Here is a 104,906-nt window from a genome sequence, read left to right as displayed (position 1 = left end):
TACTATATATATATTATTCATTTCATTTCAGAGAATGAGAATGAGACAGCCATGAAATATATAGTGGATCATAATCTACTCAACAATATCTGCAATAGCAGGTTACCATTTTATGTGAATCTTTTAGTTAGTGTTATCATTTTATGAAAAGTAATTTTAATAGAAAAGGACTTCATCCACTGCAGCAAGGAATTCGCATCCTCTGAGATATCTCAACTTTTGGATTTTTTTTTTTTTTTTGAAAATCTCAACCATTCGAATACATTCTGCACGAATCTCAAAGCACAATATGGCCACCCTGCACTATCTTTCGAATATGCACCGGACACGTTGGTCACGCAAAAATTGAGATAACTCAGAATATACATACTCAGCCTTACAGCTGGTTGCTTCCGTACCAGCTCTGAAAAATAAATTAATCAATGTCTTATTTAACATAAAAAAACATTGTAATGTAAACGATTGACCGATCAATAAATTAAGATTAATTGTGCAATTATTTTACAAGATTGAATTCTTCTAGAGTGCCAAAGCTAAATATAAATATTTTTTTTGTAATTAGATGATTTAAAGCTCATATGAAAGAATACCAGCAAATATTGCATTTTCTTTTTTGAGTGGGGACCCCAAATCTCTCTTTTTTCAGCATCAAGCATCAGTGGAGAATAATTGGCCTTTGCGTTATCCAACAGCACACTTTGAATCGTTACCTTTCTTCTCTCCCCGTTTACATCCTGTCGCTAAGTTTCCTGCTCCAAAACTTTGAATAAATTCCTCTCTTATATATATATATAGTAATGCATGCGTATATTATACCAAAGAAAAAATAATGTTTATACCTTAAGAAACCACCTAAAGAGGAAAGGAAGGTCTCTCTCTCTCTCTCTCTCTCTCTCTCTCTCTCTCTCTCAACCAATCTATCATGGGTCATTGTTTCTCAAGAACATCAACATACGATATACCAATCACTGAAGGCCCCTCCAAGCCTGGCCACGCAGCACCGTCGCCGCTTCCTTCTTCCTCTCAAAAGCCAAACCCTTCTTCGTCATCATTTACAAATGGCCCCTTGACAAGCCGAATAGGATCTATATTCCAAAAGCCAATGGTTGATATTTCATCTCTCTTCATCTTAGACAAGGAGCTTGGACGAGGACAGTTCGGAATCACATACCTGTGCACTGATCGGGCCCGGGGGCAGAAGTACGCATGCAAATCAGTTGCAAAAAGAAAACTTACAAGCAAACGAGACGTTGATGACATGAGAAGGGAAGTGATGATATTGCAACATTTGAGCGGACAGCCAAATGTGGTGGAGTTCAAGGTGCTACAACTACATCTAACAAAATTTTACTTATTTAATAAGGCAATTAAATTTTCTACAAATACCAAATAATAATATTTTTGGTATTATTTTGTGGCAGCAATTGACCATCCCAAATTGTGTTAGCTTTACTACCTTATTTGTCTTTATAGTTGATATTTCGTTTTTTTACCATTTTTTTTATATACTAAAGAAACCTGTCAGACCTTTCATTAAAAAAAAGGACCAGTTCGATATCCAGTGCAATTGTGATGTTTAACTTTCCATTTTTATATGCAGCATACCATACCCTACTTTCTTATTATAACAATTTCGGATAAATATAGTCACAGAACTAGTTTGACTTCATGCAGCGCACCAATCATATACTTATTCATTTTCTCTATTGGTCGTGCACTGCATGAATTGAAAAAAGATCTGTCAACATCTTTACCCGCAATTTCAACTAAAGATAAAATGTTTCTTAGACTTAAAGATGTAAATTAGAGACTTTGCAAAACACTTGTAATTTTCCAAAGTTAAAACCATGCATGTTAGATGTAAATACTGTTAAAGATTTTCCATTGACATAATTTTAATTAACTAAAGGGGGCATATGAGGATATAGAGAACGTATATCTGGTGATGGAATTGTGCTCAGGAGGGGAGCTTTTTGACAGAATAGCAGCCAAGAAAGGTGGATACACCGAGCAAAAGGCGGCTGCAGTTTGTCGGGATATTGTCACAGTGGTGCACGTTTGCCACTTCATGGGGGTAAACAACTTTCCTTTTTTTTAATTTCTATAAACCTCATCTGATTTTCAATCATTTATAAATAAAGATATATGATTCCCGAAAAAATATGTCATGAGAAAAATTATTACCAATAATTTTTGGTGATTTCCAGAAAAAAAAAAAGTAATTTTTTTCTTTGGTTTTATTTATGATTAATTATTGTATTGTGGGGTTATTGAGACTCGAAGCATTGAGTTGGCATAAATGTTTCGCAACAGGTAATGCACCGTGATCTGAAGCCTGAGAACTTCCTGCATGTGAGCAAAGATGAAGATTCTGAGCTCAAGGCTACTGATTTTGGGCTCTCTGTTTTTATTGAGGAAGGTAAATATATATGTCAACTTAAAAGATAAATTTTCTTTTATAATATCCTTTTCTTCAAAATAATATTATTGGTTTGTAAAATGATATAAACAAACAAAAAACACTTTGGAAAGCTACTGAGCCAGTTGCTTTGTACCACCCAGGCAGCAAAAGGCAAATAGTTACTACTGGGAATGCAACACGTATAACGTAAATTTTAACTGGCGAAGATTATATTGAATATATTTAAGATTATTTTCAGGCAAAACATACAGAGATGTTGTAGGTAGTGCCTATTATGTTGCACCAGAGGTATTACAAAGAAACTACGGGAAAGAGATCGATGTATGGAGCGCTGGCATCATCTTATACATCCTTTTATCGGGTGTGCCTCCTTTTTGGGCAGGTACTTAAAGTCATTTACCTAAATTCAATTCTCAAAACTAATCAATTCAGACAATAAGTAGTGAGTTTTTAATTTGTTTAACCAAAACAGACACAGAGAAAGGGATCTTTGATGCCATCCTACATTCAGATGTAGATTTACTTAGCGCACCATGGCCTTCTATTTCAAATGATGCGAAGGATCTCATCAGAAAAATGCTAACAAAAGATCCGAAGAGACGACTTACTGCTGCGGAAGCTCTTGGTTAGTATAGGAATTAATATACAACAAATTCACCATAGTTTGTCCAAAAATTATTGTTTAAAAATTACATAGAAATAAAAAAAAAATAAGATGCACACTTCAAATGTTGTATTTTCTTATTGCCATTATTATTTATAAATTATGATAATATTAATTTAGCTTAAATGAGTATGTAGAGCACCCGTGGCTGAGAGAAGGTGGAGTTGCTTCTAGCAAGCCTATTCATAGCGCGGTTCTTGCGAGAATGAAACAATTCCGGGCAACGAACAAATTAAAGAAACTAGCACTTAAGGTTGGCTACGAACACTTAAATTTAAACCGTATATTATTATTATAATTATTATTTTGTGAGATTTTTCCAAGAGTTCATTCTTGCGGTATTCTGTTATTTTTGTAGGTGATAGCTGAGAGCCTCTCAGAGGAGGATTCAAAAGGATTGAAACAAATGTTTAAAAACATGGACACAGATGGTAGTGGCACAATTACATTTGAGGAATTGAAAATTGGTTTGTCGAGATTGGGTTCACAGCTAGCCGAAGGGGAAGTGAGACAGCTCTTGGATGCAGTACGAATTCGAGTTTTCAGCATTTATTGTTATTAATTTGAGTATAAAACTAGCATTGCTGAATACTTATAGTGTTGTTTTCTCAGGCTGACGTGGACAGGAGTGGGGCCATAGATTACATTGAGTTCACAACTGCCATGATGCATCGACATAAGCTTGATGACGAGGGGAATCTGAGAAAGGCATTTGATTATTTTGACAAAGATCGAAATGGGTAAGCACAATGAAATTTAACTTGTACTTTCATGCATTTCTAATTATTTTATTACCGTTGCCAATGGAAGATTAATTAAAAGACTTTTCATTGTGTTTACCAGGTACATTACAAGAGATGAACTGAGTCAAGCCATGACAAAATATGGAATGGGTGATGAAACAACTATAAGTGAAGTACTGGACGATGTCGATACGGATAAGGTATGATTAATTGACTAATTATTAGAAACAACAATTTGATAATGCATTAATTATGCTAGTTTACAACTTTTAATCCTTCTTTCTGTTACTGAATTGGCAGGATGGCATCATCAGTTACGAAGAATTTGTTAATATGATGAGGAGATGAGGCTATATATACATATATATATGCATTTGTAATATCCGATCAATAGTTTGATGAAAACAATTAGTTGCATGAAAAATCATTGTGGGAAGTTTCAGTTTCAGTCAGAGAAAGAGATACAATATTCAACTGGTAGTTGCTACCTGGATATCAAAAAAAAGAAAGAGATACAATATTCAACTGGTAGTTGCTACCTGGATATCAAAAAAAGAAAGAGAGACAATATTCACTGTGTAAACCCCCCTTAAAAGGAGAAATATTTGCGTATCAATCCTAGCAGGGATGTCATCATAAAATTATTGTAATGTGTAATTGTTTTCCGGAGTCTCATCATGTAATAGAAACAATAAGATGATGAATCAATTGATTCTTCCATGAGCTGAAAATTATATATACATTTCAGGGAAAATTTCCAATGTGTCCGTATAAACTTTTGAAATACTCAATTTTCTTATGAAAACACCATAATATCTAAAATCTCCACAAAAACTTAACAACATACTTTCTTATATCCTTTTTAATTATTTAACTTCTAATTTAATTTTTCTAAAATTTGAACTGACTAATATGTCTATTAATTTTAAATGGAGGTGTAACCCAAAAATTTAATTATTGTAATTGTCCATTTTTGCACATGACGCCCTTTGGAATAATTAAAGGATACCTCAGTATAAACAAAGAATTTGTTACCTCCTTTCTCCAAAATTTCACAAAAAAAATAAATTTCATGTTCATGTTCGAGTTTGAGAATCTATCTAAGCCTATATCAGAGGATACATATATACTCATGATGCATGGGATGGTTCATGGTTTGACTCAGAGAATCTATCTATCTATCTATCTATCTATCTATCTATCTACTTGTTTGAGTACTTTTAAAGAGGCTATAAAGTCCAAAGCCACATAAAGGCCTAATTGGGCTAACAATCTAAAACCGGGCTCTATCTATGTATCTATCAGCCCACTTAACTTGGTATTGTCCCTCTGCTCAATTGGCAATTGCTCATTCATCTCCTCCCATATCACCGGGCAGATTCAGAGAAAAAGAGAGAGAGATGGTGGAAATGGAGTTATTGTGGATGAATATCGGGTCCATTCTAGCGGCGCTCTCTGACAAGCGGATTCCTGACAAGGATCGTCTTCTCCCGCTTATCTTGAAGCTTCTAGGCTACTGCATCGTCGCTACCTCCACCAACATCAAACTCCCTCAGGTCTTCGACTTCTCCCATCATCTCTATTTTTGGTCGACAATGGAAACCTTTGTGGCTACTAGCACGGGATATCAAAGAAGAGACTGAAATGTGGTTGAAGTATTGCAAATTAAGGTTCACTTCTTATTCGTTGAGAGCAGTGATTATGTATTTTATTTTCATTTTTAGTTTTTTAAAGTTGTAAACACATTTATTATTGTACACCTGGTAGTTGTTATCTGGATTAAATATTCCTATCTTATATACAGGGCAATTTGTTCATACATGCATTTTTTTGTAATTTTTTTTGCTTTTATATTGTTTTTCTTCTATTTAATTTTTATTACTGATTATTTACTTATTTATTTACTTTTGCGCTTTCCTCCTTGATACTGAAAGGGCTTCCACTGGCATCCAGAGTCCCAGGTATCACAATTTAATGAATGAGAAGTGAAAGGCTCCAACACATGTTATATATGTTATATATGTTACTATTATTCATTTTATTTCATTTCAGAGAATGAAGTTTGTTTGTACGTTGACCTACAACTACAAGGACTGAGAATGAGACAGCCATGAAATATATAGTGGATCATAATCTACTCAACAATATCTGCAATATAATAGCAGGTTATCATTTTATGTGAAACTTTTATTTAGTGTTATCATTTTATGAAAAGTAATTTTAATAGAAAAGGACTTCATCCACTGCAGCAAGGAATTCGCATCCTCTGAGATATCTCAACTTTTGCATTTTTTTTTTTTGGAAAATCTCAATCATTCGAATACATTCTGCACGAATCTCAAAGCACAATAGAGCCACCCTGCGCTATCTTCGAATAGGCACCGGACACGTTGATCACACAAAAATTGAGATAACTCAGAGGATATACTCAGCCTTACTGGTTGCTTCCGTATCAGCTCTAAAAAATAAATCAATGTCTTTTATTTAACATAAAAAAAATTTGTAATGTAAACGATTGACCGATCAATAAAGATTAATTGTGCAATTATTTTGCAAGATTGAATTCTTCTAGAGTGCCAAAGCTAAATGTAAATATTATTTTTTTTAATTAGTAAAACATGTTGGGAATCATAAAGGTCAAACAATTACGTCTTATCTAGAGATTAATCAATTACATCTCGTCTAAGGATCAAACACTTACACTCCGGGAAGAAGAAACAGTTCCCCACTTTAACCTAAAGACCATCCAATGCCAAAGAAACCCAAAATATAAATTATAAGTGCGGAACATAATATCTGATTTCATATTGTTTGTTTGTCATGTAATAACCAAAGCCATACTAGAACAAGCCGTCTCCGTGAGCATGAGATAAGTCTTCAATGGCAAGAAGTCATTCTCTTCTTTTGTCGTCGGGTCGAGGAATAAGTCTTTCAAGACAGCAAGGTGTGGCCCTTGAGAAATTATCTCCAAATTTCCTAATATATTTGATATCTCGTAATCCTATCTACTTTCCAACCCATATTTTGTACCAAAACCTGTGTTTAGAACCATTAAATCGGTCGTAATTCATTGAATATCTATATAATATGGTACTGCTGCAAGTTTGTTCTTATTTTGCAGGATTCAGGCAAAATCGAGGAGAAATCTAGATTTGGGAAATTTCTACACGACCCGTACAAGATGTTGTCCGGTCCATACCAACCTCGATATGATCACCAGTCCGACCGCTGACTCGACCTCCGAAGAAACACAGTTGTACGGGTCGGACAGGATCCTGTCCGGGCCGTACCAGACAAATCCAAAAATAGATCCAGAATCTGGAAACAAGGTCTAATGAAGGAAGGTCGGCCAGAGATGGATATATACGGGATTTCTTGTACCTGAGAGCTCATTATGGAGCAGAGAAGCATTACTAGGGTTTTGAATTGGCGGCTATTGCTTGGAGGCGAAGTTGAGAAGCAAAAGACGCGAGTTTTGTTGTGGATCTTCTTCATCTTTGGGTTTTATCATGATTTCTCTTCACTTTATCTGTGTTATTTGTTCTAGAACCATATTTGAGTAGATTTCTTAGTTTCTAGGGTTAGGATGTAATCGAATGTTTTGTTTTGCATGTTGGATATTGGATATTGGAATTTTTGTGTTGAAATTTGTGTTTGCTTGATTGTGTTTGATTGTAATTGCTTAGCAGAAATTGTTTGATTATTATTGGTTTGCCAATAGATGAATAGCCACGTCTATAGCGCATTACAACCCTTATAATATCTCGACCAAACTAAGTACATGAGGTAGGATTAGTGACCCAAAAGGTCAAACCAAGTAGTAGCCGAAAGGTGAACATTTCCTCTTATCGACGGATAAGAGGTTACCCTTAGTATACCAAACAAGTAACTAGGAAACGAAACCAACATACGAAAGTTGAGGTTAAGAATCCTAACGCTCTGTTTGGATGGAGAGTAGAGGAAAGAATGGGAGGTAAATAATAGAAGGGAATGGAATGGAATAGAAAGGAAGATTAACATATTTAATATCTTCGTGTTTGGATGATTAATGAGATAAAATAAATTTAACTTTCCTTTCCGTCTTATTTCTTGTTTGGTTGATTAAAAGTTAGGAGGTTAATAAGAAATTTGGTGACTGTTGTAGGTTTAAGGAAAAAATCTTCTATGAGAATTATATATGTAAGATATAAGGCTGGGCATTTGTATTATTTTTTCTAAAAATATTTGTAACAAAATTTCTTTCCATCCGTTACACCCCAATTTGGGAGGGAAACCGATCCTATTAATTATAATGATACAGGATTAAACCTTTCACCTCCTGTACCCTTCACCTCCGACATAATTTTATGAACCAAACACGATTCAACGGAAAGTTTTTGTTCCTTTCCATTCCCTCCCTTCCTCTACTCTCCATCCAAACAAGGTGTAAGAGGGTAGATATTGCAACTCTATACCAAGTTAATAAACCAAAATACAACGGTTGAGGTTTAGAAACATTAGGTCTGGTCAGTAAAACCCTACACAAAGGAACAACACAAAAAAAATGTATTTGGTGCATTAACTCGAAGTCAGTACGGACCGGACCGGACAGGAAGCTGTACGGCTCGTGTAACCTGATACGACCTGTACAGGAAGCTGTATGGCCAGTGTCAGGGACTGAGAGGCAAAACTTAAATGAGTCTGAAACCCTGGAAACGCCTTTTTATCATTGATTTAAACCAAGTTAATTTACTTTCTGTCATTTTAATTATTGTTATTGAATTTAAGAATTTAAACAAACCAAACCAACTTTTCCAACTTCTAGTTTTTAATTAATTTAGGTAGAATCTGGTTGATACTTGAACCGTCCCTTAGATCGATACCTGATTATACTATATGATAGGACTATGCACTTGTAGTCCGAATCAGAAGTACAAGTCAAGGTTGAAAAGGTACAGCTTGCTGTACTGAAACTTTGTACCCTACACTTTTGTGTGAACAATATTTATCTTCTCTATTTTTTATGGTAGAAGAAAAAAAGAAGACATACATAACTATATTTTTCTTAAGATAAAAACTTACTAGTATCATACCCGTGCGTTGCAACGGGGACATACTATAAGAAAAAAATATCAATGAAAATAATAATTATTATTCAAAAATTAAGACACATGTTAATAAAAAAAATTATATGATTCTATATTTTTAATTAACTTTAATCGTGATCTCTGATAACAATTTGATGATATGATGATTCTTTATTTTTAAATACCAATGATATCAAATAATATCTCGATTCAAATCTAATATCAAATATCATACAACAATTCAATATCGACATATAATATGATATCAAAAAACATAAATAAAAAGTGTTATCGTATGTATGTATAGGATATATATACACATACACATATTATAAAAGAAATATATATTCACACACACGTTTCAATTTATATTCTTCTTTGTTTCCAATTTATATTCTTCTTTGTTTCCAACTTATAATACACACACACGCATTTATATATTATATATTGGAAATATATTATAAATTGCCCACAACAATATGTATAGAAATAAAAAAAAGAGAAATAAGGAAATAAAATAATTGATTTTCATTGTGATTCGTATAAAAACGAAGGAGAAGGAAACAAAGAAATAAGAAAATAGAAGGTGGAGTCTTCTCAATTGATGAGGAGAAATATGGAAACAAAAAAAAAAAAAAAACGGATAAATATATCGCTAAATTTCAGAGTTTGTTCAATTTTAATTGTAACGTATCGTGTGGCAACACATGTGGTGAGTATGTTTTTAACTAAATTTAGAATTCTATACATAAAACAGATGCATTTAATCAAAAGAAGACAAATTATGTAATTGGAGGGCTGAGATCAAATCCAAAGTTTCATTTTTTAATCATAGCTGTTGACGGATCGGACACCCAACGTGCTTAATAATATAATAGAGATATTCAATTTTTGTGCTTTTCTTGGTTACCTTATGCCTTGGGTACCAATCCTTATATAATAACATTTATGGTTATATGCCAATTTGAAAAAGGTATAATGTGTTGTCACATCAAAAACTGTGCGACTGCATCGATATCCGTGTGGACTACACAACCCTTTATAAAGGCAGTTTTTTGACCTCTGAAAATATATTTTTCTGAATTGTAAATTTTTAAATCAGTCAATCAATGATTTGATATTTATCTAAATTGTTTTATACATTTATGAACCACATCATAATGAATATATTAATTGTCTATTATCTTATTTAATTATTATAATTGACAACCATATATGATAGTAAACAATTCATAATTAAATTATATATATGCTCAATGTTGGCATTAAATCTAACGAGATTGACAATAAATCCAACATAACAAAATTACCCAAATGTAAATTCACAAGTAACAAGGTATATATTGCTCTGTGCAAAATTATGTACTGATATATAACAAATACGTGCCAATCCAAAAGGCTGACATATAATTAATTATATAAATTGATTCTAATAGAGTGTCAAACCTAAATTTAAATATATTTTTTAAGATTTGTTAACCGTAGCTTAAGAACCAAACAATGATTTAAAGCTCATATGAAAGAACACCAGCAAATATTGCATTTTCTTTTTTGAGTGAGGACCCCAAATTTCTCTTTTTTCAGCATCAGTGGAGAATAATTGGCCTTTGCGTTATCCAACAGCACACTTTGAATCGTTACCTTTCTTTTCTTCCTATTTACATGCTGTCACTACGTTTCCTGCTCCAAAACTTTGAATAAATTCCTCTCTTATAGTAATGCATGCGTATATTACATTATACCACAAAGAGAAATAATGTTCATACCTTAAGAAACCACCTAAAAAGGAAAGGAAGGTCTCTCTCTCTCTCTCTCAACCAATCTATCATGGGTCATTGTTTCTCAAGACCATCAACATATGATATACCAATCACTGAAGGCCCCTCCAAGCCCGGCCACGCAGCACCGCTGCCGCTTCCTTCTTCCTTTCAAAAGCCAAACCCTTCTTCGTCATCATTTACAAATGTCCCCTTGACAAGCCGAATAGGATCCATATTCCAAAAGCCAATGGTTGATATTTCATCTCTCTTCATCTTAGATAGGGAGCTTGGCCGAGAACAGTTCGGCATCACATACCTGTGCACTGATCGGGCAAGAGGGCAGAAGTACGCGTGCAAATCGGTTGCGAAAAGAAAACTTATTAGCAAACGAGACGTTGATGACATGAGAAGGGAAGTGATGATATTGCAACATTTGAGCGGACAGCAAAATGTGGTGGAGTTCAAGGTGCTACAACTACATCTAACAAAATTTTACTTATTTAATTAGTAAGGCAATTAAATTTTCTACAAATACCAAATAATAATATTTTTGGTATTATTTTGGGACTACATTGACCATCCCAAATTGTGTTAGCTTTACTACCTTGTTTGACTTGATAGTTGATATCTCATTTTTTTACTTTTTTTTTTATATATACTAAAGAAACCTGTTAAACCTTTCATTAAAAAAATGACCAGTTCGATACCCAGTGCAATTGTGGTGTTTAACTTTCCATTTTTATTTGCAGCATACCATACTCTACTTTCTTATCATAACAATTTCGGGTAAATATATTGACAGAAATAGTTTGGCTTCATGCAGCGCACCAATCATATAGTTAATCATTTTCTCTATTGGTCGTGCACTGCATGAATTCAAAAAAGATCTGTCAATATCTTTACCCGCAATTTCAATTAAAAAGATAAAATGTTTCTTAGACTTAAAGATGTAAATTAGAAACTTTGCAAAACACTTGTAATTTTTCAAAAGTTCAAACCATGCATGAGAGATGTAAATACTGTTAAAGATTTTCCATTGACATAATTTTAATTAACTAAAGGGGGCATATGAGGATACAGAGAACGTATATCTGGTGATGGAATTGTGCTCAGGAGGGGAGCTTTTTGACAGAATAGCAGCCAAGAAAGGTGGATACACCGAGCAAAAGGCGGCTGCAGTTTTTCGGGATATTGTCACAGTGGTGCACGTTTGCCACTTCATGGGGGTAAACAACTTTCCTTTTTTTTTAATTTCTATAAACCTCATCTGATTTTCAATCATTTATAAATAAAGATGATTCCCGAAAAAAATGTCATGACAAAAATTATGACCAATAATATTTGGTAATTTCCAGAAAAAAAAAAGTTTTTATTTTATTTTTTTCTTTGGTTTTATTTATGATTAATTATTGTATTATGGGGTTAATTGAGTTGGCATGAATGTTTCGCAACAGGTAATGCACCGTGATCTGAAGCCTGAGAACTTCCTGCATGTGAGCAAAGATGAAGATTCTGAGCTCAAGGCTACTGGTTTTGGGCTCTCTGTTTTTATTGAGGAAGGTAAATATATATGTTAACTTAAAAGATAAATTTTCTTTTATAATTTCTTTTTCTATAAAATAATATTATTGGTTTGTAAAATGATATAAAAAAAACACTTTGGAAAGCTACTGAGCCAGTTGCTCTGTACCACCCAGGCAGCAAAAGGCATATGTACCTGTAACTGGTATTGCAAATAGTTACTACTGGGAATGCAACACGTATAACGTAAATTTTAACTGGCGAAGATTATATTGAATATATTTAAGATTATTTTCAGGCAAAACATACAGAGATGTTGTAGGTAGTGCCTATTATGTTGCACCAGAGGTATTACAAAGAAACTACGGGAAAGAGATCGATGTATGGAGCGCTGGCATCATCTTATACATCCTTTTATCGGGTGTGCCTCCATTTTGGGCAGGTACCTAAAGTCATTTACCTAAATTCAATTCTCAAAACTAATCAATTCAAACAATAATTAGTGAGTTTTTAATTTGTTTAACCAAAACAGACACAGAGAAAGGGATCTTTGATGCCATCCTACATTCAGAAGTAGATTTGCGTAGCGCACCATGGCCTTCTATTTCAAATGATGCGAAGGATCTCATCAGAAAAATGCTAACAAAAGATCCGAAGAGACGACTTACTGCTGCGGAAGCTCTTGGTTAGTATAGGAATTAATATACAACAAATTCACCATAGTTTGTCCAAAAATTATTGTTTAAAAATTACATAGAAATAAAAAAAAAATAAGATGCACACTTCAAATGTTGTATTTTCTTATTGCCATTATTATTTATAAATTATGATAATATTAATTTAGCTTAAATGAGTATGTAGAGCACCCGTGGCTGAGAGAAGGTGGAGTTGCTTCTAGCAAGCCTATTCATAGCGCGGTTCTTGCGAGAATGAAACAATTCCGGGCAACGAACAAATTAAAGAAACTAGCACTTAAGGTTGGCTACGAACACTTAAATTTAAACCGTATATTATTATTATAATTATTATTTTGTGAGATTTTTCCAAGAGTTCATTCTTGCGGTATTCTGTTATTTTTGTAGGTGATAGCTGAGAGCCTCTCAGAGGAGGATTCAAAAGGATTGAAACAAATGTTTAAAAACATGGACACAGATGGTAGTGGCACAATTACATTTGAGGAATTGAAAATTGGTTTGTCGAGATTGGGTTCACAGCTAGCCGAAGGGGAAGTGAGACAGCTCTTGGATGCAGTACGAATTCGAGTTTTCAGCATTTATTGTTATTAATTTGAGTATAAAACTAGCATTGCTGAATACTTATAGTGTTGTTTTCTCAGGCTGACGTGGACAGGAGTGGGGCCATAGATTACATTGAGTTCACAACTGCCATGATGCATCGACATAAGCTTGATGACGAGGGGAATCTGAGAAAGGCATTTGATTATTTTGACAAAGATCGAAATGGGTAAGCACAATGAAATTTAACTTGTACTTTCATGCATTTCTAATTATTTTATTACCGTTGCCAATGGAAGATTAATTAAAAGACTTTTCATTGTGTTTACCAGGTACATTACAAGAGATGAACTGAGTCAAGCCATGACAAAATATGGAATGGGTGATGAAACAACTATAAGTGAAGTACTGGACGATGTCGATACGGATAAGGTATGATTAATTGACTAATTATTAGAAACAACAATTTGATAATGCATTAATTATGCTAGTTTACAACTTTTAATCCTTCTTTCTGTTACTGAATTGGCAGGATGGCATCATCAGTTACGAAGAATTTGTCAATATGATGAGGAGATGAGGCTATATAAATATATGAGTTAGGCTGGGGTGCTATGGATAGCATAGTGGCCTCTATGCTACGGCTCAATATTCGAGTTTTCAAAATCCAAACGGTCGATCCGAACCGTTCATCTTATTCTCCATATTAATATCTGCTTGGAGACCAAATTTTACATTTTTCTGAATTTTTTTACTATTTATTAAGTATTTTACAAAATTGTTGATCCAACGGTGGCTGCACAAAACAGTAAAACCGTTGGATTAGCGATTTTCAAAGTGGATTAATAAATAGTAAAAAAATTCAGAAAATTATAAAATTTGGTCTCCAATCAGATATTAATATGGAGAATAAGATGAACGGTTCGGATCGACCGTTTGGATTTTGGAAACTCGAATATTGAGCCGTAGCATAGAGGCCACTATGCTATCCATAGCACCCCAGCCTAACTCTATATATATATATGCATTTGCAATATCCGATCAATAGTATGATGAAAACAAGTTGTATGAAAAATCATAGTCCTCCAAAATTTCATGTTCAGTTTCAGCCAGAGAAAGAGATACAATATCCTAGCAGGGATGTCATCATAATATTATTGTAATGTGTAATTGTTTTCCGGAGTCTCATCATCATGTAAAGGAATAGAAACAATATATAAGATGATGAATCAATTGATTCTTCCATGAGCTGAAAATTATATATACATTTGAGGGAAAATTTCCAGTGTGTCGATCGGTATAAACTTTTGAAATACTCAATTTTCTTATAAAAACACCATAATATCTAAAATCTCCACAACATACTTTCTTAATTATACCCCTTTTAATAATTTAACTTGTGATTTAATTTTATTTTTTTTTTAATTTGAACTGACTAATATGTCTGTTAATTTAAAATGGAGGTGTAACCGAAAAGATTTAATTATTGTAATTGTCCCTTTTTGCACATGAAGCCCTTTACGTCAGTATAAAGAAAGAATTTGAGGTCTTGGAGGCAGACGGGGAGTTAGTGATGAGTGATGACAGAAGCTCTGATGAGAGCAATGGAGGCGTTAATGCTCAGAATCTCCTCTAATGAAAGCATCACCATTCACCAGCCCAAGAGCCGGCCTGACCGCCCAACTCGGTCTCTTCTGTTTGAGTGCTGGCTGGCTTTTAAAAGAAGGCCTAATTGGGCTAACAATCTAAAAGAGCCCACTTAACTTAACTTAACTCATTCATCTCCTTTCCTCCACCGTCAAAAATTCAGAGAGAGAAAATTGGAAATGGAGATATTGGGGATGAATTTCGGGTGCGTTCTAGCGGCGCTCTCTGACAAGCGGATCCCTGACAAGGATTGCCTTCTCCCGCTTATCTCCAAGCTTCTAGGCTACTGCATCGTCGCTGCCTCCACCACCGTCAAACTCCCTCAGGTCCCTCTTCCACTTCTCCCATCATCTCTATTTTTTCAACTTTTTTCTATTTTATCCGCTTAACTACCAACTAGATCACCTGTTGCTGTCCTTTTCCTTCTAGATTCTTAGAATTGTCAACCACAAAAGTGCTCAAGGCCTCAGTGTCACAGCATTTGAGCTTGAAGTTGTCGGCTACACTATTTCCCTCGCATATTGCATTCACAAGGGATTATCTTTCTCAGCTTATGGTGAATTGGCCTTTCTCTTGATCCAAGGTTAACTACTCTTAATGCATATATAATATGTTTTATTTTCTCACCCAATCACATTCATTTCTCAAATTTAATCATTTTTGTTTGCTTTCTGCTTTCTGCTTTCAGCCATAATTTTGGTAGCTGTCATTCACTATTTTTCTGGGCCGATTAAAGTGAAGACATGGCTCGTGGTTTTGCTGTATCCTTTCCGTTTATCATCTCTTTCTTTTTGCAAACTATATCCAACATTTCTCATCTTTGCAGATAATTAATGTTTATTGTCCCAATTTGTGTGTTCCATTATATGTTAATAACTTTGCCCTACTTATAAACTAACTTTTTGCTTAAATTGGAACTGTGCTATATATCTTGGTTTTGGTTCTACTGTACTGGTACGGGAACCATTTTAAATTGTGCTAACATGAGAAACTCCAGGATTGAAGAATTTTAAAATAAAAAATCTAGGTGTTATTTGAAGAATGCTAAACTTTCTTATTTGCAACAAAGATGAGATATGCACCAATTTTATTAGATTGGTTGTAATGGAATTTTGAGTTTTTTTAGTTTATGCATGCAAGTTTCTTAATAATCTGTGAATAGATATGGTGCTATAGCTCCAACTATATTGGGAGGTCGAATTGATCCTGTTCTCTTTGAAGCCCTTTATGTAAGCTTCTGTAACTTTTTAATAATTAGTATCACGCGGTTATTTACTAATTTATCAATCAGTATACCCATTGAATAAATATTGGTACATTGTGGTTTTCTCATGTTGCAGGCTAGTCAACATGCCATCTTTATTTTTGCGAGAGTTCCACAAATTTGGAAGAACTATTCTGTAAGTTTGTTTGTGTTTCTATACCATATCATTACCCATTTGAGGCACATTTTCTTTTTGTATCCATAGTAAATGTTAAAAGAACACAAGTACTGTGTACATATTTTTTGTTGTTGTAAAACAATGAAATATTAATTAATTAATAATTCTGAAGACATCTGATCTGAGGTATCATTTGCACCACTTAAGGTCCATCTTTCGTCCAAAAGATGTCCAAAATGTTATGTTCCCAATTCCCCAGTCCCTCTATAGTTGGATCAAATGAGCAGTCGATTTACAATTAAAAGAATTATAGATTATATGACCCTACCAGGATGGCAGAGTTGTTATTTTGGCTTTTGATCGTTAAAGTTATCCAATGAGACTGTTGAAGTACTTGTCATTTGAGCCTATGCTATTTTTTCATTTTTGGTGCGTCTTGTGTTCCTACGTTCTTATATTTTGGAAGGTAAATGAGTTACTAAATTGGCTGAATGTTAAATGTAATCTTTCTGCATTAAGAATTTATCTTTTATTCCGTTAATGCAGAATAAGAGCACAGGGGAGCTTAGCTTTTTAACCTGTTTCATGAACTTTGGTGGTTCCCTCGGTAATACTCTTTACATCATTCAATTTCAAAGTCCTTATATATTTTCTTTGGATGTGATCATTTTATTTACATCTTATTTTTGCTACTTTATTTTGTCTTCTATAATTTGCAGTTAGAGTTTTCACTAGTATTCAAGAGAAAGCTCCTACAAGTGGTATCCTTTTTTTAAAGTCATTGGTGCATGCATTAGATACATTTATACAACTTTATCTAAAATAATATCTGATGAACTTGCAAGGCCTCCGTGCTTCAGAAAAGCAATTTCTGAATTCCATAGTTAGATGGAATTAAGGTTACATATCAAATCCTTCAACTAAATCAATGTTTGAACTGTTTATTATACTAATATTTCTGCCTCTTTTTATTTATAAGTTTTGTTTCACACAAGGAAACTAAGGGCCACAGATGGGCAGTATTTTAAATGAAAATTGTAATTTGTTTTGTAGCCATCTCACTTACTTTGGATACCTGATACATTGTTTTAAATTTTTTGTTACCTTAACTACTTGAAAGTTCTTATGGGATATGTCACGGGTATAATCATGAATGGCACTCTGCTGAGCCAGATACTCGCCTACCGAAAGCCAGTCTCGAAAAAAGATAAGAAGTCGGATTAAAACTAGATGTGCTTTTGTTTTATGTAATTTAGTCGAAAGATCAATTCATAATTAAATCCCACTTCAGGTCATCTTTGTGTAGGACCTTATTGGTTTCTTGTGTAATTTACCGGTATGGCGAGAGTACAAAGTTGGTGTATGCTCTTTAATTTACTTGTGAAGACCCACCCCATTAACAGTAATCTATTTTGTTTAATATTCACATTTGTTTGATTTAGAGAATCTCTATTCTGCTTTGCAACTCTATTTGTACATGGAATACAAACTATGATTTAAGATTGCATCTCCTCGTGCTAAAGGAAAAATTCTGAAATAGGGAGTTGGGTGAGTAGTTCATTTGCTCTTCTATTCAGGCTGCGTAATGCTTCGATATGAGCCTCATCTTCCTCGACTGATATTATTTTTGAAAATTCTCCCTCACCAAGGTAGTCGATCACTCTATTTGCAGCTTCAAGCCCCGTCACATATGCTTTCTCCTGCCATGGAAAAATCAATCATCATTGTCTCAGGATAGAAAATATAGCCAGTGACCCATTTTTTTTTTCACCGGCTACCGTGACATCGATGTGCCATCAACTTCAAAACTTATAGGATAGTGATCAAACAATTAATTTAAACTGTTCAATCATATCTTCTTTATTATGAAGTATATCGGTTTGGATTCATCGTTTAAAGGCGATTCTGTAGGTATTGGAGGTAGTGGTATTTATACTGAAATATCACCAATGTTACGATAACTGGACTCTTTTTCACATCGGTTCAAAACTGATCAGAAAAAACTACTTGTAGCATTGCAAGAAATAGCTAATAATGACTAATAAAGCATTGTCTTTAGCCACCTTTGACCACGAGCCATGACGATTAACTATCCAATCCCCAGCCATGAACAAATTTGGAAAGCTTGTGGCACCTCGCATCATGTACTTATAGGTACCTGTGAATCATGGACTAGTTAGAACTTAGAAGTAATCAAGAACCATAATATGATGCTTATAGGTACCCCTAAGTATTTCAAAACAACTTGGCCAAGTAGTGTGATGCTTGAAAATGATTCTGAGTTTAAAAATACTTTACCTGGAGAAAACTGTGTTGCGGACTTTGGGCATCTAACAACTTTATGTTGCACCACCTTTGCATCTTCAAATTCTTGCATGCATTTGGTGAGTTTGGCAATAGCACTTTCAACAATCTGCTCATCTTTCAGAGGTAGCAAGTCACTGGCACAGGACTACAATGCAGAAATTAAAAAATATATAGATATATCAGAAGCCCAGTTGATAGTATCTACAGATATCATTACGCTGCATTTTGTAATTATATTGGCTGGTTCAGCACAGCAGCTAGTGTCATTAAATATCTTTCAGGGTAAATTAGTATTGTTTCTCACAAACCTTTTATATGCTCAAATACACCACTTTGAACAATAGCACATTGGCTACCACATCTCTTTTGATGGAATACACCAATTATAACACTTTTCATTTTATATGACCTCTTTTTTTCTTTTTTTCTTTTTTCGTAGGCGATTTTATATGACCTATTGATTCTTGGTTGAAGAACGTTTCAGTAGTGAATTTTTTTTTTCCTTCTTATAGTACACTTTTCGGGTGAGGCTTAATTGCATAAATAAGCCAGAATCCTCATTGAGGCCATTATTATACTACCATCTAAAAGTCTCGACCCTGGGTTTTGATAAAATGCAAAATCAAGAACTTACGAATTCAGCCTCCAAGATAGTATTAGGTTCATCTTTGTATTCATCATAAACAGAACTCAGATCATAAAAAGTCCATGCAATTGATTCATCGATGCCGCAGCACACATTTGCAGCAGTTGGAATATTAACCTGATTTTTTAATTTTAAAAAAAATGAGAAGTTAAACAGAGAACTATTTTACGAAATGAGAAAAATTGTCAAAATCAACAATTTCTGACCTTTTTATCAAACCAGAGTTTAACATAGACCAGATCAGAGGTAGACAACTTAAGAACATTCAAGAACTCCTGACGTGACTGCAACACACGACTATGTGGAAGTTAATAATAAAAATTATAAACTAAAATTTAAAATAAAGCGAACAGAAAGTAACTGATATTTCACAAAATATTTATGCTTGTATAGTTTTACTGGGTAGCCCTATCAAACTACAAAATATCATTTATACCCCAGCAAAACAAGAAATATCTCATATACTCACTTGAAACATATAAATGGCACCTAGAGGGTTGCAGTATCATATTGTTGAGGTATACATGCACAATTTCTTTAGCTACAAGGGGAATGCATGATTTTGTTTATGATTTCTAAACAAAAATATTGACACCTGCTCAGAACGATGGATTGCAGGGAAGAGATCCCAAGAGCTAAAACAAATGCATCTGCCTCATACACATCTCCTTCGCACACTACTTGCGAAATACATCCTGTATCTTTGCTTAGGATTAAGTCAGTTGCTACACTGTTTTTGCAAATTTTTAAGCCATTTGAGGTCAAGGATTCGATCCATGGAGTGAATATTTTTGCACCAACCTCGCCCCGGCACAAAACAAAATCAAAGTTTTGCTGAAGAAAGGCAAAAGGTAATAACATAATTTCTTGTAGGTAATATTATGATAGGCACACATATGACCACATTAAACAAAACAATTCACACAAAAAATTAAAAAGGTAGATCACTTAAGGTATTAGTCAAAGAAGGAAAAAAAAAAGTTTCAAGAGAAAGCATATGGAAGTTACACTAGCAATGTAGGGTAGACTGAGTCTAAACAGGGAAGGATGGTTTTATGTTGGACATGCAGTGAAAAATTTTGGGGCCCAAAGCAAATCTTAGTCATGCACAAAACTTATTGGTCAAGTAATAATGCTAACCTGATGGGAAAGTATATAATAATATAACATGCCTAAAGTCGCAGCGGCACTACACTGCTCTCCTGGTGCAAATAAACCTGCCTGAACTGCCGGTTCAAAAACATCTCGATAAAGCCTCTGAGAGCAGCCGTACTGCTTAAAAAGCTCCCTTGAGGTAACTGTCAGTAAAAGCTCGTACATCAGAAATTGAGAATAACTCCAACTTCTGGGACCTTACTGAAAAATAGTGATTGAATCAATTCCCTCACTTGTGTCATACTTCCTCCACGCAGTGTCAGTGTTGTCGAAGTCAATTACTACATCAGAATAAACAAATCAAGACTGTTATTTTTTGAAATTTTGAAATAGTTTAACATATCTCTTTATAAGTACACAAGCATACCAGCAGCAATAAGAGGAAAGGATGTCAATCGATCCACCAATGGAAGTTGAGGAAACTGCAAAAGTTCATGTTTGACCAATTATAATCATAGAAATGTCTCACAATTTGAATTTTTTTTGAAAGAAATTAGCAAATAATAAAAAGGGCATACTTGGGGATATGCAAGAGCTCCAAGAGGAGCAGGCAATTTAGGCTGATCCCGAAAAACAGGAAAATTGACCTATAAAATGACAATGTAAATATAGTTCCCAATTAAGAGGAGGAGATGCAAATTGCAAATTCCCAGGAGATAATATGTACCTGAAGCCCCTGTGGTGAGAAATATGATGCTTTGATCCACTTTGTAAAAGGCTTGATACCCAAACCGTCTACTAGAGAGAATATGTTACGATATGGATACCAAAATCCTATATATAAATTAAATTATTAATAATAGCTTGAATATCCAATATCCATGCTGATTTAGTATTGAAATTACTTTGAAAAGGTATTTATTGCTTTGCTACATTGATTCCCATTCCCTCATGGCTTGTACAATTTGAACAGAAGCTATTTATTGCTACTAGTAAACATAGAAAATTGCATACCTCTCAAGCTGACCTCTTCGGTGGGCCCACTTCCAGCTTGAAGCAGTGTTACATCAAATCCCTGGTTGATGAGGTGATGAGCAGAGGCGAGGCCAGCCCAGCCAGCGCCGACGACAACCACCTTCTTTGGCTGCGTGGGTTTATGGGAAGAGGAGAGGTCGGCCCGGAAAAGGGAACGGCGACGGGGGCGAATGGCGAAGGGAGTAGCCGGGAAGCAAGTGGCACGACCACAGCCGGAAGCTGAACTTGAGGCCCACATGGTTCCGTTCCAACGGGCGGGAAGGGAAGGGGAAGCCTCACCACTTCTTTCTAATTCTCTCTATTGACTATTAGTATGTTTTTTTTTTAATTATTTTCCTCCTCAATCCACATCGTTCCGGGCCTATTGGACACCATTAGCCAAGCCAAGCCAAGCCCAGCCCAGCCCAGCCCAGCCCAGACCAGTGGGTCGTCACCATTACTCTTCCTCTCCTCCTTTCTCTTCTCTTGGAAACACAAACATATGATTGATAATGAATAATTAAAATCCATAAAATGACAAGTCAAACTCAGCATCGACCATCGAGTGTTAAAGCAAAGCAAAGCAAAGCAAAGACAAACAACAGCTGCTGCCTGCTGCCTGCTGCCTCTGATCTAGCTAGATGCGCCCCCGCCCCAAACTCCGTTGTTGTTTCCATCTCTCTCTCCTCCTCACCATCTCCACACTCCATTGTTCTTCCCTGTTAGTACCACCTCCTCTCCCAATTCTACCCATCCCCACCGCCTCCCAGCTCACATGGCAACAATCCGAGATGGCAATGTTTCTCCACTTCGGACCCAACACCTTCACCGACTCCGAGTGGGGCACCGGCCACGCCGACCCATCTGTCTTTTGCCCTGCTTCCCTTGATACCAGGCAGTGGGCCCGCATAGCAAAACAAACCGGCTTTGCAAGAATGGTACTAACAACTAAGCACCATGATGGATTCTGTCTTTGGCCGTCGGCTTATACAAACTATTCGGTGCAGTCGAGCCCGTGGCTGGATGGACAAGGGGATGTAGTGGGAGATTTAGCAGCTGCTGCGGAGGAATTTGGTCTCCAGCTCGGGTTGTATCTGTCACCGTGGGACCGTCATGAGCCATGCTACGGCAACACCCGGGACTACAACGAGCATTACCTGGGCCAGATGACTGAATTACTCACAAGGTGGCTTTTTAACTATCAATTTTAAATTTTAGTTTAGGTCACAACCTTAATTCCTTTATGAATCAGGTTTCTTTACAACTAATCTCAAGTTCACATCATCTAATTATATAGTCAAAGCTTAATTTCTTTATGAATCAGGTTTCTCGTGCTGCCATTGAGGTTTGTAATTTATAAGAATTCATTTTTCTGGAAAATCATTGATTAATGCAATTTTCACCTTCAATTTGATGCTACCTATGCATACTAAGCTCTAACTTTCATTTTTATTTAATTAAGATCATGAATTAGGCAAACCCTACTTTCCTAAATAAAGATTCTTTTGGTTTATTTTTTATTACATTTTATGCTGTTTTTATATTACAATAGAAAAATTAAATATTTTCTTCAAAATTCTAATATTTTGGGTTGCTTTGTATTAGGTATGGGGAAGTAAAGGAGGTTTGGTTGGATGGAGCAAAAGGGGAGGGGGCGAAAGACATGGATTATTACTTTGACCAATGGTTTAAGCTAATCCATCAGCTTCAACCAAATGTGATTATTTTCTCTGACGATGGGCCTGACAGCAGATGGGTCGGGGATGAGGCAGGAGTTGCCGGTTCCACTTGTTGGTCTCTGTTCAACATCAGCGATGTCGAAATAGGACATACTGTCGAAGAGTAAGTTTTTATTATATTTTTTCCTCTCTTTGTTGGGTCTTTCGTTCCAGTTTGAGATTTCAATTTTAAGTATTCTAAAATTCTTAACGGCTACTGTTGACCACAGAAAATAATCACCGAAAAATGTCCAGAACTCTAAACACGTATACGGGCTGAAAAGAGGTATTACCGTGTTGAATTAGAGGTATAAAAAGTAGTTTTAACAAAAGGAGGGCCTAGCATTGTAAAGGCTGAAAAGAGGTATTGATGTGTTGAATTAGAGATTTAAAAAATGGTAGCTTTAACCAAAATAGGAGATAGCATTGTAAGGCTTGTACTGATTCCTTATTTCTAATTTATATTGTAATATTCAAAACAAGCTTTGTGGCCCCATTGTTTGCAGAGTCTTATGTCATATTAATATTTATCTCATTTCAGCCATCAGTGATCTGTGAATTGAATTTCAGAAATGAGTTACTTTTTGTTAACTTTTGAAACTAATTCTTTGATGCCCGCTCCTTCTAAAATCTAGATATTCTAAACAAGGCGACCCCAAAGGGAAAAACTGGGTCCCAGCTGAGTGTGACGTCTCCATAAGGCCCGGCTGGTTCTGGCATAGCTCAGAAAAACCTAAAAGTGCAACAACATTACTTGACATATACTACAAATCGGTCGGCAGGAACTGTCTCTTAATATTAAATGTACCCCCAAATACCTCCGGTCTTATATCCGACGAAGACCTTCAAGTACTCAAGGAATTTACAAATATTCGCACTGCCATTTTCTCAAAAAATCAAGCAGAAAATGCAATTGTGTGTGCAAGTAGTGTACGTGGTGACGGCGATACCAGATTTGATGCATCAAATGTGCTCGAGGAAAGTATATATTCTTACTGGGCTCCTGAAGAGGGGCAGTCGGAATGGGTATTATCTCTTGAATTGGGCAAATTTATTTCATTTAATGTGCTTCAAATGCAGGAACCCATTCAAATGGGTCAGCGGGTCATTAGGTTTCATTTGGATGCACTTGTAGATGGTGAGTATAAAATGATTGTTAATGGCACAACCATTGGTTACAAGAGGTTGGTTCGGTTTCCTAGTGTGGAGACCAGGTTTTTGAGGTTGATTATAGATGAAGCCCGGGGGGATCCGTTGATATCTTTTGTTGGTTTGTTTGTTGATTCATTTTCGAACACAAATGATTTGAATGAAGATGACGAAAAATCTTTGAAAATTAGTACTGTGGTAAGAAGAAGAAGGCGGTGGCCTCGACGGCATGGACAATTTTTGTCTGGAAGTACAGCTGCAATGTAATAATATTTTCTGATTTTGTTTGTTTTTGAGGTATGTTGGGAAGATACTGGTTAGATGCATGATGTAGTTCATAGAGAAAGTATGATATCATTATGCTGCATATTATCATTGCCATCATGGTTGTTTTTGTTTGTTTTAATGCAAATTTGCAAAGTTCCAATCGGCATTTACTAAAAATAACACTGTGTGACAGTGTTATTTTTGCACAGTACCATATGATATTGAATTTATTCCCAGGCTTGTGAAACATCATATTACTTTACTGCTGAGCTCAATAATGGAATTCCATTTGTTTGTAAATAACAAAAAGAAAGAGAAATACCGCCTATGGGTAAAGGTTTGAAGTCTTTAATTGGATTGGGTACAATAGTTATTGTACTTGCTTTTCATTTGTAAGGTTCTTATTGCCCTTGGTTTAATTTTAGTTTGTTGGAGAATGTTGACTAAACCACATGCCACATGGCTCCAAAAAAAGAAAAATAAAAAGAACAAAATATGAGCAAAAGAGAAGAAAAAAAAAAAAAAAAAAAACGCTAAGAGACTTTTGTAATGATGAACTTCCATAGCAATTGAACTTGATTAAGACACTTTCTGAACCTGTTTCAGCAACGCTGTTTACATGGTATGTGTTCAAGCAAAATGATAAATTTAGACAATGAAATGACAATAAAGAAAATTGATCAACTAAACAAAACTAGATTAGTACCCAAACAATACATATAAAAACAAGGGATATTGATAATAATAATTACTCCAGACTCCAGTCCACTCCTCTCACAAGTCACAACTAGTCACCCAGCAAACGAAATTGAAGAACACAGAAACAACAAGTCGCAGTAACTGAGAAAGAGGGAAATGTCAGAGCAGACGCCGACCCCTCCGCCTCCCTTCTCCTTTCCCGACCTTCCTTTCTCCCCCATCAATTCCAACCCTAACCCTAACCCTAACCCTAGTTCTAGCCTCTACCCGCTACCTCCATTCCTAGCCAAACGAAAGCGCACTGGTTTCCATCGCAAAGCCTCTAACCCTTCTTTTTCCCCTCAGTGTGGCGAAAGTTGTAACCCTAACCCTAACCCTAGACCAAATCCTTCTACTTGGGTATCTGCTGATTTAGCAGATGAGATAATTGTAATTAACAAAGAAGCAACAACTGAGGCTGTCACCGCACTATCTGCTGGATTCCCTGCTGATTCCCTCACTGACGAAGAGATAGAGGCTGGTGTTGTGTCCGATGTCGGAGGCATCGAGCAGGTATATGCTCTCTCTCTCTCTCTCTCTCTCTCTCTCTCTGTTTTACAACATATCAACTAATAATTACTACTTGGGAAACTAAAGTTTGCTGCTAATGCAGGTAAATTACATACTCATTCGCAACCACATCTTTTCTCGATGGAGAGAGAACGTCACCAATTGGGTTCACAAAGAAGCATTCACATCTCTAATTCCACCACACTGCGAGCACCTCTTAAACTCGGCATACAACTACCTTGTTTCACATGGGTACGTGAACTTTGGTGTGGCGCCGGCCATAAAGGAGAAAATCCCAGCGGAACCCACCAAAGCAAATGTTATTATAGTGGGTGCTGGGCTTGCCGGTTTGGCTGCTGCTAGACAATTGATGGCATTTGGGTTCAAAGTTACAGTCTTGGAGGGAAGAAAAAGGTGTGGAGGTAGAGTTTACACCAAACGAATGGAAGGCTCCCTTAAATCTGCATCAGCTGATTTAGGTGGGAGCGTTCTAACCGGTACGCTCGGCAATCCTCTTGGTATAATTGCCAAGCAAGTAGGGTTATCTCTACACAAAATCAGAGATAAGTGCCCCTTGTACCAGTCAGATGGCCAGCCGGTCGACCCTGATTTAGATAGAAAGGTTGAAGGTACATTTAATAAATTGTTGGACAAGGTGAGTCTTTTGAGGAAGAACATGGGAGAGGTTGCCATGGATGTCTCTCTGGGTGCAGCTTTGGAGACGTATAGGGAGGAATACGGAGATGCAGTCACAGATGAAGAGATGAATCTTTTCAATTGGCATCTGGCGAACTTGGAGTATGCAAATGCAGGGCTTCTCTCGAAACTGTCACTTGCATTCTGGGACCAGGATGATCCCTATGACATGGGCGGGGACCACTGTTTCTTGCCAGGTGGTAATGGGCGGTTGGTCCAGGCTCTGGCAGAGAATTTGCCCATTGCTTATGAGAAGACTGTGCATACAATCAGGTAAACAGTCTTGCACATAAAACAAGCATTGCTATAAACTTAAAATGGATGGTTTCTGATTAAGATTTCACACAGGTATGGAGTGGATGGAGTGCAGGTTATTGCGGGAAGCCAGGTCTACGAAGGTGACATGGCACTATGCACAGTCCCACTTGGTGTACTAAAAAACGGAAGTATAAAGTTTGTGCCTGAGTTGCCTCAAAGGAAGCTTGACGGGATTAAACGGCTTGGTTTTGGCTTGTTAAATAAAGTTGCCATGCTATTCCCATATGTATTTTGGAGCAATGATCTCGATACATTCGGACATTTGTCAGAAGACCGGACCCGCAGAGGGGAGTTCTTTTTGTTCTATAGCTATGCGAGTGTAGCGGGTGGACCCCTGCTGATTGCATTAGTTGCTGGAGAGGCAGCACATAACTTTGAGAGCATGCCTCCAACTGATGCTGTTGCTCTTGTTCTTCAAATATTAAGGGGTATGATTCTTTTGTTTATGGATTTGTTCATATCCATAGTGTTCATAATTTATATATTTTTTTTCTTTTTTGAAAGGTGATCGGGGCATCAAGGTATTACATTATTTTTCTGCTAATTTGCTCTTTTCAATGAGTACTGTTTGAATACCAAAGGAAACGTAGGCCTTTTTCTGTATGAAAGTTTCCCTAATTAGTCCTTATATTGTCTGTATTTTATATAATTTTTGAATAATCACCTCGACCTGTGGTAACACTTATCTAATACGTAGTCTTTCATAAATACTTATTATTATTTTTTTTCCCTAAGGAGCATTTGCAGTTACAAAGCAAAGAAATTATAAATTTAACCTCTATAAACAGGAATTTACAACCCACAAGGCATTGAAGTCCCAGACCCGCTTCAAAGTGTGTGCACTCGGTGGGGCACCGACTCATTCAGCCTCGGTTCTTACTCCCATGTGGCAGTTGGTGCCTCTGGTGATGACTATGACATCCTTGCTGAGAGTGTTGGTGATGGGCGTCTCTTCTTTGCAGGTGAGGCTACCACACGCCGCTACCCTGCTACCATGCATGGTGCTTTCATCACCGGCCTTCGTGAAGCTGCAAACATAGACTACCATGCCACCTCTCGCTCTATGCAATCCAAAATTGATAGAAACCCCTCTATGAGCACAGAGTCGTGTGCTGCACTTCTCACTGATTTGTTCCGTGAACCTGATTTGGAATTTGGGGCTTTTTCGGTAATTTTTGGTGGGAAAGTGTCAGATCCGAAGTCACCGGCTGTTCTGAAAGTTTTGTTAGGTGGGGCCAGGAAAAAAGGAATCGGCGAAGGGGAGCATTCAAATAAGTTGTTGTTTCAGCAGTTGCAGTCGCATTACAATCAGCAACAGCAGTTGCATGTTTACACACTGCTGACGAGGCAGCAGGCAATAGAGTTGCGGGAGGTGAGAGGAGGAGATGAGATGAGGCTCAATTATTTGTGTAACAAGCTTGGTGTTAAGCTAATTGGCCGGAAAGGGTTGGGGCCCACCGCCGATTCAGTCATTGCTTCGATCAAGGCCGAGAGGAGTAATAGGCGGACTAACCCTAGTATGTTGAGTTGAAGAGCAAAAAACTTAAGTGTTTGCTGTTCTGGTCTGATGGCTGGAAAGAAACATGACCACAAAGAGAAAGAAATCGGATTTACAATTTGCATACTGGAATGGACCCACAAATGCTCAAGATAATGATAGTTAATGTAACGGTTGCATTATTTCAATTCATTGAACTAGATTCCAATTTTATTAGGAGAGATTTACATTGGTCGATGGCCAATATATATATATATATATATATATATTTTTCTACTGTACAGAGCACTAATTTTGCAAATGGAAGCAATGTATTGATTTGTTGCTATTTCTAGAATCTGATCTGCATGTGATTTAGTCCTGTTGAATGGAGAGTTATTTTGAACAGGCACTGCATCAAATATTTGACTGTATGGATAATAAAGTTTCTTCAGATGTTATAAAGTGACAAATATGTCACAAGTCATTTTGCACAATTAAACCAGAAATGTCATCTGTCATTTCAGAATTAAAAATCTTTGAACATCCAGAATTTCTTTTATCCAAATAGGCCTACAGGCAGCAAGTATTCACAAGCATTCATTAGAAACATCAAAGTGCAAAGCACAGCAGAAGAGAAGAGAAGAGAATAAATCAAGAGTGCAGCCACAAGCGGTCACGAAGCCTCTGTTCTCCGGCACCATACATCTCATCAACCTTCTCTCCATCCCGATAGAATTGAAAGGTTGGGGTATACCGTATGTTCTGTGTTGTTTCTGGGCATTCATCTATGTCAGCGTACACAAACGAAAGTTTTTTGAAATCATTGCTCAATCGGCAAAATTCAGGGAGAATAAGGCTGCACACTTGACACCTAAAAGAAGCAAATTCAAATCTTAGTAAATAACTAAATACAGAAAGAAGGAATTGATATGTACACTATTTAAATGAAGATACTAAATACAATTGAAAAGAATCTAGAACTAGAACTCACCATGAAGAGCCATAATTGATAACCGCCTGTATGAAAATAAAATGAATTAAGCAAAACAACTATATACTATTCCCATAAAACAAAACAAACAAAAAATCACGAGGAAAAAGATAACAGGACAGGGTTAAGTTAGCATCAACATGCTCACTCTAGAAATTCATTGAGTAATTGGTTTTGCAATAACAAATTGAAAGCATAATAAGTTTCAGATCTGACCATTTCACAAGCATACCAGTAAATAAGCACAAGTTTCAGAATCATTTAACTAATTTTTATTTATGTTGTAAGATGTAGAAATGTTTAATGGCAGCGAAACTGGTAGCTCAAGCCTACTTTTTTCTTAAAAAGTTTCTCTAGTTTTTTTTTTTTTTTGAATGTGTGAACCGGGTTCTTAGCATAGGAATTGGGTTCTTATGTTTTTTCTAGTCTTTTTTTCTTGTTTTCCTCCTAACGCTTCAATTTTAGGAACCTATAAACCAAGTTTTTTCCTAGTTTTCTTCCTGATTTATTGAAAAGCAACGGTATGTATGGGATTGAACAATTTGTGTTGCAAGCAATTGAATTGCAACTATATACAGAATATCTGGAATTTACACTGGTCATTGTAAAAATGAACCAATGAAAATACAAAAATATATATCAGTAACCAAAGACGTTGAGAGAGGTTACAGGAGATTTAGAAGCTTTGATAGCAGATAAGATCTCCATAAACTGCTCATCGCCGGAAGCACTGCGTAGATTGCCGTGTAAATTCTTGGGTAGAGATAATCCCGTTCCTTCCAGACCTTTCTTTTTCCCGTTTTCCTCCATTTCTCTCTCTCTTTTTTGCTCCATCTTCCTCAATCCCCAGTGGGCAGTGGGCAGTGGGCAGTGGGCAGTGGAAAGAAAAATGCGTAAAATACCAGAAAAGAAGAGGCCCAAAATACCACAAAAGAAGACTCGGCCCAATATAAGTATATGTGAGGATTGTGCCACGCTGGGCCACAAATTGGTCAAAAAGATTTTAACAGAGTAGTATTGGTATGATGCAGCGCACGAACCATGTGTAGTACTGTTATGACTCTATAGTTCGTGCGCTGTATGAAGCCAAAATTTCTCTGTTAAAATCTGTACCCGATTTTGGTACACAGGCAGTAACTCTGAAGCTTCTTCTTTGTCGACATCACCGATCGGCTCGGCGTAGGTTGAGACTTAGAGGTAAAAAGGGAAGAACGGTATGGCGAACCAAGGTGCGAAGAAGCGAAAGGAGGAGAATAGGAAGCACATGTCCACTCTACTCCGCGTAATCCTAGCTTCCAATGTGCGGTTTTCCTCTCTCTCTCTCTCTCTCTCTCTCTCTCTCTCTCTGTTTTATTATTTTCTCAATTCCGTAGATCTAGTAAAGATTTCATCTTGGTAGGATTCCAGTGGTAAACTTGAAAAGCTAATTTGTTTGTGGGAGTGATTTTCTCGGATTGAATGAGATATATTGGTGGATTGAACCATAGTAAAATAGAATTATTGATTCAAAAGGTAGTTGTAATGTTGCCAGATAATAGATAATTTATGTTTGTGTAACATCTGGTTTTTCTTCAATTGCGCAATTCAGAAATTGGAACCAAAGATTAGTAGGTATCCAAAGAAACTTAGAAGCAACAAAGATTAGATGCTGCATTAGGTTTTTTCTTGCCCCTTTCTTGGCACAGAAAGGCAAAACTGTTCAATGAACATTAAACAAACAATCAATACTTGTTTGGACTTTGGAATGGTTCATGCAGGGGCCGGGGCGGAACCAGAAAATTGAGAGGGGGGGGTGGGCTGGATAAATAAGTGTTATGTAATTTCCTTTTTATGACTAATAGTATAATTTTTTTTTAAATTAAAATTTTAAAGGACAAAATTGAAAAATTCCAATAAGAAAATTCGGGTGGAGCAAAAAAGCTCGAGCAAACTATGGAATAGTGTGTTTATATTATTATAACCTCTTTTCGAGTTACCTTCATGATGAATAAGAAACTCAACCATAATTGATGTAACGGTGATGTCGTTAAATTTGTTACGATAGTTTGTTTGTTCTGTGTACAGGTTATTTACATAGTAGTGAGGATGATAATAATGTATTCTAGTTTTACATGGAAGCATTGGATCGGTCTCCTTGTTACGTCTGCTGCGTATTTCTTTCCTTACAAGCAACTCGAAAGTATGTCAAAACCGGCATTATCTGACGACGGTGAATTACTAGATGGTGGCTTTGACATGAGTACTGGTGGTATATGTGGGTATGCCTCTTCCCCCCCCCCCCCCCCCCCCCCCCCCACAACTGTTATTAATGTGAAAGTATCTTGCTTGTCTTTATTAGTTTTCTTCTAAATGAAATGCAACTTAAGCTTTGCAACCTTTTCTTGCAGTTATTTGCATGATGTTATTTATATAACAGCATTTGTGCAAATTGCATCCATCATTTCTGGCAAGTTTTGGTGGACCTATTTGGTGGTAAGTCGTCTTATTTCACATGTTTATTAGTTTTAAATAATTATCAGTTGTTGTGTAGTTTGATTATTTAAATTTGTGTCCTTTTATTAATTTTCAGATACCAGGTTTTGGTGGATACAAAGCTTATGGTCTTTTGAAGGGAACATTTTTCGGTGGTTCTGAGGTACATTACATCCCAGTCCCAGTCCCAGTCCCAGATGCGTACCAGTAGATTTTTATACCATTTGTTGATAATAATTGAAAATGTTACGGGTGTATTTTCAGGATGGTGCGGAGGATGAGAAGGCACGCAAAAAGAGGGAGAAAATGGAGAAGAAGGCTTCTAGAGGCAAATTTGTCAAAGCAAAAGCACGATGATTAATTAGGTATGAGTTGGTGATAAATGTAGTTGGGTTTACTAATTCAATATCAAGCCATGAGGGCATGATTAAAATGTTCTCTTCTTTGGTGTGTGCTGGAGCACAGCTCATATTGTGTTTTCTTAAGTTGAATTTTGGTAGGTGTAATTATTGAAGCATTTTATAGATGTGGGGTTGATATATTTTTTTTTTATGTTTGTTTTAATGGAACATGGCATGGATTGATTAGCAATTTGGTACGATTTAATCTGCTAAGTAATATCAGGTCTTACTGTTCTTTCCCAAAAAAATTAGTAGGTCATCAAAAGAGTAAAAATGACTAATGTAAGATTGTTGATTAATTAAAAAATGATTTCCGTCTTATAACGACGTGATTCTTAAAATAGCTCAAGAAGAAAACCAGTTTCTAATTACACGTGGTTCTTAAAATATTATTTGTTTATCATTTTAGTCCTTATTAAAAGTGTCATTTTCATTTTCATTTTCATTTTCATCCTTAAGTTGTTAGTTGTACTATATTAATGGGAAGTTTAACAAGCATTAAGATAATAAAATAATATTTTCGTCTCCCAACATCCATTTTAAACATTCAAGCCAGTATGGATCTTGTCTTAAAAAATATATAGAAAAGCTAATATATTAATTAATGGCATCAATATCAATTAAATTTATAACGGCAACAATTAATGTCCGTGCTGTCATAAACTAATTCAAATAATATTTACATATCTCATATCATAAACATCATTATAATATTGATGCGACTATACATTTTCATCTAGTTTTCTGACCATGATAATGATAGGAATAACTATTATAAATTAACTTTAAAGATTAAAATAATTAATTAATTAAAAATAAATTAAAGATCGTTAAACGTTAATGTAATATTGTTCCTCATTTAATATTTTGACTGTAATAACGGTACGAATAACTATTAAAAAATAAAAAATTTAAAGGTTAAAATTATAAACAAAGAAATAGTAATTTAAAGATCGTTAATGTAATTTATCCAAAGCTTGTAATAATTCACAAGAAAATGGCGCATACTACCCAAAAGTGGGGGAAAAATGAATGTTTCAGGAAAGATGAAAATTGGTTGTATTCCATTGATTCTGTTGAAATGTACAAATTAAGAGATCAGTAAAGCTAAATACAACATCATCGATCTCTCTTTTGTTCGTTTTCAATGCTTTAAATTTACATCTATTAACTGATGGAGATCCATTTCAATGCTGAAGAAGAATCGCAGTAATAATCCATTTACGGCAAATCATGTAGTAGTAGTAGTAGTAGTAGTATACAGGGGGGCCTTCTTTTCATTCTGTCTGGAGCTAGAAACAACCCAATACACCAAACCAGATATAAAGAAGCTGACGAACCATGCGTTATTGTAAGCTGTCATAAACACTTTCGATGTGTTCGACAAAATGCCTACCTTGTGCAAAAACCCAGGCAAAATAGGCAAAACACCTGCAACAAGTGCCACCAATGCCACAATGTTGAATCCATTATAGTAGTAATAAGGACCATCAACACTATCCGAGTACAACCCCTCCAAATCTAATTTCATACGCTTCACCAGATAGTAATCAGACAGCATTATCCCTCCAATCGGCCCCATTAGAGCAGAGTAACCGAGCAACCAAGTATACACAAAGCTCTCACTGGAACTCAGTAGCCTCCATGGCTGGAAAGCAATGCCCAGAAGAGCAGTAACAACAGCACCTCCAGTAAATGTAAATATTTTCGGGTTAAGACTAACCAAGGCATTTGCCGGAGCAACCACATTTGCAGCTATGTTAGTGGTGACGGTAGCAAGGCTAATTCCAAAAATGGAAATTACTTTCGTAAATGGCCCACCGATCCGCCTCAAAAGCTGGATCGGGTCAGAGATTACCTGACCAAAAATGACCTCTGTAGAAGAGGTCACAGCTAAACCGGCAAAGGTGAACACAGCCATGAAAAATGGAAGCCCGATTTGCCCGAGAATTTGGTCTTTCTGGCTACGGGCATAACGAGTGAAGTCGGGGATGTTGATTGCAACAGTGGCCCAGAAGCTGATGTTAGCAGTGAGCGACGGGAAAAAGACAGCCCAAAATTGCGCACCGGACAAACGGGATGGGAGAGAGAGCATCGGGCCAAAGCCACCAGCCATGAAGTAAGCCCAACCAAGGAGCGCAGAGACAAGAAGTATTAAAATCGGTGCTGCATATTGCTCAAGTGCTCTGATACCATCCATTCCTAGTTTGGTCAAATATGTTTTGTTACTAAATCTAATCTAAGGGTAAATTGAATTCATATTATTAATTTGTTTATTTTTATTGAATTCCAATTATTAAAATTTGAAGAAAATGCTTGCCTTTGAGAACAATTGCTAGCTGAGCCAACCAAAAGAGCATAAAGCACGCGAATTCAAGACGGAAGGAAGAGGGAGAAGGGGAGGAGTTAAAGAGCAATAAAAAGAGGGTCTGGCCACCAATCCACGACTCGATACCGAACCAACCGCAGGCAACAAAAGCACGAAGGAGAGACGGTATGTGGGACCCTCTGGGGCCAAATGATGCACGTGCCAGTACAGGAAACGGGATGCCGAGTGCTGTGGCAGGATAAGCAGTCAGAAGGAGGGGGATAAGGAGGAGTGCATTTGCAAGGAAAACAGTTGAGACGCCTTGTAACCAAGACATGCCGAGATCAACAAGGCTACCAGCCAGGTAATATGAGGGGACCCCTACAACTAAGCCAATCCAAAGACTGGCTAAATTCCATGCAGTGAAGGTTCGACCGGATGGCGGGATCGGTGCCAGGTCACCTTCTGGGTTCGGATTCGGATTCGGATTTGGATTTGGATTTGGATTGGATTTGGGAGGCAGTAACTTAGGACGGATAATGGAGAGGCCGGAATGGAGAGGAGAGAAATGGAGAGTTGAGGGAAATGAGATGGAATGGGGTTTGACCTTGACGGGTAATGGAAGGCGGAGAGAGCGGAGAGAGCGGAGGTGAGAGAGACGGAGACGGAGACGCAAGCATGTTGACTCCATTAGCGAGGGAGGGGAGCGAGGGAGGGAAGCGAGACTCCTGGATTGAAAATAAGCAAAGCAAAAGACTTGGAAAGATTGAAGCTGATTTAACAAGATGCTCCTGGATCATGCACCCAATTTTACCGCTGCTCCACTGGAAATACGACTCCTGGATTAAGTTTTAACTTGGACGTCGTGAGCCTAGACCAACCATTTGTTACCATAAGGATTGAACATGAGTTGTATGAAGAAACCAGCAATGACGACAGAGCCGTTTGTTGACTTGATAGTTGATACTGTACGTCGATCCCAATCAGATTGTCACCAATTCCCAACTCCTCAAAGTGGGAGTGGGTGGTTTACTGGTTTCTATTTTCTTCCTTTATAAATTATAATCATAGATTTCAAAATTGTTACTTAATGTCTTTGCTGGTATGCCTCTAGGGCTGTAAATGAGCTGAGTTTGAGCGAGTTACCTCCAACTCGAACTCAGCTCATTTAATAGGTAACGAGTGCATGTTCATATTATTGAGTTTTGTCATGTATCAGTAACAGAAAGTCATTTAATTAATTTTAAATTTAACTCTGGTACAGTTCATGCAGGCTAGATTGAAGTTAATTTAAACTTCTATTTTGAAATTACAACTATGAACATATGAAAAATGACAATTTGTAAAAAGAAAAATATTACAGGATATTCTTAATTTTTATCATAATAATTTGTAAAAAGAAAAATCTGACATAAATAAATGTGGCAGACTGAGACAGCTAAAGCCAATTCCATTTCCAGCTCGGGCTGATTTGAAGGGAGCTCAATTCCGACTTCCGAGCCCATCCCGAGCGAACCACGACCATTCAACCGTACGTTTTTATCGAGTTTTTATACGTATTGTGATATCGTTACAAGTTTTGAAACCTTAACCGTTTTAATCAACTATTAGTTCAATCATATTATTGGGATGCATACCAAAATATTAATTAATAATTTAATACAGAGGGAGCATTACCAATGCTTTTGTAAATTAATTGAAGAAAGAATTTAGACCAAATTTAGACCGCATCTAGAGTCCACGGAGCCCAAAATTAATTGTAGAAAAAAGAGCGGTCTAGATTTAAACACAGACGGGCCGAAAGAAATTGGGTATCTATTGTAAATACAAGGGGTTTTCCGGAAGTGCTCTGAATTCGCAAAAAGGACGGGAGCCGTGTAGGACGTTGGAGACTAGAGTGGAAAAAAAAGGTGCCGTGTCGTGACTAACACGCTGTGATTTTTGTCTCGTACCGTGTCATGTCGTAATCAAGTGAACAATGACCTGTGTCATGATCAAGATTCACCATCTGATTAAGACCTAAGTCACCTAACAATTCTAATTACACGTGACTCGCATGATTACGTGCCATGTTGTCCTGTGAACGGAGCTTTTGCATGCCGTGTCGTGACCAAAATGTTAAGGAGTGGTCATAACACGCGACACGCAAATCAAGGCACGAAACAGTAATACGTGTCGTAACCCTGCCATTTTTCCCACTCTATTGGAGACTGAGTGAGTTATATTCGTAACTTTTTTTGCAGTACAAATAATGAAATACATATATCGATATTCAATTAATATATATATATATAGAGAGAGAGAGAGAGAGATGGGCTATGGTGCATTGCAATGCATGGAGGGATTTGTGCATTTGACCATAAATTTAAAATTCAAAATCCAAATGGCCGATCCAAACCATTCATCTTGTTCTCCATATTAATATGTGCTTGGAGACCAAATTTTACATTTTTCTTAATTTTTTTACTATTTATTAAGTATTTTACAAAATTGTTGATCCAACGGTGGCTTAACAAAACAGTAAAATCAGCAGCCACCGTTGGATCAACAATTTTGTAAAATACTTAATAAATAGTAAAAAAATTAAGAAAAATGTAAAATTTGGTCTCCAAGCACATATTAATATGGAGAACAAGATGAACGGTTTGGATCAGCCATTTGGATTTTGAATTTTAGATTTATGTTCCAATGCACAAACCCCTCCATGCATTGCAATGCACCATAGCCCATCTATATATATATATATATATATATAGGGATGGGCTACGCTACTCCATGGAGTAAAACACATTTGTACTCCACGCCGTATTTTCATTTTGAAAATCCAAACGACCGATCCGAACGTTAGATGTGATCTCCATATTGAAATGTGCTTGGAGACCAAATTTTATATTTTTTGGAATTTGTTTACTATTTATTAAGCATTTTTCAAAATTTCTGTTTTGCTGTGAACAGTAAAAAACAGTAAAATTTTCTGGACCATCGGATCAGCAATTTTCAAAAATACTTAATAAATAGTAAAAAAATTCCAAAAAATGTAAAATTTGGTCTCCAAGCACATTTCAATATGGAGATGCACATCTAACGGTTCGAATCAGTCGTTTGGATTTTCAAAATAAAAATATGGCGGCGTGAAGCACCAACTCATTTTACTCCATGGAGTAGCGTAGCCCATCCCTATATATATATATATATATATATATATATATATATATATACACACACACACATATATAGAGAGAGAGTTGGGCTATCGTGCTTCGCGAAGTAAAGCAAGTGTTTTACTTCACTCATATTTTGTGATTTTAAAGTTCAAAACGTCGATCCGAACTGTTCAAGTTGATCTCCATATTAAATTGTGTTTGGAGACCAAATTTTTACTATTTCTTTATAATTTTTTAAAATCACTATTTTTGATGGTTCAGAAATAGTAAAAAAAATGATTTTTAAAAATTCTAAAGAAATAGTAAAAAAAGTTCCAAAAAAAATAAAATTTGGTCACCAAGCACAATTTTATATGGAGATCAATTTTTTGAACTTTAAAATTGAAAATATAAACGTGAAGTAAAATACTTGTTTTACTTCGCGAAGCACGGTAGCCCAACTCTCTCTCTATATATAGTTACCAATATCCTATATATTCGGATTAACAGTAAATATCTTGTAACTAACAACTTTTTATGAATATAGTTACAATATTTAATATTTACCATTGTGATTGACTATAGAAAAATATATTTTACCTTGTTTCTAATATTTACACTTTTGTTTATATATGTAATAATGTCTTTTTTTTTTTTTTTGAAAGGCTTGGTAGAAGCTAACAAGTATATATGTAATAATGTCAATTGTTAAAATGTTGGTTGCCGACATATAATTAACCGTAAATTACACATATATAAATAGAAAGCAATGAAAAATGTAGTCTAGAAAATTAGGTCCCCCCGTCCCCGCCTTAATTAAAATTAAACTTGATATGCATAATATACGACACACATCGTTACCTTGTTATGTTCATTCAGGTCAGGTCAAGAAAGTTTAAAGACTAAACCCCCTTTGCCGTCATGTCTTTCTTTTCTTTACCAAACTTAATTTTTAGGCTTAATTAAGACAAATCTATTAGGCCCACAACAACTCTGGGTACTACTTCCCTAATTACACTACTACTTTTAGGTACTTCAAATCAATTATTATTTATTAGGCCCTCAAATCTCAAATCTCAATTATTGTTTATTTTTCTACCAGGTTTTCAGTTTCCTGTTTGTACGAGTGTTATGTGGGATTGTCTAATTAATTTTCCAACTAGCTTTTTAGTCTACTATTTCTATCATTGTCTACTTAATTGTTCTACTGCTTCTTTTATTTGTTTCTTTTTATTTGTTTTTTCCCCCTTATATTTCACTTCTTCTTCTTTTTCCTGTTTTACGTACTAAAATTTAGTGGTATTTTGCCTTCTATGGAAAAAGGGCAAGGCATTTCAACATCAATTAAGCCAGAAAATTGTTACTGTCTTTACCTTGTTTAAATTGCAGAAATCGAACAAAAAGAGCAATTCTGTGCGGGCCACACAAAATAAATTCAAGCTGAAAATAAAATTCAAAATTTATCAAGTATTCTCCTTTCAAAACAGAGAGTTGTGCGGGTCTTTGTGCGGCCTTAAGGAATTTTGTGTGGGCCACACAAAATTCTGCATGATCCCCAGCCGATTCTCCATTCTGTGCAGGCTGCAGGAAATTTGCACTGGCCGCACAAGAGGCCGCACAAATGTCAGTCTGGCATGATTTCACCATATCTCTTCAGATTTCCTTCTAGATTTCGGAGGATTGTTTCCCAAGGCACAAAAATAGTTATATATTGACAGGGAGACAGCAGGGGAAGACATCTTTCAACTTAGCTTTTATTCTATACATCTTTCTATATATTTCTCTCCTCTCCGCGTGATTGAAGGTGATTGGAGCGAAGGATTGAAGGCTTTCTCGAGCGAGCAAAGGTGAAGACAAGGGGCAGCAAGCGAGGAGAAGGGTGTGTTTAATTCTCTTTCTTGTTTTTTCTCAGTTTTTATCATATTTACTCTTGTATTTCTCTTGGATGTTAGCGCACCCATGAGAGGCTAGATTTCCTCTATAGAGGCTAGGCTTTAAACATGAACTTGTGTTAAAATCTACCTTAGTTGGATATTTTTCTCTATGATGATTGTTTGGTTGCATGTTTGTTCTTATTGATTTTATAATTCATGTGCCTGTATGATTTGTGTGCTTATTAATTAGCGTCACGTTTAGGTCTAACAAACTTAAAGTGCTAGGATCAAAGAATTGATGGTACCAAATTGTATATATGAATAACCTTAGGATTAAGATTAGAAATGACCAAATCTATTTCTTAGTCCGGAACCACAAGAAACGAAGGTTGAATTGATGTGAATGACTTAATCGTGAAGCCTCATATTTGATTGGGACCTCTAGAATTGAACCAAATATTGGTATGAAGAACTTAATCGTGAAGTATTGATATTTAGGGATAAACTAGGCTAACCTGTGCTTATGGTCTAGATAGCTAGGGTGAAAGACTTAATCGTGAAATTCGAACTATCTAGGCACGTCATTAATTCACGGATTTTCATTTTTAGATTTCTCCGTTTCTGCATGCGTCCGCACTAGCGCCCCAGTGTGTTCGCACTAGCCTCAGACTTTTCTCTTTCCCTGAAGATTCTGAAACTTGAAAAAATCGGCTAAGTAGTGAGTGCTTCCACACTGGATGGTCAGTGCGTTCGCACTAGGCTTGGACATTTTCTGGTAGTGCTGAGATGCTGGAAATTTGTCTAAGTACCGAGTGCGTCCGCACTGGGGTCTTTTCTTCATTTTTCTTCATTTTCTGCAATCTAAAGCCGAGCAAACGCAGTAACTTGATTCTAGGTGTATTCTATTCTTGTGTACAAAATACAAGATATTTGATGTTATTTCATGATGAAAACTAGATCTAATGTATATATAATTTATGTCTATCAGCTAACCAATAAAAACTCATTTCTACGTATATTCCTGTACAAGTACAACATACACCCACTTGGCAGAATAGAGAAAGGTATAGGTCCGATGCCCATCGGACCTAGTTTGGTTCCGATGGGCAGATATACCGTTTAATTTGCTTCAAGATTTGTGCGCACGAATATTAAAGCAGACGCGAATCCTAAAACCAATCTGACGGTGATTGAACCCGTTTGAACCAAAATAGGTCCGATGTCCATCGGACCTACTCTGTTTCCGGCAGAATATGTCAATGCTCAAATAGTTTTTTTTTTTTTTTAATAGAGCCAATACTCAATAGTTGAGTTACTATTTACTATTAAAAAGGGACAAGACCCGGTTTCATTAGATGGAACATATATTTTTTATATATAAAGGTGAAAATTATGTTATTTTGCATAACACTGTTCAAATAAAACATTTTTATATAAAGTTGACATATGATTCATGAATTGCACTTGTTTTGGCTGTCATCAAGAGCTTGTAAAAAACGTACTAATGTGAATAATTTCTAGACGTTGAATTTTCAACTTATTGATTCACATAAACAAAATTGAAATGTGATAATTTTTTATGAGCACATAGAGAAAATAATATATATCACATCTAATGGTTTTATTTTGACTTTTAAGTTTTAAATTTTAAGTTATTAAAATTTTTAAAATTAAAGACATAACAGAGACACAAAAAATGAAACATTTGAACCCTTCTCTAAATAAAAAGCAATGAAAAATGTAGTCTAGAGAATTAGGTCCCCAGTCCCCGCCTTAATTAAAATTTAACTTGATATGCATAATATACGACACATCGTTTGAGGTCTCCATCCAGCCAGTCATTAGTCAACACTCATTATTATATATATATAGTGAGAGAGATGGGCTATGGTGCATTGCAATGAATAGGCACCCTTGTGCATTGGACCATAAATTACCGATTTAAAGTTCAAATGACCGATTCAAGCCGTTCATCTTGTTCTCCATATTAATATGTGCTTGGAGACCAAATTTTATACTTTTTGAAATTTTTTTACTATTTTTTAGATTTATTAAAAATCTGAAAATCTGGGTGAACAGTAAAAACAGTAAAAATTTCTGGACCACCGGATTAGCGATTTTCAAAGTGGCTTAATAAATAGTAAAAAAATCCCAAAAAATGTAAAATTTGGTCTCCAAGCACATATTAATACGAAGAACAAGATGAACGGTTTGGATCGGTCATTTGGACTTTGAATCCATAATTTATAGTCCAATGCGCCCTATATATATGAGATGGGCTATGGTGCATTGCAATGCAAGGGCACCCTTGTGCATTGGACTATAAATTATGGATTCAAAGTCCAAATGACCGATCCAAACCGTTCATCTTGTTCTTCGTATTAATATGTGCTTGGAGACTAAATTTTACATTTTTTGGAATTTTTTTACTATATAATAAGATTTATTGAAAATCTGCAAATCTGGGTGAACAGTAAAAACAGTAAAAATTTATGGACCACTGGATCGGCAATTTTCAAAATGGCTTAATAAATAGTAAAAAAATTCCAAAAAATGTAAAATTTGGTCTCCAAGTACATATTAATATGGGGAACAAGATGAACGGTTTGGATCGGTCATTTGGATTTTGAATTGGTGATTTATGGTCCAATGCACAAGAGTGCCTATGCATTGCAATGCACCATAGCCCATCTCATATATATATATATATAGAGGAGGGATCGAGTTACAATAAAGTTACCACAATCATTTTCTACATTTTCAAAGTTCAAATTGTCAATCCAAACCGTTGCAAATCAAATTTTACATTTTTTTGGAATTTTTTTACTATTTATTACGTATTTTACAAAAATTAGTCAATTTCAGACCATTGAATTTTCTACCCATCTTAATAAATAGTAAAAAAATTTAAAAAAATGTAAAATTTGATTTGGAAGCACATTTTATTGTGGAGATCATGTTGAACGGTTTGGATCGAGGATTTGGACTTTGAAAATGTAGAAAATGATTGTGGTAACTTTGTTGTAACTCGATCCCTCCTTATATATATATATATATATATATATATATATATATATATATATATATATATGAACAGGAGGGATCCAATTACACCATTTTATGGTAACACATCTTGACACCATATTTTTATAAGTCATTTTTGCGATTTTAAAATCCAAACAGACGATCTGAACTGTTCAACATGATCTCCATATTAAAATGTCCTTGGAGACCGAATTTTACATGTTTTGGAATTTTTTTTATTATTTATTAAGATGTGTACAAAATTATTGTTTTCAGGCAATTTTGGACCATTGAAAAACAACAATTCTAAAAAATTATAAATAAATAGTAATAATTTTTCAAAAATTGTAAAATTTGGTCTCCAAGTACATTTTAATATGAACATCACGTTGAACGGTTTGGATCGACTATTTGAATTTTGAAATTACAAAAATGACTTATAAAAATATGGTGTCCAGATGTGTCACCATAAAATGGTGTAATTGGATCCCTCCTTATATATGAAAATGCTAATATGCTATGCGTAGCATAGAGGGTCTTCATGCAACGGCTCAATATTTGAGTTTTCGAAATCCTAACGGTCAATACGAACAGTTCAACATGATCTCCATATGAATATGTACATGCAAACCAAATTTTACATTTTTTAGAATTTTTTTACTATTTTACAAAATCACTTGTTCTGAAAATTCTGCACCATTCAGATCTAGTGATTTTCTACATATCTAAAAAAATAGTAAAAAATTCAAAAAAATGTAAAATTTGGTTTGCAAGTACATATTCATATGGAGAACATGTTGAACAGTTCGGATCGACCGTTAGAATTTTGAAAACTCAAATATTGTGCCGTTGCACGGATGCCTTATATATATATAGAGGTTGGCTAAAATCAAAGTGGTAGTTCCTGAGCTTTGGTGCTACCAATTCGTTTTTCAATTTTCAAAGTTCAAAACGTTGATCTGAACCGTTAAAGTTGATCCCTATATTAAAATGTGTTTGGAGACCAAATTTTACATTTTTTTTGGAATTTGTTTACTATTTATTAATATGGTTTGAAAATCGTTGTTTTTTAATGGTGCAGAATTTTAATAAAAAAGAGCGATTTTCAAACCATCTTAATAAATAGTAACAAAAATTCAAAAAATATAAAATTTGGTCTCCAAGCACATTTTAATATAGATTAAACATTTAATGGTTTGAATCTGTTATTCGGACTTTGAAACTAGAGATATGAGCGCGAATTAAAACAGCCCGTTTAATTCGCGAAGTAGCATAGCCTTACTCTATAGTCTATATATATATATATATATAGAGGTTGGCTAAGATCAAAGTGGTAGTTCTTGAGCTTTGGTGCTACCAATTCGTTTTTTAATTTTTAAAGTTCAAAACGTCGATCCGAACCGTTCAAGTTGTTCTCCATATTAAATTGTGCTTGGAGACCAAATTTTACATTTTTCTGAATTTTTTTACTATTTATTATGCCACTTTGAAAACAGCTGATCCAACGGTGGCTTAATAAAGCAGTAAAATCAGAAGCCAAAGCTCAGGAACTACCACTTTGATCTTAGCCAACCTCTATATATATATATATATATAGAGTTAGGCTGGGGTGCTATGGATAGCATAGAGGCCTCTATGCTACGGCTCAATATTCGAGTTTTCAAAATCCAAACGGTCGATCCGAACCGTTCATCTTATTCTCCATATTAATATCTGCTTGGAGACCAAATTTTACATTTTTCTGAATTTTTTTACTATTTATTAAGTATTTTACAAAATTATTGATCCAACGGTGGCTGCACAAAACAGTAAAACCGTTGGATTAGCGATTTTCAAAGTGGCTTAATAAATAGTAAAAAAATTCAGAAAATTATAAAATTTGGTCTCCAAGCAGATATTAATATGGAGAATAAGATGAACGGTTTGGATCGACCGTTTGGATTTTGAAAACTCGAATATTGAGCCGTAGCATAGAGGCCTCTATGCTATCCATAGCACCCCAGCCTAACTCTATATATATATATATATATATATATAGATAGAGAGAGAGAGAGAGAGAGAGAGAGGAGAGATCGGATGACATCGTTTTTTGGTGACATCGAATAACATCGTGCATTTTGGTGACATCGAATAACATCGAATAACATCGTTTTCAAAGTCCAAAGAGTCGATCCAAACCGTTCAACTTGATGGATATGTTAAAATGTGCTTGCAGATCAAATTTTACATTTTTGTAATTTTTTTACTATTTATTAAGTATTTAACAAAATCGCTATATTCAGACCGTTGAATTTTTGTACCCATCTTAATAAATAGTAAAAAAATTCAGAAAAATATAAAATTTGATCTACAAGCACATTTTAACATATCCATCAAGTTGAACGGTTTGGATCGACTCTTTGGACTTTGAAAATGCACGGTGTCATCCGATGTCACCAAAAAACGGTGTCTTTTGATCCCTCCATGCAACGCCTTGCATTTCGACTTTTCAAAATTCTAACGGTCGATCCGAACCGTTCATCTTGTTCTCTATATTAATATGTGTTTGGGGACCAAATTTTACATTTTTTGAAATTTTTTTTACTATTTCTTTAGATTTATTGAAAATCATTGTTTTCAGCAAATCTGGACCATAAAAAAACAGCGATTTTCAATAAATCTAAAGAAATAGTAAAATAAATTCCAAAAAATATAAAATTTGGTCCCCAAACACATATTAATATGGAGAACAAGATGAACGATTCGGATCGACGGTTAGGATTTTGAAAAGTCAAAATCCAAGAAAGTCTAAAGACTAAACCCCCTTTGCCGTCATGTCTTCTTTTCTTTACCAAATTTTTAGGCCTAATTAAGACAAATCTATTAGGCCCACAACAACTCTGGGTACTACTTTCCTATAAACACTATAGTACTTCAAATCAATTATTATTTATTAGGCCCTCAATTATTGTTTATTTTTCAACCAGATTTTCAGTTTCCTGTTTCTACGAGTGTTATGTGGGATTGTCTAATTAATTTTCCAACTAGCTTTTTAGTCTACTATTTTCTATCATTTGTTTCTTTTTGTTTGTTTTTTCGCCTTATATTTCACTTCTTCTTCTTTTTCCTGTGTTACGTACTAAAATTTAGTGGTATTTTGCCTTCTATGGAAAAAGGGCAAGGCATTTCAACATCAATTAAGTCAGTAATTTCAATATAAAATTAAGCATCAATTATGCCTGCATGCATTGGTAGGAAGAATTAATCAAGCCAACCAAATTAATTACATAATTACAGATATTAAAAAATCAAATCAAATGCAATCCAAATAAAAACCGTTTGCAAACCCAATATGAACCAATTAAACCAAAACAAACAAAAAAGTAAAAAATCATATTTCAACATCACAGTACACCCGGTCAAATGAAGTTGCTGAATTTGGTGAGAAACCAACATTCACAGGTGTGCAATAGACTCTCAACTTGTAGTGCTTTGACTTAACAACCCCAACCTTGAAACGGATCCGTGCCCGGACCCGAACCTCCAACCCGATATTTCCGGTCGATTTATCGTGTTTGAGATCCTTTGCCGCTTGGTCTTGCAGTTGTGTCGAATTGGCCACGGCTTCTATGTCTAACCTCGTGGTATTTCGATGTGGTTGGAAGAATGGCGAAGTCTCTGTTAGAGCTATCATCTGGTTATCATACCTAATAATCAAACAATTAATAATTAAACATGTACGTATACAATCAGATGAGAAATATATATATAGAGTACTGATAAATAAATTAATTACCAGACGGAAATTGTTAAGTCATCATAGTAAACCGCCACCTTATGATTGGCATTAAGAGCACGTAGTGTGAAATTAAATGCTGCATCTAACTTATTTTCAGAAGAAATATTGAATTTTTGAATGGCAGCATGCTCGATCGTATAATCAATCGGCACTGGTCGAACGACGAGCCAAAAAATAAGAATAATGAGGCCAATGATGACAATCAAGAAAAGCAATGCAATTGCGATGCATTGTAGCCTGCTCGGACGCGGACCTGGCAAGCCGGGAACGCTGGCTCTACCAGCCATGGTACTATATATATAGTTTTGCTAAGAGATAGAATTAGAGGATTCAATATTTAGTATTTAGAGATAGAAATCAAATTATGTTGGGATGGGTTTAAAGAGAGGAAGATTGATACTTTGAGTAATGTGAAGTGCTGTAACAGCCTGTTAATTAGAGACCAACCAATTGATATGTGTTGAGAAATGATTTATATAGTTTTTGGTTTATTATTAATTCCTTTTAATTCTTTCTGTTTTCTCTAGCTTTGGATTTGGAATACTTGCTAAGCAGTGAATACTCTCAACTCAAGGGACGAAATTAAAGAGGTTAAAAGTGGTCTTTTATTTGAAATAGTTGTAAGAAGACCGCAAAAAAGTTATTCCTTGTCCTGTTTTTTCTGTTCCGATTGCATTGCAATATTGCATGATTGCTTTATGCTTTCCCAATTTTTCATCTTAAGAGAAGAACTTCTTCCCTTGCATGCAAGTTATTCTTTCCCCCTACATAAATTTTAATTTCTAATTCCAGCGATTCTTTTGGCAAAAACAATTGGTTCTTCACTTGGTAACAAACTTTAAAATGATCCAGAATATATATAGTTATTTCATATATTCCTGCAAAAATGGAGAGCTCTCTGTACTTGATCTCAACGAACAATTAACTTAGTTCGTCAAAAAACAAAAAAAAACTGTTGAAACAGCAGCAGCTGCTGCCTGCTTGGAGGGAGGGAGTCAACTCTTATCTTCTCAAATTTGGAGAAGAAGAGCTCAGAATTTTCCCAATTTCCAACATTAATTTGCAATGGTTTTCTGTGCCTCCAACAAAACCTCGAGCAGAGTGAAACGAAACGCACTGTTGTTACCACAAGTTTTCAAGGAGTTGTAATTAATATTTTGTTAATTTCTTACAGTAGAAAAGCATTGTCAGAAATGGATACTGACATGTGCTAACCTAACAATGCGCGAAATTAGGTTTTTTGTTTTTTTTTGTTTTGTTTTGTTTTGTTTTGTTTTATACCGGTGAATTATGAAATTGGAAGGATGAATTGAGTATGTTGGTGATGAGAGAATTTTCAGAAAATATGAGCAACTGCATAAGCAATCAAGTCTTGATTTAGCTGATTGCACATCATATATATTAATATCATAGTGATTTGAAAGATTGAGTTAATTATCTGAAAACAAATTAAATATTGCTTCAACTTTGAAACATCGATCAGATTTTGGGCCATGAATTATATTATGAATTTCTTATCAGTTTGATCGATTACGTTAAAACAAACAAACAAACATATAAACAAACAAATTAAACGGCAGGCAGGCAGGCTAATAATTAAATTGAACATTAATTGGATCCGTTGTGTAATTCTTCAACACAAATTACAGGTGCTGGGTATATATATCCTGACAAAAAAAACTTGGGTTGTTCGTTGCTTAATTATGCGGTAGATGGGCGAATTTATTGGGTCATATATTCAAGTCCAACAAGTAGAAACAGTGAGAACCATAAAACTATATATTTAATATAACAACACTTTCTATTGTTTCTTCTCATGTTAATTCATACTGTTTCTTAATTTGTTCATAAATGTACAAGGAGTGTCAATAAATATATATATATATATATCTCATATTTGGTTGCTACTTCAGATTTTAAAAGGATCAAGTACCTTACTTCATTTTACTTCTCATATTTTACATTTTTATTTGTCAGCATAATTTAAATTAGAGTAGGGTTAAAATTAACTTTTGTGTTTCAATTACGCTTCACATTCTTTTTTCATTTTCAAAATTTGAACTGTTCAACATGATCTTCATATTAAAATGTGTTTGGCGATCGAATTTTGTATATTTTTTTTTAATATTTTTATTTATTTTTAGATAGATACAAAATAATTATTTTCAGATGATTTTGTACATATTTAAAGATAGTTAATAAAAAATGGTTTATTTTGTATCATATTAAGCAATTTGGATCAACTGTTCGGACATTGAAAATAGAGGTAAATACGCAGAGCATGATTGGAGCACAAAATGTTGGAATAAAATGAATAATTAAATTAATCCATTTGGAAGAATAAAATGTTGGGAATGTGAATCTCTTTAACTATGACAGTGAGTCTTGTAGGTGAGATCGGTGTGGAGTAAGTTAATTGGGAGAATGTACAAATTGTCTTTCATTTTCAAATCAACAAACAAAATACCCATCTTCATAAATTATTAACAAAATGCCCTTGTGGGCTCCACTTTCTCTTCCTTTTTCTCTTCCTCTCACTTCTCCTCATTTACTCTCCATCATTTTTTATTTAAAATGGAGAGTTATGCAACATACCAACAAATATAAACACATTTCCTTGTTGCATAATTTGTCGTGTTTTATTTAATAAATCAATCTCTTTATGCAGTTTTTTTTATTTCAAATGGAAGATTATACAATAGACCATAAAATATAAAACGCATCAAAATTGGTTTATTATTTAATGTTGGTCATTAAATTGCTTTCAATTTAAAAATTGTAATAAAATTATTTATTATTATGTTATTAATATTTTCTACTAGATTCACGAAGTCTGTAGCGAATATTATTTTCTTAATATTTTGTACTTTATCCATAAAGTTTGTAGGATGTAGTAGATATTTATTAAATTTTTTTGTTGCTGATTAAATTGCATTGAGATTGTTTTATGATGTGTTAAATTAGTTTATTATTTTTGTAGCAAATATGAATTTTTTTATCGCAAATATTTTGTACTTCATCACATCAAGATTAGTTTATTATTTTTGTTACATCATTTTTCAAGCTTGCATACAGAGCAGGAATAGATGCGTTTTATATCATTATTTATAATGTTTTTAATCATCCTTTTAACTACTGTTGTTATGTTAAATTCAACTATTTAAATTTCAATTGTCGTTTCTGGTAAAATATTTTTTTTCCTACTGCACATTTCAAACTGGTACAAAGAATGACTGGGGGTGTCATTCATTTTAATTCATGTCATGAAGCTAATTTAACACATCATGAAACAATCTCAATACAATTTAATCAGCAACAAAAAAAATTAATAAATATCTGTTACATCCTACAAACTTTATGGATAAAATACAAAATATTAAGAAAATAATATTTGCTACAGATTTCATGGATCTAGTAGAAAATATTAATAACATAATAATAAATAATTTTATTACAATTTTTACATTGAAAACAATTTAATCACCAACATTAGATAATAAATCAATCTTGATGCGTTTTATATTTTATGGTCTATTGTATAATCTTCCATTTGAAATAAAAAATTGCATAAGGAGATTGGTTTCTTAAATAAAACACAACATATTATGCAAGAATGAAATGTGTTTTATATTTGTTGGTATATTGCATAACCCTCCATTTTAAATAAAAAATGATGGAGAGTAAATGGGGAGAAGTGAGAGAGAGAGAAAAGGAAAGAGAAAGTGGAGCCCACAATGGCATTTTGTTAATAATTTATGAAGATGGATATTTTATTTGTTGGTTTGAAAATAAAAGGCAATTTGTACATTCTCCCAAGTTAATTCGTATGAAGTGGTGAAATAACTTCGAATTAATTTAGATTTTATACGAGAACTAACATTTGATTTAGCGACAAAGATAATAATTTTCATGTAGAAAGTTATAGCTCAATATTTAGATAGACGTTCCTTATAAATATTAAATGGTTGGATGCCTTTATCTCCAACTTTTACTTTAAAAAAAAAATTAACGTTTTGTTTCATCTTATCTTTCTATAGTACTTCTCATTTAATAGCTTAAATATGAAGTAAAATGTTTACTCCATTTTTTACTACATAAAGAAACATGACATAAGCCATAATTAATATTCCTCTGTTTAAGAGGCGCCGAAATGAACCAGAAATAAGATATGGGTTGGACGAAATTAAATTAGATGTCCTAATAAAAGGACCGTCTGTATATAAAAATAAAGTATTTTATGTATATCGAATAAAAAAAGGAATTTGGTGTGTATTTTAAATGTTTGTTGCAATATCTTTAGCAGAATATTAATATTAGCAAGTTTGTTGCAACAAAATTACTAATATATACAAGAATATTTTAAATGTGTTGCAGTAGATTTGTAGTGGTTATTTTTTACCGAAATATTTATGGGTTTCATTTCATAAGAGAATGACTGTTTTTTACGTTGGCTCGCCACGCCTATCACAGCCCTCCTCCTTTATCCTGGCTTGGGACATGGGACGAAGCGGTAAAAAGGAACTTAAATGAGTGGAATGTAGTGGGTCTCAGACAAGAGCGTGTGGAAACTAGCGATTCACGTACCAGAACCATGACCTAGTAGTAGTTAGGGATTATTTAGGGATAGTATTATAGGTCTTACATTATATGATTAGGAATTTGGAGTCAAGGATGTAAGCTTAGGACTTAGACCACTGCGAGTGATAGTTTAGATAAAATAAAGTTAATATTAGTATTAGTATTATTACTATCACTGTTACTTTCACTTTCGCTATTATTTTATTATTTTTTTTATTACTATGTTATTACTACTTATCTTTATTCTATGATTGTGATTGAGTTTCATTTCTAGCCTACCTCAACTTGTTTGGGACTAAAGGCTTGGTTGTTGTTGTTGTTGTATGGTTATTTTTTTACCGAAGACTCTAGAAGTTTATTCATCGATAGCTCTAAATTAATTTTTATTACCAATTAGATATATATTATTTTATTTTATGGTTATTTTTCATTGAAGACCTAGAAGTTTAATCGTTGATATTCTTAAATTTATTTTTATTACAAAGAAGTCCAATAACATATATATTATTGTATTTTATTTTTTTTATCATTTTTCACCGAAGACCCTAAAAGTTTAATCGCCGATAGCTCTAAATTATTTTTATCAAAGAAGTCCAATTATATATATATTATTTTATTTTATAGTTATTTTTCACCGAATACCCTAAAAATTTAATCGCCGATAGCCCTAAATTAATTTTTATTACAAAGAACTGCAATTACATATATATTATTTTATTTTATAGTTATTTTTCACCGAAGACCCTAAAAGTTTAATAGCCGATAGCCCTAGATTAATTTTTATTACAAAGAAGTTCAATTACATATATATTATTTTAGGAATATCAGTGATTAAACTTCTTTGTAATAAAATACAATAACAAAATGATCAAAAAAAAGTAAAATAGATATTCGATGAAAATAACCATAAAATAAAATAATACATTTAATTGATATTATAATCAACAATTCGCATCTTCTGAATCAATTGTTATCCTCTGAATCTCTGAATCTCTGAATCATTGAATAATTCAAATCTGAAAATTGGGCCGCATTTTAGAAATGCGGTTGTGGTAGATTTGGAATTATAAAGAAATGATGATTTTTTTGATTTATTTTTTTTAGAAAATAGAATTTTTAAAAATTTCGGGGTTATCAAGAGATGAAAGAAAAAAAAAATTATATTGAAGCATGCTCTGAATTTTTAAGTCTCTTGGCTTAGTATTCCTCGGAGGGGAGTTAAATTAGGATTGTCTGCATGTCTTAAAAATGGTTGTTAGTTTGTTAATTACTCTTCAAATTACAATGTGTTATTTTATATCGACTCATCGACAATATGAACAATAAAATTTATGAGGAGGGTTCAAATGCACCATCATTTTGGTGCTCCAATATGCACCATATTCTTTATCTCCATTTTCAAAGTCCGAACAGTCGATCCGAACCGCTCAACATGATCTTCATAATAAAATATGCTTGGAGACCAAATTTTATATTTTTTTAGAATTTTTTTTACTATTTTTTAAGATAAATACAAAATCACCTTTTTAAGGAGATTCTGGACCATCCGATAGAGTCATATTGTACCTATTTAAAAAAATAGTAAATTTTTTTTAAAAAATATAAAATTTGGTCTCCAAGCATATTTTATTATGAAGATCATGTTGAGCGGTTCAGATCAACTGTTCGGACTTTGAAAATGAAAATAAAGGACATGGTGCATATTGGAGCACCAAAATGATGGTGCATTTGAACCCTCCTCAAAATTTATATATACCATCTTTCATACCTTTACCTTACTTAATTTTCCGAAATAAATAAATAAATAAATAGTTGGCAACAATCAAACAAACCCTAAACCCTAAACAATATATATGTATTTGCAAATATAATATTTTCCATGAGCTAAAAAATTGTTAATACAGGACGAAAATATAAAGTTGTGGATGTTCCAAAAGAATATAATATACCTTACTTAAACCTAATTCTGTTCAAGTTTAATTTATTATTAGTTCTTTTGCCCTCCTTAATTAATTTGTGAGGTTTCTGTCCAGTTAGTTGAAAGTTGTTTAACCAAAGTTGGATAGCATTTGGAGATGGAGATCCCAAATGTATTTTTTTTTGCAAGATCTCTCGTTGGTGGGCCGGTGACCCAACTCCAAACTGTGACGCCCACAGGCCACAGGCCACAGGCCACACCACATTTGGGAGTTTCTCAGGGGACCTTCTAATTTCTTTATTTTGCATTCCTCCCTAACTTATATGCAAATGTGAATGAATGAATGAACAGTTGTGATGTGATTCTTTCTTTTTTTGATAACCAGGTAGCTACTCAGTTCAGTTGTGATTCTATATACTCTATGCGAGGAACGTTCCACGGAATTATAGCTATATATGAAATTACTGTTTCATATATATTGTCTACAGCTTAATTGGATCATTTTAATTTATTTGAGTATTTTGTATACTATTAAATTAAATATTTGATACTTAGATCGATTAGATCTTCATATATCACTGTACGTATAGTGCATGTATAGGGTCCACCTCATTCAATATATGAATAACTATTTTGTACAATTCTCTGCGGGGATTTATGTACAAATTTTGGTGATTGGATGGCCTCTATCTATCTTAATTATTTTAAATTAATGTTCAACTGTCTGTTTTAGTATATATATATATATTTTTCTTACGGAAACAATGATAATTAGTAATTAATAAGTAGCGACCACATAATTAAGTTACTTATCTGGACATTTTTTTTTACAAATTTACTTTGAGTAATTAATATTTTCAGTCATGAAAAATCAAAATTTATGGATATATAGACGTCATCATCATTTACCATTTAGTGTTTTTAATTAATTAATGTGACATTTGATGAGGATATACATGTAAAAGCGCGGTAAACATATATATTACAATTACATATGGCAGCTGATTTAATTGTATCTTAAAATTAAAAGAGGCGAGATGAGATGAGATTAGATAGCCAACGCTAAACAAACTCTAGCTTTAACCTTTAGGCCAGCATCCTCACCCAATTTCATCTCCCTAGCTAGCTCCATTAATTAATTAATTATATTATATTATATTATATACCAGAGAGAGAGAGAGAGAGAGAGAGAGCATTAGTCCAGTGCCCCCCCCTCTCTTTAAAACTGTTGGGCTGACCACCCAATCCCATTTATAAAACCACCACCTCCCTCTTCAGTCTTCCCCCGCTCATTTAATGCCTCTTCTCCCCACATTTAATTCAGACCGCGCCTTTAATTTGCTTCCCTGTTAGGTTCTCCATGTCCATACCACCTCTTAATCTCTTATATATTTTTTTACTTTTAACTCACTCCACGTGTAACCAGCTAAGTCGTCAGCTGTGGACCCGTCTTAATTAATTATAAGAGTTATAATTAATTAATCTCTTTTGAGTTTTCATCTCTCAACGGCCCCTGACGGCATTTAATCTCAGCTGAGCTAGCTAGGCCTCTTCTTAAGTCTTAAGTCTTAAGTCTTAAGTCTTGTCTGACCGATCGATCGAGAAGTAGTCTTGCTGTTGCATGTGAAATACAGAAATAGACAGAGAGAGAGAGAAAGGTGGTAGCTAGCTAGCAAGGCGCCATAGAAACTCACCCAGTCTGGCACATTAAATGCTTTCCACCATTCTATAAATCACATAAGATCGATACATCCATATTTCATCTCTTCTTTTCTTCCCTATCTACCTCCCTCCATGTGCTACATGACCCACTATTTATCAGCTTCTACCAGTGCACTCTCACTTCTCATCTATTAACCCCCCCGTTACACATATCTCTCTCTCTTATACCACGCACCATTTCTTACCTAATAATATATATATAATCCATACAAAGGCTGATCGAAGAGAAATTAAGAGAATAAATTTTCAAAATGGATGTTGCTACAGGACTCCTTGTATTTCTTTGCCTAGTAGCCTACTTGGTGTGGTTCTGGCAATTGGCAAGGGGAATGCGGGGCCCGCGCGTGTGGCCTCTGGTTGGAAGCTTGCCCGGTCTGATCCAACATGCTGAGGTTATGCATGATTGGATTGCCGGGAATTTGCGCACTACCGGCGGTACATACCAAACATGCATCTGTGCCATACCGGGCCTGGCTCGCCGAGCTGGGCTTGTAACGGTAACATGTGACCCAAAAAACCTTGAGCACGTGCTCAAGGCCCGATTCGACAACTACCCAAAGGGTCCCACATGGCAAGCTGTGTTTCATGACTTGCTCGGCAATGGCATCTTCAACTCTGATGGCGAAACGTGGCTGATGCAGAGAAAAACTGCTGCACTCGAGTTTACCACCCGCACGTTGCGCCATGCCATGTCACGGTGGGTCTCTCGCTCTATCCACCTCCGTCTTTTGCCCATCCTCTCTGAGGCCGAGGAGACAAAATCGCCAGTCGATTTGCAAGATTTGCTCTTGCGACTGACATTCGACAACATTTGCGGGTTGGCATTTGGTAAAGACCCAATGACACTCTCTATAGGTCTGCCTGAAAATGAATTTGCAAGCGCATTTGATCGTGCAACTGAGGCAAGTTTGAGGAGGTTTATTTTCCCGGAGTTTATTTGGAAGTTCAAGAAATCGTTCAGGCTTGGGATGGAGTCGACATTATCACAAAGTGTTGAGCATGTTGATAAGTACCTCTCGGCCGTGATCAAGGCAAGGAAGCTTGAGCTTGAATCAGCCGGATCTGAGCACGATGATCTATTATCGCGCTTCATGAAAAAGGGTGCCTACTCCGACACATTTCTTCAACACGTGGCACTCAATTTTATCTTGGCTGGCCGTGACACATCCTCAGTTGCTTTGAGCTGGTTTTTCTGGCTTGTATCAACTCACCCGAAAATAGAGAAACGTATCCTTACCGAGCTTTGCTCCGTGCTCTACACGACACGCGGAGATGACAAGTCATTGTGGGTTGCTTCCTCTCTTGCATTTGAAGAACTGGACCAGCTTGTGTACCTAAAAGCAGCCTTGTCGGAAACACTCCGCCTCTACCCGTCCGTTCCAGAAGACTCAAAACACGTGCTTTCTGATGATGTACTGCCAGACGGAACCTTTGTACCGGCAGGATCTTCAGTGACTTACTCGATCTACTCAGCTGGTCGAATGAAGTCAGTGTGGGGTGAAGATTGCCTGGAATTCCGGCCGGAGCGATGGCTCTCAGAAGATGGGAAGAGCTTTGAAACAAAAGATGCATTTCGGTTCGTGGCATTTAATGCGGGACCAAGGATTTGTCTGGGCAAAGACCTGGCATATCTCCAAATGAAATCCATTGCGGCGGGTGTGCTTCTTAGACACCGTCTCTCGGTGGCACCTAATCACCGGGTTGAACAAAAGATGTCTCTTACATTGTTCATGAAGTACGGTCTTTCAATGAATGTGTACCCTCGTGATCTTCATCCGTTTATGACCGCAGTAAAATTGATGAAACCCGCATTGCCGGAAGTTGCGGTTGCGGTTGCGGTTGCCTCAGAGGAGGTCGAAGCTGAAGCTGAAGCTGCATGTGCGTGAGTATGTACGTTGATATATTTAATTTAATTAATTGTGTGTGTTGTTTTGTTTTAATATATATATCTTGTAAGGTTAATTAATTAAGGTTCTTGGAGGGTAATTGTTGCGAGTTGGTTGAGCAATTAAATGTAGATAGATAGTAAATTAGTAACTCGATATCGATCGTTAAAAGGGTTTGGTACGTGTGATATATATATATATATATATATATATATCTGTTAATTTTATTAGGGGAGGGGAGTTAAAATTAAACTAGGTCTAGTTATGATGCAAAAAATAAAATTAAATAGTATATGGGATGTCTACAGCTGCATTAATTTGGGTTGTTACTTGTTATATTTCAGAGACATCTGATATATAGAATTATATATAATATATACATAATTTTGGATTGAATAAGATTGAATGGTACATTAATTAATTAATTAATTGTTTCAGGGATGTTTTTGGTGTGGTCAATTTTTGATGGAGATGTATGATTGTGATATATTTGTGGTGCGTTCATGAGTTAATTTATTGTTGAGCGAATTTGATGATTTGTTCACCAAACACTAACAAACCAATGATAATTTGATGATCACAAACGTAACTGTCTCGATCTCTCAGTCTCGATCGTCTCAGGTTAATTCATAATTGCTCGATCGATCGCCTTTTGAATTGGAGATGAGATATATATATATAATTAATTGATTAAGCCATGCATGCATTTTGACTTTAACTGATCCACTGACCCACATGTAGTGAATAGTGATGCATGGTGCCTTCTAAATTTGTGTATCATTTTTAACGGGTTCGGATCGAATAAGATATATACCATATCCTTTCAGGCCCTGCTAGAGCTAATGAAATCCAGTACGTGTCGCAGCAAATTTGTAAATCGCTTTAATTAATATCTAAAAGAAATTAAAGGTTACAAAATGTTTATACCGATAGAGAAAAATATATATTAATTAATACAATGATACAGGCATGTTCCTAACATTAATCATCTGAGATAAATTTAAACATATTATAATATGTACAAGTATTATAATAGTAATACCAATTCTGGAATTAATGCTCGTTATATTTACAAAGGAAGCTGATAACAGTACTCGTAGGGGGCCATCGAAAATTAAATGTGAAAAAATAACTTTTTGTAGGGATCGCAAAAATTTCACAATTCGAATTTTTTTCTTGAAATATTACTATCTATGTATAAAAGTATTTATACCTATGTACGAAAGTATTTATAGCTATGAGGTGAATAATTATTTATTGTGCGGGTATTGTAGCCCGAAGATAATAATACCCGCACTGTACTCGCACTGTACCCGCGGGGAGACTATCAAAAATTAAATATAGAAAGATAACTTCTTGCAGGGATTACAAAATCTCCACAATTTTAATTTTTTTTCATATTATTAATACATACGCAAAATTTTTTTCAAATAAAATCCATAATGACGTACTTTCAGACTCGTCGTCGCGCAAGTATTTATACATCGCTGTACAAGTATTTATACCTATACTTGCAAGTATTTTTTACATACGACACTGAAAGTATTTATACTTATATATTGAAATATTTATATGTATGAGGTCAACTATTTTTGTTAGAAGAAGGCTGACACGAGGATGATTGGAGAAGTCAAAAAGAGATAATCATAACAAGTTAATCATCAAAGTATTAATATTTTTTTAAGTGTTAATACTTATCTTCTAAGTATTTATGACTATGAAGGTATAAATATCTAAATATTTTTTACATATGACACTGAAAGTATTAATATCTTACTACTGAAATGTATAAATATCTAAGTATTTTTTCTACAAAATCATCATCAGATATGTCATTCCGATTAAAAAAATTCATCTATTTGCACACATTTCGGACAATCCTTTCTAAACTTTTCGCAAATGCCCATGCGGTCTTTCTTTTTCTCACTCTTTCCTCGATTGTTACTGTCCATCCTTCTCATCTACAATTTATTTAAAAAATAATAATTAAAAAAACTGCAACATAATAAATTAATAACAATATGCAACATAATAAATCACTGCGAGTCCGTAAAAAATAAAGTTGGGCTCAGAATGAAACTGTGAGCTGTCAACACATACAAATAAAGTTCATACAAACCTTAAAATGAAAATTGTTTACAAAATAAAGTTCATCTAATTAAATAAGTTCTTAATACATTGAAATAGATCGCAAGTTAATTTCTACGACTCAAGCTAAAATGCAATCCAATGAACTGACTAGATCCCTATGATGATGTGCTCTTTCTAGCTGGTTGCACTGCTTCTTCTTGCCGGTTAGCTGTACCAGACAGGCTTGCTTACGCTTGGTTAGCTGTACCAGATGGCCCTACTTGAGATGTGCTCTTTCTAGCTGGTTGCACTTGCTTCTTCTTGCTGGTGTGCTGTACCAGATGGTCCTGCATGAGATGCGCTCCTCCTTCCTGCTTGAGATGTGCTCCTTCTTTGCTGGGTAGTACCTGAAGGCCTTTACATCCTAACCGCCTCTCCTCCTGCCAGTACAAATTGTACGACTCTTCCCAACTCCCAAATTGCCGGGCTACTGCAATCTCACGACCTCTCCAAAGTTTGTTGTACTTCGGGGTTATACTACCAAACCTAACCCTCACGCAATTTGTCATACTCCGGATGCTCACAGTGGGGGTCTTCTTTAATGCTAGTCTCGATGATATCTGCGATGATTGATGCCGTCAGTTGTGCATGGTCAGTTATGGTATACTCAAACGTGCATGTGTGAGGCGTGTCTTGCTCAGTTATCATCCATGTATCTCCATGATTTATTGCTCTTGCCTTCAGAACAAAACGACAACCCGGAGCGCTGCATCTAATTTCCAGCCGGGATCTGTCACTTCTCTTCGTGTATGTCTCCTAGTTCTTGTCAACATGGTACTCTCTGATCTTTTTCGTCAATTGCTTTTTGTTTACGAAGTATTGGTCTTTTGCGAGTTCACTCTTGTATTCAATCTGATAACTATAGTAAGAAACATATGCTTCTCGAAAAGCAGATGTGTCATTGAAGTTTACGAACGGGTGAGTCTTAGAACAACCACTTAACGACATATTTGTATTTTGCCTCACAGTGGGTTGTGTATATTCTTCTTCATCTTCTTCATCATTGATGTCCCAGTCTCCTTCCCCTCATTCATCCCCAGTTTGTAGATTCTCCTCCAGTACCTCGTTCATAAATTCAAATTCTGACTCGTTTGGATCTACCTGTACCGGTGGCGGTCTGGGGTAAGGATTTGGTTCAGGCCCAGGTAAGGATGAAGGACCTCCATACATGGATATAGGTGGGATAAAAGGTGGAGATTGGGGTGAATTATTGTATATTTCTGGTTATGGTTCTGGCACTGGCATTGGAATAAAAAGAGTGTGTGGTTCATAATTTGGTTGATAATTTTCTGCAACCGAATTTTGGCCTGGACTTGCAGCCCCTGAATCTTTGCAAATTCTGCATGCAAAAATTTCGCATACTGATTCGCCGGACCTTACAACCTGCGCGATCAGGCCTCTTAATGCCCCGTCATCTCCCAATGCGATTCTGACATACTTTCCTGCTTGGACCATTCAGGTCATTATTTCTAATTCACAACGATTCCTATTGTAGCCGCCCACTTCATAAATAAGCGATTGCAACTGCTCAAATGAGAAATTTTTGTCAACCCAATACGTGTTTACTGGAGATTTGGAGTAATGTACCCCATTCTGGTCAAAAATGAATTTCTCTCCAAAATGTACTGAAATTCCAATAGGCATGTCCAATAAACTATATTCGTAAATGGTAAATATTTTGTCAGTTTACTGATTTCAATTGTGAACAGTTGTGAATAGTAGTGAACAGTCTTATATGAACAGTAAAGACGTATATGCACAGTTTATGAACAGTAAATATGTATATGAACATTACATGAACAGTCTTATATCAATCATATTTCCATGGCCTGAATCTTTCATTATTGATATTTTATGTCTTTTTGATATAAGATATCGAGTAATCTAATCGGAATTAGAATGTAGTGGGTCGGTCCTTGGCAAATGGTAATGGTGGACCGAAGAGTGTGGATTAAAGATTTGATAGATAGTAATTAGTATGGGTCATATTATATATATTTTGAAAATGAACCCGAATAAGACAGTTAGTTGTTAGTTGGGCCGTGCGCGGAACAAGGGAAGGTGGGCTAAGAATGCACCCGAATAAGATTAAATGACACTCACAGTCTCACAGACTCACACTCACCAAATGCAAATGATTATCTAATCTAAATATCTAAAACGCCTTTCTAACCAGATACACCAAATTAAGTTAAGTTGTACTTGTACAAAAATATAACACAACTTCCAACATCATTAATTTAATTAATTTGTACAAAAACAAAATAAAATAAAATAAAATCACTTGATTAATTACCAAAAAGGTACATGGCGTACGGACACACTCCACAGTCCAGTCCAGTCCAGTCCAGTCCAGTCCAGTCCAGACAGGGCCAAGAACTTATCCTTTCTCGTGCTCTCTCATCTGGGACCCACACTGCCAGCCAGCCAGCCTATGAATATCATCGGGGGGGTCATATTTAACAGAGTAGTTTTAGCTTCATGCAGCGCACTATCTCTGTTTTTATTCTCTAGTGTGTGCCCTGTATGAAGCCAGAACTGTACTGTTGAAATCTTTACCCCTCTAGGCTCTAAATCTCTAATCGATCTTTGTATACAATACAAGAGAGATTCGTTATCAAATGTCACAGAAGATCTGCACTCCTTCACTCAGGTCAGGAGTCAGGAGGACACTCACCCCGCTTGGCCCCTTCCCTTCTCTCTTGCAATTTCTCCTCTCTTTCTCTCCTTTTCAATCTCTCTTGCTTGCTAGCGTCAACCCCTGCGTCAAGACTCGTCTCCTTGCCTATGCCTCTTCTATAGATAACATAGATAAGATAGATCCACCTCCCCCAACTGCTCATTGGATCTGTACGGACACTTCTCTCACATTCTAGGGTTCAATTTTTTTTAAGAATCCCTAGCTTCTTACCGTTGCACAGATTTGGTGTATGTTCAAAGGAAACCAGTCACCTGATCTGTTCTCTTTTCATCTAGAGGTAAGTTCTATTAGTCTTAGTCTCTCGTTTCAAATTAGTTCAATTTGACTGTTATTGCTCTTCTGAAAAATTTAATCACTAATTTTTCCTTGGTGGATTTTATGTTCGACCAACTAAAGGTTCTTCCTTGGAGTCGCTTTAGATCTACTGTTGATTTGAATATGACGGATCTAGTTAGATATGTTAGTATTTAATATGCTTTATAGCATGTTTGTGTAGTTCCTTTTTTTTTTTTTTTTTTTTTTCTATTTTTAAGAATTTAATTTAAATAGCTATAAACCTATAATCCTGCCCAGTGAGAAATTTTTTGGGGTTCCATCCACAGCAATACAAAAAATGATAAGTATATTGGAACAATACTATGTATGAGTTGTACAAAAATAAAAGTTAGGTATACTGTGATAAGGCTGTCAACGACTGTTAGAGGAAGTAAAATTGACTTGAAAAAGACACCCTGGTTTTGATGGATTGATCTAGTAATGTTTATACAAGTTACTTGACTTCTTGCTATTTAAGTATATTAAAATCACTCTTATAGGTGACTAATTTCTGATAGTGACCATGAAAAGCATAATCCACTTGACCTTTTTTTTCCTTTTCTTTTTTATGGAAATGGCTATAAATAGTGCCTGACCTTTTCATTTTAGGTTAGGAAGCGGTCAGCCACTACAGGCTTGTTCATGTTTCTTTGTACAATTTAAAATATAAAAATTGAGTCTCTTAGTGTGAACTTTTAACAGCTATTAACAGTGATTGCATGTCCAAGTTCTTCGTGTTATAAATTAAATAGTCATAGGTATTTTCATAATTGCTTTAGCACCTTTTTGTTTTCTTGTCGATGCTTTGCTATTTTTATGAGCTCCCTTACTATTGCATTAAACACCAGAAAACATGTTAGGTAACGGCATGTTAAACCCCCATTTAACACGTGTTAAACTACTGTGATATAGGCATCTACTGCCTACTGTCATGTAACCGTCATGGAAGAGGCGACCATATATTGATTGCTTTTTGTTAGAGCTGTTCCGTGTTGTAATTTATGACAAAATTCATTTTTTATTTGGTAGCTATTGTAAAACTATCAATTTTGTCATTTTTTTACTTCCATCTCTGAATTGAACCTGTTGAGGTTTCTGGGTCGGGTATAAAACATGAAAGCCACAAATTCCACTAAAATATTCACGAAAAGTTCTCTGACTTGTTTGCAAATTATTTTTTTCTTTTTAATTTGTGCATAGATTAACCTGTTCCTTGTACAAGTGCCAATCTTTAGAAAGTAAAAAAGAAATAGCTGCATGCAAAATCCTATTACTCATATTTTCTAACCATAAAAAGTTTACCTATGCTTCAACTACATGCTTTTATTTCAGGTTTGAAGGGCAATTGTACTCGGCATGCTCTTTATTCGACTAAGTCAACTTGATCAGTAGTTGCTTTTCTGGACCATTTTCTAATGTAGAGGCTGATATAGTTTGATATCTTCCACTGCCGTTTGAATACTAGAGATTCAGCATTTGATTGACTAAGTTTAAATTTGTTGTAAGACGTGATGCCACCATGGTGGGGCAAATCTTCATCAAAAGACACAAAGAAAAGAACAAAGGAAAATCTCATAGATACATTGCACCGTTTCATTAGCCCCAGCGACCAAAAAAGTCCCACTGAATCAAAGGGGAGCAAGAGAAAAGGCAATAACATAGTATCCGCAAAGGGGTCTCAATCCAGGGCTGAGTCACGCGCAACCTCGCCGTCGAAGAATGTCTCAAGATGCCAAAGTTTCTCAGACCGTCCACAGCCGCTCCCTCTGCCGCACCGCCCAGCTGTGACTCGAACTGCATCAGAGGTTGGCATTTCACGGCCATTATTGGAGAAGCGTGGAAAACCTCAGCTTCTGTTGCCGCTTCCAATGCCTACCAACTGTCTTCTAAAGAAGCCCGAGACAAATGAAGCCTGTGGAACTGATTTTCCTACTCCAGCATCTAACTCTAGCAATTGTTCGGTGGACAGTGATGATCCGGGGGTTGGGTCCCAGCTCCACAGCCCTGTGGGGACCGATGTTGAGAATGGTCCTCGGCCTGTTAGAAAGAACCATGCAAGGTATGTCTCAATTAATGCAATGAAATAGTGGTCTTTTTGTATTATTTTGGGAAAAAAGGGTGGGTCCTTTTTTGTTTGTTTTAGCTTCATGTTATAAATTATAGTAAAGAGGTTGGTTTTTCTGTGAAAATTTTGCTATCTGCTGGATATGCTGAACAGCAACTTACCATTAGGTATTGTCTGCAAATACCTGCCATTGTATGATTGTACAAAACCAATTGTTGCTACTGGTGTTGTTGTTCTTGGTGTACCTCTTAGTGGCAGTACCCACAACTCTGTGGTGAATTCCCTGATGAAATGTCCAACAAGGCTCATTGAAGCACCTCCAATAAGAAACAGTCAGAAGATAGCACCGACATGATTAAAAGTCAGTCTTTGTGGAGTTTTGAATTGTACTATAGGTAGTTATGTACCGGCACTCAATCAGTGAAGGTACTCAAGTATTGGTACTGTTGTAAAATACTTACACTGGTATGTAGTCCTCTTGTGACTGTACTAGACTTGTTTGAACTGTATTACATAAAAGCTCTATGAATTGAGCATCTGCTTTTCTTTTCATTTTTTTTTTTTGGGTATAGTACTGTACATAGAGACATTCCTCTTGGCATCCCTCAAAAATATACGAGAGAGCTTCCAAGGCCAGCAAACATATCTTTTGCAAATCGTAACCTCTCAACATCACCTAGAAGTGGAATTCCCATAGACAACTATCAATCTGGACCTCACAATGCCCGACATGCAAGCACACTTGAGAGTGCCCCAAACAGCCTGATGTCAAGCCCTTCTAGAAGCCCTCGAAGGATTTGCCCCGATCAGATCCCCACCTCGGCCTTCTGGGCTGTTAAGCATAATGCACATGAAGTGACCTTCCTTGGGTCAGGTCAGTGCTCTAGTCCCGGATCAGGTCAAACTTCCGGTCATAATTCGGTCGGAGGGGACATGCTAGGTCAGTTATTGTGGCCACAACCTAGCCGGGGTAGCCCTGAGTGCTCGCCGCTACCTAGTCCAAGAATGACAAGTGGACCCAGCAGTAGGATACATAGTGGCAGTGTCTCTCCACTGCATCCACGGGCTGGGGGCATGACACCTGAGTCACCTACAAATGGTAGTAGACTTGACGAGACAAAGAAACAGACTCATAAGTTGCCGCTTCCTCCACCACCAATAACTATTTGTAATAGTTCACCATTTTCGCCGAATAATTCTATGGCTAATAGCCCTCTAACCATACCCAAGAGCCCTGGGAGAACTGAGAACCCTCCTAGCCCTGGTTCCCGTTGGAAGAAGGGGAAACTTCTCGGTCGGGGCACCTTTGGCCATGTATATGTTGGATTTAATAGGTATATATTTGATTTGTCTATTATGTTTTTTTGCATCTATTTTCTGATTCTGATTGAATTGGTGCTGTTTCCTGCAATATCCCAATGTCGTTGTCAATGCACCAACAAACACCACAAATTATTTAATAAATATCAATGTATGCTGCTTGTGCAACTGAGAATCATAACTATCTAGATTGCAGAGGTACTGATATGACCATTTTTCTCATTTTTTGTTTCTTTTTTTGTGGAAATCAGTGATAGTGGTGAGATGTGTGCAATGAAAGAAGTGACCATTTTCTCTGATGATCCTAAGTCAAAAGAAAGTCAAAAACAATTGCGCCAGGTAAATGTTAATACTATAAACCTAACTTAGTGATGCTGTGTTAAAAAGTAGAAGTATTATTATGTAATTCTGAATTAATGCTCACAATTTATTTTGGTTGAAAACTTTGGGACAGGAAGTATTTCTTTTGAGCAAATTGCGTCATCCGAATATAGTACAATACTATGGATCTGAGACGGTAATAATATTTTTTTAATTTTGATATGCATCCAGTGACAACTTGAGCTTTGTTATTCTATAGTCAGATCAATGTTTTTCTTTTCCTGGTTAGGTTGAGGATAAACTTTATATATACTTGGAGTATGTTTCTGGTGGTTCTATACATAAGCTTCTACAAGAATACGGGCAGTTTGGAGAACCCGCCATTCGTAGCTATACCCAACAGATCCTTTCGGGTTTGGCCTATTTGCATGCAGAAAACACAGTGCATCGGTACTGACATCTTACTTTTCTATTTTTCACTTGTTTTTTCTTTGTTGAGTTTATTTTTTATATGCTTTCTAGCATGATTTACTGATGATGCATTTTTTATATTCACAGGGATATCAAAGGTGCAAATATACTTGTAGATCCTAATGGCCGTGTCAAGCTGGCTGATTTTGGGATGGCTAAACATGTAAGTCACTATGATAGAAACTGAGATATGATTACTTAATCAGCGAAATCTATGCTGTGGTTTCCATTTATTTTAAAACACTGAAGACATACTGATATGTTTGGCGAATCCATATTTGCCTCTTTGTATTGAGCATGACTGCATTTCATAGATTAATTGACATTATTAAGTTTGGATGTCTTATTTATTCTACTCTTACTATTTCCAGATATCTGGGCAATCATGCCCTTTTTCATTCAAGGGTAGCCCCTATTGGATGGCTCCTGAGGTAATATATTTCATAAATTATTTGGTGACAATTTGAGGATTGCTCCACGGACACCACACCCTTAGTGAACTAAGAAAAGACACCATATCCACAAATACTTTTCTTAGTTCCACTCAAAAGGTGCATGTGAAATAAATTGATGTTCTAAGGGTGCTGGCAGACCACGGAAGCATGTAACTTGAATTACTACTATTTAATTTTACTAATTTCTTTAATGGAATTTTTAATCAATTATTCTTCTTTGTTTTTCTCTTATTCTTTTGTCCTTTTAATGGTTTGTATAGGTTATAAAAAATGCAAGTGGTTGTAATCTTGCTGTCGATATTTGGAGCTTAGGATGCACTGTCCTTGAGATGGCCACCTCAAAGCCACCGTGGAGCCAATACGAGGGGGTCAGTATCTACAATATAATTTGCTTTGGTCATTTCCCTATTATATCTTGGATAACTATCCAGGGCGGAATTAGAAATTTAAATGGGGGGCGGTAATGTAAAATGAATAATATAAATATGTGGAATTCTAACCACTAGGCTACAAGCACAAGCTTGACATTTTATGAGGGGGGACTAAACTAAAGGGTAAATTTCACCGGAGGTCACTAAACTTTGTTCTTTGTCCCGAATTGGTCATTCAAGTTTGATTTGTCCCTCTGTAACCACTGACTTTTCATTTGTCTCAATCAAGTCACTCTATAACTTTTCAAAAATACTAATGGAATATGCTAAGCCATCACCATATCACTTTATATTTTATTAGTTTTTTGGTTGGAAAAGTTACATAGTGATTTGATTGGGACAAATGAAGTTCAGTGGCTACGGAGGGACAAATCAAACTTGAGTGACCAATTCGTGACAAAGTACAAAGTTTAGTGACCTCCGGCAAATTTTGACCCTAAACTAAATAAAAATTTAAAAAGAAGAAGAAGAAACTTTAATTAAATTTCAATATACATTATTAAAAAAAATTGAATCATGGATGTGGCTAAGCACCCCCTGGCTAACCTTTAGATCCGCCCCTGATAACCATATCAGATGTTTTGTATTGGGAAATGCTAGTATTGGCAATATCAGTCTTTTCTCACTAATTCATAATCTAGACAACTGTCAGTATAGCACTGGTAACAGTTTGTTTTGGACCAAGCCTTCCTAATTGATGTTTTGACGAAATTCCCAGCAGATGCTCAACAAATTCCCAACATTGTACTAGATCAATAAATCTTTGATATTTAGCATCAGGAAATATTTTACCCACGAGTTCATTTAGATGTAAGAGCATCTGCATCTGCATTGGAATTTTTTATTTTTATTTCTAAAGGACACGCGGCGCTTCCTATTGTAATTTTGGGATGTAGCGTAATTTCTAATTTAGTGAGTTTTCTATTAATGAAATCGCTTTCTAACTATTTCTATTGGTTCTTGTTCTCTCTTCCATAATAATAATTGCAACGTGGTCAGTAAAAGAAATTAAAAGTTAATTGCACGAGTGTAGAGCTTTAGAAATTTAAATCAACATAATTTCTACTGAGTGCTTGACAGTAATTTTTAATTTCTTCTTTATTATACTGATGTAGATGCTCTAAGAGTAGTAACAGGAGTTCACCTACCTTTTTAAAAGTATTAGTGATCTTTTTCTACCAAATTTTATGTATTTTCTTTTTACTATTTTTATTTTTGGGACAGATTGCAGCTATGTTTAAGATTGGAAACAGCAAAGAGCTTCCTGCAATACCAGACAATCTCTCTGAAGAGGGCAAAGACTTCATAAGGCAATGTTTGCAGCGGGACCCGGCCAAGCGCCCCACAGCAGCTGAGCTTCTCCAGCACCCATTTGTCAAAGCTGCTGTGCCACTAGAGAAATCCACTACCTTTTCTGATCCTCCGGTAGACCGCCTAGCCCTTGCGCCGAGCGCACCTGTTCCGAAGGTATGTTCTATTGAGTTGAATAAATTGAAATTAGCCTCTTAAATTGTACATGTTTTTTTTTTTCATCAGTTAAGGAAATGTTTTTAATTGTCTTGTTGTTTTGTACCTTTTGTTTTGGTCAGGGAGGCAGTCATTTAAGACACCTGTCTTCTTTAGGCACCGAAGGGCGGACAATTCAACAAAGACGAGGCGCCAAACTTACTTCCATTTCCAGGTATGCTAACTTTGTACGAGTTCCATACTAAATTTCATACTTCATCAGATAAGGTGCACTACAAATTCCTTGAGTACAGCTGTAGCTGGTGTTTTACTTTTGGCAATAAGAAAAATTATAACATTAGCTGAAAATCTGAGTATTACCATGCTAAGTTTGGACATAAAATATGCAACGGTATGCAGGTGTAGAGAAATTTCCTATCTCTCACTTGAATTTTTGGGATTGCATGTAGTAAATGAAAACTTGTTTGTTTTGACAAAATATCTTTGTTTCTTGGCAGTGATATCCACCTGCGGAACAACATATCATGCCCTGTCTCACCGACCCGAAGCCCACTGCTGAGGTCAAGGTCACCCCATAACGGGTATATGACACCTTCTCCTATATCAAGCCCTAGAACAACATCGGGTGCCTCCACCCCTCTTACAGGTGGAACTGGCGCTGTTCCTTTCAACAACCTAAGCCATCAGTCGTCCTATTACTCGGCCAATGACGGCTATGTCCCTTCTATAAGAGTTCAACAATGCTCTCCAGCAGCATTTCGTGAGAGAATCATATCTGAATCTGACATACTTAGCCCCCATTTTGGTAAAATGGTCCATGGAAATGTGCGGGATCCATATGACAGCCAATCAGTGGCTGATACTGGGTCCCGCAGGATCAAATTGAACCCATCACTAGACCTTAGACCTGGTAATACAACCCGAGGTTACTGAGGTAACAGTGACAAGCTGTGGAGTTAATTTATTTTGTAACTAATTTGAAAAAGAAAAAAAAAAAATACTATTAAAAAGAAATTGTTTCAATGTTGGATGGACTCTGCATTGGAGGGCGATTGCTGGCATCTGGTTTATTGGTATTTTTTGTTTCTCGTATCTATTTTTTTTATATGTTTTTACATAAGAGAATTGTTTATGATGTCTGATTTTATTCTTCCACATTTATAGGTGAGTACTAACAAGATAGAGGCTGTAATGTTATCTCCACCGTGCCGTGCATGACAAGGCCCAAACTAAGTAGATTTAGACCTCCAATACCTCCTCTTCTTTCTTTTTCTTCTTTTTAAATATCTCAAGGGTCTGAATCAGTTGTTGTACAGAAGGTAAGTTCTGAATGTGGGGTCCAGATTTTGCATTGGAAAGAGTGAGCAAGAGATTTACCTGACCTGAGGTTAAATTTATTTCAACTAAAATTAGAAGCTAATGTTGTAAGTCAGCTGTATTTAATCTTCTTCTGTTACTTTAATCTCACTCCTGTACCAATTCCTGCTGCAATTTTAGGAAGTTCTCAATGGGTTTAAATTTAAAAAAAAAAAAAAAATGCAGCGTCCTATATGCTACAGTGTTCTTGTATAGTCATCCAACCATCTTTGACATATATTTAGTAGTAAATGATGGAATGCCTTGTGTAGCTGTCATTTTTTTTTCCTCTGAGGTAGTGATCATAATCTAATTTGTGATTTGTGAATGGACCATGCTCCAATGAAGCAATATGATTGGTAATTTGGATTTCAAAACCGAATTTATATTAATCTGTAGTATGTAGTACGGACCAATCAGCTTTTAATGCATAGTAAGATTAACATAGTTTACGTTTGCGCATATACTGAAATTAGCACCTAATGTTAGGCAGAAGTTGAACTTGGGAGTTGGGAGGTGGAGAGAGGACAAGGGCTTGGATACACAATCTAAAATGCAACAGGGAATCGTGCTGCAGTAAAATTTTAAATACACGAAATTGAAACGGTAAGTAAGACATTAATGGACAAAAGTTGTGGGTTCCTTCCGGTGGGGGAGGGGGACCCCGGACCCGGATCCGGATCGTGATAAAAGAAAAAAGGTTGATATTAAATGCGTGGTAGAGAGAAAAGAAAGAATTAAGCAGCAACCCATGTGAGATGTGAGATGTGAGATGTGACTGTGAGCATGAGGTCCCCACATGAATTCATCCTTTGCTTTGCTGTCCGTCCTTAGTCCTCACTCCTCTCATTTCCATCTCGGCCACACCTATCATCATCTATCATCATCTATCATTCACACACACCTACCCCCTATCTTCCGTTCCGTTTTTCTATCCCTTTGAAGTTTGATGATGCAAATTGTTTGGTAACGGCTATATTATTTATTTTTGCCAAGTCTCTAACTTCATCCATGCAAAAAAGAATAACTTATCTTCTTTTGTTTTTTGTTTTGTTTTGTTGATAACAAATTAAATACAGGCTTACTCATTTTTGCGGTTTGGCACGTTGTTCTTTTTTAATACCTTAGACATTTTTTATACTATGAAATATGAATATACAACTACCTTTCTCTTTGACCACATTATAATATATACCTTTTTCTTTGAGGTACAATTTAGAACGTTGTTAATTTACCCCCCTTGATTTTTTTAACTTGCTGTCGCATTAACAAACAAACAAACGATTAAAAAAAGCAAGCGAAGCAGCCAAGATAGATACTAATTCTAATTGAATCACTGACATCATGCACATAGAACTACAAGTACTTAATTTATATGGAATAAACAAGAGAGGTTCTGGACTCAACATAATAATAATAATAATAATAATAATAATAATAATAATAATAATAACAAAAGAGAAGAGAAGAAGGTTCAACAATCACTAGAAACTGGTAGCTAGAAAGAAATTGACATGAAATTGAGCGAAGCCACATATTTTTCTCTGGTTGGAGAATTAATTTAAGTTAGGATTTGGAATGGAAGGGGATAGCTCTGATCACCACCTGGTGGTAGAGAGCAGCAAGTGCAGCACCGATGAAGGGTCCCACCCAGAAGATCCACTGTCAACAAAAAAAATAAAAAAAATATCACAAAACATGACAAACACTCCTCCAATTATTAAGAGATGGAGACAACTCCCTCAAAATTACAGTTTATTTAAAAACAAAACAAAACAAAAACAAAAATTAAATTAAATGCTAGCTTGTTGGTGCAACCAGAATCAGTGTTGTGGACTTGTGGTACAGGTACTGTGCATCTAGACATAACAATGTTTGTTTTGCTTTTATCTGGCGACTGGCGTATAGTGCCGACAGGTCCAGAACTATTTTGTTTACAGAAATTAATATAAAATAATACAAGATATTTTGGGTTTCAATGTTTGGATTGTCCGTTCCAACGGGTCATGGCCTCATGGGCTGATGGCAAATCAATATATATATATATATATATATACACACACACACACACACACCAAGGACAATTAATTAATATTGGTATTGTCTTTTACCAACGTTAACGTGGGACTCTCCTAGGCCGGTAATTTTTATAACCTTAGATTCTCATTCTATGCACAGCTAGAGCCACAGACTGTAGGATAATATCTAAAAATACAGACACCGCATGCAAGAACAAATATTTCATACAATTTATTTTTACAACTTTTTTGTAACTTAATTGGTTTCATTTACACATTATTTATGCAGCTAGCAATATATGTAAATGTGAATTAATGTGAATGTAACCAAACTACTCAAGTAATTAATTAATTGTTGAAAATAAAAGAAAAGAAAAGAAAAGAAAAGAAAAGAAAAGAAAGGCTAACATGGTCTTCCCAGGCATGGTGCTTGTTGTAGATGATGGCAGCACCAAGGCTCCGAGCTGGGTTGATGCCGGTTCCCGTGATGGGAATCGTGGCCAAATGCACCAAAAACACCGCAAACCCAATGGGCAACGGGGCTAGAATCTGTTATTGCAACAGATTAATTATAAGCACTGATTGTGTATTTCATAGAGTAGATACATATATATATATATATATATATATATATAGACACACACACACACACACATGTTAATATCCAAATTTCCATAGGTATACAAAAAAATTACTAAAATAATTAATATATATAATTTGCTTGAACTGCACACCAAGGAATGACTACTTACTGGGACATGAGAATCTCTGGCATTCCTCTTGGCATCAGTAGCAGAAAATACAGTGTAAACAAGGACAAATGTTCCTACTATCTCAGCACCGAGGCCATCTCCTTTAGTGTATCCAGGTGCAACAACATTGGCACCACCTCCATTGGCCTGGTACAGTCCTGTTTGGAAACCCTTCACTACACCCGCACCGCAGATTGCTCCGAGGCACTGCATTATAATGTAAAAGATAGCCCTTGTCAGGGACAGTTTGCGTGCCAGGAAAAGCCCGAAAGTCACTGCCGGGTTGATGTGACCACCTGCCATCCAAAATATATAGGAGATCAGTAATTTGAAGGTTTTTATATTTCAAAATAATAAAAAAAAAAGAGGATAAAATTAAGCGTTAAGAGTTAAGAGTCGGATATAATTCTTTTGTGGACAAAATTAAGCGTGAATATATAAAAGGTGGAAATAAAGTTGAAAAGGTAAAAGAGTATTTGTCTAATTATCTTGGGCTTTTGCTGCAAAGACCCAAAAAAAGACTTAACTAGCTAATTAATTGCCTAATTCAACAGTGTTGGCCATCTTCAACCACCAAAATTAAATTAAATTAAATTAAATAAAAATAAAATAAAAACTTTATGTTGGCATCGTGGCGGCCTCAACGATTGGCAATAAAATTATGAATTATCTAATCTTTTTCAGTGTTGCTTCCCTTTTCCTTTTTTCCATGATAAAATATTAAAATTTGAATTTGAATATTCAATTAAATAAAAGAACTTAATTTCCTGCCTCACAATTGTGTTACATAATTAAGTTTCTACTTTAATGGCTAAAATTTATCTAACAAAAACAAAATCACAATTTGAAACAATATTAAACAGTGCAAATTAAAATTGACTAACCAGAGATGCCGGCAGTACAATAGACGAGGGCGAAGATCATGCCCCCGAAGGCCCATGCAATCCCTTGAATCCCGACAGTCCCGCACTTGGTAGGGGACTTGACCACACCCATCACTGTCAAAACTGTAATGTACAAGAAGAGAAATGTTGCTACAAACTCGGCAATGCCGGCACGGTAGAATGACCATGATTTGAGCTCACCCGGCTCAAAGAGCGGGGCGGGTGGCGGTTCCTTGTAGTCTTTGTCTGGGCTTTGTGCCGACGTGCCAATTGGCTGTCTCTCAGAGAACTTGTTAGCACCAAGCTTCACATCTTCCTCCTTCCCCTCCATTTTTTGTTTTTTGTTTTTTGTTTTTTGTTTTTTGTTTTTTTTCTCTCTCACAAAAGGAAGTGGTTTTAGGTGATCAAAGAAGAGGCTGAGGACTTGTCTTATATAGTGGCGGAGCGTTGGGTGAAGATTTTAACAGATCAATTTTCCCTCTATGCAGCGCATGGAATGCATAATGAAAATATTGCTGTATATGGTTTGTGCGCTTCGTGAAGCTAAAACTGCTCTGTTGAAATACTTAACCGTAGCGGTTGAACAGAGGATGGATGTCAATTTGTTGTGCATGATTTGGCAGTATAAAGTTTGCATAAAAAAATAAAAAAAAAAAAAAATCTACGAGGATAATGTGAGTAGGGTATGTGATGTACAATTCTAGTTAATATTGGTCAATAAACTAATACTACTAAATTATACTTGAATTACTGAATAAGGTATGTGTTGGTAATATGAAATATCTATCATTAGCAAAGATAATACTTTTGTTGTCATGTTCAAGTTTCTTAGTTTTAGGTTTAGTTAGGGACTTAATTAGGGTCTTGCCATCTTTGGAATCTGTGTTAACTGTTAACAAAACCAAAAATAATATTATCATATGAATTAATTGTTTCGGTTTCTCTCTGGGACTCAGCTCTCAGCTGGAAGGAAGTTGTTTCAAAATATTATGATATGAATATGATTAATTGATTAATTGATTATTGAGGAGTGGACAGCTGTCAGCTGGAAGGCGGTAGGCCGGTAGCCTCACCCTCACCCTCACCCTCACACAGGATTTCCACTTTTGCCAGGGATATATACACAATCTTCCCACAAAAATCAAACACTATATTTCCGGGCCAAACTTTTCAAATTTTCTTGGATTTTTCCGCAAAAAACAATTAAAATCTATATTTCCGGGCCAAACTTTTTAAAATTTTTCTGAGTGGGATCGATTATGGAATGAGTGACGCTGACGCATATATTATGGATGAATTTGTACTGTAAATTTATATTTTTTATTTTCAAAGTTGGAATGGCTGCTAGCTAGTTAAATATGAGGAGGAATTTTCTTAGGATCCAACGGGGGAATGGGCATATATAATTAATAGACTTAATTTGCAACACATAATAATTAAGGCACTAGCTAGCTACTATTGAAATGGCTATGGCGAGTTGGCGACTGCGATGCCCAACTACACAGACATTATATATATATATATATGTGTTCTATTTCTATGTGATGTGAGGGGATATAGGAAACACGAGACCATATATAATAGCATCTACGCAAGATTGTTTTCGAGAGGCCTACGTACTGCTCATCCTCAATCTGATACAACGCATCTTCCATAATTGCCACATGTGAGACAACTCAGCATATATAGCCTCATATATAATTGTGTGGTACTGCTCCCACAACTTAACTTAATTGCATCACCTGAGACAATTAAGACAAGATAATGACAGACAATTGAATTATATATATTAAGTCACGCATGCATGCACTACATCCTATATATATATATATATTAATTAATATACTGGCAGCTGTCTGGTCCAGAGAGTCCAGAGAGTCCAGACATGATATATAATTATATATAGCTAGATAGATGACACATCGATCGCCAGCTAGCGATCGAATAACAAACCCAACTTAGCTCACCTCATTACTCATATATATATATATATATATATATATATATATATTCTTATTTTGCTACCATTTATCCATATTAATTTCTCAATTAATTAACATCCGGCTGATCCAGGCTCATTTCTTTCTTAAAATTAGGTACACATGCATTTTACAAATATTAATATATAAATAAACCTCTTAATTAATTCTGATAAAATTAGTTTGGGAAAAGGAAAAAGGGACCAACTTTTGAGCACTCGTCTCGATCTATTGCATTGCTAAGTTTGCAATTTACAGCTCACTTCATCTCAAATTATCCCCACACCCATTACCCATATATACCATGTGATTTTCTTAATTACCAGATCATCACAGCTCAGCTCAGCCTTTTCAATTTCCATTCTATTTTATATATGTTTTAAATAATAATTAACCTATATATATAGCTACCATTGTCATCAGTCATCACCGATCGACCACATAATTAATTTATGATGATGCTCTTTGGAATATATATTATGATGAGAATAAGATATCAGTCGAGGAATACAAAATTATGAGGGGCATGCAGTTTAGTAATGAAAGTATAATTAAATCTAGCTTAATCCGCGTTGAAGAGTTTATATTCAGTTGTTTTAATCCATAAATAGATATTAATTAAGGAAACTTAATATTCAGGGTAGAGGTTTCTTAAAGTCTGAATATATATATATATATGTATTAATAAGATTTCGGGAAAAATGAGGCTAAAAGAGAATTTCTTAATTTTTGTTAAGAAAACAATTAATGTTTTCAAAAGAATTAAGCGGTGGTTCAAGAAGACTTAATCTCATCTTGCCGAACTGCCCGAAAGATTGAGATGAAGTAAAATTCTTCCAAAATCATGATGAAAATGATGTTTCCAGTCTGTATAAAATTAATTCGACTGTATCATGATAAAATAATCTGTAAAATTGAAAGAATCCTAACCGCCACGTAATTATGGACAGTGTGACATGCATGCATATATTAATTTATTTGGTATTACTATTTTGAATGAATATATATAATTTTAAAAAATTTCATATATATCAAATCTGATTGAAATAAAATAAAATCACGTGGAAAGATATCCCATTGGCATGCATAGTCCAATTAAGATCATGCATGCATGTTTAAGTTTAAGTTTAAGTGTTTAACCCAACCATGCATGTGATGTGATGTGATGTGATGTGATGTGTGCATCATATATATATGGTGTACCTAATTAATTAATTAATTAATGTGTTCAAACTAAACATACTCAAAGCCAAACATATTTTATATGAATAGACTGCATGTTTTGTGTTGTAAATGTATTAATTTCCACACAGATTCATTTGCACACATGCATGTTTACGTATGATCGATTAACAATAATTAAAAATGGGTTTATGTTCAAGTATTTGACGATCGATATCTTAGAATATTTGTGCATAAGACATGCATATATCTTTCGTTTTTAAGCAAATAAATTTATTTGTGTCATGTGTAAATGATACCAAATTACAAATAAGAGAGTAGTCGTCAGTTTTTCTAAAATTTAGAATATGAAAGAAACAGGGCCCACATGCTATTGAATGATCAATATAATATCTGGCACTAGCAATTTTATGAACCAATGGGAAGGGCTACTAGTGACACTGCAATGAAACCTTATGATCCAATCAATCCAAAAGCAAATGCTACCCCAGTACCCCTACCCTGACAGCAAATAAATTTATCTAATGCGAGCCAACTCACCTAATTCATTATTCATACATGGCTCTGTCAAGGCTAGGCTAATATGTAAATGTAACATACAATTCATGAATAAAATAAAAGGTTCAATCTTGAAGAAGTGTGAGAACTGAAGATCATTATTGAAAATAAAGAATTAATGAATTAGAGATCAATTACATTGATAATTAGTATCAATTAGCAGATATAGCAAATCATATATATATATATATATATATATATATATATAGGAATATGCTAGCATGCTACGCGTAGCATAGAGGCCATCCGTGCAACGGCTCAATATTCTACTTTTCAAAATCCTAACGGTCGATCCGAACCGTTCACCTTGTTCTCCATATTAATATGTGTTTGGAGACCAAATTTTACATTTTTTTGAATTTTTTGACTATTTTTTTAGATTTATTGAAAATCGCTGTTTTCAGCAAATCTGAACCATAAAAAAACAGCGATTTTCAATAAATCTAAAAAAATAGTAAAAAAATTCCAAAAAAATGTAAAATTTGGTCTCCAAATACATATTAATATGGAGAACAAGATGAACGGTTCGGATCGACCGTTAGGATTTTTAAAAGTCGAATATTGAGCCGTTGCACGGAGGGCCTCTATGCTACGCGTAGCAGGTTCCATATAATTAGAAAATATTTCAACATGTATGAAGATTTTAATTAGTTGATTGGCTTAGTTGCGGGAGCCATTCTAAAATAGCCGAACGAAGGGCTCGGTTGGGGATGAGATCATGGTGAACCAATTTTAGGTTGGTCACGGGAGAGGTCACCTGGCCGCTGTCGAACCATCCCTCTATAGCCTCTGCTTCGTATGTGAATCCATCTGCCGCAATATGCGGGTCTTTCATTACCTCCTGTATCAATCAATTGCACAATTATATAATCACCAGGCCTTCTAAATTTATCTTAAACTACTACTGATCACAACCTGGAATTTAAGTCTACCTGAAGAATTGGGCACATAAAGTATGATGGTACATGCCGATTATTTGAGGCAGAGAGGAAAGGCGAAGAGTGGGCCGGCAATATTGCAGCTACCTTAATCATTGGCTTAATCACCTGCCACACATCCCGCATCAAATCAGCGCGTTTCCTCCTACTCAGCTCCGTGCATCGAATCCCAAGGTGTGCCAGCTGGCTTGCCTGGACAAACGGCCACTCTCCAGCTGACGGATCAATTGCCGAATGCAACTTCCCTGCCTCTATCGCTTCTTCGACTCTTGTCGAGATATTTAATGGTGTCCACCCTGTCAGCAGGCGTAGAATAATTATCCCAAATGAGTACACATCAGATTTCGGTGTCACTTCGCCGGTTCTTACAAACTCCGGGTCCATGTAGGCTAAAGTGCCCTTGGGATTGGTGGTACGGTACATTGAACTTGTGGTTGTGTTAGATTGTATAAGCATTTGGCAGATGCCGAAATCACTGAGTTTACAGACAAGGTTCGCGTCAAGGAGGATGTTATCAGGTTTGAGGTCTCCATGAACCAGGGGCCGAGGCTGGTTGGAGTGAAGGAATATGAGAGCGGCACATATCTCACTGATGATCCGGGTACGTTCCTGCCATGTCAGTGGCGGGGTATTGTTGGTGCACGCTAGGCGGTCCTCGAGACTCCTGTTTGGTAGATACTCGTAAACCAATGCGCAGGCCTCTGGGCATAATCCTATTAGGGTTACAAGGTTCGGGTGCCTTACCTTGGTTAGCACCACAACCTAAAGAAAATACTCGAAAATAAAAGAATAAAATATAGTTAGCATTTAGGAATGTTAAATAATTATAACAGTACTGATTCTTTTTCTCAAGATTTGCTGTTGAGAATTTCAATTTGATTATGAGAATTCCCTTTCTATAAAAAAGTGATCTGCATTCCCAATTCATGTTATTTCTACAGGTTCTCATAAAAAGCCATATTTGTATTTTTTTTTTTTTACGTGTAGTTGTACAAATAAACTGTACTACAAACCAAAAATACATATGATGTACATTTCTATGCCATACACGACCAGACATTATATTTCACATAACTTGGGATAAAAAATTGATGTAAGATCACCACTTGAACAATAATTTATCGGAAGCACGCATATTTTTTAAAACAGTTTTAATAGGTTAATGTAGGGAAGAGGGGACTGAACTTAGGAGAAAATGAAAATGCCTCTGCTGGGTTATAAACCCAAAAAAATATCTAAAACCAACACGTACTGATAATAGTATTTCAGACTTGTTTAGTATTGAATTGGGACGAAGAACAAAATAGTTCCAAGAAAAAACTGTCAATTCTTTGAGGTCTTTTCAGATATTCGCAAGTTAGAGGCGAGTCCTAAATAAATTGGTTACTTGACAATAAGACCCACAGTTATCTCAACAATTAATGTATACAGCCTTTTCTCTTTATACTAAATGGATGAGGAAGATCAACGTAATGGATAAACCAAAATGGTCAGAGTGATCAGATGCGGATCAGGTTATCTAATCTACCTCATCCACTGTAACCAAAAATTATGAAATAGTAGTGACCCAATCAGAAATCCATAATTTTGAGGTTTTTGAGGGGCATACATGAAATTCTCCTAATATGAAAGACACAAGGTACCTCTTGCTGGAATTCAGATATTCCTTGATCTTCATCCTGGTGGAGTAACTTCACAGCAACTGGTGTACCCCTTAACAAGCCCTTGTATACACATCCGGAATCGCCTTCCCCGATCTTCATTTGATCACTAAACCCCCTAGTTGCCGACTCCAGCTCAGCATATGAAAACTCCATGCTCAACTCTTTGCAGGCTGCTGGTACTGTCTGCTGTAGCATTGTCTTCTTTAGCTCCTCCACCTCATGCAAAGCCTCATTTCGCTCTTGTTGCAGATGCTCATGCTTTGACTTAAAAGACTGCATGAGATATCGTGTGGCCGAAAGCTTATCTTCTAGATCCTTTGTGGCCCGCTCCAGCTCTGCAATTCGTTGTTCATTTTTTGATTTGCTTTCTTCTGCTTCCCGTAATTTGTCGATTATGTTATCTATTTGGCTCGTCATACGCTCGTTTTCTTGTCTCTCTTGGATTAACGCCTCTTCGAATCCCTGCCTCTTTTTAATCTCATTTTGGTATAAGGTGTCAGTTTCCCGTGCCTGCATGAAATGATTGCATCTATTACAACAACAACAACAACCAAGTATTTAGTCCCAAACAAGTTGGGTTAGGCTAGAAATGATGATTGTATCTATTAAAATTACAAATTGAGAGGAAGGTTAGGATTATGAATTTATGATATTAAATTAACCTTCTGGAGAGATGACAGTAAGTCCCTCTCAGCTCGTCTACGCTTGTTGGATTCTTCATATGCTTCCTTCTTTGCTGCTTCGACTTCATTTATTGCTTCTTTATATTTTTCATACATACCAGCATTTATCCCCTCATCCTCCTAAAAAATAACAAGGAATGAGAAATCGTGACAAGAAAATTTACATAGGGGGCTGAACGTAAAATGCACAATACGTGTGGTCACTGAAACTTGAACCTAACTCTACAAGCACACATTTAACATTTCATGAGAGGGGCTGAACTATATAAAAACTTTTAAAGAAAAATAAAAATTAAATTAAATTTCAATCTACATGATGTAAAAAAAAATTAAATAATTGGGGGTGGCTAACCACCCCTCGGCTATATGTAGATTTGCCCCTGTGAGTCTACATTTATAAATTATAATGGGGATAGATTTTGACATATGACTAACTTCATAGCGAGTGCTTGGCGATAAAAACTGGGTATCATCATCTGATCCTGTCCCGGCCTTAGGCCTTGTCATACTTGCCAGGTCATCATGTACCGTCCACTGAAAGTGCTCTGAGCTTGCTGTCTTGTGCCTTGGGATTCCCTCCCATGGTTCTGGAGTTGACGGGTTGGTTAGTGGTCGACTTTTCACCATTGCTTCGTGGGGCCCATTGTGCAGTGAGAATGCACCAATTCCATCTGATATGCTTGATACGGAACCTGTGCCTGAGCTAGGGGCTGGTGATGGTGGAGTTGATGACATAATTCCAGTTGCATCCCTGGAAAATATATAAGGTATATACCTGGTGCAAATCAGGGCTCTTTTACTGACTGTCTGTACTGAGAAGTGAGAAAAAGGAAAATAATTTGAAACTATACCTGGTGCAGATCAGGGCTCCTTTACAAACAAACCATATTTTGCATGAAGAATCAGCTTTCTCCATGACCGTAGTTGCCTTCCTAGATTTTGGTGTTTTCATTTTCCTACGTACAATCAGAAAAAAATGCCTCCAACATTAATTAGAACACTATATATTATAAAAGTGCAGTGCAGTGCAGTGCTTAATTAACTAGATCGAGTATAATTTACTTAGAGTAGTGCTTATCAGAAGCTGCTCCCATGACAAGTCTGGTGACACGATGGAGAGAAATTAGCACTAGGATTCCTTGAGCTATATCATCCATTTCGATAACTAATTTTTCAGCTGGGACCTGTATATATTATATTATATTATATTATACCAAATTGAATTGAATTGAATTGAATTGATTAGTTGGTTTTAGACAATTGGCACAGCTAAAGATGAAGAGAATGTCACGTACCTTGAGTTTTGAGCAGGCTTTGATGTAGTGATCCAAATTAGCCTCCATTTTTTCCCTTTCAAGATGGGAGGAAGCGCTGAGCTCTTGCTCTTTCATCTTATTATCATAAAACTTGGCACCCCCTGAGATGCAAAATGTAATTAATATAATATTATGGGGTAAATTAAAGAGAGTAAAAGAGAATTAGAAGATAATATATACTGAATGGTGTGGTCTGAGGTGGAACATGAACATGTGCAAGAACAATCTTGGCATCTCTGTGTAAATTCTGTATGGCCCACACCAGCGTCGATTTTCCCGCCTTGAAATCCTCGGTGACAGCCACGTAAACCTTGTCAGTTGCTGTTGCTTCATCACTCTCCACCTCCACCTCCTTCGTGCTGCCCATTGGAGGTGACCGGTTGGTCCGGTAACCACCTCTCTGCCTCTGCATACTTGATTAATTCTTCATTGTAACGGGAACGGAACCACCACTGCTTCCACTTTAATTTTATTGTATTTGTGGTTCTCGTAAGGAAGGAAGTAAGGGAAATTAATGCAACTACGCCATTTCCGCATCAAATTATTAAAAACTTGAGACGTGCAGTGCATACCCCCATTCATTCGGTTGACTTCACTTGGTGTCTAATTTGGGGAAAAAAAAGAAAAAAAAAAAAAAAAGGTAACAAGAGGAAGAGGAAGGGACCTGACTGAGATGCCGACATTTTTATTTTTACTCAATTTTTAAAATATTTTAATAAAAACAACTAGGTTTTCAAAAAAAAATAAAAATACTTAAAGTGCGGAAAAATTCCGCTGTCCTGCCTTTTTTTTTTTTTTTTTTTTGATTTTTTGTATAAATAGGCGTTATTTTTCTGATCAATTTTAATATAAAATTTTTGAGTCTGATGACATTATATATTTTTTAATAAAAGATAAAATGGATATTTTATAAATAAATATAAATATATTTTAATATAAAAATAATAAAATGAATAAATTTTTAAGTTTTTAAAGTTTAAAAGAAGAAATACATAATTTTAAAATTTAGAGAAAAAAGTACGTAATTTTGAAATTTTTGAGAGGTATACATAAAATTCTCCCATTTTATTTAAAATTCAATTTCAAATCATTTCATTTGAATTTTTTTTATTAAAATGAATTGAATTTTTGTTACAATTTTGTTCTTATTCAAAGAAAATTGGAGGCGAAGCAACTAACGAGGCAAGATCCGCTTGACATAATCACCGCAGAGAATCTAAATTTCTCTCCAAGACATCGTGATTTACATTGTTATGATTCAAAGAGAATTGGAGATGAAGCAACTAATGAGGCAAGATCCGCTTGACATAATCATTGCAGAGAATTTAAATTTCTATCTGAGACTTCGTGATTTACATTACGTGCTTTAAACGATAGAATAACATTAACCTCATGTTAGTGTTTTTTTTGCTATTTTTTGGGTTACATCAAAACACACTCTTAATTAGTTGTAGAAATTGCAAAAAATAATTGCGATTTAGCAACTTTTGCTACACGACAAGAAGAGGACTATATTAGAAATATTGAAATAGTCTGAAAATCTGAGAAATTTTAATTTTTCATTTGATAAAAAAATGTATAATTTCAAATTATTTTTAACATAATTTAAAATAAAATAAAAATGCTCTCTTTAAGGCTGCAGTACAAATTAATTATTGCAACACACGCATGATAGCACAGTGCCACTACCACAGATAATCTGATTCCTTCTATATGAAATTACCGAATCACGATGAGCAGCACCCACACCTGTAAAATATGTTTAATTGCTCTATTTTGATGTAACTAAGATGAAAATATGTATTTTGAGTTTTTGACCAACTATACTTATTTATTGGAAGCGTCTAACTATCTACAGACTTTTGTCCACCATTTATCCACAGCTTTGACTTGCACGAATACTGTAAAATTACTTCTACATGCTGTATAATTATACAATATATCACATAAAATATATCAGTTAATCACAAAACATCCAACAACTATTTGAAGTTGTCTCATGATAGTTAAAAACAGATTGCAATTTGCACTGTAGGACAAAAAAATTGTACTTTCAAACTGTACTTTCAAATATTGCATTTATAGGAAGTTATTGGTAGTTAATGTTAGTTATTAACAGTTATTTTGACAAAAAAACGTGATAAAAATGTAAAATTAAAATTTCCGATTATTTTTTTAATTTTTTTTTCTCAATTTAATGAACACACAAATAAATCATAAAAAAATTAAATACTGTAAAATTGACCACTTTACCTATAAAAATAAAATGTACAAACTATAAAATTATAGACATGCAAAATTTACAGATGAAAATGATAAAATATAATGTTAAAAAAATATCAATTTTTAATACTGTAAAAATATCAAGTTAAACTGTAAAAACAACACGTAAAAACTATAAATTTTTAACAATGTACAATTAGCAGATGAAAATGATTAAATAAAATTTAAAAAGTATCAATTTTCAATACTTTAAAATTATCAACTTAAACTGTGAAAACAAAACGTAAAAACTATAAAATTTAAATAATGTAACATTAGCAGATGAAAATGATAAAACAAAATGTAAAAAGTATAAATTCTCAATACTGTAAAATTGTCAACTTAAACTATAAAAACAAAACAAATAACCTACAAAAAAATCAATACTGTAAAATTGCTATATCTAAACTATCAATCAATTGCATGTATACAACATCCAGAACATTAAAAAAAAAGACAAAAAAAAACAACAATAGCTAAATACTGTAAAATTAACAGGGTGAATACTATAAAATGACAAGATCAATACTCCATATCGCCTCTCTATCATCTCTTTCCTCCAGATTTGCACAAGATGAATACTGTAAAATTAACAGGGTGAATACTGTAAAATAACAAGATCAATACTCCATATCGCCTCTCTATCATCTCTTTCCTCCAGATTTGCACAAGATGAATATTGTATAATTAACCAGGTAAATACTGTAAAATGATAAAATCAATACTCCATATCACCTCTCTATCATCTCTTTCCTATAGATTGTCACAAGCTAAATACTGTAAAATCACAAGATGAATACTGTAAAATTAATCGAGTGAATACTGTAAAATGACAATATCAATACTCACACGGCGGAGTTGAGCATGAGACCTCGCATGAAGAGATGACGTTAACAGTTATCGTTGTCGATCTCGATAACTCAGCAGAGAGAGATATCAGCGAAGAGAGATATTGTCGCTACCGTCGCGGCCGTCACTCCATCCAATGAAGAAATAGAGAATTAGAAAGAGAGAGTTCATTGATATAGATCTGCTTCGCAATATATACAAAATTGCCAGATTTTTCTACGATTTATTTTGACCTATCTTCCCTCTCTGGCTCACTCCAGACAATTAATTGCATAAGCTCGCATTCAAAAAAGTAGGATTCGAGAACACAACTAATATCGCTCACCTTCCACAGGATTAGCGGAGACCAGTTGCTCCTTTTTCGCTGCGCACCTGGAATCAATTTTCCAGATTCGATTCGAGTTTTTAATAATTTGTTACACGCGAAGGTACATGTGTAGATTAGAAGAGAACAAAACGAAAAGAGAGAGAGTTCATTGGATTTGATTTCTCTTATTATCAGATTAGAAGATAAATTTTGATGAACGAAAGAAAAGAGATGTAGATTTATCCGAGCAGAGAATTTGATGAAAGAGGAGATTGATCAGAAATATTGAGAAGAGAAAAAAGAACGGAGAAAGAAAGAGATCGGAAAGTATTAAATAAGACGGTTAAGACAATTTGAAAGCGTCGTTGGAAGTCTGTTGATAGATAGTGCTGTGGACAAAACGTGGACAAATGTCTGTGGACCAAAACCTTTCCTCTTATTTATTTATTTTGAGTTTGACTTAAAAAGGAAGGATCCTGATAACAATCCCCGCAGGTCTATCCCCGCAAAAAACCCCGCACAAACTGCCAAAAATATCATGGGGGGACCGCTCAATAATTAATACTCCGCAGAAACTGTTAGTATTTAACTTGAAGCATCAAAATATTTATCGTGAATTTGCAAAGTGTTAATCTCTATGCAATGATCTCTATTTAGGAAAGAATAAATCAATCCATTAGTTGTCCCCGCACAATTTTTTTTTTTTTTTTGAATCATCCCCGCACAACTGGTAACCATTAAATAAACAATCCCCTCATAAATACTTGCCATTTATCCCCGCACAAATTTTCCTTTTTTTTCTGGATTGTCCCCGCACAACTGGGGACCATTAAATAAACTATCCCCTCACCCAATGATAAATACTTCTCAGATATAAGGATAGATACTTTATGATACATTGATAAATACTTTATGTTACATGGATAAAAACTTATCAGACATAATTGCAACTTTCAGTACAATATGAATGATAAATACTTCTCAGACATAAGGATAAATACTTTATGATACATTGATAAATACTATATGTTACATAGATAAATACTTATCAGACATAATTGCAACTTTCAGTAAAATATCAATTATAAATATTTCTCAGACATAATGATAAATACTTTATGTTACATGGATAAATACTTCTCAGACATAATTGCAACTTACAGTAAAAACATCTGTGACAATGATAAATACTTCTCATATATAATCGTAAATACTTGTCAGAACAACGATAAATAATTTCTTGAACTTTGTTCTTGAACTGGTTAATAAGTAATGTTTAATCAAATCAAAGTATTATCATGTCAGGGACAATGATAAATACTTCTCAGACATAAGGATAAATACTTGTCAGAACAATGATAAATACTTTCTTGAACATCAATAAACAGATAAATATTTATTAGCGGGAATTGTTATTAAATGATAGTATAATTAATGCGGGGATTGTTATTAGAGGACAGTATAATTAATGTGGGGATTGTTATTAAAGGGCAGTAATTAATGCGGGGATAAATGAAAATTCTTAGAGAAATTAATGCGGGGATAAAAGACAGTTTAGAGAGTTAATTTGGAGAGAGAGTGCGGGGTTAAATGGGAGGACAGGGGTGAGGGGATCAATATAATTATTCAAAAAGGAAACTATTTTTTTTTTTTTTTTTTGGAAAAATAATAATTAATAATAATATTCTGATTTGATAACAGTCTCGTCCTCCTAATAAACGAACAGCAACCCGCCGCCGGCCCTCTTTCCTTCAACTAATCGAAATCCATCACCTGCTTATGCTTTCTCTCTTCTGTTGACTTCCAGTCTTCCAGAGAGAAAAAGAAAAAGAAAAAGAAAAAGAAAAAGAGAGAGGGCAATGGAGTACGGTTTCTCACTACAGCTCCGATCGAATGGTGCTATCCTTGCACCGCCGTGTCCCAGCTTCTCTGGACGGAACTGCCTTCCCTTTCCCTCATCATCCCTCAAGGTTTATTTATTTATTTATTTCAAACCTCCCTCCTAAGTCCTAATCTCTCAGATTGCTTTGCTTTATCAGAAAAAAAAAAATACTTTACTTATTTCTACCGCCAAACACAATCTCACAATCTCACAATCTTTCTTTAGTTATTGATTATCAATGCAACGTGCTTCTTTCAAATAATCCCTGCTTATCGTAGCGTCTGTATTTTAATTCAATTGAACACCACCATATATATACCAATGTGCTTCTTCTAAATTGTTTTTCTTCAATATGCAGCAGACTCATCCTTTGCTCTCTTTCTCTCTTCATTTTTCTAAAACCACACCATGCAAGGCTACTCTAACAAGTGCTACTTCGTACGTGCAACACCCCCTTTCTTTTCTTCTTTTGCTTTTATTTAATTGCTTCAATCAAACCACTCTTCAATAGATTTTAACTCACTCTTTCTTCAACATTTCAGTGTGGGAACCACTCAAGTAACTGAATTCAATTGGGACAATCTTGGTTTTGGTCTTGTACCAACTGATTACATGTATGTCATGAAATGCTCTTCTGATGGAATCTTTACAAATGGCGAGTTGAACAAATTTGGACCTATTGAATTGAACCCGTCAGCTGGTGTTCTAAATTATGGACAGGTACGCTGTTTTAATTTATCTTCTACCTACATTTTTCAAAATGTTACATGGGGCTCATGCAATATTTCATATGCCGTGCTACAGGGATTGTTTGAGGGGTTAAAGGCGTATAGGAAATCAGATGGCTCAATTTTACTTTTTCGCCCAGAAGAAAATGCAATGCGCATGATTGATGGTGCGGCAAGGATGTGCATGCCGGCGCCAACTGTTGAGCAGTTTGTGGATGCCGTTAAGATGACTGTTCTGGCCAATAATCGTTGGGTACCAGATTTATGTTTTTATTCTTATTGGATTAAGAATTTGCATCTCTTTTCTTTTATGTGATATTTCAATGCTTTATTTTCAGGTACCACCAACTGGGAAAGGTTCTTTGTATGTGAGGCCACTACTCATGGGAAGTGGGCCTGTGCTTGGCCTTGCACCTGCTCCCGAATACACATTTCTTATTTTTGTTTCTCCAGTTGGAAACTATTTCAAGGTACCAATTTATGTTCTTTCTAAATTCATATTTAACGCATGGATTGGTGCTTTGTAAATTTTGCTAATTGGATATAAAGTTATATTTGTTAGGAGGGTCTGTCACCGATTAACTTGATTGTCGAAAATGAATATCATCGGGCGACACCTGGCGGAACTGGGGGTGTCAAGACCATTGGAAATTATGCTTCGGTAAGTTTATTCCTTTGCCTGGTATGGATTCTGGTAATGTCTTGTATGGGCTATTTGGGAGTGAGACTATGTTACTATGCATAGCGCACTTTGGTCCGTACTATCGATGCATATCTCCATTTTAGAAGTCTAAATAGTCGATCCAAACCGCTCAACATGATCTCCATTTGAAAATGTGCTTGGATGCTAAATTTTACATTTTTTATAATTTTTTACTATTCTTTAGATAGGTAGAAAAATCACTACTTTCAGATGGTCCAGAATCTTTAGATCAAGTGATTTTGTACCTACTTTAAAAAATAGTAGAAGGAATCTAAAAAATATAAAATTTGGCCTCCAAGTTCATTTTCATATGGAGATCATGCTGAATCGTTTAGATAGACTATTTAGACTTTGAAAATGAAGATATGAATCCATAGTACGGACAAAAGTGCGCTATGCATAGTACCGCCTCACTCGGCTATTTGGTTATTTTCCTTGAAATTTTTTTTTTTTTTTTTGCCAAATGCAATTTAGGTGCTTAAAGCACAAAAAATAGCCAAGGAGAAGGGCTACTCAGACGTATTGTACTTGGATGCAGTACACAAGAGGTACCTTGAAGAAGTTTCTTCGTGCAATATATTTGTGGTTAAGGTAGGTCAGTACAATTTATTTACGTTACCACATAGATTGGAATTGTGCCAGTTTATTTACCAGGTTGATCTGATGTTTATATACTTCTTTTTGGTAGGGAAATATGATCTCAACGCCAGAAATAAAAGGAACTATCCTGCCGGGAATTACAAGGAAAAGTATTATGGATGTTGCTCAAGACCAAGGATTTCAGGTACATTTTGTGCAATTTACACCTAGGTAACACCCGAACTTGTTCATTTTGAAATCCGGTGATATCTTTTCTCCTTATTTACAAATTGCAAGTATTTTCCAAAATGTTACTGCTAGCTGACGGTATTCTGCTAAAGCCATTTACTGGCAGCTGCTTTCTAATTAATTGATTATGTTTCATCAAACTTGTGCACATTGTTTTATTTTTTCTATATTGGTGAGTTGATGCTAACCATGTGCCTGTATTTTGAACACTCCATCTCTTGTGTGAAATTGGGGCTGTCGATTCCTTACCTGACCTGATCTACCTAACGGCTAAATGGGTCGGGTACCTGTCTAAATTTTTTGACCCGTCTGGCCGGGCATGGTACGGGTATGACCTGACTGAATTGATTTATTTGACAATGAAAATATGAGTTATATAGATCATACTATTTAACCATCAATTTAAAATGCTAATAAATTATTAAAAAATATTTGGCCAATTAAATTTATTTTGAGGTATTCTCACATTATAATACATGAAGACTGAAGTAAAAAATATATTGGCTTGGGATTTTTTTGGCCTTGTTTGAAGCTTTGTACTGAATATTATGGATACCAACATATAAACTAGAGAACTGGACCCTTTGTATTCATTAAGTATCAAATAACTATAATTATATTAACAAGTAGTCACATTAAACGAGTTGGTCAGGTTGACCCTTATAAGAAACATTAATAAAATAATACTGACTCAACCCGACCCATGGACACCCCTATGTGCAGTACATGTCAGTATGTTTACTTTATTCTTTTGATGTTATTCAGTATGTTTATTGTGAGTAATTGAATATACTTTTGACGAGATGTTCAACTTCAAAGCTTTGCTTTGATTTTATTTCCAATCTCACAATAATTTTAAGTTGTGACTTATTCTGTACATTAAGGAACTAATGTTATATTTTGGAAGAGCACAACGAATAAAAAGTAAACATAGTTTTGTTAATGAATGCCTATTTTTTTTTCTTTTTGAAGAAAAGGGGCTAAGCCACCAATTTCATTAATGAAATCCAAGTCCAAACATTCAAACCCAAAATAGTATACCTAGATAACTAAATTTATCTTAAAAGAGTGGTACCATACCATAAACCAAAAGAAAATTACTACCCTAATCCCTTTAGCATCATGGCCAGATTACATGCAATAAGTAAGCTTAAAACAGTATGCATATCAGCAAAATGTAAGCATAGACACTAAAAGGCTTGGTGAGCTTAAGAACACCCTAGTTCTACTCTATGACTTATCCTCCTCTTTGCCAAGCATTTGTAAAATTGTTAAGCACCATATGGATAACATCGGTATGAAGTAGCTCTCCATGTGCCATGGTAGAAAAATACTGATCGATCTTCACCTCTAGCCTCAGACACTGATACGTTGTAACCTTCTATGGTGGATCTATTACCAGCTCTTCAAATTATTCAGGAGCTATATTATGCAATAATATCTCTCCATAAATCTAAACAATTACTGTCTAAATATTTCCTATTTTGCAATTAAAGCTTTGTGTCTATGCTTACAGACTATATTCCATGCAACTAGAGCAATTTTTTTTCCTATTGTACCTGTTCGGCTGAAAGGATTAAGCCTCCTTACGGGTCCTTAAGCTTTTAATCCAGCCGAACACATAAAGCAACTCCTTAGCGTCAATTCTTAATCCAGGGGTGACCCTTCCTTAGCCAATTCACTCCTTTAGAGCCTCCTTGGCTATTTTTCACGGTCACTGATGCCCTTATAAAGTTGTGCTCCTTAAGCACCACCGAATTGTTTAATATTTTTTACCCTTCTTTCTTTTTGGTGCACACAATCCAATGAAGAACGAAACAAAAACTATCATTTTTGCAGCTCGAATAATCGTTGAATTTCCAATAAACTTGCAAAACCGAAAGTATAGAAAGCTTGGGCATGAAATGCTCTTACTATTGAGATCCCTCATGACATATTTTCATTCTTTTTTTTTCTCATTTTGATTTTCTGGGTGAATATAATAGTTCCATGATTTTCTTTCCTTCTCATTTTGTATCTCTCAAGATCCTGATTGTGATTTTCTCTTTTAACCAGCCTATTAGTTTTAGCTGAAAAGAAAATATCTCTATAATTTGAGCTTTTCCATCCAGTAGACTTTTTTCTTTCCATTGCCATTGTTAGAAACCTTTTCTCATCCTCTATGAGGCTTACATCAAAATGCCTTAGACCTAGCACATGAAAAAATCATCAAATTCTTGCAATGCCTGGTTCATCTTCATTTCTAAATGTGCATTGAGTTCTTCTTAATAGGAGAAACCGGACTTAACTAGCAAAACGACAGTTAGCCATTGGTTATATTTCAACCCTTTAGCCATGATTTTCTCTTTCTTTATTTTTATTGTTAACCTTCTTTTTTGTTCCTCTTTTTCTTTCTTTCTACTGGTACACCGTCGGTACCAACTAAAAATTATACAGTTATATTGCAATATTTTAACAGTACGTCTAACTCTTGTTTAATATAAAATTTGTAATTGAATACAGTATACAGTGTGTTATTGTTTATTGCAATCAAAATTAGTTATATAAATCTTTATTATATAACAACAAATAATGCAATGGGCAATTTGGTCTTTTATACACATTTGACACAGGAAAATATTTTTTATTCATTTTAATCTTGTGTCTTTAATCCAATGTCTCACCGAACACAAGCTCCTTAGCTAAGATTAAAATCTCAAGTCTCACATGCTTAATCCAAGTTGCCGCACAGCCCCATTAACACTACCTAGATCTCACCCCCCCCCCCCCCCCCCCCCCCCCAAGGAATAGTGGATAACAGATAATTTAATAATTCAAGTCCACCTTCTAATGAATATAATTTTTGTCACCACCGTAATATTTCGTCAATTTTACTAATAACCATTTCCCAACCGTAAATGGTCAGTTTATTGGATGTAATGGATCACCTCAATAGAAAGTGCCACCATTTCTAATGAACCTAGTCAATGGAATCGTGCAATATCCTGGCTTGGCTGTTCTATGCAAAATGCTAGGAACAGGGGGGGCTTAGTGCAAATGGACACAATATAGGTGCTAATTACTGATGGAATTTGTGGTGAAGTGTGCAAAAGTTCCAATAATATTATATTAAGTTAAATATACAGGGACAATTAGCTTTAGGCCACATCTAAATAATTTTGCATGAGAGCACATTATTATTATTATTATTTTTTGCAAGGAAGAGTGCATTATTATTCCTTTCGATAATTAAAATATTTTTTTCTTAACTGAAGGTTGAGGAGCGTGCTGTTTCAGTAGAAGATCTACTTGATGCTGACGAAGTCTTCTGCACTGGAACTGCTGTTGTGGTATCTCCTGTAGGAAGCATAACCTACCTTGGTAAAAGGTAATTTTTCATGGAAGCCCAGAATATATACGAATTAGAATTCTAAGGCTATTTGTGGTTGTGGTTGTGGTATCCTATCTTTAAGACACAAATTAAGTTTGGTTATATGTGTTCCAGTCTACTTTTGCTATCAGTGGGACTCTACAGTGGACTTCCATTTTAAGAAATCAAATTCCCACTCTTTGTTTCAAACTTCCACATAGCATGTAGCATGTCCCCTTCAACTTTGTTTTATATTCTAGTGGTCATAAATGTATAAATAAATAAATGTTGTATAAAATTTAACAGGGTGGAGTATGGAAACAGCGGCGTAGGTGCAGTATCGCAACAACTCTACTCTGCCCTGACAAGCCTCCAGATGGGTCTTGCTGAGGATCATTTCGGATGGACCATGCAATTAAATTAAATTAAATTTCCTATTTAATATTAACATTTATACTCCAAAATTATTGCATGAATTTATTAGGTTTGAGAGGGAACATGAATGAATTTTGCAAAAAAAATAGCACTTGTGGCAAGTTGTGTTACCCGAATTTAGTAGTTTTGCGGGTGAATCTAGTATTTTACCAGTTATGTCCTGTATGCTGATTTAACATTTTGATTAATGGTTCTTTAAGTGGGATTGGTTATTGTAGACAATAAATTTATATGACAAGTAGAAGAGAAGCTGAAAGCCCAATTCTGCATTCTGCATTCTGCATTCTGCAACTGCAAGAGTTGGGCTGAGACGGCTGGCTGGCTACTTTGGATTTCGGATCTCTCTTCTTTTAGCTTCAACAAACTCCTTCAGCTTCAAGGGTTATAAATTTTGTGATTATGTATTTATGTCCCTTACAATCACAATAATTAAAAGGATAATGTCAGGTCCAATTCCCAATACAGCTTGGTGTTTTTCATTTTAATTTCATCAGTGTTATCTTAAATCTTATCTTATCTTATCTTACTAACCCATTAATTGAACAAGTCAAGAGCCAATTATTATATGATTAATCAACAGCGAACAACTTCATATCCATCTCCTATTCCTATTCCTATTCCTATTCCCCTGCCATTGCTCATTTGATTTGTTAATATGTACATAATTAAATCCCCATGGTCTCAACTCTGAACCAGTCATCAGACAGATTTCGACCTCATGCCTCTCCCATTCTGCATAATGCATATATGGAAATAATGAGATAGCTAGTCGTCTCTTTTTTATTTGGTAATATTCGAGCCAAATTCAAGCAACTGTAGTCAAACAAAACTATTTGTATTGAATTCAGTTGTATTGGAAATTTCGAATAATTGATTCACAACAACCAAATTAAGTAGGATGTTATGATCAATTAATTTTTGTTGCAGCCCACTGCGACATAAAAATAACATTTAACATTGAATAAATTGGTTCACCTAAAAGACTAATCCAGCCAGCTGGCAATAACAAGTTGTAAATTGTAATGCTATGCATGACAAGACAGTCTCCTACTAAATAATAAATACACATTTAGATAAAAATTATGAAATATTAAATAGCGTCCGATCAAAAGATAAAAGACAATTATCACAGCAAAAGCAAAACATGCAATGCAGTTAAGGGACCATGCAGCCAGCTGTAGGTCTGTAACCAACTTTAGAAACACATATATATATATATCAATCCCCCGTAGGCCCCACATCGACAGCTATCATATGCCGGACGGACCCAAACCCAACTATCATAAGTGGCTGCCCTCTGACTCTACTCTGAGTCTGCGGGGTTCACTTACACGGTTACACCTTAGTTTGGATAAGGGAGGAGGTGAAGAATAAAGAGTAAAGATGTTGTCCCCTTGAATCTGTCTCCTATATGTCTTCTTAACAACTTTCTTTTTTTGTTCCCTCACGTAATCAAAACTCATCATTTTCAATCTTCTCTTAGAAAGAAAAAAAAAATTCAACATAACTCAAAACTCACCCTGTTCTTCTCCTCTACTGCTCGCCACTATCTACCCACGACGACAGTTGTGATGGCGGTCAAGATCCGGCGAGGCGAGCGTGGTGCACCGTCGAGATCCGGCGAGGAGAGCGTGGTGCACCGTCGAGATCCGACGAGAAGAGCGTGGTGCACCGTCGAGATCCGGCGAGGAGAGCATGGTGCACCGTCAAGATTCGACGGGGAGAGCGTGGTGCACCATTGGAGGGGGTCCATGCTAGCCCAGCGAAGGTTGTCACAGTGCAACATATGAATACTTTATTAGTTAGATATGAATACTTCAGTTGTTAGATATGCACACTTCATGTTACATATGAATACTTCTTGGAAGAGGTGGGATGAGAGAAATGAATCTAACTTTGAATTTTGAATTGTATAAATTATTTCGAACATATATGAATACTTCGTAATCGTCAGTATGAATAATTCTTTAGTTAGATATGAATACTTCATTGTTTTAGATATGCATACTAGTCTGTTGAGAATATTTCTTGGTCCCAATCTGGGCAGGTGTGAATATTATTAGTGTCAGATGTGAATATTGTTAGTGTCATGTGTGAATACTTCATTAGTTAGATATGAATAGTTATATATATGAATACTTCATTTGTTAGATATGTATACTTCATGTTAGATATGAATACTTCTTGGAAGAGGTGGGTGAGAGAGATGAATTTGACAATGAATTTTGAATTGTATAAATTATTTTGAACATGTATGAATACTTCGTAATTGTCAGTATGAATACTTCTTAGAAGAGGTGGGGTGAGAGAGATGAATTTGACTTTGAATTTTGAATTGTATAAATTATTTCAAATATGTATGAATACTTCGTAATCGTCATTATGAATACTTTATTTGTTTAGATATGAATACTTCTTTATTTAGATATGAATAATATATAGATTCGCTGTAGTGGTCCCCAATCTTGACAAATGTCGCTTTTAGACGATTGCGGTCCCCAATCCAGGCTGTCACAAGACGTCAGCGGTCCCCCTGGTCCTCTCCAGCTTGTGTTTACATATGACGAATGGTTCTGATAATAAGTATGAATACTTTAAATTCGTAGGTATGAATACTATACGTTTTGACTATTAATAAAATAGCATTAATCTTGCTCTTTGGTGGTAGTTAGCACGTTTTAACTATTTTTTTTGTCTTTCAGTGCGGGGGACAGATAGGGGACTGAAGTAGGGGGACTGTTAGTCGATCCCAAGAATAAAAAGGAATGGAACAAAATAGAAAGAAAAATTAATATATTTAAACTTTTTTGTTTGTATAATTAATGAGGAAAAATAAATTTTATTTTATTTTTGTTTATAGGTGCTCTTGTTGTTCTAACAATAATCTTTTTCGTCTATTTGACTAATTTGTAAAAGCATACAATTATTGAATTTTACAATTTCTTCTATTTTTGAAATATATGCAGGTTCAAGTCAAATGGAATGACAATATGTAATACTTGAACTAAAGAAATCATGAAAACATTTATCAAGAATATAAATTGTAAAATCATAAATTTGGTAAAGTAAGTTTGAGGCTATTTAAACAAGGAACAAACGTTGGTAATGTTTGTAAAACGTTGGTAACGTTTTCAGCCTGTTAGAAACGCTGAAGTAACAGCTTGTTCAAACTCAGAAGCAATTGAAAAATGTTGTAACGTTTATAAAACGTTATAACGATTTGAGAATGTCAAAAATGATGAAGTACAGCTGAATCAAATTCAAAATTGAATTACAAATGTTGGTAACGTTTGTCAATCGTTACAACGATTTAATTAAATCAGCGTTGTAACGTTTGACAGAAGTTGTAACATTTTAATTAAATTTGAGCTTCATAAATTTTTGTTTTTGATCAAGATTTTACAGTACAAAATGTTACATAACGTTTTATAATTGTTGTAACGTTTTACTGAGTTGTCAGAAAATTGAAACCCTAAATCACGTTTTGAACTAAAACATTGGTAACGTTTTATGTCAAACAGCTCATTTTTGAGCTGTTTCTATAAATAGGGCTTTGGGTTTTTTTTCCCCAAAGCATCTCAGCTGACCCTAAACTTCTAAAACGTGATTATTTTAGAGCTTAGCTTACTCCATTATCGTGAGAGCTTAAAACTTCAAAATTCCTCAAACAACCTCAAACCCACTTCACTAATCTTAAGTTAGATTAGGTTAGAGTGATCTTTTGAGTGTTTCTCTTGAGTAGCTTAAAACTTTGAGACCTTGTTCTCATCTCTAGTTGGCCGGTTGACTTCCCGCTTGGATTGTAAGGACTCAACGGTTCACAAGTTGTAATCCTTTCGTATTGGGTAATAGAAAGGCGCACCTAGAAGAGGTTGCGAAGCTCCAGAGACGTAAGCCTTTGTTTTGCCGAACTCTGTTAACATCCCGCATGACAAATTTCTCTAAACTCATCTATTTTACCTTCAATTGCATTTATTTTCAGTTTTTGAGTGATTAACGGTGCATTTAGTATAACAAAGTGGTATCAGAGCAAGTTACTCAAATGAAGACACCCTTAATTTTGAGTTAGATCAACTTGTCAAATGACACTCTATAAATCCGTGAAAGAACCCTTGATTTTCGGATGTACAACAAAAAATTTCATGTATTGGAAGAAAATCATGATTAACTATCTAAACATCCTTGAGGTTTGGAATATGGTTGAAAAGGGGTATACACCAACATTCTCTACCGTTGTGATCGATAGTGCAAATGACATTAAAATTGAGACTCTCGATTCTAAACAAAGAAAAAAAAAGAAAATGACCTTACGGTTAATGCCATTTACAATTTAGTAAATGAATCAGTTGCATTAATTTTTGGTAACACCTCAAATGCTAAAGAAATGTGGGATGCCCTTGTAAACCGGTATAAGAGAAATACCCAAATCAAACCAACCAAAATAACCGGTTTAGAAGCCAAATTTGAAACCTTTAAGGTTGAAGATGGAAAGCATTGAGGATATGTATAATAAACTTATGCATATCCAAAATGAGTTCACCGAATTGGGAGAACCGCTTTCTAACAACAAAATTGTAGGGAAGCTATTGAGGGTGATGCTAATGAGGGACAAATAGTCCAGCTTGGTGAGTGCTCTAGAAGCAATTCAAGGCACACACGACTCATTCACACAGGATGGCCTCTATGCACACTTCCGGAGCTTTGAAGAGAAACTTCGACAATCCGGAGAAGTAAAGCAAAGCTCAAAATCCAAAACCGTGGCATTTATGGTACAAAACCGTAACCCTCATAGCTCCTCAAACACTTGTCTCTCAAATGATCAATTCATAAACAAAATTGATAATGAATCCTCCAAAGATGCCCTTCTCTTGTTCAAAATATTTCAAGGTATGCTTAATTTCGAAATAAAGTATAACAAGGAATGAGAAGAGAAAAACAAAAGAGTGATGTGCTTTGCATGTCATAGAGAAGGGCACACCATCCAAACTATCTAACCGAAAATTCATGTTTTCTATCTTTTGTCTTTTTCACTTATGTCCAAAAACTAAATAGTTCATGGAGTGTCACGAAAATATCATATGTATGTGTATTTATAATACAACACGCCAGTTGATCGCATCTATTGATCGAGCCTATTTAGAAGACCTTATCCAAATGTTCGAATCAGACCAGATTACATATTTCGGGCTTACAGATATATGCAGCCCAATAAGACTTGATCCATATTATAATTTTATTAATTAACAATTAATTATGACCCAAAATATTATGGCATGTAGAATATAGTTCTAACATTTAGATGCTTGGATCACTAAAAGATTGTAGATTAATTAAATCAATTAGGTCAGCTGCTATTTGAGTAGTTTGGTTAGCTGTGTGCTTTAATGACGCTCTAATATCTTCTAGTAAATCTCTTGAGTCTCAGATTATTGCACTTACTTCATATTGGTGTAAAACTAATTTAGATGATTCTTATTTTAAATTAACTTTAATTTTACCCATAGATGTTAATTTTCTGAATCAAGCAAGCATCATTATAATTGTGTCATATTAGATACTCAGAAAAGGGTAAGCAACCAGTTAGAGGAAGGCCCCATGTCTTGATCTAGAGAGCTCTAATCTTTTTTATTACCTTAAAAATTGTATTGAGTAGGATACTATTGATGTTGCTTTTATGACAGTTGATTTATTTGCTGCTGATTCTTGTTCTTCTTTTGCTAGTACCTCTACTCCTCGTTCTATTGTCAGGGTTGATTAGTCTGTAATTTCCTTGTGAGGATTATTTTGTTTGTGATTTATTTTTGTAGTTGTTATGTCTTAGTATTCTTGATACAATCTAAGTTATCCTGGCAACAATATATTATGCATGTATGCTTTATGACATTAATTAGCTGTAGAAATTATTTTGATACTTACACTTTGAAGATCTTTATCATTTATAATTTTATCAATTTTGTATGAACTATTATTATGTTTGTAATGAAACGTAATGAATGAGATGACTTGCCACTTTTAATAAGAAAAGAAAAATTACGTGATTAGAGGATCGGACGTTACCTAAAGCATGCCCCACTCGGATCGTGACCTTTCTTTGATCTTTTTATACGGTGAAAAATTAAAGTTTTCTTTTTAAAACAGGAACAGTGTGAGTGATGCTGTCCACTGTGGCGTTGGCGTAGGGTGCAGTTGTGTACTGGTTTCACAATATCTGTGCAGGTCAAACCCGGTCCGGTCCGTCTGTATCCGTGTTCGGGTATACACGGGTATACGGGTTCGGGTATGAAAAGGGCCGGATCCGATTTTTAAGGCAAAAACTCGCGTGAACCCGGACCGCCGTGAATCCAGACCGCCGTGAACCCATGCCCGTGAACCCGTGCCCGTGCCCGCACCCATGTACCCTATACCTATTGTACCCGTTTTTTTTTTTTTTAATTTCAATTTTTTTCAAAATCCCCCCCCCCCCCCCCCAACGGTTCAAATCAAACCGGGCCCGAACCGGTCAAATCAAACCCAGACCGCCCGGACCCTGCCCGTGCCCGTACCCGTGCCCGTCCCTACCCGGTTTTTTTTTTTTTTTAATTAAATTTCAAATTTATTCCCCCTCCAATCAAAACTCTTTAAATACACCCTCTCTTTCTCTCAATATTTTCACATTCTCTCATTCTCTCAATCTCTCATTCTCTCAATCTCAAATTTTATTATTCTCAATTTATAAATTTATTGTTTAAAAAAAATATAGTTGTAAATTTAACTCATTCTACAAATACGCAAACAGAATTACGAAGGTATCGAAATTACAAAGTTCGGTACCTCCGCAAGATTTTTCTGTGAGATTTAAAGGTAACATTTATTTCATGTTAGATTAATTTATTTTTGTAGAGTAAATTTAGTTTATGCTAGATTTATTGAATGTTAAGTAATTAGAATTGTTAGATTTATTTTATGTTAGATTTGTTAAATTTATTTTATGTTAGATTTGTTAGATTTATTGAATATGTTAGATGTGAAGTAATTAGATTTATTTTGAATATGTTAGATTTTATTTTTGAAATTCGGATTTATTTTTAATAGGTTACAAAAATATGTTAGATTTAATTTTTTTTGAATATGTGAAGTAATTAGATTTGTTTTGAATATGTTAGATTTTATTTTTGAAATTCGAATTTATTTTTAATAGGTTAAAAAAATATGTTAGAATTATTTTTGTGAATATGTGAAGTAATTAGATTTGTTTTGAATATGTTAGATTTTATTTTTGAAATTCGGATTTATTTTTAATAGATTAAAAAAATAGGTTAGATTAATTTTTTTGAATATGTGAAGTAATTATATTTGTTTTGAATATGTTATATTTTATTTTTGAAATTCGGATTTATTTTTAATAAGTTAAAAAAATATGTTAGAATTATTTTTGTGAATATGTGAAGTAATTGGATTTGTTTTGAATATGTTAGATTTTATTTTTGAAATTCGGAATTATTTTTAATAGGTTAAAAAAAGATGTTAGATTTATTTTTTGAATATGTTTAGTAATTAGATTTATTTTTGAATAGGTTAGACTTTATTTTTTAAAATTTGGATTTATTTTTAATGGGTTAAATAAATAGGTTAGATTTATTTTTTGAATTGGTTAAGTAATTAGATTTATTTTTGAATGTTAGATTCATTTTTAAATAGGTTAGATTTTAATTATAATGTTAGATTTATTTTTTTATATGTTAATTTTATCCGAATTCAAATGTAATATGTTAGATTTATGTTAAGTAATTAGATTTATTTTTTAATATGTTAGATTTCATTTTTTAAATTCGGGTTTATTTTTAATAGGTTAAATTAATAGGTTAGATTTTTTTTAATATGTTAAGTAATTTACATTTATTTTTTTAAATAGGTTTAAGAAATGTCATCTCATCACGAATCGGTGCAAGAAGATATCGCGAGATTGTCGGCCGATATTTTTGGCCCCAATATGCCACCACCTAATTATCCACAAAATTATCTACATAATTATCTTGATAGTTTATCCCAAATGTCACCACCTAATTATCCACAAAATTATCAAAGAAGAGATCAAATGCTACAAACAAATTATCAACCACCCCCAAATGAGTGCACCGTATTATACTTCAAACGATCCAAACATATTCATTCCACAAAAAACACATCAACCGCTGTTCGCACAGAATATATGCTACAAAGTTTCAGTACAGCAAGCTGTACCTTTTAACCTTGATTACACTTTCGACTCAGATTGCAAGTGTACAATCCTAATCGCGTAGTACTATCAGGTATCGATCCACAGGGACGGTTGAAACTTAACTGGACTTTACTTAAATTAAATAAACTCTAGAAGTTGCAAATGTGATTTTGGTGTTTTAAAAAGATTAATAATAATATTCAAAACAATAAATCTTTTTGGGGTTTTGTTTAATAAGAATAAAAAAGCGTTTCCAGGGTTCATATTTCATTTCTGTCCAGCCCCGAGGCATACGGCCCGTAGGGAACCCCGAGTTAATGCTGCAGCTACTGTTTTCTGCGTTGGTGCTAATGTTTAGGGTTTCTATCGACCAGATCTAGATACCTAACCTCAACTTTCGCATTTTGGCCTAATTTATCCAAGTTACTTGTCGGTTTACTAAAAGTATCCAAGGACTTTCGCCTCAAGGAAAGTTTCACCTTTCGAGTACTCCTTGGTTTCACCCTACTTCATATACTTTATTCGGTTGGATTAAATGTCATAGACTTGGCTCCTAACACTTAGATGTGCGCATTCATCTAACGGGATGACTAATCGATTCAAGCAAGCACAAATAAAGCAATCAAAATACTACACAACAAGGTAAAAACAAAGCATTCAACACAAAATCCAAGTAACATACAAACAAAACCAAACTAGAAACTACATCTTAGCCCTAGAAACTAAAAGAAAAGAAAGCAAATAAAACAAGTAAAGATAATGATAAGGGAGCTCATGGCAAAACTCGAGGAACGAAGAAGATCCGTCGCAAAACTCTCGTTTTTCTCCTCTCTACTTGCTCTCCAAGCCAAGCCCTCGCTCCCAAACCCTAGGTTAATCCCCCATGATGAGGAATGATCTCTCTCTCCTTTCCTGCTGTGGAATATCTCCTTTTAATGCCCAGATCACGTCCCAAGAGTCTTCCTTTTCGGCTTCCTTAAATTATGCTCATTTCAGATTCCAGCTGGATTTTCCGAATTAGCGTCCTACAGGCCGTAGGGGACCCCGTACGGGCCGTATGCCTGTGCTTTGTCTTGGAGACTTTGTGCCTCTGTTGTGGAACCTTCTGTGTGGTTGGGCAGATCTTGTACGGGCCGTACAAAATGTCATACGGGCCGTATGAAAAGTAGTCAGATCCAGTTTTTCGTCCTTTTTCCTGCAAAATACCAAACAAAGCATAGCAATACCACATTTCATCGAAATATGAGTAAAAAGTCCACATTTATAGGCTTTAAAGCACAGGTTTCAATGTAAATCAGGGCCGTAATTTAGATATAATATGGAGATATCAACCGCCACCACCGTATGCATATGGAGGCACTTCTTCTATAGTATCGAGTCAATTCACTCCCCCTATTTCAGGTACTCCTGCAACAAATGTCACTGAAATTCAAGAAGAAGATGTTCATCATTCAACAAGTGCACCCCCCCACAACAACCAGCAGGAAAGAAGACTAGAAGAGTCGAATTATAAACACGTAATAATATTCGTACGACATTGTAAAAAAAATAGAAAAAAAAACGGACTGCCCGGCCGCCGAACCCGAGATGGGCACGGGTATGAAATGAGCAGGACAAGGTTTTTGAAAAAAAAAAATCGTGTACCCGTGCCCGTTATACCCGTCACCCGCCACAGGTTTTGCCCGGTCCGCCCAGCCCGTTTGCAATTCACTACACTTGTGTAGACCCATGCCATTGCCATGCGTACGATTTTGGTGAAGAGTAGAGTAGGTTTGCCTGGATCAGGATGTGTAGCAAAAAATGATTAATTTGTTTCTAATATTATGGCTACAATGCTAGTTCATTCAATGAATAAACAAATAAGAATTAAACCATCAATTTGTACGTCTTTGAAATTAGTACATTTTATGGTTAATTGTCCTATGGTGCCTGGAATTTCTTTATAGTTTCTACAAAAATTATAAAATATTAACAATCATCCAAATGAAATACAATACGCTGATTTTTTAATGTCATGGTCTTCGATAAAACAAACACATTTTTTATTTTTTATTTTAAATATATACATCATCTTAGAAATAAAATAATATATACCTATCATGCGAAAAATTTGGAATCCAAACCCGAAATTTTTATTAATATCCAAAAAAAAAAAAATTTAATTCTATCTGCTTTTCAGCGGGATTTTGAAAAATGTCCAAATTAGTGAGAATCTCACCGGTTCTATAATTTATTTCCGGTGAGATTCTCATCGGTTCTATAATCTCCTTCCGGTGAGATTCTCACCGGTTTTTTGTTTTACAAAACAGAATTTTTCTTAATTAATTTATTTTTTGTATTGAAATATTAGAAATGTTTAATATATTTCTTTAAAAATAGATGTAATACAATATAATTTGATTTATTAGAAAGACTGCGACAAATTAACTCGGATCAATATTTTTCAGGCTGGATTTTTCGCGATTGTAAGAAAAATTAATATATTTCTTTATATGTTATTGGAAAAAAAAAATATGCTTTGAATTTGAGTTATTGATCGTGGTTTAAAAGTAACTTCTTGGTAATACATAAAATATTGTGATCATAGTACATTTAATTTCTAAGAAGTTGAATCTATTTTGAAAATTCTTTTTGAATAACAAACATTAAATAATTTAAAGTTTTTTTTTTCAAAAATAGATACAATTTTTTTAAAATTAAATGTGCTAAAAGGATGACAATATTTTATGTATTTACTTAGAATTGACTTTTGAACCGGAATCAATAACTCATAATGCAAGCATTCTTTTTCCAATAACACATAAAGAAATATATTAATTTTTCTTACAACCGCAAAAAATCCGACCTGAAAAATATTGATCCGGATTATTTGTCATAGTCTTTCTAATAAATCAAATTATATTATATTTCATCTATTTTTAAATAAATATATTAAATATTTGTAATATTTCAATACAAAATTTAAAATTTTTCTGTTTTGTAAATAAAAAAACAGTGAGAATCTCACCGTAAAGAGATTATAGAACCAGTAAGATTCTCACCAGTTTGGACATTTTTCGAAATCCCGTTGTAGAATTTGATTTTGATTTTGATTTTTGTAGATATTAATAAAAAATTTAGATTCAAACTGTTATTTAAAAAATTTGAGATCATCATGAACAGTTGAGCACACACAATGTATATTATTCGGTTAATTAAGGTAGCTGAATGTAAATTGAGATAATTAATGATTAAGACAGTAATAAATTGATGTGACGGCTGACGTAGCTAGTTAATTTAATTATCCTCAGCAGATCATATATCCATAAATCATAGCCGTCAAATCTTGAATACATTACATATTGTGTGCACTGCCACCTCAGTTTCTATTCTGTGTGTGTAGCGAATGGAGAGGTTGATCAATTCTAAGTTTGCTTTTTTCTACTAATTTATTAAAAAAAATAAACAACAAGTGCTAATAATTAAATTAAGTACAAGGAACCCATGGCGTTGTTCGAAAGATATTAAATCGATCATGTTCATGTTCATGTCTCTTTTCTTTTGGTTTGGTTTGGTTTGCACAATTAATTACGATTGGTGCATGCAATATTGCAATGCATGGTGCACTGGAATGGCAGATAAGATGTCACTAATTAAAAAAAAAGCAACCTAGCTCTTAAGTCTTAATTAATGAGCGATGCATACCGACGCAGATATTAAACCATTAATTGGCGTGTGCACTAGAAAGAAATAGACAATTTAACGTTTTATATTTAATCTATTAAATGAAAGAGACCTCGATCTATTAATTGACATTTAACGTTGATATATATAACATTTTATGTGTTAATTGCAGAAGTTGCGAATTGAAAAGATACTTTTCTCTCTCGTGAATTTTTGCTGTCGCA

At 35.1% G+C, this 104,906-nt stretch overlaps 15 protein-coding genes across 22 annotated transcripts; 9 read left to right on the top strand and 6 right to left on the bottom strand.

Annotated features, from left to right (window-relative positions):
* Positions 1–809: 809 nt before the first annotated feature.
* On the top strand, positions 810–14,555 carry LOC144557785 (calcium-dependent protein kinase 29-like). 4 transcript variants are annotated; one of them, XM_078306371.1, is made up of 11 exons: positions 815–1,321; positions 1,910–2,074; positions 2,314–2,419; positions 2,661–2,804; positions 2,895–3,047; positions 3,224–3,339; positions 3,445–3,612; positions 3,699–3,826; positions 3,930–4,029; positions 4,130–4,187; positions 14,436–14,555. In XM_078306371.1, the coding sequence occupies exons 1-10, from the start codon at positions 923–925 to the stop codon at positions 4,175–4,177; spliced, it is 1,527 nt and encodes a 508-aa protein (XP_078162497.1). In that variant the 5' UTR covers positions 815–922; the 3' UTR covers positions 4,178–4,187; positions 14,436–14,555. The 4 variants fall into 4 exon arrangements, 3 of the variants coding, with proteins under 3 accessions (XP_078162497.1, XP_078162496.1, XP_078162498.1); XM_078306370.1 differs by lacking the exon at positions 14,436–14,555 and having other exon boundaries at positions 816–1,321; positions 4,130–4,544; XR_013512793.1 differs by lacking the exons at positions 4,130–4,187; positions 14,436–14,555 and having other exon boundaries at positions 810–1,321; positions 3,685–3,826.
* Positions 10,604–14,008, top strand: LOC144557784 (calcium-dependent protein kinase 29-like). Of its 2 annotated transcripts, XM_078306367.1 has the most exons (10): positions 10,604–11,121; positions 11,717–11,881; positions 12,110–12,215; positions 12,475–12,618; positions 12,709–12,861; positions 13,038–13,153; positions 13,259–13,426; positions 13,513–13,640; positions 13,744–13,843; positions 13,944–14,008. In XM_078306367.1, the coding sequence occupies exons 1-10, from the start codon at positions 10,618–10,620 to the stop codon at positions 13,989–13,991; spliced, it is 1,632 nt and encodes a 543-aa protein (XP_078162493.1). In that variant the 5' UTR covers positions 10,604–10,617; the 3' UTR covers positions 13,992–14,008. The 2 variants fall into 2 exon arrangements, with proteins under 2 accessions (XP_078162493.1, XP_078162495.1); XM_078306369.1 differs by lacking the exons at positions 12,475–12,618; positions 12,709–12,861 and having other exon boundaries at positions 10,611–11,121.
* Positions 14,556–15,216: 661 nt separating the features above from the next.
* LOC144557783 (Mannose-P-dolichol utilization defect 1 protein) lies at positions 15,217–17,881 on the top strand. The gene is made up of 8 exons (XM_078306366.1): positions 15,217–15,384; positions 15,488–15,641; positions 15,747–15,819; positions 16,221–16,287; positions 16,399–16,458; positions 16,987–17,047; positions 17,160–17,201; positions 17,561–17,881. Exons 1-8 carry the CDS (start codon positions 15,238–15,240, stop codon positions 17,662–17,664), a joined length of 708 nt encoding a protein of 235 aa, XP_078162492.1. The 5' UTR covers positions 15,217–15,237; the 3' UTR covers positions 17,665–17,881.
* On the bottom strand, positions 17,842–21,819 carry LOC144557782 (uncharacterized). Its single transcript, XM_078306365.1, has 12 exons — positions 21,503–21,819; positions 21,216–21,322; positions 21,067–21,135; positions 20,916–20,970; positions 20,782–20,829; positions 20,534–20,691; positions 19,989–20,227; positions 19,600–19,690; positions 19,382–19,510; positions 18,739–18,892; positions 18,504–18,598; positions 17,842–18,140 (listed from the first exon to the last, which is right to left on the bottom strand). Exons 1-12 carry the CDS (start codon positions 21,759–21,761, stop codon positions 17,958–17,960), a joined length of 1,587 nt encoding a protein of 528 aa, XP_078162491.1. The 5' UTR covers positions 21,762–21,819; the 3' UTR covers positions 17,842–17,957.
* A 218-nt stretch (positions 21,820–22,037) lies between these two features.
* On the top strand, positions 22,038–24,705 carry FUC1 (alpha-L-fucosidase 1). Its single transcript, XM_078306701.1, has 3 exons — positions 22,038–22,688; positions 23,108–23,344; positions 23,856–24,705. The coding sequence occupies exons 1-3, from the start codon at positions 22,144–22,146 to the stop codon at positions 24,634–24,636; spliced, it is 1,563 nt and encodes a 520-aa protein (XP_078162827.1). The 5' UTR covers positions 22,038–22,143; the 3' UTR covers positions 24,637–24,705.
* Positions 24,706–25,428: 723 nt separating this feature from the next.
* Positions 25,429–28,730, top strand: FLD (protein FLOWERING locus D-like protein). The gene is made up of 4 exons (XM_078306700.1): positions 25,429–25,887; positions 25,988–26,853; positions 26,929–27,326; positions 27,687–28,730. Exons 1-4 carry the CDS (start codon positions 25,492–25,494, stop codon positions 28,427–28,429), a joined length of 2,403 nt encoding a protein of 800 aa, XP_078162826.1. The 5' UTR covers positions 25,429–25,491; the 3' UTR covers positions 28,430–28,730.
* A 132-nt stretch (positions 28,731–28,862) lies between these two features.
* LOC144558009 (Thioredoxin superfamily protein) lies at positions 28,863–30,232 on the bottom strand. Its single transcript, XM_078306702.1, has 3 exons — positions 30,039–30,232; positions 29,370–29,395; positions 28,863–29,249 (listed from the first exon to the last, which is right to left on the bottom strand). Exons 1-3 carry the CDS (start codon positions 30,201–30,203, stop codon positions 29,030–29,032), a joined length of 411 nt encoding a protein of 136 aa, XP_078162828.1. The 5' UTR covers positions 30,204–30,232; the 3' UTR covers positions 28,863–29,029.
* Positions 30,233–30,495: 263 nt separating this feature from the next.
* On the top strand, positions 30,496–32,432 carry LOC144558584 (transmembrane protein (DUF788)). The gene is made up of 5 exons (XM_078307428.1): positions 30,496–30,669; positions 31,434–31,627; positions 31,757–31,841; positions 31,939–32,004; positions 32,106–32,432. Exons 1-5 carry the CDS (start codon positions 30,586–30,588, stop codon positions 32,196–32,198), a joined length of 522 nt encoding a protein of 173 aa, XP_078163554.1. The 5' UTR covers positions 30,496–30,585; the 3' UTR covers positions 32,199–32,432.
* Positions 32,433–33,384: 952 nt separating this feature from the next.
* NCS1 (permease, cytosine/purines, uracil, thiamine, allantoin family protein) lies at positions 33,385–35,256 on the bottom strand. Its single transcript, XM_078307523.1, has 2 exons — positions 34,563–35,256; positions 33,385–34,444 (listed from the first exon to the last, which is right to left on the bottom strand). Exons 1-2 carry the CDS (start codon positions 35,239–35,241, stop codon positions 33,474–33,476), a joined length of 1,650 nt encoding a protein of 549 aa, XP_078163649.1. The 5' UTR covers positions 35,242–35,256; the 3' UTR covers positions 33,385–33,473.
* Positions 35,257–45,763: 10,507 nt separating this feature from the next.
* LOC144558640 (uncharacterized protein At1g08160-like) lies at positions 45,764–46,700 on the bottom strand. Its single transcript, XM_078307490.1, has 2 exons — positions 46,367–46,700; positions 45,764–46,277 (listed from the first exon to the last, which is right to left on the bottom strand). Exons 1-2 carry the CDS (start codon positions 46,654–46,656, stop codon positions 45,962–45,964), a joined length of 606 nt encoding a protein of 201 aa, XP_078163616.1. The 5' UTR covers positions 46,657–46,700; the 3' UTR covers positions 45,764–45,961.
* Positions 46,701–54,658: 7,958 nt separating this feature from the next.
* Positions 54,659–56,647, top strand: LOC144558789 (cytochrome P450 86A22-like). The gene has a single exon (XM_078307672.1). The coding sequence runs from the start codon at positions 54,839–54,841 to the stop codon at positions 56,471–56,473; it is 1,635 nt and encodes a 544-aa protein (XP_078163798.1). The 5' UTR covers positions 54,659–54,838; the 3' UTR covers positions 56,474–56,647.
* Positions 56,648–61,269: 4,622 nt separating this feature from the next.
* Positions 61,270–69,608, top strand: YDA (Protein kinase superfamily protein). The gene is made up of 13 exons (XM_078307353.1): positions 61,270–61,581; positions 62,952–63,678; positions 64,257–65,018; positions 65,256–65,343; positions 65,459–65,521; positions 65,615–65,775; positions 65,884–65,959; positions 66,168–66,227; positions 66,512–66,619; positions 67,907–68,149; positions 68,272–68,363; positions 68,647–69,222; positions 69,314–69,608. The coding sequence occupies exons 2-12, from the start codon at positions 63,131–63,133 to the stop codon at positions 69,080–69,082; spliced, it is 2,637 nt and encodes an 878-aa protein (XP_078163479.1). The 5' UTR covers positions 61,270–61,581; positions 62,952–63,130; the 3' UTR covers positions 69,083–69,222; positions 69,314–69,608.
* A 1,257-nt stretch (positions 69,609–70,865) lies between these two features.
* LOC144558514 (aquaporin PIP1-2) lies at positions 70,866–73,566 on the bottom strand. Of its 2 annotated transcripts, none has more exons than XM_078307354.1 (4): positions 73,160–73,566; positions 72,276–72,571; positions 71,932–72,072; positions 70,866–71,167 (listed from the first exon to the last, which is right to left on the bottom strand). In XM_078307354.1, exons 1-4 carry the CDS (start codon positions 73,488–73,490, stop codon positions 71,072–71,074), a joined length of 864 nt encoding a protein of 287 aa, XP_078163480.1. In that variant the 5' UTR covers positions 73,491–73,566; the 3' UTR covers positions 70,866–71,071. The 2 variants fall into 2 exon arrangements, with proteins under 2 accessions (XP_078163480.1, XP_078163481.1); XM_078307355.1 differs by having other exon boundaries at positions 70,929–71,167; positions 71,928–72,072; positions 73,160–73,563.
* A 3,830-nt stretch (positions 73,567–77,396) lies between these two features.
* Positions 77,397–82,097, bottom strand: LOC144558408 (U-box domain-containing protein 33-like). Of its 2 annotated transcripts, none has more exons than XM_078307258.1 (9): positions 81,660–82,097; positions 81,459–81,580; positions 81,226–81,347; positions 81,015–81,119; positions 80,599–80,938; positions 80,143–80,283; positions 79,460–79,990; positions 77,811–78,578; positions 77,397–77,719 (listed from the first exon to the last, which is right to left on the bottom strand). In XM_078307258.1, exons 1-9 carry the CDS (start codon positions 81,889–81,891, stop codon positions 77,522–77,524), a joined length of 2,559 nt encoding a protein of 852 aa, XP_078163384.1. In that variant the 5' UTR covers positions 81,892–82,097; the 3' UTR covers positions 77,397–77,521. The 2 variants fall into 2 exon arrangements, with proteins under 2 accessions (XP_078163384.1, XP_078163385.1); XM_078307259.1 differs by having other exon boundaries at positions 77,398–77,719; positions 80,599–80,914; positions 81,660–82,028.
* Positions 82,098–86,604: 4,507 nt separating this feature from the next.
* Positions 86,605–93,029, top strand: LOC144558512 (branched-chain-amino-acid aminotransferase 5, chloroplastic-like). Of its 2 annotated transcripts, none has more exons than XM_078307351.1 (10): positions 86,605–86,867; positions 87,138–87,217; positions 87,322–87,499; positions 87,584–87,760; positions 87,846–87,977; positions 88,070–88,168; positions 88,685–88,801; positions 88,899–88,994; positions 92,293–92,405; positions 92,694–93,029. In XM_078307351.1, exons 1-10 carry the CDS (start codon positions 86,757–86,759, stop codon positions 92,809–92,811), a joined length of 1,221 nt encoding a protein of 406 aa, XP_078163477.1. In that variant the 5' UTR covers positions 86,605–86,756; the 3' UTR covers positions 92,812–93,029. The 2 variants fall into 2 exon arrangements, with proteins under 2 accessions (XP_078163477.1, XP_078163478.1); XM_078307352.1 differs by having other exon boundaries at positions 86,646–86,867; positions 87,141–87,217.
* The last annotated feature ends 11,877 nt before the right edge of the window (positions 93,030–104,906 follow it).

This window comes from Carex rostrata, chromosome 8 (assembly GCF_964058835.1).
Source record: "Carex rostrata chromosome 8, lpCarRost1.2, whole genome shotgun sequence".
Taxonomy (NCBI): Eukaryota; Viridiplantae; Streptophyta; class Magnoliopsida; order Poales; family Cyperaceae; genus Carex; species Carex rostrata.
The sequence above is the reverse complement of the archived record's forward strand: the minus strand, read 5'-3'. Positions and strand labels throughout refer to the sequence as shown.

What these genes read in the sequence shown, in the direction of transcription:
- LOC144557785 (XM_078306371.1), top strand. Translation starts at nt 923, where the DNA reads ATGGGTCATTGTTTCTCAAGAACATCAACATACGATATACCAATCACT. An exon ending in ACGTTTGCCACTTCATGGGG is followed by an intron (nt 2,075 to 2,313) that starts GTAAACAACTTT and finishes GTTTCGCAACAG; the next exon opens with GTAATGCACCGTGATCTGAA. An exon ending in TTTGACAAAGATCGAAATGG is followed by an intron (nt 3,827 to 3,929) that starts GTAAGCACAATG and finishes TGTGTTTACCAG; the next exon opens with GTACATTACAAGAGATGAAC.
- LOC144557784 (XM_078306367.1), top strand. Translation starts at nt 10,618, where the DNA reads ATGCGTATATTACATTATACCACAAAGAGAAATAATGTTCATACCTTA. An exon ending in TAAAGAAACTAGCACTTAAG is followed by an intron (nt 13,154 to 13,258) that starts GTTGGCTACGAA and finishes TTATTTTTGTAG; the next exon opens with GTGATAGCTGAGAGCCTCTC. An exon ending in ACGATGTCGATACGGATAAG is followed by an intron (nt 13,844 to 13,943) that starts GTATGATTAATT and finishes CTGAATTGGCAG; the next exon opens with GATGGCATCATCAGTTACGA.
- LOC144557783 (XM_078306366.1), top strand. Translation starts at nt 15,238, where the DNA reads ATGGAGATATTGGGGATGAATTTCGGGTGCGTTCTAGCGGCGCTCTCT. An exon ending in CCACCGTCAAACTCCCTCAG is followed by an intron (nt 15,385 to 15,487) that starts GTCCCTCTTCCA and finishes TTTTCCTTCTAG; the next exon opens with ATTCTTAGAATTGTCAACCA. An exon ending in GGCCTTTCTCTTGATCCAAG is followed by an intron (nt 15,642 to 15,746) that starts GTTAACTACTCT and finishes TTCTGCTTTCAG; the next exon opens with CCATAATTTTGGTAGCTGTC.
- LOC144557782 (XM_078306365.1), bottom strand. Translation starts at nt 21,761, where the DNA reads ATGTGGGCCTCAAGTTCAGCTTCCGGCTGTGGTCGTGCCACTTGCTTC. An exon ending in CAATCCATCGTTCTGAGCAG is followed by an intron (nt 19,691 to 19,988) that starts GTGTCAATATTT and finishes ACTTCCACATAG; the next exon opens with TCGTGTGTTGCAGTCACGTC. An exon ending in AACTCTGGTTTGATAAAAAG is followed by an intron (nt 19,511 to 19,599) that starts GTCAGAAATTGT and finishes TTAAAAAATCAG; the next exon opens with GTTAATATTCCAACTGCTGC.
- FUC1 (XM_078306701.1), top strand. Translation starts at nt 22,144, where the DNA reads ATGCGCCCCCGCCCCAAACTCCGTTGTTGTTTCCATCTCTCTCTCCTC. An exon ending in ATGACTGAATTACTCACAAG is followed by an intron (nt 22,689 to 23,107) that starts GTGGCTTTTTAA and finishes GCTTTGTATTAG; the next exon opens with GTATGGGGAAGTAAAGGAGG. An exon ending in ATAGGACATACTGTCGAAGA is followed by an intron (nt 23,345 to 23,855) that starts GTAAGTTTTTAT and finishes TCTAAAATCTAG; the next exon opens with ATATTCTAAACAAGGCGACC.
- FLD (XM_078306700.1), top strand. Translation starts at nt 25,492, where the DNA reads ATGTCAGAGCAGACGCCGACCCCTCCGCCTCCCTTCTCCTTTCCCGAC. An exon ending in ATGTCGGAGGCATCGAGCAG is followed by an intron (nt 25,888 to 25,987) that starts GTATATGCTCTC and finishes CTGCTAATGCAG; the next exon opens with GTAAATTACATACTCATTCG. An exon ending in TGTTCTTCAAATATTAAGGG is followed by an intron (nt 27,327 to 27,686) that starts GTATGATTCTTT and finishes CTCTATAAACAG; the next exon opens with GAATTTACAACCCACAAGGC.
- LOC144558009 (XM_078306702.1), bottom strand. Translation starts at nt 30,203, where the DNA reads ATGGAGCAAAAAAGAGAGAGAGAAATGGAGGAAAACGGGAAAAAGAAA. An exon ending in TCAAAGCTTCTAAATCTCCT is followed by an intron (nt 29,396 to 30,038) that starts GTAACCTCTCTC and finishes ATTTTCATACAG; the next exon opens with GCGGTTATCAATTATGGCTC. An exon ending in ATCAATTATGGCTCTTCATG is followed by an intron (nt 29,250 to 29,369) that starts GTGAGTTCTAGT and finishes TGCTTCTTTTAG; the next exon opens with GTGTCAAGTGTGCAGCCTTA.
- LOC144558584 (XM_078307428.1), top strand. Translation starts at nt 30,586, where the DNA reads ATGGCGAACCAAGGTGCGAAGAAGCGAAAGGAGGAGAATAGGAAGCAC. An exon ending in GCGTAATCCTAGCTTCCAAT is followed by an intron (nt 30,670 to 31,433) that starts GTGCGGTTTTCC and finishes TTCTGTGTACAG; the next exon opens with GTTATTTACATAGTAGTGAG. An exon ending in CATTTTTCGGTGGTTCTGAG is followed by an intron (nt 32,005 to 32,105) that starts GTACATTACATC and finishes GTGTATTTTCAG; the next exon opens with GATGGTGCGGAGGATGAGAA.
- NCS1 (XM_078307523.1), bottom strand. Translation starts at nt 35,241, where the DNA reads ATGGAGTCAACATGCTTGCGTCTCCGTCTCCGTCTCTCTCACCTCCGC. An exon ending in GCTAGCAATTGTTCTCAAAG is followed by an intron (nt 34,445 to 34,562) that starts GCAAGCATTTTC and finishes TGACCAAACTAG; the next exon opens with GAATGGATGGTATCAGAGCA.
- LOC144558640 (XM_078307490.1), bottom strand. Translation starts at nt 46,656, where the DNA reads ATGGCTGGTAGAGCCAGCGTTCCCGGCTTGCCAGGTCCGCGTCCGAGC. An exon ending in GACTTAACAATTTCCGTCTG is followed by an intron (nt 46,278 to 46,366) that starts GTAATTAATTTA and finishes TTTGATTATTAG; the next exon opens with GTATGATAACCAGATGATAG.
- LOC144558789 (XM_078307672.1), top strand. Translation starts at nt 54,839, where the DNA reads ATGGATGTTGCTACAGGACTCCTTGTATTTCTTTGCCTAGTAGCCTAC.
- YDA (XM_078307353.1), top strand. Translation starts at nt 63,131, where the DNA reads ATGCCACCATGGTGGGGCAAATCTTCATCAAAAGACACAAAGAAAAGA. An exon ending in GTATATGTTGGATTTAATAG is followed by an intron (nt 65,019 to 65,255) that starts GTATATATTTGA and finishes TGTGGAAATCAG; the next exon opens with TGATAGTGGTGAGATGTGTG. An exon ending in CGAGCGCACCTGTTCCGAAG is followed by an intron (nt 68,150 to 68,271) that starts GTATGTTCTATT and finishes TGTTTTGGTCAG; the next exon opens with GGAGGCAGTCATTTAAGACA.
- LOC144558514 (XM_078307355.1), bottom strand. Translation starts at nt 73,490, where the DNA reads ATGGAGGGGAAGGAGGAAGATGTGAAGCTTGGTGCTAACAAGTTCTCT. An exon ending in TTGTACTGCCGGCATCTCTG is followed by an intron (nt 72,572 to 73,159) that starts GTTAGTCAATTT and finishes TTTGGATGGCAG; the next exon opens with GTGGTCACATCAACCCGGCA. An exon ending in TGCCTGGGAAGACCATGTTA is followed by an intron (nt 71,168 to 71,927) that starts GCCTTTCTTTTC and finishes TTTTGTTGACAG; the next exon opens with TGGATCTTCTGGGTGGGACC.
- LOC144558408 (XM_078307258.1), bottom strand. Translation starts at nt 81,891, where the DNA reads ATGCAGAGGCAGAGAGGTGGTTACCGGACCAACCGGTCACCTCCAATG. An exon ending in TCTGATAAGCACTACTCTAA is followed by an intron (nt 81,120 to 81,225) that starts GTAAATTATACT and finishes GATTGTACGTAG; the next exon opens with GAAAATGAAAACACCAAAAT. An exon ending in TTATGTGCCCAATTCTTCAG is followed by an intron (nt 77,720 to 77,810) that starts GTAGACTTAAAT and finishes TGATTGATACAG; the next exon opens with GAGGTAATGAAAGACCCGCA.
- LOC144558512 (XM_078307351.1), top strand. Translation starts at nt 86,757, where the DNA reads ATGGAGTACGGTTTCTCACTACAGCTCCGATCGAATGGTGCTATCCTT. An exon ending in TTCTGGCCAATAATCGTTGG is followed by an intron (nt 87,761 to 87,845) that starts GTACCAGATTTA and finishes CTTTATTTTCAG; the next exon opens with GTACCACCAACTGGGAAAGG. An exon ending in CAGTTGGAAACTATTTCAAG is followed by an intron (nt 87,978 to 88,069) that starts GTACCAATTTAT and finishes TATATTTGTTAG; the next exon opens with GAGGGTCTGTCACCGATTAA.